A 143648-nucleotide genomic window follows, 5' to 3' on the forward strand; every position below is an offset into this window, starting at 1 on the left:
GCTGTGGATCCTTGATTTTTGTGGTGCAGGCTGTGCCCCGGGCATAATATGTGATTTGAGGGTGAGTTTGGGGTGGCCCCATGCAAAAAGGTGAAGATCCGTGAGGATCCGTACTTCAAAACCACGTTTTTGGGCCACGGTGTCGCCAGGAAGCTGTGGATCCTTGATTTTTATGGTGCAGCTGTACCCCTGGGCATGATGTGTGATTTGAAGGTGAGTTTGGGGTGGCCCCATGCAAAAAGGTGAAGATCCGTGAGGATCCGTGCTTCAAAACCACGTTTTTGGGCCACGGTGTCGCCAGGAAGCTGTGGATCCTTGATTTTTGTGGTGCAGCTGTACCCCTGGGCATGATGTGTGATTTGAGGGTGAGTTTGGGGTGGCCCCATGCAAAAAGGTGAAGATCCGTGAGGATCCGTGCTTCAAAACCACGTATTTGTGGTGCTTTTATTTTTTTTCTATATAAAAATCACATGGATTCACGAGGATCCACGTTTTTTATAGTCCAGTATGTAGTCGTGGCTTCCAGATGTGATATGACACTGGATTTGTTGGAGTTGTTTTTTAAAAAGTGGAGGATCCATGAGGATCCGTGTAGATCCGCGTTTTACCCTCTTCCCCTAGAATTGCCACCCTAAACGCCCGATGTTCTTTGGAAATTAGATTATAAATTTATGCCAAAGCTCCTGTATCTTTCTGTACTTGTGGCTCCCACCTGCATGCTTAAGTCAGCCTTCCCTAACCTGCTGTCTTTCAGACGTTTAGACTACACACGCCTGCTAGGTGTGCCTGTGCCTTTAAGGGAAACTCGGTAGAAAGAAATCTGCAGGTGACAATTCCAGGGGCAGAAAGGGAAACAATGCAACCTGTTAGGAAGCAAACCCTAAAAGCAGGGGCTGGAGGAGGCTGAAAAGTTGGCGGCTTTGTGGTCTTTTGGATTTCCTTGGGGAACCAGGCTATAAGCTTGAATACACGTGTTAACATATACATACTGTTTTACAATTAGCAAGATATTTGGGGTTTAATTTATTGGAGGTTGTGTGGTCACAGTGGGGGTGAAATGGGGAAGCAGAGTCCCTTTAAACTCGCTGGAGTTTAAATTGGCCAGGAGGTGGGGCAGCGGATCTCTACTTCCAACAGCTTGGGTGTCCTGGGCGTCTTCCCTACTTCCATTTGCTTGGCGCTACGGGAGGGAGGGTCGCCATGGGTGCTTGTAGCCCGCTCGCTGCTGCATCTTCTCCTCCTCCTCCAAGGCGAAGGGTGCACTCCTGGCCGTGGCTTCGCTCAGCATTCGAGCGGAGCCCATCTGCCAGAGCATCCGTGCAGTTTTCCAAGTGCTGCGGGACGGCGCTCGGTGGCTGCAGGAGAGTCCCGATGCACGCAGGTTTCTGGCGCGCGCGCGCGCGCGCGTGTGGGGGGTGGGGAAGGTTTCAGGAAGGAGTTGGTAGAGCATTCGCTTTGCGGTGGGGGGGCGGAGATGAGGCCGGGGTTACTCTAGCCACAGTATTTCCAGGCAGGGCTGGGGGAAGAGTCGAGTCTGAAACCGCGGAGAGCACGTGTGTATGGACACCGCTCAACTAGGGGTCGGCTTTATTAGAAAAGGCAATTTATTTGCTTGTTGACTCCATGGTCGCGTCGGCCGACCAAGCTTCTCCCGGCAAGGGTAGGCAGGGGCAAAGCACAGCCCCGCTTGGCTCTGGTGGCCAGGCTGAGTTGACGCGCGGAACCCTTCGCGCCCTGTGTGCGTGTGCCTGACGACGTTGGTGGCGAGAGCAGCGCCTGGCGCGGTGGGTTGTGTTTGCCCGGGGGGGGGGGCACCCCAGCGCCAAAAAAGGACGCAAAACCGCTGCGTCTTGGTTCCCCACCCAAACTCCCTTTTTTTAGCTTGAGCACCCCACGTCCCATTCCCTCCTCAATGGTGCCTTTAGCTTCTGTGGGGTAGGTGAGGTGCAGGCAGAAGTTCCACAGGATAATCCCTGGCCTCTTTGGGTAGGGTTGGGAATGCCCCCTCGTCTGATACAATGGTGGCCTCCTCCTCACAGTCAGTACAGAACTCTGGATACATCTGTGGTCAGATTTGGTACAGCACAGCTCCTCTTTATGTTGTGTTATTGGTTTTCCTAGAAAGGTTTTTTTCTACAGCCTAACTAACTGCTAACCCAGAGCAGCAGGAACTTTTGTCACCAGGGGGCGATAGAAATCTTAAGGGCTGCCTTTCACCAGCATCTTAGTTCTCCTTAGTCCTTGAAGTGCAGCAGCCTCCCTGACCCTGGAGAAAGACTTTCTGCAGTGCAGCTATGCTGTCGAGTCCATATCCTGCGTATGCTTACTTGGAATTGAGTCCTGCAGTTCTCAGTGCGATATACAGCCTTGTCAAATTTGCACAGGATGAAAGCTGGCTGAACTGTGAATTGGGAACTCTCCTGCCTGGAATTTTCTGTTGACTAAGATGGTTTGAGTTTTCATCTGGCATTCTCTTTCTTCCTCCCTTGCAGGCTTGGAGTGACCATGTTCTGAGACAACACGTACAACTTGTCTTCACCAGCAGTGTATAGGAATGTAAAAGGAGCCTCCTGCACCAGGCCAAAGGGGGACCATCTAGTTCAGCATCCTGTTCCCACAGTGACCACCAAGATGTCAGCCAAAGACACAGGGCTGCTCTGTGGATGGGCAGAGCTACTGCACAGGGAAGAAGCCTCCCTGCCTGTTAGCACTGCAAGCTGCCCTGTCTCCACTGCAGCGCCGTCTTAAGCGCCCCTGTCGCCATGGTGCGCCGGATCTCTCCGGCGCCCTTCCGCCCCGTTTCCCAGCGCGATGGGCAGGTGGGCGCGGCGCTGCTGCGCGGAGGGCGGGCGGGCAGGCACAGCGTGATCTCTCTGGCGCCCTTCCGCCCCGTTTCCCAGCGCGATGGGCGGGTGGGCGCGGCGCTGCTGCGCGGAGGGGGGGCGGGCAGTCACAGCGCGATCTCTCTGGCGCCCTCCTGCCCAGTTTCCCAGCGCGGTGGGCAGGTGGGCGCCGCGCACCGCGCGCAGGTGCGCAGCGGACCGGCGGACTGGCCGGCCAGCGGGTGGGCGCAGCTCGCGGCACCCTCCTGGCGGGCCGGCGCCATGGTGCCCTGCGCCACCGGGGGTCTACGAAGAGCCGGCCCTGCTCCACTGCTTGCATGGGCAGGACAGAAGTGCTTCTGAATCCCAGCTCCTGGAAACCGCAGAAGGGCAGAGTTGTTCTGTTTGTGGGTTTCCCTTAAGGAGCATCCAGGTGGCCACTGTGAACAGGATGATGGAGTAGGGGGGAGGGGTCATTGGCCAGATCCAGTAGACTCTTGTTATTTTCTTCTGTAAGTACTTTTGTTTAATCTGCTCTGAATCTTCCTGCATTGGTTCCTCCATGAGTTCTGGTGTTATGAGAGAGGGAGGAAAACATTTTTCCTACCCACTTTCTGCAAGCCTTGCAGGATTTTATAATTTTTGGTTACATTGCCTCTAACTTGCTTTTCCTCTAAACTTAAAGGTTCTGAAAGCTGCATATTTTCCTCATAGGGGAATTGTTCCATTGATACGGCTGATCTTACGAAAACGTCCTGCTTGCATCCCCTTATGTACCTGGCAGCAAAGCAAGCATTGTACTCTGTTGGGTTGAAGGTGCCAATTGAAAATATTTCCCCTCTTTTCTCCTAGTTTTTTAAAATTCAAAGTACAATAATGCCATTTTTTCACATATACCCTGTGTTGGAACTTTGTCAACATAGTGCCCCCCTGATGTTTTGGGCTATACCAGGTAGGCGAAGCCTTCTCTAGAACCCGGGTGTTCTTGAGTCTATCAATAGTCAGTGGTTTGAATAGCCAAATTGAACTTCCTGTTGAAGGAGCACTCTACCTCTGAATAGGTAGAGTTGTAATATACTGTATATTTTGGTGGCTGGGAATCTCTATAGGATAGGGATTTCATAGAATTAGATGGGACCTGAAGGGTCATCTAATCCAACCCCCTGCAATGCAGGAAACCCAACTAAAGCATCCATGACAGATGGTCATCCAACCTCTACTTAAAAACTTCCAAGGAAGGAGAGCCCACATTCCTCCCACAGTAGGCTGTCCCACTGTCTAAACAGCTCTTGTGGTCAGCAATTTTTTTCTGATCTTTAGTCCGAATCTCCTTTCATGTACCTTGAAGCCATTGGTTTTAGTCCTACCCCCCAGAACAGGAGAAAACAAGCTTGCTCCATCTTCCTTTTTAAAAAATCTATCAATCAATCAATTTTTATTAAATTTTCACTTACAAACCTATCATATCAATTGTTCCAAATTATACAAATACATATCTATTAAACCAAATATTATACCGAATCATAAAAATTTTGATTTCCCATGCTTCAAAATCTGAGGATTCTGAGTAACGGCTCTTGCTGCCATTCTAGTCCATTCTAGTCCAGGCCCCCCACCTCCCGAAGGGTCAGAGTGGGTTAAGTGGGTTAAGGGGCATCTGCGGGCCAGTGGCCCCTCCTGTCCCGGGAGGGTGAGCAGCCGCCAGATTTCCCCATGGGGATCGGGAGAGATGGTATAAATCAGCCATTCTCCTGACAAGCACCACCGGAAGTTCAGCTTGCTCCATCTTCCATGTGACAGCCCTTGAGATTTTTGAAGATGGCTATCATATCTGTACTAAATCTCCTCTTTTGTAAGCTAGACATACCCAGCTCCTTCAACCATTCCTCAGACGACTTGGTTTCTAGACCCTTGATTATCTTGGTTGCCCTCCTTGGCACATGTTCCAGCTTGTCAACACCCTTCTTAAATTGTGGTAGCCAGAATTGCACAGTATTCCAGGTGTGGTCTGACCAAGGCAGAATAGCAAGGAACTATTACTTCCCTTGATCTGGGCACTATACTTCTGTTGATGCAGCCTAGAACAGTGTTGGCTTTTTTGTTGTTGTTGCTGCTGCTGTGTCACACTGTTGACTTGTGTTAAGCTTGTGGTCCACCCTTGATTGGTGGAAAGAGAGGAAACGGCGCCAAAAATATAGCCACAGCCTAAGGACTCGGCTAAAGGTAAAGGTAAAGGGACCCCTGACCATTAGGTCCAGTCGTGACCGACTCTGGGGTTGCGCGCTCATCTCGCATTATTGGCCGAGGGAGCCAGCGTATAGCTTCCAGGTCATGTGGCCAGCATGACAAAGCCGCTTCTGGCAAACCAGAGCAGCACATGGAAACGCCGTTTACCTTCCCGCTGTAGCGGTTCCTATTTATCTACTTGCATTTTGAGGTGCTTTCGAACTGCTAGGTTGGCAGGAGCTGGGACCAAGCAACGGGAGCTCACCCCGTCACAGGGATTCGAACCGCCGACCTTCTGATCAGCAAGCCCTAGGCTCAGTGGTTTAACCACAGCGCCACCTGGGTCCCTAAGGACTCGGCTATACAGATGCAAATACAACATTTTAAGTGCACTATACAAATGTGACATTGGATGGCAAGGGTGAGCTTATGGCAAATTTATTTTTCAAAACACTTTTAAAAAGTATTTTCTTTTTTAACTTTTTATTTTCAAAGTTTCAAAAAGAAATCCCCCCATATTTACATTAAACCACAGTTCATATCAGTATCTTTATGGGGTTCCCTGAACCCCCAGACTTCCTTCCACCCCTTCTTTGGCTTCCAAAATTTATTGTCCTTTTTAAACTGCATCTAATTGCATTTATCTAAATTATTGGACTTCATTTTTATCCTTTGTTATTTTAAATTACAAGTGCTATGTCAATCCTGCCAATGTTTTAATTTTTTTTAGTGTTCTTTAATATATTCTGTAAAGGTATGTCATTCTTTATTATTATTATTTTTTTGATATGATTTTTATTAATTTTGTTTTTAAACCATATACATAATTATACACATAGATATTGTTACATTTTTGTATATCATGTAGTCCTTTATATAATATGTCAAAATATACATAATAAAATGTGACTACTAGATAAAAACAAAAACAAAGATAAAATAGGATAAGATAAAAAACAAAACAACATCAACAACAATGTACAATTAAGTTCCCCAAAATACAGCGAATCAATTCAATTCCCCCACCCCCATCCCTTATTACCTCGTCCTTTATTTTAATCTATCCTGAATTCGGCTTCCTTCCTCTTTCATGTTCGGTTTTCTATATTCATTTCTTTTCACTGCTCTTTTTCTTTTATTTCTGTATATTTTTCTCTTTTGTGTGATTTCCGTCATTCCATACATTTTCCTTTAAACTCCGTAGGGTATTATGTCAAGCCAATCAGTGTTATTGCTGGTTTACAGTATGTTCCTAGATATTCTCTAAATTTGCTCCATTCTTTCTGAGATTTCTGGCCCTTTTGGTCTCTCACTCACCCAGTTAGTCTAGCCAATTCTAGATACTCCATCATTTTTGCCCTCCATTCTTCTACAGTTGGGATCTCTACCTTTTTCCATTTCTGGGCCAATAACACTCTAGCTGCAGTGGTTGCATACATGAATATTCTATGGTCTTCTTTTTTAATCTCCTTCCCCATTAGTCCCAGCAAAAATAGCTCTGGTCTTTTGGGGAATGTATATTTTAGCAACTGTTTAAGTTCGTTGTATATTTTTCCCCAAAATGGTTTTATTTCCTTACACCCCCACCACATGTGGTAGGTATCCCCATCCTCCACCCTACATTTCCAGCATCTTTTGTCCTTTTTCTTATATATTTTGGCTAGCTTAACTGGGGTTAAGTGCCACCGGTACATTAGTTTCATTATATTTTCCTTCAGTACTGTACACGCAGTAAATTTGATATATTGGTTCCATAATTTTGTCCAGAGGTCAATTTCGATGTTATAGCCAAAGTCCATCGCCCATTTAATCATGACCTCTTTCGTTTCCTCGTCCTTTGTATTCCATTCCAGTATATGCTCGTACATTTTAGATAGTAGCTTACTCTTTCCCTCTATTATTTCCACTTGGAACCTGGATTTCTTGTTTTGAAATCCTTTCTCTTTTTTGTCTGCTTTAAATAAATCTCTAATTTGATAATATTGTAACCAGCTTGTCATTTGGTTCTGGATCTGCTCATGTGGTTTTAATTCCCAACCTTTTTCTGTTTCTACTATTATCTGCTCATATGTTAGCTCTTTCTCTTCCATATTCACTTTCTTTACTGTTAATACCTCCGTGGGCGATAACCATGGGGGAGTTTTCTTCTCTAGCAAGTTTTTATATATCTCCCAAACTTCAAAGATTGGTTTGATTAACACATGAGATAAAAAAACCTTGTGTGTTCTGACTTTATTGTACCATAGGTACGCATGCCACCCATGTCTATTTTTAAACCCTTCTAGGTCCAGCAAATCTTTATCTTCTAAAGATATCCATTCTTTGGCCCAGACCAGACATGCCGCTTCGTAGTACGTTCTTAAGTACATTCTTTAGTGTTCTTTAATATATTCTGTAAAGGTATTTCATTCTCTATTAAATTAGTTATCCTCTTGGTGCCTGATTTTCCCGGTCAGCCTTGCCATCTCCGCATAGTCCCTCATCTTCATTATCCATTCTTCTTTCGATGGGGCTCTTTCTTCTTTCCATCCCTCAGCAAATAGTATTCTTGCCGTTGTCATCGCAGTATTTTCTAAAACAGTATTTTCTAACCTTTTGGTAATTCTTCTCCTATGATACCTAATAAAAAGGTCTCTGATTTTCAAACAAAAGTTATTTTAAAACATTTTTTCTTTTTCTTTTTAAAATGATTTTTATTGATTTTACACATTAGAGACAAAACATTAGAAACAAGAACATAAAAAACAAAACATACATAATATCCGCCTTTTTCCCATCCACCATCCGTAGACAGTCAAAGTTGGTCTATTTCATAGTTGAATTTATCCCCTCCCCCTCCCCCTGCCACCAGAGAGCCACAGAATAACAGGGGAGAAGGAAGGAGGGTATCCACCCTACTATTTATCCAAATATACATTTAAAGCCCCCCCACCTCCCCTCAAAAATCCCACCCCAAAAAAGAAAAAAAATCTAGTAAAAAAAAAAAAGACAAGAGGAAAAAAGAGAGAAAGAAGCAAAAAAATCCTCATGATCAGTCATTATAACCACATTTTAGGGGCTTCCCCAACCTCCCTCCTACCCCGGTCTTCATTTCCAATTGTCATTTAACAGATTTCTCATCATTATTCCCATTCTATTAACCTTATTTTTTAACCTTATTTACTATTCTCATTTTCAAATCTTAACCTAATTTCAACTAATCAACCTTCTTTTAATTTCCCTTACCTAATTTTTTTACCTCCAAAGACCTCCATCCCTTTTGAACCATTTAATCAATCCTAATTTTAATTAACTACATGTCTAATTAATATTATACCTACTCCTCCCTAGGGACCCATCAATCCCCTTCAGTCCAGCAAGTTCCATAGTCAACAGTCCAGTTTCCAAACCTTTTAGTCAATCCTAATAACGAATTATCCATTCCTCCTTCATCCCACCCCCTTTCCCCAATGTTTTACCATCCAAACTTCCCTGGGATTTCCCACTTCTTTGTAATTCCATTTCCTTGTGGGTATTCTGGATTTCAGAAAATTCCGTCCTTTCGACCAGTCCGAAAGCTCCTTGTCCTTCCCCTAACATAAGGGGAGTAAATTCCAAATCTTCTTGCTGCGCAGGTTCTTCAGTTTCTTCCTCTTTCTTTTCCTGTTTAATTTCATCTTGCTTTACAATGTCTCTATTGCCTGATACATTGTTTATTTTATCCACCTCTGCTGTTGCACTGTTGGTGCCTTCCGACTGTAAAGTTTGTCTCAATGCTTGCAACTGTAATCCCTCATAGTATAGTCCGATTCTGAGTTCCCACAGCTTTCTCAAAACATTTTGCTGGAACCCAGATGCATAAACTTTTGTTGGCATTCTCAGACTCTTTCAAGGTCACCTGTCTTGGGAGGTCTTCTGGGAAATGATTTATAATGGACTGAAAAAAATGGACTAAAACATTTTTTCAGTCCATTAAAAATCATTTCCCAGAAGACCTTGGCCTTCTGTGTTTTTTTAATATGCGTTTTATTACTGGGTTTTCTTATATGTGTCTAGATTCCATCTTAGAGCTGTCAAATATTCCTCTTTTACTTTGCCAAAGCACCCAGGGCCTCTGAGTAGCCTAGGTTCTGCCTCTCCGTTTAGAGGACTGGCTCTGTGCTAGCAAAACATTTCCTGGCGTTCTTCTCACAGGACTGTATTTGCAGGTCTGTATCCCAAGACACCTGATGCACTGGTTCTGGAAGATGGAGGGGCGATTCCCAGCCATAGCCTGTTCCATCATGGAGCTGCTCTCCCCATCGGCCGGTATGGAGTTGAAGTTCCTTGCCACCTAGAATGCAGTGGCCCTCCGAGGTAGGTGGCGTTGTGGCATTGTGGGTCTTCTTCCAGGAGGGTGGAGCTTCTGCTGAGAAGTCCTAAGGCCTTCCAGCTGGGGTTAGGCACACGAGGCTGGGTATCTTCAGAGGGTCAGGAAGTACACACACACCCATCCTTCTTCCTGAGTTTCTGAAATGTGGCGAAACTGTTAATATGAGAGCTTAGCAAAATGAGTTCTGTAATTCCTTTTTAACTAGGCCTTTGGCTTTTAACCAACTGTGGACTTCTAAAGTACCGTAGGCGGGATGTGGGTTTACTTTCAATTCCTCCCCAACATTTTATATACAGTATACTGATTTGAAACAATAATTTCCAATCTAGGTCAAAATCATAATGCCAAGTACTAATATTGCCATAGTTAAACAAGCCAAGCTAAGAAGAGTCACTCAGGATATTCAGGATTTAAGCACACACCATTGGTGGGACATCTTTTCAGGATAGAGCTCTACCATGACCAACATTTTAAATTGGGCTTGGCACCCTGTGATTATACTTCTATTTGGTATTTTGATGTTGTTTATATTAGTGTGTATTTTATAGGTTAAAGTTAAACATTTGTATGGAAAAACATATAGTGTTCCTCAGAGAGGGAAGAAGAACAGATTAGCTAAGCATGGAAGAGGTAACCGTGTTAGACCAAGGGGTGGAGTTTATGGGCAATCTATCCGGAAGATATTTGTATTTCGAGGAGTTAGTGATCTGACATGGTTACCCTTCCTGCCTCCTCTTCCTTCTCCCTCTCTATCTCCAGAGCCGTGTATCAGGAGAATTTTAATGCTGGATGTTTTTATTCTGTTTTTAGAAATGCTGTAAGCCCCCCAGAGTCCCTTGGGAAAGCCAGCCAAATGGGTGGGATATAAAGAACAAATCATTTATTTATTTATTTATTATCTACATAGAGCTGATGTGCATACGGAAACTGCAAAAACTTGCAATGTTTCTATTTTAAAAAGATGAATACTACAATAACCGTTGCAATCCCTTTCTTTTTGCATGGTATCTAGTCACTGATCTGCTGGATCACACTGGGTTGATGGAATTCACTGTGGCATCTGATGGGAGGTGCCTTTTGCCAGAGTCCCGTAGAACGCATCGGCACACATCCAAGAGACATGTGCATGATACAAAACATATTAGCAGAGTCAGGCTGGCTGGGGTATCAGATTTCAGGCAAGGAGTTTTTCTAGATGGCGTCTTGGTAAGGCAGCGCTTGTGCTCGTTATCCTTTGTAGATGTAGAGAATCTGACATTCATCTTGGTATTAGATAGGCTGGTTGAGCTGAATATTGATTTTTGAGATAAGATGCTTTTGTTTGCAGTGCCAGAAGAATTGTGCAGTGAGTGTTGCAAGTTTACAGGAGTACACACAGCAGACTGCTTATTCCTTTGAGGATAAGGACTTAATAAAAACCTTCTGGAACTGGAATGCTTCTTGGAATTACTGTTTTGAGTGTGTTTCTGAGATGTCTTCTGAGCCAGCATCTTGACCTCATTAACTGAATTGCCCCCTTCTTGTCAGTAATATTTTAAATATTTTGAAAAACAACCCCCCCCCCCCAATGTTGCATGGAATTTTCTGCCAGTGTAAGATGGTTTGGGGTTGGGGCACCAAATGTGTGAGAGGAGAGTTGTAGGCCAAGGAGGAGGAAATTGGGAGCATAAGGAGTTGTGGAAGACAGACAACCACACACCCCCGGCACGTTCCTGTCGATTTTACCTGTTGCATTTTTCTTGTATGGTGTCTACTCTCTGATCCAAGTAACTGTAATCTTGGTTAAAGACACAAGTCTTGTGGGGTTGAGGTTTATATAGCACACACCAGAAGTGCTTTCACCATCTATGGGGTCACTTGCAAAACTTGCATCAGCATATTTTTCAAGTCCTCCAGATTTCTGATTAATAAATCTCAGTCTGTAATGTGCAGTTTAGTGGCTTTGGCGTTTTTGGAACTGCACTGTTTTTGGTACACAACCCAAATCCTGCAATTCTTATTCTCTTGCTAATTATGCTCTTTTATATATGCAACTGCAAGTGCGCAGTTCCAGAAACGCCAAAGCCACTAAACACAAGTGTCCTTGCCTGAGTTTTACTATGGCAGTTCTTTTACTATGGTAATACTTTTAATTTTTAATTAATATATAAAATATAAAGTAGTAATGTGAGAAGTTGACCCACCTCTGTGACACCGTCGATGGAAGAACTCAAGAATGACTTCTGTTATTAAATGATGTTATTAAAAAAAATTAGCTTTCATATTATGTACAGTTGGAATTCCTTATTACTAAATGATGACTTATTAAACGATGTTATTACGTTATTATCGGGGGTCAGCTTTCATATTATATACAGCTTCTTCATATGAATCTATTTCCAGCTTCATTTATTTCCAGCTTTCCCGATAATAACGTAATAACATCATTTAATAAGTCATTATTTAGACATAAGGAATTCCAACTGTACATAATATGAAAGCTGATGTTTTTTTTAATAACATCATTTAATAACAGAAGTCATTCTTGAGTTCTTCCATCCCCTCCTTTCCCTCCATCCATCAACGGTGTCACAGAGGTGGGTCAACTTCTCACATTACTCCTTTATATTTTATATATTGATTAAAAATGAAAAGTACTAGAACTGCCATAGTAAAACTCAGGCAAGGACACTTGTGTTTAGTGGCTTTGGCGTTTCTGGAACTGCACACTTGCAGTTGCATATTTAAAAGAGCATAATTAGCATAAAAGAGCATAATTATGCTGATGCAAAGCACACTTTTAACCAAGAGGAAGGAAACAGAATGATTGGCAACAGGAGCAAAATCTTTAGTTTCTTCGTCACATCTTAAGCCGGCCTATGGGACAAAACAATCATTCTGGTTGTGTTCATGCACATCTGCTGTCTGTCCCCCTTCTGTGCCCTGTGCCAAGTTGATTGTTTTGTCCCATAGGCCGACACCCTGGTTGGTGTCGTCTCATTCTCCCTGGTGGTTTTGGTTCAAGGTCTGCTTGGTGACCTCTTGAGGTAGGGTGTGTTGTGATTAGAGGTTGTGGTCTTGGTGGTTCCCGATTGCTGTTGGGTTGCTGGATTGATCAGGTGTTGTTGACTGGTGGCTATTCAGAGCATCTGGATTAGGCAGTCATTTGTGTCTTGTCTGGGTTTTGTTTTGCGGGCTTCTCTGGGGTTTCCGCAGTCTCCTTGGTGGTGTACCCTTGTGCACACAAAGGGGGGTATTGGGGTCCAGTTAGGGGTGGGAGGTGAGGTTGTGGATTCGCAGCAGATAATTAAAAGATTTAAGGCTGGCAGGGTAATGTTTAGGGCAAAGTCAAGCGGAGCAGTATAGTGGCCGAGGGTGGGAAAGATGAGGGAGAAAGGGGTTTAGGAGAGAAAAAAGGGGGAGGATGGGAGATTGGAGAGTAAATAGGAGGTGGAGAGAAGGAAGGGATCAAGGGGTAAGAAGGAGGGAGAGGGAGAGAAAGAGGGAATGAAAAGGAAGGAAGGAAGGAAGGAAGGAAGGAAGGAAGGAAGGAAGGGAGGGAGGGAGGGAGGGAGAGAGGAAGGAGGTAAAGTAGTCACAATGATAATATATTGTGTTGGTGTTTTTTGGTTTGGTATGAGGTAAGGGTTTGCGGGGGGGGGTTGTTAATGAAATGGGGTGGGGAGGTATAGGTGTGTAGATTTAGGGGTTAAGGGGGAGGGAGTAGGAAACCAACCAACCTAAAATGGGGTATAAGTTGGGGAGCTGGGGCTGGGGTGGAGAACAGTGTATTTAAAGGTATGTGGAGGGGGTAGGGGTAATAATAAATCAAATGAGGGGTAGTTGCAGCGGCAGTGGTCCCCTTTTAAACAGAAAGATGGTAGGAGTAAACAATAAAATAAAATAAAATGGTCAAACCTGCATGGGGGTGAGAAATGGGGTGGGTGGCTGTGCTAAGGAAGAGATGTGTAAAGGGGGAGGGTTGGGTATTTGTAACGAAGGGGGGTCTATGTATTAAAGGTGGGGGATGGGGTGATAATAGTGGTATAAAGGTGTTGCTATGGGGAGGGAGGGAAAAAGAACAATGGGGATTTAGAGAGATGAAAATAGAAGGGTAAGGGTTAAAATGGGGCTAAAAGTAACAGTAATAGAACAGGTAGCAAAAAATTAGGGAAACAGATGAAAACAAACAAACAAAAGTAAATTAAAATAAAATAAAATAGAGAAGGGTGCAAAATTTGTTGTTCTCCCTTCATGAAGGAAAAATGGAGGTAAAAATGAAAATGAGACAAGAAAAAAATGAGGTTTAAAAAGTAAAGTTATGGGCAGTAAGTGGCTGTATTACCAGCCCCCCTCTTAGAGGAAAATGTTTAAAAGAAGAAAAATGTAAGGGGGGGGGAAATGTAATTTTTTTAAAAGGGGGGTAATATATTAAAAAGGAGAAATATATTTAAAAAAGAAGGGGAAATATATTTTAATTTTTTTAAATATTATATATATATATATATATATATATATATATATATATATATATATATATATATATATATATAGTGAGGTCCTTTTCACTGGTCGATGGAGAAGTGTTCGCTCACGGCCTCGGTCAGGACCTTCCCCTTACCCCTCTGCACCCCGCTTTCGCACCTGGGTCTCCTGACCCGTGGGTCCTTGGGGGTGGCTGCAACGGCGGCGCCAGCGCCAGCGGGGATGGTGCGTCCCACAGTCTCTGGCGCACCAGAGCTCCGCGAGGCTCCCCGGTGCGGTGATGCAGGAGCGGCGGGATCGGGGCCTTTCCTTTCGGGGGGTTTCCTTCCCTCTCTTCTCACTCTCTGGGGTAGCTGGAGTAGTGGCGGCAGCTGATGCGAAGCAGGCCCCCTCTAGATCGCTGCGGGGTGGGTAATCTCAGCTGGGCCTCGGGGCCTCGGAGTTCCGGCAGGCCGCCAGGTGGGCGCTCTCGGCTTTGGCCCGGTGGGCTCATGGGGGGCCTCAGCAGCTCCCCCTTGGTCCGCCGGCATCTCCGACACCCGCGCGGCTGCTGCAACGTGGAGGGTAGTCCCGGGCCTCAAGGCCCCGGATTTCTGCTGGGCCGCCGGCCGGGCGCCCTTAGCTCTGGTCCGGTGAGGTCGTCAGGGGGCCTCCAGGGGCTCCCAGGTTAATCCATCGGGCTTTCCTGGCGCCCGCACCATGGCGGCGGCGATCTCGGCGGCCCCGGTGGTCCGGGGGCTGGCCAGATGGTGCAGACACATTGCTTGCTCTCAGGAGCTTCATGATGCCATGCCGCGCGCCATCTTGCCTCCCGGAAGTCAGGGTTGTTTTTCAAAAGATTTACAATATTACTGACAAGAAGAGGGTGTGGTGTTAGGAGCCAGCTTCTTTCTGCTGCTCTCATTGAGCATGTTCAGTGTCGTGAGTGTAATTGCTGGTATTGCCGTAGTCCACCTGTCAGTGACCATCTATTTTAGAATATACAAGGGAGTGCGAAAAAGAGGCACAGAATTAGAATACGAGTCGCATGCGCTTCCCACAAGACGACAGCAAAAGCAGCTGTGTTTATGCTTCAAACGGAGAGAAGTGAATGGCAGAGCTTTATCTGGAACACTGATTAGGGAGCTTCATTTAGGGATCAATTAACAAAAAAGAGGACAGGATCCTAACAGCCAGAGAGGGCGCTCTGCTTGGAAAGCAGCAAAGCTATAAGTACGCTTCACTCCTATTCTACACCAAGATCAAATCCCTTTTCCAAAAGCCCTTAGATTGGCCTCCCGTTTAGGGCTTATTTGGGTTAAGATGTTGCTTGTTCAAAAATACACCCTTATGCTGCTTGGCCCCTTCAACAGCACAGTTTAGGAGTTCAAATGCCTCTTCCCAATGGATCACTTGGTGGACTCACTACAGTTTTGGTGTGGATGTGGCTGTTCACCTACGTTTGTGTCTTGTTCAATGGGCTGACGCTGCAGAAATTGGTTTTGATTTTACGCTTCAGTATTCTCCTTATTTCTGAAAAGAACCAGGATGAAACTGACCATTCTTGTGACTCAGAATCTCAGAAATGCACTGGAAAAAAGTCCAGGTTAATCCCAGGGGTGAAGTGCAAATCTCAACCCCTCAAATCTTGTGTCCTTAAGTTCCACGGTCAGTGCAAATATTTTCTACTGTAATGGTACAATTTTTCTGTGTAAAATATAAAACTGCAGGATTTCCCACAAATCCTGCAATTCTGGGTCACAAGAATGGTCAGTTTCATCCTGGTTCTTTTCAGAAATAAGGGGAATACTGAAGCGTGAAATCAAAACCAATCACTGCACCGTCAGCCCATTGCACAAGACACAAATGTAGGTGAACAGCCACATCCACACCACAAACTGTAGTGAGTCCACGTAGTCATCCATTGGGCAGAGGCATCTGAACTCCTAAACTGTGCTGTTGAAGGGGCCAAGCAGCATAAGGGTGCATTTTGGACAAGCAACATCTTAATCCAAGTAAGTCCTAAATGGGTGGCCAATCTAAGGGCTTTTGGAAAAGGGATTTGATCTTGGTGTAGAAAAGGAGTGAATGTACCTTTAGCTTTGCTGCTTTCCAAGCAGAGCGCCCTCTCTGGCTCTTAGGATCCCCTCCTCTTTTTTGTTAATTAATTCCCTAATCAGTGTGCCAGATGAAACACTGCCATTCACTTCTCTCCTTTTGAAGCATAAACACATTTTGTGGGATGCGCATGAGATTCATACTCTAATTCTGTGCCTCTTTTTCGCACTCCCTTGTATAGTCTAAAATATATAAATGGTCACTGACAGGTGGATTACGGCAATGCCAGCAATTGCACTCACGACACTGAACATGGTCAATGAGAGCAGCAGAAAGAAGCTGGCTCCTAACACCATGCCCCCTTCTTGTCAGTAATATTTTAAATATTTTGAAACCCCCCCCCCCAATGTTGGGTGGAATTTAGTGCCAGTGTAAGATGGTTTGGGGTTGGGGCACCAAATGTGTGAGAGGAGAGTTTTAGGCCAAGGAGGGATGACATTGGGATCATAAGGAGCTGGGGGAGACAGACAACCCCCCCCCCCGGTACGTTCCTGTCGATTTTCCCTGTTGCATCTTTCTTGTATGTTGTCTAGTCTCTGATCCAATTGACTGTAAAATTTGGTTAAGGACACAAGTCTTGTGGGGTTGAAGTTTGCATTTGCGCTTCACCCCTAGGTTTAAGCCACGGTTTTAGCCTTATTGAGCTTTCCAACTCATGTTTTGTTGGAAAAATATGGAGGCACAAATATAATGACATATTAAAGGCTCACCTCCCCCTATGACTGTTTCCACAAAGTTCTCTCTAAAGAGGGGATCCTCAATTCTGTACGTATAGCCACATTACTCACACAAGTGGGAAGTTTAAAAAGGCGGCGTAAAAATTTATTTTGAAGGGTCTCCAGGGAGGAGAGATTGGCCAGGGAAGCCCAAAGTGGAGCAGCATAGGCAAGTGTGGCTATTACTCTTGCATTGTGCGCCTTCAGCCCCAAAGGCACATGCAGGGCCTGTAAAATAAAACTGGAGGAGTGCATAAGCCATGGTTTTAGCCTCATTGAGAAGGTACTTGGTCTGTGCTTTCCAACTCATGTTTTGTTGGGAAAATATGGAGGTACAAATATAATGACATATTAAAGGCTCACCTCCCCCTTGGACTATTTATAAGTATGCAACCCAGTCTTGACTTCCAACATGGTGGATTTCCAAATTCAGACTGCGACACTGCTCACAAAGATTTCAGGAAACTGTCCAAAGTATTTTTTATCAAAACTCCAGCAGCTAATGACATCCTGCTTCTGTCTGATGTCAACAAATTGGGGGATCTTTTATCCTCTTCCAAGCAAAGCAAAGATCAAAAGCCTTAATTATATAGTGTTTTCATTTCCGTACAATTTATACTTTTAAAGCCATATTATATCAATGAATACCAAACTTTCCAGTCTTGCTTGTTATAGATATTGTAAACGGTTCTTCTGCCAAGTTATATAATGAAGCAAAATACAATAATAAGAAAGGCTCGCCCCCCCCCTTTCCGTTCTGTTCAACATACCAACAGATGTTAAACCTTGTTAATTAGCAACGGCTAATTAAGAATACTTAAAATAACTAAGAATTCAAAAAAAGGAACCTTGCAAAATTGAAAACCAGGGGTCTCTCTCTCTCTCTCTCTGTGTGTGTGTGTGTGTGAGAGAGAGAGAGAGAGAGAGAACACGACGCAGAACACGGTCCATGAGAGCAGCAGGAACAAGCTGAGTCTCAATACCATGCCTGCCTTCTTGCCAGTGAAGAAGGTCACCCATAAGCAAAACTTCTCTCCCAGAGAGAATGCAAAATCCCAACAAGTGTGCTTGGAATTCTTGAAATCCAGAATCTGGCTCTTGTAGATTACTTGATGGCTAATTCCAGGCGGCTTCATTGTATCTCCTGAGAGAGGAATTCCTGGCTAGGAGGAAGGCAAATGCATCCTTAGCAAATGTGGAGTGGTTGAAATAACAGGAAAGTTCATTAATGGCAGGGTTTGAGTTGCGTGGCTACAGCATTCGATGGGCTGTTTGCGAGGGATTCATTCTGGTTGTAGAAAAACAGCAAAAAATACATTCAGATTGTGGAAAAACTGGCAATGTTTTTTAAATATGAAAAGTGCCACCACTAGTAGCAAATATTTTTACTGACTTTAAAACCTAGGTATGGACACTTGGTCCTTTCTGGAACTGCAAATTTTGGGGACATGGCCATTGAGTTGAAGTTTTGCACTGAGGGTTGTTTTTTTAAAGAAATTTTTATTAGAGTTTTCACAATGCAATAAATCATATCTAGAACAAATGAAACAAAGAAGAAATAAAGAACAACAAAAAGAGGAAGGCAAAGGAAGAAGAGAAAGGCAATAGAAATAATAAAACTCATATATACCGCTATATATTCCAATTACACCCTAATCTTCAATCCACATACAAAGAAATTAGTTTTCCCACGTCCCACCTGGGAAGTTTTCCCTTTTCCTCAGCTTCCTGAGAAAAACTCATTCTTGCTGGCTCCCATAAAGGTCCCTCCCTTCTAACCATCACCTCAATATATTAAACTCATTTTATGCAAATGATATTAAAAGAGCACTATCAGAAATTAAGAATCATAAAAAAGAAAGAAAAGGGGGGGAATAAAAGAGAAAAGAAGCTTCTGCTTCCCTGCCAACCATTTCTATATCAGTTATTCAAAATATTTAACATATACACTCCAGACATATCAACCTTTCCCCCATTCTGCTAGATGGCACTCTCAACTTTTCCTACCATGAATCCAAAATTCCACTTTTCTCAGTCATTCAGTTAAATAAAGCTCTTCATTTATGTATTTTATTGCTTCCTTATGATGCATTTTTCCTCAGGAGTTCCAACTAATCCTTATTTATTTGCCTATTTAATCTCTTGGACTCCTTTTTCAGCTCCCCCCCCTGCCCCCCAGTTTTTGGCCTGTTTAGTCTCTAGGAAATAGGAGACTTATTCTGTTTGAATACTCATTAATCAACAAATCTCATCACCCTGGAGAGACACTGAAAAGTGAGTGCATACAATCCTGAGCAAGATGGTCCATGAGTAGGAAGCTTCACTGTTGAGCCCTAGACTTGGCTACTCTCTGCCCTCATCAAGCCCCAGTGTCCTCTAGGCCAGTGGTTCCCAACAGGTGGTCCGGGGACCCCCAGGGGTCCGCAAGATGCTATTAGAATAAAAAATATATTAAATATATTTTGTATGATAACAGATTTTTTGTTTTGGCCGCTTCCTGCATGAGCAGTGTCTAGCGCAAAACTAGAATTAGATAGAGGCAGTAGTTCTGCTGTATGCCGTTAGGTGGCACTTTACAAACACTACTGTTTTGCAAAGAGGCAGCACGCACATTCTACTAACGCTCACCTCCCCAAGATGGTTTGCGCGCGTCGGTTTCATTTGTGCGCTACTGCGCAGGTACCCTGTCTTCTCCATTCCCCTCCCTCCTCCCTGGCGCGCGCTGCCTCTTTGCAAAACAGTAGTGTTTGTAAACAAAGCAAGCATTTTCTTCCATGTGTTTCATTAAAAACAAATATAGGAATCGGCTCGACATGCGGTCGGATTTCAGAGTGAAAGTTTCAAGTTTGGAACCTAATATTTCAGAAATAATGGACTCAAAGGACAGATTTAACTCATCTCATTAAGAACTTAAAATTAAAACTAACTGTATACTGATTGAGTACTCTGTTGTAACTGTAAAAAACGTATAAATATAAAATATAAAAAGACTCTTAATTTGGCTCTCACTTTTTAATTTTAGGATTAGGAATTAATGGGGGTCCTTGTCACAATAGCAGCTCGATGAGGGGTCCTCGAGAAAATTTTGTTGGGAACCCCTGCTCTAGGCATGCCTTTCCTGTCCCCTGCTTTCCTGCCAGCAGTGCACAGTCCCTGTTTCTGTTCCTTCCATTCTATTTTGGTCTGGCTTTTTGGAACTGCTAAATGGTCTAAATCCAAAGACTAATTAATTGAGGCCTGAAGTACGTCAATTGCAGCACAGTGTTTGTTCCACCAGATCCTCCTTGCCACTAGCTGATTCACCTGACAAGATATCTGGAGGTTGGTGGTTGATTCATGTCAAATCTAAGCCAAGAAGGTGTCTGGCTTCTTCTCTATTACTGCTGATGGTGACGGCCCAATTGCCAGCAAGCACACCATGAAGTCAAGACAATTGCAAAACTAATTAACTAGTCAGATTCAACAAATGCAACTGAACAAGCATAAATATACTATCATCACCTCTCCCCATAGGGTGAAATAATCCTTAGACCATAATGTCTTCCTATAAGGAAATACCACATCTCCTCTTCTTCCAGGGGAGGAGGGGTATGGCAAATTCATTCCCCCCCAAAAAATGGTGGGAATGGCATTTTTCATGTGTGGAGAAACTGAGGTCCGGAGCATCTTGTTTCATTTCCCCAGAATGAAGGCTGTTCCTGGGAGCAAATATATATTCTTGAGAAGCGAGACTTGCTCAAAAGATGCCCCTGGAAGCACCAAGCCCACCTCTGGCAGCTCCAGCAAAAGGGAGTGCAACAAAGCAGAGCACCACGGCCTCAAAAAACCACATGGTTGTTCAGTGGGGGATGTGCTTTGCTGACTCCAATGCTGAAAAGATGGTTCCTGTCACTGATGTGCTCCAGTTTTTCTAAAAATACCAACCAACACACAATCTTCCACATGCTGTAAACAGGACTTGAATGCCTCTTCTGTAACAGTCTTGATCAAAAGGTCCTTAGCGGGCTGCTGCCAGCCAAAGTAGACATTATGGGACTTGGATGGGCAAATAGACTGAGCGGCCATAAGCCAACTTCATATGTCCCTAATGGAATTTAATGTGGCATCTGATCGCAACGTGATAGAGCATCACTCTCATCTATCATCCTTTAGGTGCCTGCCTTGAGGAAATTTTAGCTGTCTGCATTACGTGTTTATTGTCATCTTCCTACACTACAAAATGCCCTCTGCTCATGAGGCCCCTTTACCCAGCTGTGTGCCTGATCTTTGCTTCAGGAGACAGCCCTGTTCACACCATGCTCTTGGTCTCTGCAAATGATCTCTGCCATTGCCACACTGCCCACAAATGCCTGTGTGTTTGTGGCTTTTAGACAAGTTGCAAGTATTACAGTTTTTTAACTGGTGACTACAGCAAGTCCTTGCCTATCCTGATCGCCTTTATCTGGTGGATATAATCTGAGGCCCTCTGTGGGTACTTTTACTGGGAACATGGCACTTATCCCAACCTGGGGCTGAAACTGGTCCATATAGTCTGTGGAGAGCATTCCACAAATGGGGAGCAACTGCAGAAAAGGCCCTTTCTTGTGTTGCCACCCTCCAGATCTCTTGAGGAGGAGGCAGACAAAGAAGGGCCTCAGAAGCTTATCACAGGGTCCAAGTAGATTTATATGGAAAGAGGCAGTCCTTGAAGTATTGCGGTCCTGTGCCATTTAAGGCTTCATAGGTCAAAACCAGCACTTTGAATTGGGCCCAGAAACTAATTGGCAGCCAGTGCTGTCAGGCCAGGATCAATGTAATATGCTCAAACTGCCTTGTCCTGGTGAGCAACCAGGCCACCGAATTCTCCACCAGCTGAAGTGTCTTTAGAGGCAGCCCTATGTATAAAGCATTGGTTACTAGAGTATAGAGTCTAGACAACAGTAGTAAGGCTATATCTGTCTGGACAGTGGTGCAGCTGGACCACAAGCCAAAGGTCATGACAGCATTTTATTAAAGGAAACAGGTGATGGCAGCTTTTGGATGACCTGGCTCTAGCAGTGTAACTCTGTCAGGATTATATAAAAACAACAGCATTTCCATTTAATAAAAACTAACAACAAAATTTAAAAATGTATGTTAACTAGAGAGGATTCAGCATATTTAACAGCAACATGATAAAAAATGTGGCCAATACCCTAATAGTCAGCCAAACAGAAAAGACAAAGGCAAGCCACACAGCTATTACATCATTTGTGTTGGAGCATACAGGCATATATTAAGGGTCGCCTGTCCCCCAAACATGGTTCAGTAATGCTCTGATTTTGCTTGTGTCTAGGGAGAGAAGATAGCTGGGTGGGCTGGGTAGTGTTGGAATGATTCTCATTTGGGAGAATTACACACTTCTTCAAGGTTGCTTTTGATCTGCTGTCGATTTCATAGTCGAAGACACACCTCTTAGAAGAAGACCCTCATTCTTGCCCCCCTGTTTCTGCTTTCTGGAAACATGGTTTACTGACCCCTACTTCTTTCTTTAATTTTTCCAGAAGCCTTTGAAATTATAGAGCGGCGTGCAAGAAACTACACCAACTCCTTTTATATCTGTGGGGGATATTTTTGTGGACGTCTAATTGTGTATCCTGAGCTCGGACATCAAGGACATGATAAACGAATGGTTTCACAGCTTGTTCCCAGTGGACTCTACCCATGCCTGGTAAATTCTGGCTCCATTGATCTTTCACTGGAAATAACAGGCTTGATTTTATTTTTAAAATATTAATGGATGCAAAAAAATGTACTCAGAGGAAGTGTGAAGGATGAGGGCATTTTGGATCTAGAAGGGTTCGATCTGGTGTTTGGATGGCATGGTTATCTATATTATGATAACACCAAAGCCCACATTCCCCCCCCCAACCATGTGATTTGGAAAGGTTGAAGAAGAATGGCAGATTAAGTTGATGGACTATGCAGAAATGGCAAAATGCCTGGAATAAACCGAAATCAGGAAATTTTTAATAAGGAATGGGAAATATATATAATTTATCTTAAAAACAATTGTAAATAATTAAAATTATTACTGGGATTGGAATAACACTTGTAGTTTAATGTTGAATTTTGGTTAGAATGGAAATTTAATAGATTTGGATTAATAGACAAGATGCAGGAGGAAAAGTTTAATCTAAGGACCTGCAAAGGGGAGAAGGGAAGTCCAGGAGATTCTTCAGAATTCTCTTTCTATGTTGGTTGTTTGATACATTTTTTTTTAAACATAATTTTTATTGATTTTACAAATTACAAAAGATGGTACATACATAAACACCTTTTCCACCTTCTTCCCACCCCCCTCCATGGGTCCTCCCCTGCCACAGAAGTATCCCACGCAGGTGAACAGTCAAAAGTGGTCCATTTTATGATTGGGTTTCTGTCCTCCTCCCCCTCCCCTGCCCCCGAAGCCCCCCCCTGCCACCAGGGAGCTCCAGTGAACCAGGGCAGTACGCAGGAGTTCATCCATCCAACCATCTATTGTCATACCAAAAAAAAAAGAAAATACAAAAAGAGAAAAAAGAGAAGAAAAAAAAAGACAAAAAGGAAAAAAGACAAAAACAAAAAAAATAATTCATCATAATTGTTAAATTCATAATTGTTAAACCATATTTTGTGGGCTTCCCCACCCTCCCCCCTTCCCCGGTTTTCCTCCCTTATTTATCATCTTCAACAGTTTCATAGTTCATATTTTATAACATACACCTTTATATCTTATACCACTTTTAAACTAACTATTATCATTTTCGCCTAATGTCCAATCACTGAAAAATCAAACTCCCATTTTTTCTTCCCGTGCCTAATTTTTACCCCCTCTATAGGCCTCCATATTTTCACCTTTTTCCAGAATCAATTCACTTTTTAAACCTATAACTATTCCCAAACTAACCTTACACCCCCCGAGTACCGGCTCCACCCCACCAATCCAGCAAGTTCCATAGTCAGCAGTCCAGTTATAATCCTATTAACCCATCCTTACAATCACAACTTCACTTTCCCTTCACCCCACCCCCTGTTTACAGTCTTTTGCCATCCAGGCCTCCATATCAGACCCCTGAGCTTCTTCTCTTCTCTGCTTAATTTTTCCTTCTTCCCTGTGGTCATTCTGGAGTTCCAGTAAATCCAATCGTGCCCCCCTCGAAGGGGAGGCACTCCATCCAACTTTTTGTAGAGTAAAATCATCATTTTTTTCGTGGTGGGCTTCATTTTGTGTTAAATCATCACAGTCCTCATCTTCATCTTTTCCTTCCAAATCACAATCACCATCATTGTCATTCTCACATTCGTCTTCTTCAGTTTCAAAAGCTTCATCTTCTAAGAAATCATATTCTGCCATCACCATCTGGAATTGTTGCTGTAACTCTTGCCGTTGTGTCTCCTCTTGACATAGTTCTATTCTTGCTTCCCACATTAAGGTCAAAACAGTCCGCTGAAACTCAGGCGGGTACCTTTTTGTTGACATAGTTCAGTCCTGTCAAGGTCAAAACTTATCACATGGGGTGGAATATGATCGCAGTCTATTTTCTCGACTCCATTTTAACAAGCTGGCTGCATTCTTAAAAATAAAGTTCGAACTCACATTTCAAAAGCATATAGACCAAAAAAGAATTTCCAAAAAGTCCAGAGATAAAGATAGAAATAAAATTTAACTATAAATCCTGATCAGCTCACTGGGTTGTCTGGGCTGCCGGCTCCCGAGGAAAAGAAAGGTCTTTCTTAGTCTTAACCTCTTTCTGCAGGGCATTCACAACCACAGTCTCTCTCCCCTTTTACCCTGCATTTAGGGGAGATTCTCTTTGATGCCTTTGAGGAATCCTTTTAAGTTAAAATCTTCTGTTTACGGCTTCGGGTTTCTGTTTACTGTCTCTTATGTTACCGTAGGGGGGGGTGGCTTCCTCTTTCCCCCTCTCTCCCAGGTCCAAATTGTTGCCTTAATTTACATTCCAAAGAATCCAAATTACTCACAGTCTATTCATTTGCTGAATGTTCTTGGAAGAATTGGCCACCTCCACTTCCCAGACTCGCAGCTTCGCGCTCTCAGAGCAGCAGTGTCAGCCTGTCCGCCGCGGTTCACCTCCTCGCTCTCGGGGGCTTAAACAAAGCCGATCCGGGGAGGAGAGAGCCCGCTTTTGGCGCCGCCAGGCAAAATCCGTCCCCAAAAAGCTCGATTTGGGGCTTTTAAGGAGGTTTCGCTTCGCTGGAACGATTCCCTCCACCTCTGAAGCGCCGAGGTCCGCTCCGCTGAGCGGACCCCCGTCTGAGCAAGATGGCGTGGTCAACCGGAAGCCTGGTTGTTTGATAATTGTTTGTAAATTTCAAAATATATTTTATTTTAACTAGGCCTTTGGCTTTTAACCAACTGTGGACTTCTAAAGTACCGTAGGCGGGATGTGGGTTTACTTTCAATTCCTCCCTAATATTTTATATACAGTATACTGATTTGAAACAATAATGTTCGATCTAGGTCAAAATCATAATGCCAAGTACTAATATTGCCATAGTAAAACAAGCCAAGCTAAGAAGAGTCACTCAGGATATTCAGGATTTAAACACACACCATTGGTGGGACATCTTTTCAGGATAGAGCTCTACCATGACCAAGAAACTGCACCAAGAAACTACACCAACTCCTTTTATTAAGTTGATGGACTATGCAGAAATGGCAAAAATGATTGGAATAATCAGAAATCAGGAAATTTTTAATAAGGAATGGGGAATATATATAATTTCGTCCTCTGTCGTCCCCTTCTCCTAGTGCCCTCAATCTTTCCCAACATCAGGGTCTTTTCCAAGGATTCCTCTCTTCTCATGAGGTGGCCAAAGTATTGGAGCCTCAGCTTCACGATCTGTCCTTCCAGTGAGCACTCAGGGCTGATTTCCTTAAGAATTGATAGGTTTGATCTTCTTGCAGTCCATGGGACTCTCAAGAGTCTCCTCCAGCACCATAAAGCATCAATTCTTCGGCGATCAGCCTTCTTTATGGTCCAGCTCTCACTTCCATACATCACTACTGGGAAAACCATAGCTTTAACTATACGGACCTTTGTTGGCAAGGTGATGTCTCTGCTTTTTTAGATGCTGTCTAGGTTTGTCATTGCTTTTCTCCCAAGAAGCAGGCGGAGGCAGTGCAAGACAGGAGTGCCTGGCGTGCATGGGGTCACGAAGAGTCGGACACGACTAAACGACTAAACAACAACAACAAATCTTAAAAACCATTGTAAATAATTAAAATTATTACTAGGATAGTTGTAGTTTAATGGACACTTGTAGTTTAATGTTGAAATTTGATTTGAATGGAAATTTAATAGATTTGGATTAATAGAAAAGATGCAGGAGGAAAAGGTTAATATAAGGACCCACAAAGGGGAGGAGGGAAGTCCAGGATATTCTTCAGAATTTTCTTTCTATGTTGGTTGTTTGATAATTGTTTGTAAATTTCAAAATCTGAAGAATTTTTTTTTTCAAAAAAGGAAAATTCTATACAATGTTTGGGCAAGATATAAGGACTTTTGAGAAAGAAAGACCCCATGCTGGGTATTGCCTATGGAAGCAGTGGCAGTAAAAAGGCTAAATATGGACAAAGTCTAGGGAACATACAAAGAACTTCTAGACGTTAAATAAGATTTGGTAATATTTAAAAAGAGGTAAAAAATAGGAAAAATATTTACAGACTGGTTCCAATATATGCAAATGAGTAGGAACTTTAGAAAAGAGAAAAAGAAACTATTTGCTGAAGAGGGCTCAGAATTTGAAAAGATGGGAATGGGAAACAACAAAAAATTAAATTATAAAATATATAAAATCCTACTAGAATGGGAAACAAAGATGAGCTAGTCAAAGCTGTGAAGATACATTGGGTGATTGACATTGGGCATAATATTGAGCTTACTGATTGGGAGAAACTTTGGAATAAAATGATGTTTTTTTACGGCTTGCTTTGCAGTAAAAGAAAACTTACAAAAGATGTGGTAGAGATGGTATCTGACACCATCCAAACTTACTAAATTGAATAGAAGAGGGTCCAATCTATGTTGGAAGTGCTCTGAGGCAGAAGGATCCTTGATGCAAATATGGTGGTGATTTAAACATGCCAAAAGATATTGGGACACAGTGTACAAGGGATTTTAAAAAATGGTTGGCTACCACGACAAAACAGGATGCTGGACTAGATGGGCCATTGTTTTGATCTAGCAGGTTCTTCTAAATTCCTAATGGAAACACATTCACTGCCACAGGGGTGGGAAGATTATGTGCAGTGGTGCCTCGCTTAACGAATGCCCTGTAAGACGAATTTTTTGCTAGACGAATGGATTTTGCGATCAGAGGTTGCCTCGCAAGACGCCAAGGTTTTCTATGGCTGCCGCTTCGTCTTGCGAAGCGTGGCCATAGAAAAATGAACCTCAGACTGCAAAGTCCAGCGTGTAGTGAAAAATTGCCAGGGCTTTTTGCCGCCTGCCTTCCCCTTGGCTTGGGGAAGGCAGGTGGCAAAATGCCCCTACACCGCCGCACGGCAGTGTGGGGGCTGCGAAGGCAAGCGAAGCGCAGTAGTGCGAAAGCCCCGCACAGCCGCGGGCTTTTTGCCGCCTGCCTTCCCCTTTCGCACCGCCGCACTTTGGCTCTGTTGGGCGGGGGCAGGGAGAAGCGGAGGATCGGATCTGTGCTCCGCTTCTCTTTCCCCCCACCTGACAGAGCCGGCAACCCCAGGATCTGTCCTTTCTGTCGGCGATGGGGGGGAAAGGAACGAACGGAGAGAAAGCAGCCCTTTCTCTCCGTTTGTTCCTCTCCCCCCACCGCCGCCAGAAACCCCAGGATCTGTCCTTTCTGTCGGCGATGGGGGGGAAAGGAACGAACGGAGAGAAAGCAGCCCTTTCTCTCCGTTTGTTCCTCTCCCCCCACCGCCGACAGCAAGGTCAGATCCCGGGGTCTGTCATTGCTGTCACTGTGCACAGCTGGCATGGGGCACAGCTTTGGAGGTCTCCGAAACTGCGCCCCATGCCGGGGAAGGCAGGTGAGGCGGCGGCCGGGAGAAGAGAGCTTCTCCCCGCCACCGCCTTGCACACAGCCGGCATTGGACAAGGCTTCGGAGACCTTCTCCGAAGCCCTGTCGCATGCCGCCGCCAGCCCCCCAGAACCCATAGGAACACATTGATTAAGTTTTAATGCATTCCTATGGGAAACTGGGACTTGCTAGACGAAAAATTCTTTACACAAATTGACCCGTGGAACGAATTAAATTTGTCTAGCGAGGCACCACTGTATAGGTAACCTCCAAAGATTATATAGTAATCATATAATTGTGGGGTGGAGGAGAAGGGGGAGGAGGAGGAGGAGGAGGAGGAGGAGGAGGAGGAGGAGGAGGAGGAGGAGGAGAAGAAGAAGAAGAAGAAGAAGAAGAAGAAGAAGAAGAAGAAGAAGAAGAAGAAGAAGAAGAAGAAGAAGAAGAAGCGATGCATTGTGGTGATCAATGCAGAATTCCATGAGTTGCCTTTCAGATTGATCTACTATTTTCTGTGCATGTAAATGGGCAGATGATTTGGTGCATTCTATTGTCTTCCACAGTGACTTCAAGTTGTGTTTTCCATGAACTTCTGTTGTATGTAATAGGACTTGCACACTTTTCCCTGGAAAGGGGAGGCCAAACCCCCTTTGCTTTTCAGTTCCTGGAAATCCTTAGCTGTGGCACATATGGAGACAACACCTCCTTGACGTTCTTGCTGCTTGCCTTCTCCACAGGACCCTGGGAGCCCATCCTCAGTGTACTGACTATTTTCACTCTGATTGGTTCCTATCAGCACAAAGGGTCGGGCATCTTATTAGTGGTGAAAAAGCTCCCCTTTCCTGCTCATTAGGTGGCTTCATGATGCTGAAGACAGGGACCTTGCAGGGAACCTACTGCAGAAATAGTAATGGGTCTTCAACCCTTGGCCCCACACCTGCATCATGTTTTACTGAGAAATCTCTGGATGAATTGTGCTGTATTGGGAAAGGATCCTTCTGCCCAGTTGTTTAATGATCAGAAATAAAATTGCCCATTAAAACATTCTGGTTGCTTATTTCTCAGTCTCACCCATCCTTGCCTATGCCTACACCACCTTGAACTTACCTGATTTTGGAAATAAGAAGCATCAGCCTTGCTGAGTACTTGGATGGGAGGAGAGCCTGGAAATACTGGGTGCTTTAATGGGGGAAGGGCTGTAACTCAGTAGCAGAGCTCCGACCTTGCATGCAGGAAGTATCACGTTGAATCCCCAAAATCTCCAGGTAGGGCTGGAAGAGGTTTCCTGACTCCAACCCTGGAGAGTCACCCCTAGTCTGCCTAAATGAACCAATGGTTAACTTGGGATAAGTCAGATTCCTCTCTACAGCCCAACAATATGCAGTCAACAGCTGAAGCAATACAAAAACACACCCACTTGCTGGTTGGGAGAATGGCCCAGGAAGTTACACAGCCATCCTCACCCTGCCCTTCTGTAGGCCTGCCCTTCTAACTTTTATACAAATTGAAACGTTCGTATAACATATAATATCATGCAATTCAAGCAATTTAAGTTCCCTCTAATACATTAAAGAATGGCTTAAAAACAAACAAAAACCTCAAACTGTGCCGAAACTGACAATTATTCTAGCACTGCACCGCTCACACCAATATATCTTAAACAATAAGCAAGAGTTCTACTTCAAACCACTGTGGGAGTCAGGGAATTAACCTCAGCCAGCACACATTTTACCAGCTTCTCTGCAATAATATCATTTGTCAAAAGCCTTACTGAAATAAATATACAAAATACATTGCAGGGGGTTGGACTAAATGAGCCTTAGGGTCCCTTCCAACTCTACAATTCTATGATTCTATGTCCACAGCATTCCCCTGATCCATGAAGCTAGTAGCTCATTCTTTTTGGGTGAAGACAGAGGCAAAGTAGGGGTTCGACAATTCATTGTGTCCTCTCTTAAAAAGAGGGCACGTGTTGCGGTGTGACCTGGCAACCAAACCCTCTGTTGTGGTTGGGTACGATTGGATAGCAACAACACCCTATTGGTAGGTCCCTTGATGCTGGGTTAATCAGGCCAACGGGACGCTAGCCAAACCGATCAAGGGACCTATATATGCCCATGCACGTGACCCAGAGTTTCCTCTTTTGGCCAGTGCATCAGAACACCTGCCCACCTCTCCCTACTTTTAGGGCTTGTGTGCTTGACCTTGCTATGCCGTTGTGTGTCGTCTGTTGTTGGGACAGGGGCATGGCAGGAATTCCCCCCACTTGGCTGATTGGCTGGTTTTGCCTGCTGCTTGGGTTTTGCCTGCTGCATAGCAAATCATCACAACTTGTAAGGTTGCGGATAGGCTCTGGTTCAGGTGATAGGGATGGGAGAACGCTCTCGCCATCCCTATGTGAAGGGTATTCCGTTAAGGGAATCCAGGGACTCAATGGTTTGGTCAACCCTGAGAGGGGTGCCTGAGTCCAGGGGGACATCTGGGGGGGTGGACATAGCATGTCCTTGGGTTTTCGCCATTCCAGGTGTTCACCCTAGGCTGACCTATGCTGGTGCCCTGGGTCAGTGCTACCTGCAATTGTGCAGGGAGCTAGTCGAACCAGAGCCTATGCAACCACTCACTTTTCTGTAATCAATAAAGTTATGGCCTAAATTCTGCCAAAAACCAAATCAAAATTTGAGTCTTGTCTGAATTTATTTATAAGGGGAGGTTTAAAGGTCTAAACATGCAATGCCTTCTCTCTGTCATTGAATAACATTGAATAGCTCATTCTGTGTTTTGGCTCACCTGAAGAAGAAGAAAAGAGTTTGGATTTGATATCCCGCTTTATCACTACCCGAAGGAATCTCAAAGTGGCTAACATTCTCCTTTCCCTTCCTCCCCCACAACGAACACTCTGTGGGGTGAGTGGGGCTGAGAGACTTCAAAGAAGTGTGACTAGCCCAAGGTCACCCAGCAGCTGCATGTGGAGGAGTGAGGACGCGAACCCGGTTCACCAGATTACGAGTCTACTGCTCTTAACCACTACACCACACTGGCTCTCTGAACCTTTCCCCTGCAACTGTTGGCTGCTTGTGTATACTTTTCTTTCATGATTTCTCCTTTCTTCCATCCATACGAGCCAATATTTGAGGGGCCTGAGCCCCCGCAAAGTTAATGGGCATTCCCATTCAAATGGTGTGTGAGCATTGTGTCATGTGATTGATTATGCAAGGTGGGACTTACCTGGCCCAACAATATTTTATTCAAGTTGTCACCCCAGCTTCCATCTCTTACATTTCAGCTCATCTGTGAGCTACTTATGCAGCCACGCTGGTTTCTTTTCTTTTCTTTTCTTTTAAAAAATATATTTCAAAAGTTCATTAAAACAATACAAAGCATCTTCAAATCAGTCCAGGTGCATTCGTACATTCTTATACACTTTTTACAAGTTCTATTACTTAACTTCGGAAAATCAAAAATCAGAATTGCGAAGCATCAAAAAGAAGAAAGGAGGTAAAAGAAAAAGAAGATGAAAAAGAAAAAAGAGGAAAAAGGTGTAAAGAAGGCAAAAGCGAGAAGAAGTAAAGAAAAAGAAAAGAAAAAAGAAAGAGAAGAAAGAAATTCAAGTAAAAATAGATTGAGGTCCATACAGAAAAAAGTTCATCTCAAAACATAAAGCTTCCATCACTTTCAGCACAGCAATTCATAATACATCTTGTCCTCCTGTCAAATAATAATTTAATATGAATCTAACCTTTAAATCTATCTGACAGTCATGGTCTTCATACACTTCTCATCCTTGCAAGGTTATTCTAGGCATGGCCATGTTTTAGTCCCCTTATCTGTTTTCTTTAAATAGTTGTTTCAGCATTCCCATTGTTTTTTAATCCTGTCTTTTGGTTTTTGTCGTATTATGTCTGTAAGTTCCGCCAGTTCCAGGTATTCGCATAATTTATTTATCCATTCTCCTTTTGTTGGTACAAGGGTTCCTTTCCAATTTTTAGCAATTAACATTCTAGCGGCTGTCGTCGCATATAAAAATATATTGGTTCTATCGTGCGGTATATCACTACTTAGGATGCCCAGTAGATAGGATTCTGCTTTTTAAGAAAAAGATGTTTTCATTAGTTTTTTTATTTCTGTATGAATCATCTCCCAGAACTTTTGCACCTCAGGGCATGCCCACCACATATGAAACAAAGATCCAACCGCACCTTGGCACCGCCAGCATTTGTTGTTCATGTTTTTATTCATTTTCGCTAGCCTATCCGGTCCCAAATACCATCTGTGCTGGAGTTCCATGAAGTTCTCTCTTAAGGATTAGCAGGCTGTAAACTTTATACTATTCATCCAAAATTTCTTCCAATCCTCTTAATTCTATTTCATATCCTATATCCTGTTCCCACTTACACATATTTTTATTTTTCATTTCATGTTTTGTTTCTGATTCTTCTAGGAGCCTATACATTTTCGAAAGTAATTTTTCATTATTATTCAATTTTTTTCCCCCAAATCATGATGTTTTATTTTCGAACCCCCTTGTTTTTTTATCTTTCTCAAATGTTGCCTTAATTTGAAAATATTCCAACCAAGATACGCCTTTATCTTTTAATTCCTCATAGTTTTTCAATATAATATTTCCATTTACATTTTCCGTAATCTCTCTATACGTTGGCCAATTTTATTTTTTATGACAATTTAGTGTCGCATTCGCTTCCAGCGGTGACAGCCACCAGGGAGTTCCCCTTATTATTCTTTCTCTTGTTCTCTCCCAAACCTCTAGTAATGCTCTCCTGATCGTATGATTTTTAAACCCCTTATGAATTTTGCTCTTATCGTACATCAAATAACCATGCCAACCATAGATTTTGTTATGTCCTTCCAATTCCAAAATGTTAGATGCTTTTAGGATACACCACTCTCTCAACCAAGTCCAACAAGCCGCTTCAAAATACCTTTTCAGGTCCAGTAATGCAAAACCACCATTTTCTTTTGGGCTAGTTAATGTCTCCATTTTCATCCTTGCCTTCCTGCCCTGCCATATAAAATCTGCCATGTCTTTCTGTCAATCCTTTAAATATTTGACTCCAATTATTATAGGTATGTTTTGGAACAGGAATAAAATCTTTGGAAGGGCTATCATTTTTATCATGGAGACTTTCCCCCAAATGGAGAGTTTCATATGCTTCCATTTCTTGAAATTATTTTTAATTTCTCTCCATTTCTTTACATAGTTGTCTTCAAAAAGATTTGTATTCTTATTCGTAATCCATATCCCTAGATAATTTACTTTACTTTCTATTTTGATTTTCGTAAGTTTTGCCAATTCTTCCTTTTCTTTTTCTGTCATATTTTTAGTTAGTATTTTAGATTTGTCTTTGTTTAATTTAAATCCGGACACCTCCCCAAATTTTTTCATATCTTCCATAGCTTTTAGTATACCTTTTTCTGGCGTTTCTGTCATTATTACTAAGTCATCGGTGAAGGCTCTGACTTTATAGCAGTATTTCCCCATTTTTATTCCCTTGATTTCTTTGTCCTCTTTCAACATTCTTAATAGAGTTTCCAATGTCATAATACACACACACACACACACCCCATTTTATTAAAATAATTTATTATAGAAAATAAAGCAATGAAAGAACAAAGAAGGAGAAAAAAGTGCAAAAATACATGGGATTTCACTCAGTAGTTCCTTAAGCTTTTTGAAATCAGCCTTCTTAATTGCCTGCTTATAATGAAACCCAAGAGGACAGGATCACTTCCTCCCAAGCTCCCCAATACTTTCACTTGGTCAACCAATTCCTCCCTGTTGGTGAGGATCCCTTGTTGCTTCTTCCACCTTCTGGGAAATGAAATTGTCAGTGAAGCAATTGGGCTGGAGCTCACCATGAACTCCCTTGTTCTCTGAGAATGGCAATGGCGCCTGTTATGTATTGGTTTAATTTGTGTACATGAGTTCTTCTGCTAGTCCTGTAACTACTTTTCCCGCTCCAGGGCGATTCAAATGGGTGCGGTGACAGTTGCTATTGGTTAACTTGTTAGCACAATTTGGATCCTCTGATCGGGTCCCACCAAAATCTAAATGTATCCTTTCCCCAACCCCTGCTCCTGAGAGTATAAAAGGAGCTCACCCTTTCCCTCCAGTTAGTCAAGATTCCTACTGCAATAAAGAAGATTGTTCTTGTTATACTTGACTCCTAGCAGTTCCTTGCTAGTATGCTGACTCACTACCCTGAGCTGATTTCACGAAGAGCTGAAATCGCACTCACGACATAACAGCGCCCATCTGAGAGGTGCCAGAGCTGAATTCCAGAGAGCTCCAGCTGGAGGAAAAAAAGCCGCCAGTTTCTATATTCCAGTCTTAAGTCTCATCTTACCAGGATTCAGTAATGACTATTAGGTCATATTTGCCATCCTGTATTAAGAGCTCAAGTTCCTCTTCCTTGTTTCTTGTACTCTGTGTATTAGTGAAGAGACAGCTAAAATGAACAACTCATGTTAAGGTGGTTGCTAAGAGGTTGCTTTATTAAAATTACATTCTGTTTTCATTGTATGATTTCAAAAGGTCAAATGTGCTACCCTTTAAATAGGTCAGTTACAATTTTTACCAAGGAAAGACTGGACTACAACCAACGCACATCTACCCCATAGACTCCACTCCCCCCGTCCCCAAACCCCACATCAGATAGTAAGAATTCTGGGCTGTTTTTGAGGTCTCCCAATGGGTAGGTTGGGGTTTTGTTTTGTTTTGTTTTGTTTTTGCTCTTTGTAAAAATTGAGGTTTCTCCAAGCCTCTTGTATATGTTTGTGGCTACGTAAGCAATGAAACTTACAACTTTTAACACTGAAAACAGAAGGAATGCTGATGATTGCATGCTCAGATGCATATGTATCTCACCGCAAGACACACTTGCTGTATACAAAGCGCACAAGGAAAACACCATCACCTCTCATCCTAAGCCCATGTCCACTCCCTACCCCCTCTCATAGCTGTCAAATTTGGGATTTGAAAATAAGGGATCAGCTGCAGCCTCACCTGTCCCGGGGACAATCTACGGTATATCTAACAATCCAGGATAGCAGTGGGAAACGGCGCTGGAATAAGGGAATTTCCAGCAAAAAAGGGAGGGTTGACAGCTATGCTCCATCAAATTGCTTCTGTTTCCCTTTGAAAGCAAGCAGGCAGGCAAGCACGATCTTTCACTTCTGCTCTTTCTGCAGCAGGCTCAGACACTGTTAGATGTGGGCTGATTTTTGTAGATATGCTTTATATATATATATTTAAAAACCCTCCCACATACCAAACCACATCCATCTCTTTGCTGACAGTACACCATCTTGACATTAGAGGTGAAAGCGGCAGAGAAACTACATGAAATTCTGTCACGAGCTCGTTGGACTTTTTAAAAGGGCTGGGACGTGTGAAAGAAGCCAGAGCTGCAAAGGTAGGCAAAAGTTGTTGGTTTGTTTTTAAGCCTAGAATGGTTAGCTTAAGCTATAAACTGGTATGGTATTTGATAACCTCTTTATGCGGAGGTTATGTAAATCGCTTCATATTACTTGGAGCTTTATGATTTCAATATGTCTGATTTCTGAAACTCTTGGGTATTTTTTTCGCTTCTGTCCTGGATAGTGTTATTTTCTTGTTTCTTGTTTTGTCTTTGTGGATTTTTGTTTTTGTAAATAAAAAACAAATATTTTTGTTTCTCAGATTGTAAATAAAACGACAGGCCCGGCTCTAGGGGTAGCCTCACTGGCGCGGGGCACCAGGGCGTCGGGCTGGCAGGAGGGCGCTACGCCCGACCACCAGGGCAGGGGCGCCGGAGCGATATCCGCATCACGGTGCGCGACCGGCTTGAGTCGGCCCTGTAAAATGAAAAGGGAGAGATGGTATAGAGGTGTGTGTCTGTGTAGATTTTGCTTACAAACGTTAATAGTTAAGATACCCAGAGATGCTGGTATTTAAAGGAAATTGCAAAACCTTATAAGATAAAAATGTGCTTCGCCGCCGCATGTTTTGCTTCTGCAACCACAGTACCATATGAACACATGAAGGTGCCTTATATGAAGTCATACAATTTTTTGATCTACCTGTAGCTCAGTATTGTCCAAAGTAACCAGTAGTGGCTCTTCATGGTTTGAAGCAGGGGTCCCTTCCAGCCTTACCTGGAGAAGCAGGGCATTGAACTAGGGGCCTTCTGCATGCAAAGCAGATGCTGTACCACTGAGCTATTGCCCACTCCCATATATTGGCAGAGATATACAAATATAGAGCCAATTCTTGGTTTGCTTGTCAGTTTGGATGTTTCTGCTGGCAAATCTCTATCCACAGACATTAGACACTCTGAAACAGTAGATTCATCATCAGGGCCGGATTTAGGGTTGATGAAGTCCTAAGCTACTGATGGTAATGGGGCCCTTTATATGTCCAGCTGTCCTTTGTCAACAACAAATTGTTGCTGTTTTTTGTTGTTGAATATATGGTATATGGTAATTTATGGACCTAACAGGTATCTAAATCCATTTGCACATAACAAAATATGCATTTTATCAAAGTAATTGTTGAAGTGAAATACAATTAAGAAGAAGTGATATTTTAGGGAGCAGGCTAGCAGGTGGAGCCCATTACTTACATCATGGGAGACTACACAACATAAAACACTGTTGCCATCTGAATATTTTTTAAATTTGTTCTTTATCTTACATTTTGGAAATGTACATCCAGTTTTTTTTCTTTAATTTTTTTGGGGGCCCCCAAGTGAGTGGGGCTCTAAGCTATAGCTTGTTTAGCTTATACGTAAATCCGGCACTGTTCATCATTAAATAATGTGATTAAATAGTCATGGGTCTGAGAAAGTGGTGCCACGTGGAGAGCCAGAGGGGCAGTGGACCCCGGGTGCATTGGGTGTGTGCATCTTGCTCCTTGCCACCCTGCGTCCTCCTCCACATAGCGCTGCAGCATCGTAAAATGGTGCAGGGCTGGCAGGGCAGTGTGAGTGTTCCCTTCGTGCCTGCTAAGGGCTGCTGGTGGACAGGGGTGCAGCGTGGCCCCACTTGGCCCAGGTGATTGGCATGTTGGAGGGGTGAGGGCTTGACACAGGCTCCGTTCACCCTCTGCACGCTGTCCCCAGGGCATGCTGTACCGTTGGTCAAAGAGGTTCCTTTTTGTGTGTGGTTTGCCACTTTCCCCAGGAAGACCTGCTGTTTACTGTTGAATTGGAACAAATGTCCATTGGGTTTTCTGTGGATTGATGTTCTGACTCAGCAGTAAAACTGAGTTTTCCTGGGGAAAGCAATGGGACAAAGAAAACCCCTCTTGGACGCATGACTAGAAATCATGGGACAAAATAAGTGCAGATGAGCCACTACGGTACTTAGGCACAGATGAATACATTCTGTGCAACTTTGGTTCTGGTGTGTTAAAACATAGCACTTAAAACATTTAATTGTAAATTTTAGATTTTCTTTAACTTCTTATTCTTAAACAAAACACACACTGAGGTTTTGTCAAATTTAATTGATTAGCTAAAAGTCAGGTGGACTAAAAATGATTTAAAATAACATGACTGCGCTGTCAGGTTTCTTTTAAAAAAATGGCATCTGGTACAGCAATCAGATATGCAATTTCCACCTATGAGATCCATTTTGTTGAGTCAAGCTATCATGGCTCAACAAGCTACCGCAATGCCTTTCATCACATAATAGTCAGATATGAATCAGCAACATGCCTGATTAGTTCACCAGAGATGTTTGCAGCTAGAGCAAAGATGGACCAAGTTGTTTGTGGAATCAGCTAATCATCTGCACCTTGGTTCCCACCCCTCTTTTCTTTTGCAGAACTATGAATTTCCTTTCCCCTAATTACCATCTCCCAAGGAATTACTCTAATGGATCATCTTGTGGAATCCAAGATGGCTTTCTTGCAGGGACTCTGCCTGTGATGTACTCCATCATCTCCACAATTGGTTTCTTCAGCAACATGCTGGCCCTCTGGGTGTTCCAGTTTGGCACGCAGAAGGCAAACTCCATCACGGTGTACATGAAGAACCTTGCCATCTCAGACCTCTTGCTTGCCCTCTGCCTGCCCTTCCGGGCTGCTTATCAAAATGAGAGTGGCCCTCCCATCCTGTGCAAAGTGGTTGGAACAGTCTTCTACATCACCATGTACATCAGCATCCTGCTCCTCAGCCTGATATGCCTGGACCGCTACCTGAAGATCATCTGGCCCCTCCAGCAGTTCCGGATCCACAAAGTACCTCACAGCACTTCTGCCTCCAGAGTGGTGTGGCTGCTTTGCATTGCCACAATGCTGCCATACTTTTTCAACAAGGGCAACAGCAACGACCCCTGCAGCCACAAATGCTTCCACTTCAAGAAGAGAGGGGCTCTGGCAGCAGTGCTCAACATGACAGCAGTGTTTCTTTTCTTCTTCCTGTTGCTGTTTTTCCTTTACTCTTACAGCAAAATCTCTCTTAAGCTCCACACAGCATCCTTGAGGAAAAGTAAGCGGGTTAGCAGCAGAGCCACTCTGAAGATCTCTGTGGTCCTGCTCGTCTTCACAATATGCTTTGCCCCCTACCATGTGGTCAGAGTGCCCTACATATTTGCCCAGGTAGGGGTCTTCTCTGCTGCAGAGAGTGTTCAGGCCCTCCACCTTGCCAATGAAGTTGTCCTTTGCATCTCAGCCCTCAACTGTTGCTTCGACCCTGTTGTTTTCTTTTTTCTGTCCAGCAATTTCAAGAGGGCTCTGCTGGCAGCCACCCGTGGGAAACTGAAAGGAGCTCTTCAGAAGAACCCAGACATCTCAGGCAACAGAAAATCCATCACAGACGCCAGAATGCAGGAGAGCTGAGGTACAGGATGAGCAACTGGTTGTTGGGCAGTATGGAAGATATGCAGCAAACATGTACCACATTTCAAGGAAGCCAGACGCTAGGCTAGGGAATGGGTGTATATGCACAATCCAAACAGGGGTGCAGAACCTCTTCTATGTGGCTGGAATGCATCCCATTGTTCAAAGGTAGAAGTCGCATCCATTGCTCCTTCTGCTTTTGCCTATAACCCCAGCCATCTCTGGTTTGTAGTTCCATGAGAGAATGCAACCCTCAGGCTGAAAACGTCCCCCCATCCCAAATTCAAGCAACTGAGTCCTATTACCATGCTTCTTAGTTTCCATATACATTCAGTAATACCTTCCTTGGGCTGGTGGCTTGTTTTTAATTGGTTTTAAATGTTGCCCTACAATGAAAACATTGCATTTTTCTTTAAGATGTGGTGGTGGTGGTAGGATCGAAGACCCAGTGCTGAAATTGTACGCTTAGTTACATCACACTCACAGGTTCAACAGTACATTCTAGGACCAGAGGCAGTTTTAGGATAGCGCAACTGCACTGTATGCTGCATTGCAAGGGGTGCCACAAAAACGCTGCAGAATAGAGTGCAAGAAAAGCCCCCCCCCCAAGTTTGTCTTACACAGGGCGCCACTGAAAGTTGAGAGCCCAAAATATGCCACTGCCAGGATGTATACGGAAAAAGCAGCAGCTACAGGTGCTGAAGCATAAAATGGCCAGTTACACTTACATGTATCGTAGGGTTGAAGCATGCCTGGGTCACACTAAAAGCCCATAGTTTGGAAACCACTTTTTATCTATTTACCTCAATGGTTTCCCCATGAATTTGCCTGGCCTGGAGAACTCCAGCCTTAACAGAGCAACAGTATTTATAGTTCTGCCAATGCTTTACTATTCAACTAGTCTCTCTCCCTCCCACACTGAGATCCCAGTTTGTTTAATTAAATATATAAATAAAAGTCTGCATAATCAGAGAAATGTATATTTATGGATTTACCTTATTTCTGTAATTAAACAGGCATTTATTTCAGTTTATATAATTTATAATTGCTTCATCTGGGATTACATATTTATTTTTCTTCAAAGTGACAAGGAGGAAGTTTTATTATAAAATTTTAATTTACAGTATTTTCCATTTTTAACATATATATAACATTAGGGCTTGTCATTTAAGGACAATTTTTTAAAAAAAAAATTTGCTCAATGAGGGGTTCTAAAAATATGTGATATGTGGTAAATTGAGATCTGTTTGAAATACACTAAAAAAAGCCGAAAACTCGCATTTTGAAGCGAAGTTAGTTTTTAATCATTTTATACAAGAAATTTTGTTTCCAGCTGTAACAACATATCATTGCTTTATCTTATAATGTCCTATTATAGTAAAAAAGAGAAAAGAATAACATTAGAATTAATAACAAGTTTAATCAAGTCCTGTTTTGATTCATTTCTTGACAAAAGCCGATGACCTGCTTCTTGGCCTCTGAAGTAGCCCTCCCTTTTTTCCTGTGTACTTGCATAGGCTCCTGCGCTCTCTTTACTTTATTGTGGTCAGCAACAAGTTTTGTATTTTCTTCAGTGATCAAGCCGATATCAATAAATGCAGCGGCGGTAATTGCAGCTGTGGCACGAAGACCAACATTGTATCTGATGCATTGCATAGCAACATTAGGTATATCTAATGTATTGTACTGTTTTTCTCCATTAGAAGTTGAAGGAACTGTTAAATCATAATTTGATTCACTTCCATCTTCTGTATCAGTTTCTTTTTCCTCATTTCCAACCCTGGAGGAACTTTCTTCATGTGATGGAAGTGAAGAAGTCTGCAAGCATTCCCTTTTATATTCAGCATCAGCAAATCTTGTTCTCTTCTCGCTTTTGCTTCTTTATCAGTCTGGTATGTTCTGGAAAATCTGGCAAACCAATTTGGTGTGGTCCAATAGAACCAATCTTGTTTCTCTGGCCTTTAATGAAAGCAAGTTATTTCACTGGGGTCTTTTTGTCTTTAGAGCATGTACAATTAATGTGAGCTTCTTTTGTGCAATCTGTAGCACAGACAAATTCAGAGTACACAATCATTTCACATTTGCAATTTAGAATGTCAAAGAGCTTGTCAAGTTTTTAAGCAAAGGCTTCTTTAATATCTAACTTGCCCCTTCCAAGAGATATGTTTTTTGCTTGCTCCCAACTTTCTTGACTCTTTGCTAATACTGTGACTATTGAATTCACAACAGGGAAAATAAAAGAACAGTTTGCTCGTTCCCATTTTTCAAGTACTTTAGGATATATGTCTTTTGCAACACTGGCAGCTGGATAGTTTCTCATATCCTCACTACTTTGTTCTCTCAGCAACAGTCCATATCTTAACACGTCTCACAAAGTTGGTAATTCAGAAGGCAACATGTCTCTTCCACTTCCAATAAGGTTGCTCATATGTGTGAATGTTCCCTGTCTTGTTCTCTTTTTCATAGTCATAGTGAAGCAGTTATCACTGGTTGTAGAAATCAAAAAAAGATATCACATACCGTTGTATAATATTAATATTAATAGTACAGATAACTACAATACATCTATAAGAGAACTACAATACAGTGGTACCCCGCAGACGAATGCCTCATGCAATGAAAAACTCACAAGACGAAAGCGTTGCGTGAGGCGTCTCGCAAGACAAAGTTTCCTATGACCGTGCTTCGCAAGACGAATAGGAACGCATTAACTAAATGGGTAGACCGGGAAAATTTTAAACTGTGCTTTGCAAGTTTTTTGCTATGTGAAGCAACTTGCAGAACGAATTAATTTTATCTTGCAAGGTACCACTGTATCTTGTAATCAATTTTAGGCACTTATCAACATCTGTTTTCATGAAAATTGGGGAATAACCTATACGTTTAAATGACAGATTTTTTTAAAAAAATGTTGAAAAGTAGGAATTTTTCACATAGATATTTACCAAGCAAGACCTAATATTTACAAGTAACCAAAATATATTTCAAATTACCTAATCCTACCACAACTTTTTAACATCCCTCAAATCAGGATTTCTAAAGATGAAAAATTCAACGCGCCCTAATATAACATATTCATTTAGTATATTAATAGCTCCACAGAGCTTCTTGACTTCCCTGCATCCCGTCATCTGGTTTTTTAAATATCTATTTCATATTCACACACATTTGTATCGTCTCCATTCTGTCTTTTTCCTTAGATATTTTGAACTTTAAACATCTGTAGATAAGTCAATCTGTTTGACGATACAAGATTTATCTCAGTCCTGCTAGTGTCTTTAGATGTTTACAATGATTGTCTATATATTGAATAAATTTACTTCAGTCACTCTGGAACGTTTGGTTGCTCTGGTTTTGGATTTTTACCATCAACTGTGCTAATTCTCTCTAAGAGGAGACTCTTGAGAGTCCCATGGACTGCAAGAAGATCAAACCTATCAATTCTTAAGGAAATCAGCCCTGAGTGCACCCTGGAAGGACAGATCGTGAAGCTGAGGCTCCAATACTTTGGCCACCTCATGAGAAGAGAAGAATCCTTGGAAAAGACCCTGATGTTGGGAAAGATTGAGGGCACTAGGAGAAGGGGACGACAGAGGACAAGATGGTTGGACAGTGTTCTCGAAGCTACCAACATGAGTCTGACCAAACTGCGGGTGGCAGTTCAAGACAGGAGTGCCTGGCGTGCTATGGTCCATGGGGTCACGAAGAGTCGGACACGACTAAACGACTAAACAACAACAAAGTGCTAATTCTGCATAGTCCATCATCTTCACCTGCCATTCTTCTATCATTGGTAATTCTTGCTGTTTCCATTTTTGGGCCAGTAAAGTCCTAACTGCCATTGTGGCATACATAAACAGTCTCTTATCTACCTTTGAAATTTCTTCTCCTGTCATGCCTAACAAGAACGCTTCAGGTTTTTTTTGGGGAAAGTATATTTATTTATTTTTTAAAAAAATTTCATTATAAATCTTTCCCCAAAATCTTTTAACTTTATCACATGTCCATCACATATGGTAAAAATCTTCTTTATCCTTACATTTCCAACAGTTCTTGTTTCTCATCCTATACATTTTAGCTAATTTAAAGGTAAAGGGACCCCTGACCATTAGGTCCAGTCATGACCGACTCTGGGGTTGCGGCTCTCATCTCGCATTATTGGCCACAACTCCAGCTTCCAGGTCATGTGGCCAGCATGACTAAGCCGCTTCTGGCGAACCAGAGCAGCACACGGAAACGCCGTTTACCTTCCCGCCGGAGTGGTACCTATTTATCTACTTGCACTTTGACGTGCTTTTGAACTGCTAGGTGGGCAGGAGCTGGGACCGAGCAACGGGAGCTCACCCGATTCGAACCACCAACCTACTGATCGGCAAGCCCTAGGCTCTGTGGTTTAGCCCACAGCGCCACTCGCGTCCCTTTAGCTAATTTAGTTGGAGTTAAATACCACCTATACATCATTGCAAGGAGCAAGTTTTAGGGAGCATAAATGTTAGAATGCCTGAATACAAATTGGTGAGATGTCTAACACCTTTTAAAAGTATGGTCAGGAAGGTGCATTTTGTTTGGCGCTTGGATTTGTTGTCATTTTCTTGCTCTTTTTCCATTGGCATTCTTCCCTAATCCCCCCGGACTCTGCTGCTAACAGGACTGCTCCAACCATCTGGGATTTTGCTGTACCCAATAATAAAGCAACCCTTACAAAAAAAAAGTATGTTTGACAGGGCCATCGTTTCCAAGATTAAATGACAACAGTACAGCAACGAGTCCTGTTTAGCAGCAGCATCCGCTCTGTTTCTGATGTTCGGGTTGGGAGTTTGATTGCGTATGTAACCAAAAGTGGCCCAACAAGGACTGAGCATGCATGGGTGATTTGAAATGGTGAGTGCTGTGGTGGCTGGCACCCATTTGTACTGGTAGGGTGCAAGGCAAGATACCCAACCGAGCCAGAGTCGATTGACAGGTGCAACCACAGCCAATGTAAGACAGAGCCAATTCCTTCTGGTTTTTCTCCCTATCCTTTTCTTCCCTGCCGAAGTCTACAAGGGCAACGTTGAGGCTAAGGAGGAGGAAGCTGACAGGCAGGGCCACTCCTTGGATTGGTTGTAAGAAGGTGGGCAGATGGGACCTGCCTGGGGACAGACTAAGGCTGTTAGAGCAGTGCCTCCATTGCCCCAATGGACTAGCCTCCTTTGGGTGAGTGAGAGTCATTGGGAAAGCAAGAAAGGGGGAATGCAATGGAGGAGCTGGAATCCTGAACAGGAACATTGAATGCTGTTGGTGTTTTGTTGCAGTTCCTACTTGTTTTGCCTACTGGTATTTCCCCTTTCATCAATCTAACCAGCTGCAACCCTCACATCTAGCAGGCCAGTTGATGGCCTTCTATGGGCCAGATCATTAATTTTATTTGTAGATTTATACTCTGCCTTTCGATCAAGCGATCTATGAAACAGCTGTCAACTGAATACAAATAAACACAACCAAACCTATATCCAGAAGCTCTTGTTTGTGTGGCTGCTGGCAGGTGCCTGTGTCCTTCCCTTCACTTCTGCAACCCCAAGACAAATGGGGAAATAGCAGCAGGTCAAAGGTGGAACATCTGCTTTGGTCCCTTGTTCGATCCGAGCATTTACAGGTAGGGCTGGGAATGTTCCGCCTGTGGGAGACACTGCCACTCAGCACTGACACTACTGAGAGAGATGGACCAATGATCTGAGTCAGGATTTGGCAGCTCCCTAGGTTCATAATTGGTTGTTGGAGCACTGTTTGTTCTAGCACTGGGTAAGGGGGTGGGAACAAAACAACCGGCAGCTTCTGCTTCTCTGGATGATTGACAGTGTTTCTCCTGAAAGAAGGCTTGTGTGTGTGGAGTTGGCCTTTCTTCCTCTGAACGGTCGAAGAGTACCCTTCCTCTGACTTCTAAAGAATAATAATCTCCAGGATTATTCCTGGTGTTTCCACATTAGGAGTTTACTCTGGAACTGCTACATTTTGCTCCTTCATTTTTTTTACAGGGCATCTCCACATCATTGTCCTATTTCCCCAAGGTTTTCACTTCTCTTTGGGGAACTCTGAAAATCTGACACTGGCACTGCATGGGTAGATCACCCTAGCTACGGTACTTGGAAGATGTGTGGTTTCAAATGTGCATAGCCCCATTTTAGTGGCAGGTTTTTGTTCTAAATCATCATCATCATCATCATCATCATCATCATCATCATCATTAGTGGGTGGTGTTCAACGCTAGTCACTCTCAGAATAGACCCAATGAAGTTAATGGAAATGACAAACAGGTTCATTAGAGTAGTGGGTCTACTCTAAGGAGGGCTTAGGTGGATATTACCTCAACTTTAAATTTGCACTGAAACACTCATGTAAACATCAATCCTTAAGATATTCACATGATACACACCTAAATAAACTCATATTTTAAAAACTGATTTGAAATAAACACACATTTCTAAAATGACATGCTTGGTATACACGCAGAGACACACTGGAAAAACTGTTTCACTTCCACATTTGCATCTGTGCACATTGTTTACAGAAGAACAGTGACCAGGCAACAATAAAACAGGAACAGGAAACCTCTAGCCTAAGCCAAATTAGGCCCTCCAAGAGGCTTAATTAGCCCCACAATGCTGTCATCCCCACCTGCCCCTGCTGGGTGCCCTATGGCATCAGATGTGGAAATAGGTAGAGGTGCAGCTGCAAATGAACAATCTAGCACATTAAACCATGGTGCCAATTATCCCTTGGCAAGTGGGGCTTTTGCAATTGACCTCAAATATAGCCCCAGCTATGTTTGGTTTCACTTGGGAGCTCCCAACTGTTGCTCCTGAGTGGAGCTGACCCCTGCTAGAATCAGCTCCACTTGAGCACTCCCAAGTGAAACCAATCCCAGGCCAGCTTGCATTTAGGGGCCTAATGCAGTTCAATTTTTATTGTATGTAGCCAAGGCCTTCACAATGAACAGCAAGGGACAAAAGCATGGCTTTCCTCTAAAATCAAACAACTGAAGTCTATAAAGGGCTAAAGCATAAAAGTTTACAAACACAAAATTTAAAATTAAGAATAGATTAAAAAAAAATCTGAGTAAATGCAAAAGCCCTACTTGCTGAGGCAGAATGGGAGAGAATGAAAGCTGCCACCTTGGAAACACCCAAGTTGTCAATTTTTGTTGTCGGATGATCTTGTGAAGTGCTTAATTGAAGTATTTAAATATAGTGGGTGCTGGTTTCAGATTAGGGAAATGAAGTCATTTTCCTGCGAAATAAGAGGCAATGTCGCATTTGGCTAGATGAGGTTTACCACAAGCTTCTGTGTGGTTTCTATGCAGAATTAATCTCATTGCAATAAACCAAGCACTGCCTTGCTTTCACACACCCCAAGTATCACTTGTCTTTCATTTCTTAACTATGCTGCAGGGAAAGCATGGATGGGAAACAAAATCTGACCAGTAGGCCAGATCCTCAGCTGTCCTACAATCCAAAGGCATGCTGTTGCTCATCTTCTCTAGGCTACTTCATCTAAGAAACAGGTAGGTAACTGTGTTGGTCTGACGTAGTCGAAACAGAAAATAAAATAAAAATTCCTTCCAGTAGCACCTTAGAGACCAACCAAGTTTGTCATAGGTATGAGCTTTCGTGTGCATGCACACTTCTTCAGAAAGATCTAAGAAAGACTGTGAGGGTTAAAAATAGGTGTGCATGAACTGTGTAGAACAGGGAAGGGGAATCTAGCAGAGATTATGGACTTTGGAATTCCAGGAACTTCCAGAGGGCCATACCTGATGTAGAAAAGATGAAAACTTCTCTCCCATTTTGTAACATTTGGAATTTGAGATCATTAACAAAGCTGATTGGCAATAGGGTTCAGTATCAACAAAAGGAAAAAGTACTTTCCCAACACACTAAGGATAATTTATGGAATTTGCAAGTATAAGATGAGGTTGTGATAGTCACAGGCTTAGAGAGCTTTTGTAAGGGATTCTTAGACAGGTTCATGGAGGACAACTGTGAAAGTGCTTATTAAACCATGCAGAAATAGTGGAACATGTGGTCCCCCACATGTTGCTGGACTCTGGCTCCCATCACCCCTGAGCACTGGCTGTCCTGGCTAGTGCTGATGGGAATTGAGAGTCCAGCAACACCTGGGAGGATCACAGGTTAGCTAACCTTGAAGTAAATGGATTTTGATCTCATGTAGCAATCCAAGTCTTTGTGTTCTGCATGCTGTTTTCCAACAAAATTCTGCACAGATTAACCCAGATCTAGTGCAAAGGAACACTGAATTCCACCACATGTAGAATTTTACTTACATTTATTTAGCTTCAGCTCAGTAGGGAGACAGCAAGCATCTAGGAAAGGCTTATTCCCTATTCTTGCCCCCCACTCCCTTTGATGGAGACAGAATTGTGAAAAGTCATGGGGGAAAGGTGAAAGAGCTTTTGTCATATCTACAGAAAGTTAGCTGGAACTGAGACAGCTATGGTTGCATTATACATGAAACCACCTGTTGAATAGAATATTAAGCCACAAGCCAGCTGCTCTGAAAAGAAATGCCACTTTTTTATTAGCAGAGAGAGAGATGCAGAAAATGCTGGTTTCAAAATATGACCAGAAACGCCACAGTGAAGGCAAGCTATTCTTACCCAAAACACCTAATGCATAGATCGGCAGAGGGCTGAGGCTGAAAGAGCACGCAAACTATGTCAGCTGTTTCTGATGTTATAATTTTTCTGCTTGCAAAAATGTGTGCAGGGAAGTGCCTGGGCAACAGCACAAAGCACCACGCTAGAGCTGCATCTTGGAGCAAACACACCTGGCATTTGCATTTCAACCTTCTTTTCTCGGTGCAAAACCAGGTTCCACTTCAGAAAGTCACCAGCTTCCAGGCAACAGGCCTCAGAAGCACGTATGGCTGGTGGTGAGGTTTATGACTCAGAAAGATTTACAGAAAGATGGTGTGTTTGCATGAAGAGGTGCCTCTGTATTGGGCTATTGCATCACAAGCAGCTTGATCATGATGTTCCACACTTTATAAAAAAGCGAACACAAGCAGGGAAATTATGTGTGTCACCCTGTTCACTCCCCCAAACCTGAATGGTCCTGTATGCTAACAAACGTCAAAGAAAAAGTTCACAGAGGAATTAGAACCATGTTAGGTCACTGAGGAAGCCCCACAAAGGGCTGAGGAACCTGCAGTCCTCTAGACGCTGTTGAACTACAACTCCCATCAGCCCCAGCCAGCATAACTAACAATCAGAGGTGATTGGAGTTAGGAGTCCAGCAGTTATCTTGAGGGTCACAGTCAACCCAGCTGTACCAGACAGCAATGATGTGGTACAAATACTCAAGCAAAGGGTTGGTAGAGTAATGGAAACAACCAGCCCTGGACACTTTGCTGGTGACCAACTTGTATGGTACTTGAAGACCACAGGAGGCTAAGCTACAATCTATACTCTTGCCCTGGATTTGTGTTTTCCTGGAGAAGCATTAAATGACACCCCATCCTCCCTCACTTCTGCTGCAGCAGCACTGTCCAAAATACATCACTTCTATGCAAAACTCAGCTTTAGGTCTCTATTTTTTGGCACTCCTAGAGGAATCTTAACAGCTTATCTTACTTTGATGCATGAAGGGAAAGCCACCAAGCACCAAAAATGCCACCAGGGAAGTTCAGCATTACTTCCTGTTTACTAATAGAGAACAGATTTTCACAGCTCCTTAATGGGTCTTTTCTTTCTTCAGTTTGGCATGTCAAAGGTCAATTATAGCAATGACCCTGTGCACCTGTTTCTGGTCATACCTCAGATCATGTGGAGTTGGGAGTTGCTTTCCTTTTCCCAGGGGAAAAAAAAAGTCCACTGGCGTAGCTAGTTGAAGCCGTTTGCCAACCCCTATTTGACAAAAAGGTGTTCCAGCTACAGGAAATGGATTTGGCCCAGATCTTGCCAGATTCACCAGTGGAAATATGTTAAACCACAGCAGACGTTCTACTACCTCTTTCAGTTCTTTCAACGCCTCCCTCTGCCTGAGATTAAAAACATATAAAATATTTTCAGGCATTTACTCTCAAATACATTGTGAAGCTAATTTCACAGAAATAGAAACATGCATAAAAACTTTTTTTAAAAAGACTGAACTGCGTGAACTGGAGACATAGGCAAGGAGTCTGCATCTGAACTAAGTGTTGCATTGTTAGCCATGATTAACAACTGAAGCATAGATGCAAGTCCAATGTGGGCTGGGTGGCAGGAAGTTTACATTCAATTCAGGGACAGAAAAAGTGGGTCTTTAGCAGCTACTTGAGGGGCTTTTGCAATGGCAGGTAATGACTTCCTGTGTCACCAGAAATAGCAGCCCTTGATATCCCAACTTTGTCCTGGCCAAGAGCTGCAACACGAGAGAAAGGAGTCCCACCGTGCTGAAAGGACCCATAAGGTCGTACTCCTGGCGAATGGCTTACATTCATACCTCATTTGCACATACACAGACTCCTTTGTTCGTGGCCAAAAAAAGCTATTTTGTACAGGCAGTGAGGTTGTTGGGCACAGTTTCTTCACTTAAGACATTCACTTGAATTCTAGCAAAAGTGTCCTCTGTGTGCTATTCCTATTCCTACTGGTACAAAAGGCAGCTACTGAGAAAGGCCCGTAGTTCCAAAACGAAACTGGTAAGTTGCTCAGCTAGCAGAGAGATTCGCAACTCAAGGAGCACAGAATTTAAGGAGGTTGGCTTTGTTTCCTTTCTTTTCTTGAGGTATTTTCCAGAACAGGGCTCAACTGCTTCAGGCCTTCCCTCGAAACAGCAGTGGCAATGGTTAATTTTAGATGCTGGACTTAATGGTCTTATGCAGGGGCCGATCTACTATGAAACTAATGAAGCTTAAGCTTCAGGGCCCTTAATCCCAGAGGGGCTCCAGAAGTGACTTTAGTGCAGCTGCACAAGTCAAATCGATTACTTTTTCAACAATCCCAAAGTTTGAGAGACATTAGCACAAACGTTGCAAAGGTAGAGTCTCGCGGGACAGCAATTTCAATCAAAATATGAGATGCAGTAGTTGAATTATTATTATTTAATTGTGGTGACGTGTCATGAAACCACCCCATTGAGGAAGACAACCGTGGTTACCCATACCTTGTTCCTGGTTGACAAGGGGCCCCCATAACAGAGCAAGCTTCAGGGCCCCAAAAATGTAGGCCCACCACTGGTTTTATGGCAAGTCAGTGCGTTTTCCCACCTGTATGGAGGAACATTGCCTCATTTTGTGCTGGCATCCTTGGTACTAGATATGAGTACCAGCACCTCATTTTTTTTAACCAAAGAAACCACAGCTGGGAACCCCTTCCTCATTCATCTTGTTCCAGTAACTTCAAAAACGTGAAAAGTCAGTCCTGCTGCCATGTCTGTCGGCCTCCATGCTCATTTTGCTTTGGGGACCATGAGCTCTGCCCCAGAGTCCTGCCCTGACAGTGCCACTGCTCCTAATTCAATTACTTTCCTATTGCTGACAAGGTGAGAGGCTATCAACGAAGTAGGAGTAAATCCTTGGCAGGCCAAAGCAAAAAGAAAGGAAAAGAAAAAGCACAAGGCAAAAATATATATTCAAGAACCAAAATGAAGAGAGGGCAACAAGGTGGTTTCAGATGGACTAGGAGGAGCTATCATGGCAAAAGAAAAACAACGCAGGATATGGGGAAGGGGAAGATGTCTCTGCGCACAAATTGTCGTTTGCAGATCTGGTAAGGAAGGACCCCCAGCATAATTTTCTGGCTCCAGCCATGCAGCTTTCCTCCCTCGCCACAAAATTTCCTGTACCTGCTTTCCTATCAATATGGCAAGTTTGAGCCATCAGCAGGCAATGGGGAGAACCCTAAAAGCTTCCAACACCTGGCACTTGCTTATCTTTGAAGGTGTTTGGAGACTGGCAGCGGGTGGAGAGAGTTCTCTCCCCCACACTTCTAAGGACACTCACTGGTCCTTTGGTGAGCAAAACTATGGAGTGCCGGTGTAAAGAATGCCAGCTGAGCAAAGTTAGCATTACAGTTCAGTTTCAACAGCAAAAAGGCACAACAAGATCTGGCACCTCGAGTGCTGCAGCGGACGTTGATTCCTTCACGCACCAAATGAGTCCATTGTGCCGTGAAAGCCAAAGGGAGTTGGACAACAAAAGACCCCCCCAAAATGGGATAGTGTGTGTGTGTGTGTGTGTGTGTGTAGGCAAATAAACTGCCTGGGCTGGCTGACAATCAAGTAATCCCATGGGGAACTCTCCTCCTCTTGCGAGCAGAAGGTCAAGTCTGTGAGGTATATTGCGAAAAGCTCTCTCTCATTCCTGGATCCGCAATCCCCAAAATTCCGGAAGCCTGGGACAAGCTAGGCTTGCAGCCCCAGGAAGCGGGCTGTATTCAGCACGTCATCTCTAGTTAGGTAGCAGCCACAGAGCTGGCGGTAACCTGTGAAAGACTCCCGGCCATGCAGAACTCGCCAGTTGTCCACAAACAGGGCCTGCAGAAAGAACGAATGGGAAATTTGTGTCCATGCCGCAAGGTTCTTCATATACCTGTTACATCATTGGCATCTGGTTAGGTAATATTAGCAGGAACAGACACGTAGCTTGTCTCCCCAATTCTTTTGGAAATGGAAGACAAGCTGAGGAAGCTGCTTTATACAAGGGTCAGAAGATCTGTCCACCCAACCCAGGGTTGTCTGCACAGCTTTGCATTACAACTCTCTTAGTGGGGGGTAGGAGAGCTGAAAATAATGCCATTATATTTTGCATCTGGCAACCAATGAACCCCTTTGGTTTCAGACAGTACACAGGTACAAGAGTCTAAAAAGCCTGGAACACAAGTTCTCATAGCCCTCTAGTGGCTATGGTGGATCATTGACCACAGTGAAATGTATTTACTAGACGTGTATACCTGATTCCAACCAAACTAAGCCTCCTGATGTATATTGTGCTCTAGGAGGCTGAGTTTGGTCAGAATCAAGCATATACTTCCAGAGTTAATGCTAAAAACATTACTTCTGGTCAATGAGCCACCATAGCTGCTGGAAGACCATATGAAAATTTGCATCCCAGGCTTCTTAGACCTGTCTACCCATGCATTAGCTGAAACCAAAGGGGTGCATTGGTTACCAGATGTGATTCCCCCGCACCCCAGCTCTCCTACATCACTATCTGGGCCTCAGGCAGAGGGGTCTTTCCCAACACTTGAAATGGAGAGGCCACGTATTGAAGGAGCATGTGTCTGTCTGTGTATAAAACTGTGTGTAGCTGTGATGAGGCTACTTAGTACAGCAATAATGGGGGTAAGTGACCTGGCTCCTTTCTCCCTCCACCCCAACTTTGAAAGGTGGGTTGGTCCGCACACCTGCCAATCATCTGGAGTCATTTGTGGCATCGCAGAGGGCCTTCTTGGCATTTGCACTCACTCTGTAGAACACCCTCCTGTCAGATGTCAAGGAAACAAACAACTATCTGACTTTTAGAAAACATCTGAAGGCAGCCCTGTATAGGGAAGTTTTTAAATATTTGATGTTTTACTGTTTAAAAACATTTAGCTAAACGTTTTTACTTTGTTGGAAGCCACCCAGTCTAGATGGGCAGCATATAAATAATAAATTATCACCATAACAATAATCAGGGGATGACTTCAGAAGGTCTCTCTCTCAGCACCTCTCAACTGATGGCTGCTGAGAGCAGCCCCAATCTGAGCCACATCTTTACTTGCTCTACACCAGGCATCCCCAAACTTGGCCCTCCAGCTGTTTTGGGACTACAATTCCCATCATCCCTGACCACTGGTCCTGTTAGCTAGGGATCATGGGAGTTGTAGTCCCAAAACAGCTGGAGGGCCAAGTTTGGGGATGCCTGCTCTACACCATATGTCACATATGATGTCAGACCTTGGACAGATGGGCATGGTTTGGGTAAAAACAGCCTCACGGGCTAAACTGGCCTGTGGGCTTGAAGTTCCCCACAATATGAACATAAACAACTACTTTATACCGAGAATTGAGTGTCTGTTGCCCACTTCACTCTTGAGCAGATGTTAGTTTAGTGTTAAGTTAGTGCTGGGAGCCTTAGTATGTTCCCTTCGTGTTTCCCCTGAGATGCTTGAAAGAGATAACAAGGATGGTTCAGATATAGCACACATATATTTCTGCCCTCCTGCGTGGAAGAGGTTGGACACAAAGCGAAGAACAGCCCTGTTGGATCAAGCCAAAAAGGCTCCACAAGTACAGCGTTCTGCTATCACTGTGTTCAACCAGATGCCTATTGAGAAGCTTGCAGGGAAGACCCGAGCAGCCCTCTCCCCACCTGTGATTCCTAGCAAGTGGCAGTATCTCTGGCAGTGGGGATAGAACACAGCCATTGTTGTCACTAGGAGACATGAATAGCCTTCTTCTCTGTGATCATGTCCAACCCTCTTTTAGTGCCATCCAAATTGCTGGCAATCTCTACCTCTTGTGGGGGCTAATTCTGTAGTTTAGCAATGGAAGAGCACTTAGGTCTGAGCTGCTAGTACCAAATGCCTCCACACCAAAGCCACATGCTGATCTGCTCGTCATGACTTTACCTTGCCCGGCTTCAGCTTCACCCAGAGCTCATTCTCTGGTCTCCTTAGCTCGGCGGTGAGAGTGCGGTGTGCACTGTACCAGCGGTGCACAGTGTCGTAAGGCACCGTGTTAATGACGGCTCGGTCGTAGTTGTTGTACCTAAAATAAAGCAGCAGACGGGAACATCCACAGTGCACTACTTAAGAATTGCAATCACCACATGAGAACAAGTAGGTCTCTAAGGATCCACATGGCAGAGACAGGACTGCTAGAAGTGCTATCTATTTATCAGTGGGAGCAAACGTTTTGTGTATATCAGAGGAGGGGAACCTGTTGTTAAGACTTCAGTTTCTACCAGCTAGTAAGGCTAATGGCCAGGAATGATGGGAACTGTAGTAGAGTAACATCTGTGAAGCCAAAAGTTCCTTATACCTGTGCACACATAAACTGTACTTGCGTTTTCTGTAAAAATTACGGGGAAGGACAGGAATAGTGTAAGGTGTGCACAGCCATTAAATTTGCCCAAATGGTGCATCTTTTAGTAGCTTCACCCCTGTGATTTTTTTTAAAAAAGCAAACATTAATTTTTGGGGAGTCATTCTATTCAGTAGGAACTTGCCAGGGGGTGGGGGCAGGAGGTAATTTTGCAGCACAATTTGATTTCCCTTCTTGACCAGTCAGATTCTGTAATAAAGTGGCAAATATTTTATCAGCACAAGATCCACCACGGAGCCTCACCTGGGCTCTGGTACAGGACTATTTGCTGCGAAGCAGCATGCTGGGATGGCTAGAGGAACAAAAAAGGACTGTAGATATATCTAGGATCAAAACCCTGCTCAGCTCTGGCTGAACTCTGACTGCTTAAGGCCTCATCTGCACTATACATTTAAAGCAGTATTGTGTCACTTTAAAACAGTCACAGCCTGGGAACTGTAGTTTGGTAAGTGTGCTGAGTTGTTAGGAGAACAACTATTCCCTCCACAGAACTACAGTTCCCAGTGTTTCCCAGGAAGAGGTACTGGTGGTTAAACCACTCGGGCATCTCTTCTGGTGGTGGAACATGCAATTCGACCATGTTTGCATGAACACAAACTGCTCCAACTGATGTTGCCACAACTCCAGAATCCAGTAGTGCCCAGCATACCAAGTCAGAGGTTGCAGAGTCACCCCCTAAGGAGTCACAATGGGTTCTTGATACAGAACCTGATGCTGGAGACCAGGGGGGCTGCTAAACTGGAGTCTGGTGGGCCCCCTGGACCAGATTCCTCAACACCAATAATAATAATAATAATAATAATAATAATAATAATAATAATAATAATAATAATATATTTATACCCCGCCCATCTGGCTGGGTTTCCCCAGCCACTCTGGGTGGCTTCCAACAGAAAAATAAAATACAATAATTTATTAAACATTAAAAGCCTCCCTAAACAGGGCCGCCTTCAGTTGTCTTTTAAAAGTAAAATAGTTGCTTATTGCCTTGACATCTGTTGGGAGGGCGTTCCACAGGGCAGGCGCCACTACCGAGAAGGCCCTCTGCTTGGTTCCCTGCAACTTGGCTTCTCGCAATGAGGGAACCACCAGAAGGCCCTCGGTGCTGGACCTCAGTGTCTGGGCAGAATGATGGGGGTGGAGACGCTCCTTCAGGTATACTGGACCGAGGCCATTTAGGGCTTTAAAGGTCAGCACCAACACCTTGAACTGTGCTCGGAAACATACTGGGAGCCAATGTAGATCTTTCAAGACCGGTGTTATGTGGTCTCGGCAGCCGCTCCCAGTCACCAGTCTAGCTGCCGCATTCTGGATTAGTTGTAGTTTCCGGGTCACCTTCAAAGGTAGCCCCACGTAGAGCGCATTGCAGTAGTCCAAGTGGGAGATAACTAGAGCATGCACCACTCAGGTGAGACAGTCTGCAGGCAGGTAGGGTCTCAGCCTGTCTACCAGATGGAGCTGATAGACAGCTGCCCTGGACACAGAATTGACCTGCGCCTCCATGGACAGCTGTGAGTCCAAAACGACTCCCAGGTAGCGCACCTGGTCCTTAAGGGGCACAGTTACCCCATTCAGGACCAGGGAGTCCCGCACACCTGCCCGCCTCCTGTCCCCCACAAACAGTACTTCTGTCTTGTCAGGATTCAACCTCAAGATCCAGGACCCTCACAGGTGCTTTCCCTGGGCCTGAGAAGAGCTGCCTGTCTACAGGCCCATGTGTGGCCTCTTTAAAGACTGTAGCTATCACAAAGGGGGTAGAGCCTAGGACTGGTGACAGAGGCTCAAATGGCCTCAGTCCACCTCTAGCATTCGAGTGGTCTGTGGTGCTGCATAGACCAGTGCAGACACCGGCCAGCTCACCTGATTAAGTAGATCTCGTTGTTCCAAGGGTAGACATTCAAGACAGGCCCAACCCCAATCATGTGGTTGTGGCAGCCCCCCACATTCTCGATATATTCGTGCTTCAGTGGCACCTTGGTCAGGAGCTCAAAGTCATCCGGGGCTTGCTGGAGCACCTGCTCTGCTGCGTAGAAGCCATCCACAAGCAGTGTACGACCACCTGTCCCTTCGTGCCGGAGGCAGTGAAAAACCTGGATGCTGTGGGGGGCAAGGAAGGAGCCGGTCACTTGGTGGCAATAAGTACATTCAGATGGCGGGGGGGGGGGTATCCTGTTAATGCTCCTGTACTGTTCCTTTCACAATGTATTACCTGTTGCATTATGGAGCTTTGGCTTTTTGACCAATATACTGTACCAGCTAAATGTTGTGCTAAATGTCACTGGGTGTGGTGTGACCCAGCAATTGTAGAAAGTCACTCTTTCTGCATGTGTGCTTCCATTTCCCCATGGGAACCACAGGAAAGAGCTGTAGGCTGGCATTATCACCCCAATTTTCGCCAATTACTCCCACGATCTTCTGGGTTAATGCAGTTGCATGCTGGTTTTGTTCTGGAAGTAATTAACATGGAAATGAGCACAAAACTTCCACTATGTTTCACTAGATTTCCAAAAGTGGCCTTAATGTCATGCGAAAGTTCAAATATAATGTGGAAACTGAATGCAGCCTGGAAAGTGATTGTGTTGTGGCTCTAAGAGTGGTCCCGACAGGTCAGATCAACAAACTCTCTTGTGGTCCTTTGCAGTGGCCTTGTTCTAAACCAGGCGTGGGACACTAGACCTGGCCAACAGTCATAATAATAATAATTTATTATTTATACCCCGCCCATCTGGCCGGGTTTCCCCAGCCACTCTGGGCGGCTTCCAACAGAAACATTAAAATACACTAATTTCTTAAACATTAAAAGCCTCCCTAAACAGGGCTGCCTTCGGATGTCTTCTAAAAATCTGGTAGCTGTTTTCCTTTTTGACATCTGATGGGAGGGCGTTCCACAGGGCAGGCACCACCACCGAGAAGGCCCTCTGCCTGGTTCCCTGCAACTTGGCTTCTCGCAATGAGGGAACCGCCAGAAGGCCCTCGGAGCTGGACCTCAGTGTCCGGGCAGAACGATGGGGGTGGAGACGCTCCTTCAGGTATACTGGACCGAGGCCACTTAGGGCTTTAAAGGTCAGCACCAACACTTTGAACTGTGCTAGGAAACATACTGGGAGCCAATGTAGATCTTTCAAGACCGGTGTTATGTGGTCTCGGCGGCCGCTCCCAGTCACCAATCTAGCTGCCGCATTCTGGATTAGTTGTAGTTTCCGGGTCACCTTCGAAGGTAGCCCCACGTAGAGCGCATTGCAGTAGTCCAAGCGGGAGATAACCAGAGCATGCACCACTCTAGTGAGACAATCTGCAGGCAGGTAGGGTCTCAGCCTGCGTACCAGGTGGAGCTGATAGACAGCTGCCCTGGACACAGAATTGACCTGTGCCTCCATGGACAGCTGTGAGTCCAGAATGACTCCCAGGCTGCGCACCTGGTCCTTCAGGGGCACAGTTACCCCATTCAGGACCAGGGAGTCCTCCACACCTGCCCGCCTCCTGTCCCCCACAAACAGTACTTCTGTCTTGTCAGGATTCAACCTCAATCTGTTAGCTGCCATCCATCCTCCAACCACCTCCAGGCGCTCACACAAGACCTTCACTGCCTTCACTGGTTCTGATTTGAAAGAGAGGTAGAGCTGGGTATCGTCCGCATACTGATGGACACCCAGCCCAAACCCCCTGATGAGCTCTCCCAGCGGCTGCATGTAGATGTTAAAAAGCATGGGGGAGAGGACAGAACCCTGAGGCACCCCACAAGTGAGAGCCCAGGGGTCCGAACACTCATCCCCCACCACCACTTTCTGAACACGGCCCAGTAGGAAGGAGCGGAACCACTGTATGACAGTGCCCCCAGCTCCCAACCCCTCTAGACGGTCCAGAAGGATGTTATGGTCGATGGTGTCAAAAGCCGCTGAGAGATCCAGCAGAACTAGGAAACAGCTGTCACCTTTGTCCCTAGCCCGCCGGAGATCATCGACCAGTGCGACCAAGGCAGTTTCAGTCCCATGATGAGGCCTGAATCCCGACTGGAAGGGATCCAAATGGTCCGCTTCTTCCAGGCGTGCCTGGAGTTGTTCAGCAACCACCTGCTCAATCACCTTGCCCAAGAATGGAAGATTTGAGACTGGGCGATAGTTGGCCATATTGGCCGCATCTAAAGATGGTTTTTTAAGAAGCAGTTTAATAACCGCCTCTTTCAGCGGGTCTGGGAAGGCTCCCTCACAGAGAGAAGCATTCACCAACCCGCGAAGCCCATCGCCCAGCCCTTTCCGGCTAGCTTTTATAAGCCAGGATGGGCAAGGATCAAGGAGACAGGTGGTTGGTTTCACTCGTCCAAGCAGCCTTGTCCACATCCTCGGAGGTAACAGATTGGAATTGATCCCACACAACTGGACTAGACAGGTCTCTAGCACTCTCCCGCCCCGGCCCTGTTCCCACGGTGGAGTCTACCTCCCTCCGAATCTGAGCGACTTTATCTGCAAAAAACTTTGCAAAAGCATTGCAGGAGATATTGGGGTCCCTATCAGGCCCCGATGACGAAGGTGGTTCGGATAGATTGCGGACCACCTGGAATAGTCTCCTGCTGCTGTTTTCTGCAGATGCGATAGAAATGGTGAAGAAGGTCCTCTTTGCCGTCGCTATTGCCACTTGGTAGGCTCAAAGTTGAACTCTAGCCCGTGTTCGGTCAGATTCAGGATTCTTGTCTCTCCCCTTGTCCCCAATATGACAGATGAGCAGAGCCGGCCACCTGCCAATCATCCCAAGCCACAATGTCAGGTTTCACATTCTTGTCTGTGTGGTTTGAAACCAAATAGTGCAGGTGAAAAGCAAGCCCTGTGCTCTGTTAAGCATGGAAAATGAGCTGCGTGTTGGTGCTTCAAAGCCCCATGCAAAGGGCTTTTCAGGAACCATTGATCAGCTGACTGGCAGTGCCCCTACCGCCTCTCTTTTGGCTCAGCCATGTCATATGTGGCATCAGGTGTAGAGCAGGTGGGTAAGGCTTGGTGGGCCAAATGGGGAGGCCTAACAGGCATAACTAGGTCCGTGGGCCAGGGGTTCCCCACTGCTGTTTTTGACATTACTCTTGTCTTTACCGCTTTGGCTCCTGGCTCATTAAAAGAAGTCTAGTCCCTGGGAGGAAATGTATCCATTCCCTGATACAGAAGGTATCTCAAGTAGAACAGCACCTGGTTCCTCCTTGCTTTGGGCTCCTGGAACATCAGACTTCAGGTTGATGCCAAAAGGTTATTGAATCTAATTTTCTGGATGTGAACCACTGAATGCCGCCCATATGCACCTGCTTCAGTCAACTGCATTTAGTTAGGGAATAAGGCTAAAACTTACAGGGTTCAAAGGTGGGGTGGGAATGGGGTAGTTTTTGGAAGATTTAGCACAGATTTTAAAAAGTGTTTCACGCAGTTCAAACTATAGAACTCTCTCTCCCAGGAGGCAGTGATGGAGGTCTTTAAAAGAGGATTAGGCAAATTCATAGAGGAGGAGGCTATCAATGGCTTCTAGCTCCACAGTCAGAGGCAGCAATACCAGCTGTTGGAAACCACAGGAGGGGAGAGTTGTCCTTGTGCTCATGCTCTGCTCCCTGGCATACCACAGGCTTCTGGTTGGCTACTGTGAGAGAAAGGATGCTGGACTAGATGGGCCATGTAAATTTGTTAAACAATTCAAGCCTCAGGATAACTTAAAATATGTCTGCATTACTTACTTAATCACCTAGACAATGCTTGGACGGAAGCCCAATGTAGGCTGTTCTAAAGAGGTAACCAGGATAGAAGTATTAAACATAATAATGTGGTTACACCTGATTGTGACAAAAAGGTACAGTGCATTTGTGACTTGTGTCAGTCCCTGCCTCTTAGGCCATTAGAACATACCCACAGGGTTCCTGGAAATAAGTGGTATCTGTGTGACGGTCCAAAGCCAGCTTGGTGTACGCTGTGTCTCCCCGGGAGAAGTCAGAGGTGAAGTGCCACATCCTGCCATAGATAGTCTCCCTGGAAAAGGAGAGAGAGAGAGAGAAGCACACACATAAAGTCCTCTGTGTTGGCACCAACCACTGAAGCCATGGCAGGTGGGCTTGTTGACAATTCATGTGAATGGGCAGGTGACGCAACACCTGTGCAGACCAATTCTATCTATGCTTGCTCAGAAGAAATTTCCACAGACTTAGAAGCGTGCATAGTGTTAGATCTTTCGATGAAGGGGCAGTATATAAATCTAATAAATAAATAAATTACAAGAACAGGTGAGTTCCTGAAAATACACATCTCGGGTATCAAAGTCCAGGGGAAAGAGGAGTGTCTTCAGCATAAGGCAGAAACAATATGATGAAGGTGCCAGACACATCTCTGTGAGGAGGGATTTCTACAACTTAAACTGCTGTCAAAGAGAATGCCCTTTTCTGGGCCATTGAACTTCTGAGTGTGATGGAACTGCCAAGAGGGTCTCTCTCTGCTTATCTAAACACCCGCAATCAGCTAACCATATTCCTACTTCAGCTATTTCTCTCTGAACCCAGTCCTGAATTCCCTTCTGGGGTTAAGGATACCAAGTCCAAATCTTGTATGCACATGTCAATCTTTCAGGAGTGACAAAATTTACTAAAGCGAGAACGAATCTGGGTGGATTTGAGAAGATGAAAAGAGAATCCAGCCTTAAGAACAAGCTGTGCATGGGAGGGGTTGAAAGGAACAATTATCAGACACAGCAGCAAGATAGACTAGAAGCTCCCAGGCCAAAGAGGCTGCTTAGGCCACTTCCAGGCTGGAGAGAAAGGGAGCCGGCAGGCAGGCAGCTGGTATAAATCCCTTCTTTCCTAATCCCCCAGGGCAATCCAGGGTCAGCCTGACAATTGCAGTTTAAATTGGAAGGGGCGGAGAAGAGAAACATTCCTTGTCCTTTCCTCTGACGTCCCAAGCACTGCTTTGGTCTTTGGGTCTCCAGGGGCTGAGGCTGTTTCTCCTAACCTTTCCAGGGAAAACAGGAAGCAGTGATTGGCGTGAACACTAAAATGTTCCCAGTCTGCCAAAAGAACTTGCTCCTTGTTCTATGCTCAACTCTGGCAGCTCTTGAACAAATGCTAAAGGAAAAGATGGTACTCTTCTTTATTGTGAGTGGGAAGAAAAATAAACATTTCCCCCCCAGTTCTGTGTATCAACACAATAATGCTCAATAGACACCAGCATGGAGCACATTATCTAGTGCAGCAGAAGAAATGCCACAACCACCAGGGCCCAGATGCAACTGATGCAGGTAGACAAGGACTAAACAAACCTAGAGCACTCCAGATTTTTTGGACTGCAACTCCCATCAGCCTCATCTAGCACAGGAGCTGATGGGCATTGCAGTCTAAAACACCTAGAGGGCACCAGGCATCTGAAGGCTGGATTAAACCATATCTCAGTGGTAGAACACACGTTTTTCATTTAGATGGTGCTTTGCAAGATAATAAAATGCACTTTTTAAAAAGTACTCACGTTGCATTTATTAAGTGATTTGCAGCTCTCATCCTGTCTAAATTCTTTTAACACAGGGGTGGAGAAGATAGAGCACTTCAGATGTCTCCAGACTAAAATAATCCATAGCCACTGGCTGGGTCTGATGAGAGCTTGAGTCCAATAACATCTGCAGGGTCAGATGTCAATGTTTCCAAGTCTCTTTCCAGCCCTATGAGCATTAGCAGGAGATGCTGAATGCAAAGGCTGCAGACTCTAGAATGCTACACTCCATTCTGAGCTCAGTCAGAGGAGAAACACAGCAGTGTTGTAACCCAACCCAGGCAAGCCCCTGACATATTTCCACTTACCATAACACCCACACAGTTACCTGATCAAGCTGATCCTCTCTGCTAAGATCTCGGTGTCTTCTTTGGTTGGGGGGACGTTTTCCACAAATGAGATCCCGTAGAGCAAGAAGTTCTGCAGGAACTCTTTCAGGCCCTCGTTGGTCTCCAGGAAGCTCTGGCAGTCCACTGAGGGCACCTGGGCTTCCTGGTAGATCTGAGCATTCCAGAGAATGCGTGGCTGCATGACCTGCTGCTTCTGCCCTTCATAGCTGTTCTTCAGCAGCCATTCCAACCCGTACCTCGTCACGTGGCCATCTGGCCCTGGGAGACAGACAGGATTAGTGCAAATATTTTTCTAAATGCTAAAGGCAGATCTGGGTAACTGATAAGCCTTTTATGATCAGAGGAAAAAAAGAGAGAGAGAGAGAGACAGACAGACACACACACACACACACACACACACACACAGACACAGAGAGAGAGAGAGAGAGAGAGAGAGAGAGAGAGAGAGAGAGAGAGAGAGAGAGAGTCCACAGTCTGTTTCTTCCAGCAGCCTTTTATGCAACCCTTTGATCTGCTATGGAGCATCAATGCAACCCAGGGCTAGGGAAAACTGTTGTTGGGAGTCCAGATGTTGTTGGACTCCAACTTCCATCAGCCCCTGACAGCACAACCAATGATCAGGGGTGATGGAAGTTGGACTCTAAACAACAGAAAAAGCCACAGGCTCCCCAGTCCTGATCAAACATAAAGGCTCACCTTCTTCTATGTGAAGCTGTGCCAGTCCTGCATTAACTCTGCTATATTTTGCTGGGTTGGTTCTATGCCTAGATTTATGCAACTGGTATTGGGCTGCATACTGGGGTTATTTTGAGTGCATGTTGGGATTTTCTGGGGCTTATGCTTGTTCTGCCTTTACTACTTGTATCTGCCTTGAGCTTCTTTGCAGAGTAAGGTAGAAATTGAGATGTAAAAATAAAACAAAACTGAATGAAATACTGATTGAAAGAGTGGTTTGGCTTGATAAGGTTTAGCATATGGCTGAAATGACCAAACTTGCTGAACTTCTTGTTCTGTATGTTTATAATGAAAATTGTCAAGTAAATAAGCGGTAACAACTTCACTTTCATCTAAAACCAGAGCCAGCCAGAGGGCAGTTGTTTCTCTTGCCCTCAGTTTACAGAAGGGCTTCTTCTCAAAGCAACACTAAATCAAGGGAGAAGCTTGCATGTTTCCCATTGGCCCCTGTGAGAACAGAATGCTGGAGGGGTTGGGCTTTTGGCTTTACACAGCAGGACTCTTATCAGCTTATGTGGGTACAGGGAAACACATATAATGATCACAGGGTCTCTTCTAGGGCTGTTCCCTAAGAATTAAACCTCTGTATTATGCTTTACCTAAGTAAGAAATTACTTTTTAGTTATTAAAGGTAAAGGGACCCCTGACCATTAGGTCTAGTCGTGACTGACTCTGGGGTTGCGGTGCTCAACTTGCGTTATTGGCCGAGGGAGCCGGCATACAGCTTCCAGGTCATGTGGCCAGCATGACAAAGCCGCTTCTGGCAAACCAGAGCAGCACATGGAAACACTGTTTACCTGCACTTTGAGGCGCTTTCGAGCTGCTAGATTGGCAGGAGCTGGGACCAAGCAATGGGAGCTCACCCCATTGCGGGGATTTGAACCGCCGACCTTCTGATCGGCAAGTCCTAGGCTCTGTGGTTTAATCCACAGCGCCACCCGTGTCCCTTTTAGTTATTAGGTACTAGCTAAATATTAAATAGAAGTAGACTGTATTGATGTTCTGTTGAAGTTTCCAAATACCAGTTTCCTGTAACCAAGCAGCTAACAGCACATTATGTAGTTAAAAACAAGGAGGCTATTAATCTTGCTAAAAACAGGCGCAAATCATACCTGCAAGAACAGAATGCCCAAGGAGCTGTAGGTTTCATCCATGGGCAGAATCATCGAAAGCAGGAAATAATGTTGGATATTTTAAGACTCTTTGCCATTTTAGAAATGAAAATTAATAGTCACAGGTGGAGAGACAATGAAGTATACAGAAAATTCTGTGCTGTTGTGATATGGAATGGGTGTGGTGCTTCATCAATGGAGTTTTGTTTTCTTATACTGCTTCTGAGTTTGTAAGTCTGGAAGCTTTTGCTGTGAAAGGGTGTGATTGGTTTACTTGTTTTTGTTTATTTATTTTGCTATTAAATAAAAATCCTTATTGGACATTTGTCTGCGGCGATGTGGTATGTGACATTTGCTGAAGCTCGAAAGCCTATGTCTTGGGAAAAATTGCTGAGTTCTCAGCAACCTTTGACCCCTAATAGTTGAAGATTCCTTCCACATTCTTCCGCGAATGCTGGTTACTCATTCACTAGAAGGAGTCTTTAAATGGTTTTGGCTGTTATTTTGTATTAAGAATTGTTAAGAGACAGAATAAGAATATTGCTCAGTCAGTTCAGAAAGACAGCTCAGTGAAGTAAGCCTGAAGTCCAAACTAACAGGAGTTCAGAAGTGTCCAGTACATATAGTATACAGTAAAAAGCAAAAGAAACAACCGAATAAATATAGGGGTATAAAATTCAAGTCCACGGGAAAGGGTCTATTTTAAGGATCTATTTATATCTATTTGTATTATTTAATAGCAAATTTTGATTAAACCTACTTTTGACAATTAAGCTTGCTTTTTAATCCAAGAACACATGAGACAGTATGAGGGAATGAGGGTGTGAGAATGTGTGTGAAGCTGCAATTGGAATGAGAATGGAAACTTGATGACTATATAAGGTAACATCTAAATGGATTCCTATGAGAAGGAGATACCAACAATTAAGCTCAATATTTGAGCAATATTTAAGATAACATCTAAATGGATTCAAAGAAGAAGGTATAATAATTTTAAAGTGTCCACATAGTTAACACTGCCTGTTAAGTATTTGTTTAAATGTCTTAGAGAATTTTTATGGTTTTGAGTATGGAATTGGCTGTTTGCTGAAATGATGTTGCTTACAGTATTTGGTTTAGCTACTTCCCGTGGTTAAAGTACAAAAGGTATTTACAAGTCAGCACTGTATTACAGAGTTTTGAAGTATAATAACTGAGAAAAATGTGATTAAGTCCTCTAAAAAATATTAATTAATCCAAAAACGTAGTTGCATATGATTTGAGAATACTTCTTTGTTAATTCCTGAATCCTGTCAGGAATATCCTTTCTGTTTTTGCTTCTTTGCAGATTTTGTAGACCTGCCTCAGCAAAAGGGCAACAAGAGCGACAAGGAAAACAACCATTTATGTTTTATGCTATGTCTTATTTACTTGCTATCAGTCTTGTGGCCATAACAGAACCATATTTGAACTCATTTTATTATAACTTAACTTTTAAATCCTTAAGAAATCCTATGGACTCCTCCTGTGTTGGATATTTATTTATTTATTTACCTTAAGAAGCAAATTCTTGGTATCAGGATCGCTAGCAAAGTCATGAAGACGTGTGTGAACCCGTCTTTTACAGGTTCCTTTTCTTTAGATGTTCAAAGAACTTCGAGTTTCCCCCTTCTTTTACCACAAATAAAGAAACGGAAAAAGCCTCTTGGTTTCTTCTTTACTCAAGTTGTGCTCTTGAGAAATCCTTCTATGCATCCTCCCCTTCTCCCTCCTCATCTAAACCCCAGGAAATAATGCTCCATGGACTCACAGGTGAGAAAGAGTGTTGTTTCATCCACACGGATGCTCTTTGGCCTGATGCGCAGATCCACACTGGCTGTGTCCAAGCTGCGCTGGTTGGTCTTGGTATTGTAGCAGGAAGCCGAGCGGCAGTGATCACGGAGCCAGACGTAGTCGAAGCGCATGAGGACATCCCCATATTTCAGCTCTAGGAAATACACACACACACACACACACACACACACACACACACACACACACACACCACTTGGCTAAATGCAAGAAACAATAAGGAGGATTCCCCCCCCCAAATGAAATCCCATTCTTTGCTAGAAACTGTTAATAGCAGCTAATTTAGGTCACATGCACCCCACACATTTAAAGCAACCCCAAAGAATCCTAGGACCTGGAGCTCCCACAGCCGTGACTATTAAAGTGGCATGAATGTGCTTCAAATGTACAATGTGGATGCGACCTTCTAATAATGAACACATTCTGCAAGTGTGCATGGCAACACAGCCAAGATGGCACCGACTTGCAAGAAGTCAGCTTCAAGCAAGCTTGGGGGAATTCTGAGGTTTACAAAAATACAAAAAAACTCTTGGGGGAGGGAGACCCTAAAGAAAAAGAGGACCCACACAGCTCATTGAAGGCTGAGTTTGCTCTAAAGGCATGGAATGCTGACTAACTGCATGGAGGGAACAACTGAATGTCCTAAGAAAGCGGCACGGCTGGCTGACATCTTGAATGGAAGCGCTTTTGCCCAGGAAACCACTCACATGTTCTGACTTTTATCCTTCCCAGCCCTTCAAAGCCCCTCACCCCCAGGCTCCTTACCCAAGTGATCATCGTTTAACTGCCAGGCACACTTTAGCGACTCTGGGACTGTGTGATGCCAACGGGTCAGACTTGGAAGGGTTTTCCTGAAGTTGAGCAGCCATGGCGCTCGGCACCTGGGACTTTTCTTCAGCACCCGCTGGGAGCTAGAGAGCAGGTGAATCAGCTGACGACCCCACATCCTGGGAAAGGGAGACCAAACAGAGAAAGACCCTCACTCACACATGCCATTGTTAGAAAGAGTTTCAAAACCACACTGCAATCCATGCTTGACGTTCTGCATGCAAAGAGCTGTGTGTGTGGCGATATAAGAAGAGAAAAACACTTTGGATAAAACCCTGGATTACAGCTGAGCCACCTGATATGCAGCTGGTCTCTTGCCGGGGGGTGGGGGCTGCGGCATCCTCAGCCAAGATGCTGATTTGGGGGGTTGCTGCTGGGTTTTGTCCTTTGCATACGAACAGGTAAGCAGGGCTGTTGTGCAACAGAATTCCATGCAGCTGAAAATACCTTCCCTCCTTCCCAACCAACCCTGCATGGGGTTTATCTGCATTCACCTGGAGGGGAACCTTTAGAACAACCAAGAGTCATCTGCAATGAAGAGAAAAGGCCAAGGCCATGTTGTGGGTTAATGATCACACCCACATCTCCTTGCTAAATCAGACCACAGTTAAGAGACTGCTGTTCTGGGTGGTAACGGGACTTGCAGCGTGTCAGCTGCTAGGCTGTGTGATGACAGCAGGAAAGAGAATTAGGCCAGTAGCTCTTGTGTCTTTTGCTGGCAACAGTCACGTAAATGGCCTGCTGCAATCAATCAGTCCTCTGCACCTGGCAATTATATGCTAGGAACCATGGTGTGGCACAGCAGCACAGGTCCTGCTAACTTGTTCTGCTGGGAGACATGACTGAGTAGAGATTGGCTGCAAATAAGTGGATTTAGGAACATATGGGGTTGTCCGATTATCAGGTCAGAGTACTTGTTCATATAGCTCAGTATTGCCTATTCTGACTGGCAGAGCTGTTTAGGGTCTCAGGAAGAGGGGAACAGGTTATAGCCCAGTGGATAAACACATGCTTTTCATATAGAAGGTGTCAATCTCCATCATCTCCAAGTAAGGTGGGGAAATATTCCTGCCTGAAACCCTTGAGAGCTACTGCCAGTCACTGCAGACAACACTGAGTTAGATGGATCAATAGTCTGGGCTTGGGGTAAAGCAGCTTCCCATGTTCTCAGATATGGTGTCCCTACCTGCAAGAACACTCCCACTCTTCCCAAATCCTAGTGACAACTAATCAGGGATTTCTCAATGCCAGCAGCATCCTTACTTGACTACACTGGTTTAGGTCACACAACAGAGGGGTCAAGCAGGTATGCTAATCTTTATGGCGGTATTTCACAAAGTTATGCAACTGACTTTATATCTCAGCTCAAGGCAAAAACAGAACTGGTATGGCAGCGATGGAAAGAAAACACAAGAGGAGGGAAGGAGGGCTGCAGTAAGTTGCTCATAACTGTAGAAAAACTCCAAAAGCAGGACCCAGAGCACTAATTCAACCATTCTCACAGCAATTATTTTGTGACCGTGCTAGCATGAAATGTAAGGTTTGGCAGGGTCTAAACATTCATTTCATCCAAGGCTGGTTAAATACATTTTGGCACCTGAGATGAACCACAAAGATCTACACTGGGGACAAAGGGGGAACGCTGCAGCAGCAGCAACAGTGAGCAATGCATTCATTGCAGGTTGGATCTGCTGCCCCTGTGGATCCTGCTGCCTGAGGCGGTCACCTCATCTTGCCTCATGGGTGGGCTAACCGTCCTTTCATCTACTAAGAACTTCAATCCTAGGTACATTTACTGGCCAGCTGCAATTCCCAGCATTTTAATTTTATCCAGATTATAATTTTATTGTTGTTGTTTATTAAATTTCTATACTGCCCTTCATCTGAGGATCACAGGGCAGTTTACAATATGCATTGTTGGTACAGCACCACTAGAACCAAGTTAAACAGACCAAAACAACCAACTGGGTTCAATTCCCAGCATCTCTAGATATGGCGGAGAAAAATTCCCTGCCAGAAACCCTGAGATCCACAGTGCCAGTCAGCTAGATGAACCAATGTATAGTAGATGAACTCAGTATAGCGTGTTTCTCCAAAAATAAGACACCGTCTTATATTTATTTTTCCTCAAAAACACACACACAGTGGCTTATTTTCAGGGGATGTCTTATTTTTTTATTTATTAAGTATGGTACAGTTTAACCTAGAAGGTTAAACTGCCTATTACTATGTCTTATTTTCGGGGTATGTCTTATTTTCGGAGAAACACGGCAGTATAAGGAAGCTCCCCATGTTCGTAGTGTAACAGGAAGCTCAGTGGTAGATGCATCATTTGTGTGCAAAAGATTTCATGTTCAAGCCCTGATATCCCCACATAGGTTTCCTGCCTGAAACGCTGGAGAGCAGCTGCCAGTTAGTGCAGACAAAACCAAGCTAGATAGACCAAGGGTTCAACTGTATACAAGTCAGTTTCCTATTACAGCTTTTTAAAGAGAGTTGACAAAGAAGATACCATGAAGCAATTCACATGAAGAGCATAACATAGACATCAAAGTTCACATTTATCATCAACAGATAAGTTAGCAAGAATAGCTGCAGCTGATCCTTTGAGACCCTTACCTGCTAGACTGTGGCTATGATGCTGCTCTCAAAGCATAAAGCAAGGGACATGATATACTTTTATCAGACTGATTTTTGCTGCTACAAGAAGTTGCAAACTTTCGAGTTTCAGGTGAATTGCCTGTTGGCAGCAAAGGTGCATTTTTCAACCACCTGCTTTCTATTGCTGAGGTTCTGTACCTTTTTTTGTTTTGTTTAACCAAGAGCTCTGTGAAATGCAAAAAGCTTGAATTTCCCCCCCAATGCCAATTTAAGCTTATCTGATAAAAAGGCTCTTTAATTAGAGTCAGCAAGAAAAACCACTTCTGCTATGTTATTCTAATGCATTTGCTCCCGAAACTCTTTCCAAAGAGAAAAGAAACTAAATCACACATTGGTAAAATGCAGACATAAAACACAGAGAAAAATATGATCCTTATGTTAAATCAAGAGAGGAACAACCAACAGGGCACTCAGCACCATAAACTGCAGAAATAGTTCTTAGATCCCCACTTTTGATTCCTAGAAAACAGCTCGAGAGAGAGAGAAAAACAAACCTGAAGAGCAGAAGTGCTCATTTCGACATGACATTTCTCTAAGCATCAATGAGAAATTTGAATGACTACAATTCCAAGAGCCTAACTGGCATGAATGTGTATGCAGAAACTGAAAAGAAAGATATTAAAAACCTATGTTTGCTCCAACAAACCTGCCAACAAGACTCTCCTGGGTTGCCAAGAGCCTGGAGTTAAAAGCTGTTATCTCCTTCCCCACACACAGTCTCTATCACCTTTCCCGTTGCAGTATCAAAGGTTGCCAGGGACAGACTGAATATATTTCACAGCTAAAGGGCTCACAATCTTTGATCTAATATTCTGTATGGTCAATTCCATGCATGAGAGGCTGGTTACCAGGGCAAGATGGGGCAGAGCCCAACCATTATTTTTACTCCTGCACTGCTTAAATGCCCACAGTATCTTTGCAAGGGAGTAAAATGGGGAGAAAAGCAGAACTAAATGACCACACGTCTGGTGACCCCTTGGCTACCCCTGCCAGGTCCAGTGATTACCAGCTGGCACTGATCCCAGGTGCTCGTGGCTCAGATCCAGAGATTTTGCATGCACCTTTAACCTTTACCATTTAGCATGTTTAAGGAGCCAGGCAGGCAGGCAGGCAGGCAGGCAGGCAGGCAGGCAGGCAGGCAGGCAGGCAGGCAGGCAGGCAGACACACACACAGATCAACAATGGAAATTTGCATCAGCCACCAATCATGGCAATTTACATACAATGTACAAACATATACACATAGCTAAGCAGATAAAATTGCCAAATTAAATTTAGAATTAGAAATCAAGGTGCATGACCATGGCTCTTACGAAGACCAGTTGGTAACAGTTCAGAGGTAAATTTTCTGTTATCCTCAACATCCCTGAACATGTCCTTGTTTTTTTAGGGAAAGGCTGAGCAATTACTTTGTCGTCAAGCAAAGTTTACCTCCGAGCTTCAGCTGAACATAAGCAGGATGAAATCCGCAGCTCATTCCACCCAAGTACAAACTCAGTGATGATCTGGAGCGTTTAAGGGAAGGAAGTGGTCATCTCCTTGGTGGAGACAACAGACTCTTGCTTCAAGGGGGCCTGACTGTGCTAGATCTGACCCAAGAGGTGAAACGTGAGATGGAATAAAGGAGAGTGATCAAGAATTGTCAGCAAATCCAAAAACAGCAGAAAGGACCAGCCATGCATAGGGCACGTATTCCTGGGGCAAGAGCAGAAATTGAGGAAAAGGCAGGAAGGCAGTGCAGCTGCAGCCCGTGGGAAGCTGTTGAGCAACAGAACAGCTTCCCTGTGAGGATCTAAGGAGGGGGAAACAGTCCTTCAGCTACCAGTATATCCCCTCCCTGAAGTTGGTCAGAGGTCAAGGCAGCTTATTGGTGCTTTTTTAAAAAAAAAATATATATGAAAAAGCAAAGTAAGCAAAGCAAAGAGCTAAGTGCTTTCCAAGGGGGGAAAAATGAAATGAAAGGAAGGCCATGGTGACTTCAGGTCTCCAGAGGGGTTTTTTTGCTCTGTTCGCACAGAGGATGCTATGACTACAGAGATACAGCATGATAGGTTCCAAGAGTTCCACGTATAAATAAAAACACATATACTCAAACACTTGGAACAAACTATCCTCGCACAAGCAACTTGAGGCTTCTGGAGCTTGCGTACCAAAAGATTTACACCCCCAACCAAGACAGAAAGCTTAAAACCTCCTTTCCCACTGGGTTTCCCCATTTCTCTGCCAAGATGCCCTCACAAGGCTATCCGCAGAGGCAAATTTAGGGTAGTGTGGCCGGTTCAGTTGCACTATGATGCAGAATGGATGGTGTGTGTGTGTGTGTGTGTGTGTGTGTGTGTGTGTGTGTGTGTCAAAATTTGGCATCCCACATAGATTCCGCTGAAATTTGAGACGCCCAGGTCTGTCACTGAAATCCAAGTTCCCGCACACTCTTGCAAGTGCATCCCAGATCTGGCGCATAGAGAGGGCCTTGCTTCTCCGGCAAGGAAAAAAACAACAACCCCTGCACAAAAAGAGCTTTGAAGCTCTCAGATTTTCTTGCACTTAAAACGTGCAATTTCAACTGCATGTGGTTAAAATTGCACAAGTTAAATGTGCATAAGATGTGATTATATTGTATAACAGCTCGGCTGCTGCAAAACAACAACATTCCAGTATATACAGTACTAACATAGATGCATGCACCCATCTCCAACTCCAAAGGCGCTTTCTAGGTCACGGTTCCACTCAGTTAACGTGTCATACCTTCCTCTGAGATGCTACAGGGTAGCCCAAAAGTAGGTATACTTTTAAGAAAAAAGAATGAATGAATTCTTTTCTTTACAGTACTGATATTGTGAATGATGAGAACAAAGAAAGTGGATCCCAAAGCTGTACACCTACTTTTGGCCCACCCTGCATTAGGTGTTAAGGTAGGTGGAAGGGGAACCTTTATCCATACAGCAAGACCGGTCCTCCCTTGAGGGTGTCCAGTGGTGGGTAGGTTCAGAAGTAAAAGCAGGCACCGCAATGGAATTGACTTGTTGTATGGCTGGTATGTTCCAGCCACACAACAAGTCCGAGGTTTCTACACCTCTCACATTTCTTCAACCTTTATCCAGTTGAGCAAGTTTCAGCCAGGCAAAAGATCTCAGAGTAGGGCTGGTAAGGGGTGTGGCCTGAGGCGAATCTTAAGGGCCAGACTGAGAGGTTTGGAGGGCTACACGCATGTGAGGAGCTCAAGCAAGCCAGTGCCTTCCCCTTTAATGTAATCTTTCAACTGACCCTCAACATTTCATGGATCCTGGAGACCACAACTTATTAGTGCAGCTTTTGAGCCATAAGTGATTGCTCATTTTCCGAAGTGGTTTTCACGGCTATGGTTAAATTATTTTGGTCTCTCTCTCTCTCTCTCTCTCTCTCGTGTTTTTCAGCATTTAATGGCTGCCTTTCTGTATTTATTAGAATCTTCAAACTGTTTTTTAAGTTAAGTTAGGCATAGGTTTCAAAATGAATAAACAAGTAAAACCTATGGGTGCTTTTACTTGAGAACTGAAGAGCGAAACTCTAAGTACGTCTACAAGCATAGGTGACACCATCCAGTTTCTGTTGAATTGCTGTTCCATCATGAAGGGTTCAGATGCTTGGATGGCTGACAGCACACAACTAGTGATGTGGCGTTGCCAAAAAAAAAAAAAAAACCAATTGGAAAATTGGCGGGGGGGGGGGGGCAGGGGAACCACCTATGAAAAACAGGCTAATTTGCATGGAATGATTTGAGTGATTTACATATTTTTTTGGTTCGTATTGGAAATTTTTTCGATGTCATCAACAAGCAGTCAAATTCACCATGTTTATTTTAATTGTATTTAGCAAGCAAAGATTTCAAAAAGTACTCTGTGCCAGTCTATTGTCGGGATGCACCAAAAGCATTTGACCTCAAATATCTGAAGGGTAAATTGAAAGCTTACTTAATGCGGTTTAAATGTTACATTTTGCAGAATGTTTTACTGGAATGTTTATGAAAATGAAATGACAATAGCAAGGGTTTCCTTTACATTGTTTAAAAACTACTAAAGTGCTGAAAGCTGTTGACACGCTAATAAGCTTTAGCAACCCAAAGAACTGTGTGTGATATGCTGACTCGCAAATTTGCTAGGGATAATCACCTGAAAAACATTAATTACAGCTCTGGAGCTGCCAAGTTTGCCTAATATTATCCACTGTTACTAATAAACTTATGAAACACAATTTTCAGCAGGGGTAAAAAGCACTGGAATTTTCCTGCCTCAAATCACTGACTGCTATGATGGTTCAGGTTGATGAGAGTTGGGAGTCCAATAACATCAGCAAGACTAGAGATTCTTCACTCCTGATTACACACATACAAAATTAAAAAACCCAGCCATGGACTGATGGCAAAAGAAAACCATGCCAAGAAGATTAACATGTCATTATGTATTACAAGAAGTTTATTTAGTACCAGCAGTGTGTTAAATACTTCATGGAACACAGAAGTTATGTAGCAATGCCTAGAAGATTTAGGAATATAGGAAACTGTCTTATACTGAGTCAGGCCATTTGTCCATTTAGCTCAATATTCTCCACACCAGGCACCCCCAAACTGTGGCCCTCCAAAAGTTTTGGCCTACAACTCCCATGATCCCTATCTAACAGGACCAGTGGTCAGGGATGATGGGAATTGTAGTCCAAAACATCTGGAGGACCAAAGTTTGGGGATGCCTGCTCTACACTGACTGGAAGATGGTTTCAGACAGAAGAAGCTCCCAAACGTACCTGGAAATGCCAGGGTTTGAACGTGAGACATTCTGCCTAATGGTGACTTGTGGATGTATGAGCAAGGATTGTCAAAGTGTAATCAGGATGGGGAGTCCTCATACAGTATAGCAATGGCTGGGCAGGTAAACTACAGCGAGGTGGTTTAGCCACAAGCTTTCACAACCTGGGACCTTCCAGGTGTTTTGGACAACACCTTTCACCATTCCTGACCATGGACTAGACTATGTTTGCTGGGGCCGATGAGAGTTGGATTCCAGAACATTTGGATGGCTCCAGGGTTGGGGAGGGCTGTGTACAGTTTTGTTCTGCAATTAAGGCAAGCCACAGCTAAGATGATAGAAGGGTACATTGATAACTTAGCAGATGGCAAGGCACCTGCAGAGCACAGAGAAGCTACATTAGGATCAGGCCAGTAAGTCTGGACTAACTCACAGTGACACTAAAAGCCATGTAAACATTCAGCAGAGCTCAGATTTACTTCCAGGTGCTTCAGCAGCTCAAAAAAATTATGTGCCAGACAAACAAAAAAAGCCAGGCAAGTCTTTGTTCCTCCTTGACATCCCTTCTCTGGTGGAGTCCTCAAAGCCAAAAGGCAACTTCAAACACACTTTCCAATTGCATACAGGCAACCACTGTTTTGCATGGGGAAGGGGTGTTCCTTTCCTGACCCCCACAGGTGTTGGCAGAGCAAGTGTGAGCCAGCATGATGCTTGTGTGCACAGTTGTGTGTCAATGCCTGAAACGGTTGCTGCCTGTAGTTTATTTTTTAACACTGTATATACCGCTTAATTGTAATAAAACTGCAAAGCCATTTGGGGTAGCCAACATGGTACCTTTCAGAAGTTGTTTAACTCCAATTTCCATCAGTCCTAACAAGCATTGCCATTAATCAGGGATGATGGGAGTTGTAGCCCAACAACATCTGGAGGGCACCACGTTGGGTACTACAATATGAACAGGAAAGGACATTAAGTTGCCTTCTTGCCAGCAGCAAGATACTTTTATTTCAACTGTTACTCTAACCATGGAAAACACACACAAACAGTTTATTTTTTTAAAAAAACAACAACAACCCATGACAAGAAATTGCTTGGGCTTCCACAAATGTTTTCATCCCATCTTTTAGAAATTTGTAACTGATTTTAGAGCCACGTTCAGTTTGGGATAAATACAGAGTGTTTTGTTCAGTTTGCCTAAAATACAGACAGGAAATCTGTGGCCCTCCAGATGTTGGTGAACTACAACTCCCATCATCCCTGATTGTTGGTCATGTTGGCTTGGATTGATGGGAGTCCATAATCTAGATCAGGGGTGCAAACCTGTGGCATTCCAGATGTTTCTGGACTATAACTTCCATCAGCCCCAGCCAGCCTAGCCGGTGATCAAGGATGATGGGAGGTGTAGTCCAATATCTGGAGGGTCTCAGGTTGTGCACTCCTTATCTGGAGGTTCCCCATCCCTGGTATGAAGAGCGGGATAATGGCTTGGAAGTCAGGGTAAACAAGGAATAAACCATTCAGATCTGGGAGCTGGTCTTTGACTGTAACAAATTATTATAATTGTTATCATTCAGATGTGGCAAAGGCTAGTTCAGTGATGGGAGATGCATGTTGCACGCAAATGATTCTAGTCCAATTCCTGAGTTATCAGATTAACAGGTGCTAGGAAGGAAGCCCACAAAAGACCTTTGCTCAAACCTTAAAGAGCCATAACCCAATATCTGTCATGTTTTTCTTCACATCAGAGTTGTGCCATATGCCTTAATGCAGTAGAATATAGCAGATTGTGGTTCTTAGCACCCAGCAGTTCCTTATATGCAGATGGGAAAGAGTGGAAGGGAAATAATAGTGTCAAATGTATTAGAGAGGAAGACATAACAGCTGCTTGTGGAATGCTAGGCCAAAGCAAACAGGTTTTTGCAGTAGTTAAAATGAGTATTCCACTTGCACAAAACGTCCTAGTGAAATGCTGGTAGAAACGACATTTTGTTAGAGCCAAGGAACATAACAGAAAGTGTTATACTTATTTATTTCCATTGAAAATAGTCAGGAGGGGAGCATGGCTACTCCATTAAACAAATATGGACTACACAAGTCGTTAGCATACATGAGTGCAGAGGCACCTCAGCTAATCTCTTTGTGTGGCCCCTGACAATATACCGTAAACATATAGCCCACAACCTGAACAAATGACAAAAAAACCCCCTCTTTTCCCAGTTCTGACTTGCAACAGAGACAGCAGCAGAGGAGGAACACAGGGAGCACGATTCAACCCAAGCAGATTCATTGTGGGGAACGTACTTGATGCTAATAAAAACATGAGTACATCCGTTAGATTTGCAAGGGGGAGCTTCCCCAGGGCAAACCCTTCCATCTAGATATGCCCCGGGATTGACATCTCAGCATTCCTTTCAATAATCAAGCAACAGGTTTGGTAGGATTTCATTTTTTTGTGCCAGATTCAGGTATACAAACATGCCACCAAGTCATGAAATTTGGCTTTCATGGTGTATTTTTCTGCCTTTATTTTCCCTCATTATCTGCTATCTATTTATTTGGAAAATACCGGTACTACCACTGCACTGCTCCCATGATTATGTTTTCTTCTTTGTACTTTTGAATTTACATTAATAAACCCACACCCCCTGTAAAACCCATCAACAGATGCCACTATTTCATATCTAAACAAGAAAGAGGGGGGGGTAGAGCGCTCAGGTCTGCCTATGGGCTGCAATCCTGCCACTTACTCGGGAGTAACTCTCAGTGAACTGACAATCGGACTTCTGAGGAAACTGAACAAGCATGCACGGCGCCCTCTACACCAGCTGCCCTTTTCTCTCCCTACCCCAATAATCCCTTATGGGTTGTGACTGTTTTTTCGGCGGGGAAAATGCACTCTGGGCGTGCTCAGAGGCACTTTCTCCTGGGGGCTCACATGTCCCACCGGCGAGCTGTCTCAATTAAGCGCAATAAAAGACACCCCCACGAATGCTTCCGAAGTTCTGTATCCTCCTCCCCACCCCTGCTCCCCTTTACTGCTTTGCGCCCACGCCCACGCCCCCCACGTTCAGCTCAGCATCCCTTACCTTCGAAGGTATCCGCACCGCCAGCCAACAGACCGCCCCGCCCCTACAGGAGGAGGAGGAGGAGGCGGAACCCAGCGACCATAGAGTGCGCGGAGCAGAGAGGTCTCAGGAAGATGACTCTATTGGGAGAAGCAAAGAGGAGAACCATAATAAAATCCGGTTGCTATTTTAACCGTTGGAGCGACCAAGGCTCAGAGATAGCAAGCTCCACCATGTGGTTTTTCTGTCCGTGCCCCGCACATGGCCATCCCACGGGAGCAGGAAGGAACGTTTGGCTGTAATCCCGCCCCCTATGCAGATAGAGGATTGTAGGGCTTTTTGGAGTGAGTTGGCCGCTCGGCTCAAGGGGCTTCAGTCTCTGCGTATCGATTTCCGGTTCTTGACAGCAGCTGTTAGGCTCCTCCATGTGCGGGGCAGGAGCTGCGGGAAAGGCATAGGGAGTTAACGTTAAAATGTAAGGATCTGGCGAAGCCGGCGTAATCGGAGGCACTTTTTTGTTGCTGTTGCTCCAGTGTTCCCGGAACATTTTTTTTCGTTTCGTGTTTGCTTCAGTATTTGTATTCTGTTTTTGCCAAAAAGCAATCCCAAACTGGTTGTCAATAACATAGGCCATAGAAACTCCCTTCAAAACACTACCAAACACTTTGTCACATAAATGCAAAACTAAACAACACACACAACGTGACAGGCTGTATGTAACTATATAAATTCTTTTTAAAAATTCTTTTCTTTTTAAAATACGATTCAACATATATCAAAATATGTGGTTCTGTAGACTGACTTATCATACAACCAAAACATAATAAAACAGAGTCCAGCAGATTGACCAGGAGATACAATCTACCGTATTTATTTCTTATGTTAGCAATATCCACGATGTGGAATTCTTATATCAATCTTGTAATGTTCCATGTGAAGGTTGTTTTTAAGAATTCTGGCGTTCCTTGTGTTGTAAACAAAATTTGCCCTTATTCCCTTATGGGGTACGTGAGAGCCCTCACAGAGTCCTTTGTAGGTTCTCCATCAGTAGGAGAAAATAACAAGAGGCCAACCAGAGAATACTGAGAAGCAAAGCAGCTAGTAAGCCCGATCTTTATTGAACTGTTGCAACAGGATGCCCTCTCACGCAGGAGAAAAGAGAAGGACCCAGAACAAAGGTGTGCCTGCCTTTATATAGCCATTTTGAAATTCTCAAGACCACCCCTCCATACATCATACATATATCACAGAAGGGGTGTAGCCCAAGACCCCCCCCCCAGATACAGTTCATACAGCATCATGGATACATCATCTTTACATCACTGACATGTCACAAAGGGGGGGGGGGTAGACAGGGTTACACTAGTTGAACCTTGGCAGTTACTGCCCTCCCTTCCACACAAGTGGGTGGGGTTTGCGGCACAGAGGGGAACTTACCTGGGTGGATGCCACCCCCTGGCTTAGGTTGGCCTTTGACCTGCCCTCAGCCAGGTAGGACATTGGCTGGGGTTAAGGCCAAAGGAAAGAGGCTGAGCCTTTTGGCCAGGCCTCACTTGGTCTTTCCTCCTTCCAGGATCAGGATTGGGATCCAGGAGCACGTTCAGGCGGCCGGATTCAGGTAAGTACTGGCCTTTTTGTATTTTCTTTGCTGGACAGGTGGGCATGCCCCCACCACCTGGCTAGGCCGCATTTTGCGGCCTTTCTTTTCTTTCGGTGGCGTTGCACCTGGCTAGGCCACATTTTGCGGCTTTTTTCAACGTAGAATGCATTTGTGGCCTTTTAATTTGGTGGCAGCGCTGAGGAGGGGGCGCAAGGCCCCTTCACTGCCGCTGCTCCCCGTGGGGCATCCCACAGGGCCCGAGAGGGCGGTGGGGCACCCCGGTAGTAGGCTTCTTTTTGGCAGCAGCGCAAGCATAAGCAGACATGTCAGAGAAAGACCCAGGTATAAGATTAGCATAGGCAAACACCTGTGAAGTCCCACCACCCAAAGTACAATAGAACTTCCTTTGCATGTCTGGACCCCTTGGCAAGTCTGGTGATGGGATTAAGCTTTCCTTGGCCAGCAGTCAGCTCAGCAATTGTCACCTCTGGGCACTTCCTGGAGTCCCTTTTTTAAGGGCGAGTTACAAGTAGGTACGGTAGCAATGTTGGTCTGAGTCGAAGCAAAATAAAAAAATTCCTTCAGTAGCACCTTAAAGACCAACTAAGTTTTTATTTTGGTATGAGCTTTCGTGTGCATGCACACTTCTTCAGATGCACACGAAAGCTCATACCAAAATAAAAACTTAGTTGGTCTTTAAGGTGCTACTGAAGGAATTTTTTAAAGGGCAAAATAGCGTTGGAATGGAGGAAACTGGCAAGGAGTTGATTTGATATGATTTTTAAAGCTAGGTAACCTCCCTGAGCTGTCAAGTCGAAAGGACACATTTATGCATAATACAGTATTTGTACATTTAACAACTTTAAAGATGTGCTCCCCCTAATTTTCATAACACTTGTATGCAGGTTTCAGACAAAAGACTAACTTTTGTCCGAAACCTGCATACAAGGAACGCCAGAATTCTTAAAATATTGATATAAGAATTGTATCTCCTGGTCAATGATATGGTATGTTGAAGCGCATTTAAAAAAGAAAAGAATTTTTTAAAAAAGAATTTATATACCGGTAGTTACATACAGCCTTTCACGTTGTGTGTGTTGCATAGAAACTCCCTGGCAAGGAGGGGAAGGTCCATTTTGTGGTTCACCTCATGTGCAGAAATGTCTTGGGCTGGCCCTGGTCATAGGCCATTGCCATCATCATTAGGCTGTCATACTCCTGCACAGAGCAGGTCTTCCTCTTCCTCCTCCTGGTTGCTGCCTGTTCACTTTCCTTCTCCCAAACATGCAAAATCCTGGGTGAGCTGAGCAGGGGTGCATATGGGGCCCTGTGGGAAAGGGCAAGGCGGTGGTTACAGCAGCAAAGAGGCTCTGTGAAAGAAGCGCTTCCATGTGGGACAATGATCAGACCTTACAGTAAAACTGGCACTCCATACAATTGTTCCATGTTCTGCTGGGCAGCCATCCCTGTTCTCCTTCTGCTCAACACCACTGTCCTCAGCTTCCTTGTGGGCATCTGTGCCAGCGGCAAAAGGGAGGAGGAAGGGCAGCCGCAACTGTCCCAGGGTACGTGATAGGAGGAGGCCGAGTCACTTTTACTTCATCACCTCTTGCCTCTAGGTGAGGTTTGGGCCCAGACCATCGAGAGAACAAGCCAGGGGAAGACGCAACAGTGTGATGTAGTGGTTAGAGTGTGTGTCCAGGACATGAGAGGGTTCAGATCCCCTCTGGGCCAAAAAAAATAATCACAGGGGTAACTTTGGGCCGGGAACTGCCTCTCAGCCTATGCCTACTTCATAGGGCTGTTGTGGGGATTGAACGAGGAGAGGATCATGGAGCCACCTTGAGCTCCTTGGAGATGAAGGTGGGATATGTATGCAATAAATAATAATGGGGGGGGGGAATAACACAAAGGGAAGAATTCTCTGGGAAAGCCAAGCAACACCCTTGACAACCCCAACTTTTGTGGCTGCCTGCCATCCCCGCACATGGAGCTGTAACGTGCCACAAATATCTCTATTTTGTGGCATCTTCTTCTGGCTATTGTATACAATGCAGTGGCATTTAAAATACAGCGCTGGCAATCCAATATTTATATCAGGCTAAAATGCAAAAATGAAATAAAATACTTTTCTTTCTGTTATGTATTGGTTTAATTTGTGTACATGCGTTTCTCTGCTACGGTAGTCCTGTAACTACCTTTCCCGCTCTTGGGCGATTCAAATGGGTGCGGTGACAGTTGCTATTGGTTAACTTGTTAGTACAATTTGGATCCTCACTCTGATAGGTTCCCGCCAAAATCTAAATGTATCCTTTCCCAACCCCTGCTCCTGAGAGTATAAAAGGAGCTCACCCTTTCCGTCCAGTCAGTCAAGATTCCTACTGCAATAAAGAAGACTGTTCTTGTTATACTTGACTCCTAGCAGTTATTGGCTGCTCACTCACCACCTTAGAACAAATTTACACCACCAGGTGCCATAGAAAAGCACTAGATATATCAAGAGATCCAACACACCCTGGTCACCATTTCTTTCAGCTCCTGCCATCGGGACGGAGATATAGAACAATGCAGGCAAGAACAAGCCGTCTCAGGAACAGTTTCTTCTCTAGAGCAATTTTGGCCTTAAATGGAAAGCCTGGACTTTGAAGTCATCTTATTTTACTTGTTATTTTGTAGTATATTTACTGTTTTTAATTAGCTTTTTGTAATTTTGGATTATGCGGAATGCTTTATCTGAGTGGATGTAGCAACCGAGTAATTTCGTTGTTCCCGCAAGGGGACAATGACAATAAAGATATCTTATCTTATCTTATCTTCCTTGCTAGTATGCTGAATCACTATTCTGAGCTGACTTCACGAAGAGCTGAAATCACACTCACGACATAACAACTGGTGACGAAGGTGGGATCGGAATTCTGAGGCTGCAAGGAGACATTCCCTTGGCCCAGGTTCCGAGTTCGAGGGTTGAGTAACAAAAACTGCTGTTCACGCTCAAGCCCTCACCGACCAGCATCAGTCAACCTGACCAGCCGCGGAATGGAGGCTGGCAGAGTGTTGGAACCCTTCCAGCTCAGCTCTCCACACAAATGGGAGGATTATGCAGAGCGGTTCGAGTTCTATGCAACAGCAAGGGGTATTACGGACGCCGCCAAGAAGAGGGCCACATTTCTCAGTTGTTGTGGCCCAGAGACCTTCGAGCTAGCAAAGGCACTGCTGGCGCCAGTTAAACTACAGGATGCCTCTTTGAGAGACATCATAGCCAAAATGAGTAGTCATTTGGCTCCGACCACAACCAAGATTTCCAGGTGGGTCGATTTCTAGAAAGGGCAGCAGCAAGCAGGGGAGCCTGTGGCGACGTTTCTAGCTGAGCTCCGGAAGCTCGCGCAGCATTGTGGGTTCTCCAACCTCGAGGAAAGCCTGAGAGACCGTTTTGTCTGTGGCCTCAGTAGCAGCAAGGCCCGCCGCCGCATCATCGCTAAAGAAGAGGTCACCCTTGCCTCCGCTCTGCAGGAAGCCATTGCCACGGAAGCCACAGAGAAGGAAGAGTCCACCGATGTACTCAAGCCAGCGAAAGCACTGTTGAACACCACCCATTTCACGGAAGAGCCTGTAGCCAGTCCAGACCAGAGCCCCGCGCGAGGGGTTGAGTTGGTCCGCCAGAGTACCACTGCATCCAAAAACTGTCGCCCCGCTTGTGCCAGCTGTGGGGGAAACCACGACAGGAAAAATTGCTGTTTTCGTGACATCACGTGCCGGGCATGTGGCCGGTTGGGCCACCTTGCAAGGGTCTGTCGTTCTGCCACCTCTGATTCTGCAGTGTCCCCGAGATCTTCGCACCGCAGATCTGCATCCAGCACTCACCTCGTCGATGACTGCAACTACTTCACCGTAATAAATGGGAAGACCGTACTAAATGGGAAGACTGGTTTCCAGCATTGGGACTGGGGATTTCGGGGCTTAATTCTGTTACAGTGACTAATGAAAAATTTGATGTATTGTACTAGGAGTTTGTAATGCTTTTTGATGGATCCCTGGGGTGTTACAAGGGGGCCCCTATTGATTTTGCCCTTGATCCAAGTATTGCTCCCATCCGGCTTAAGCCCAGGCGAGTTCCTTTCGCCCTTAAGCCAAAAATTGATGCTGAATTAGATAAACTTGTAGCCCAAGGGGTATTACAACCTGTTGAATCCGCCAGATGGGAGACCGAGATTGTCATGCCCTTGAAGGCAAACGGGGAAGTGCGCATATGCGCAGATTACAAGTGTACAATTAACAAAGCGTTATGGGGCAATTCATACCCCATTCCGGTAGCTTGTGTATCTGTGTCTCCCTTGTATCTCCCATCATCCCTGACCATTGGCCATGATGGTGGGGACTGCTGGGAGTTGTGTAGCCCAGCAAGATGTGGTGGCTATTGTCGCACAACTTCCAGAGGTGTCTACTGGATCATGTGTGTGGCAAATTTAATGATGTGTGAATAACACAACTCTGCTCTTCTTCTACCTCACCGTGCCACATACATTAAAAAAATCTTTCTTGATGTACCACCCAAGCATGGGATTGTTCTTAGAGCCCCCCCCCCCAAATGTGGCAAATATGAATAAAGCTAGCTCTCCCCTTTCTTGACAGCAGTGTCCTGTTCCTTATACCACAATCCCAAGCATGCTCACTAGGAACTAATTTCCACGGGCCAGAAAAATCTACTCCCAAGTAGAGCTATTTAGGAGGCTCAGGCCCACAGATGCCTTTTCATGAGCAGGAAGCCTCTTTCTGACTTAATGAAATATTCTTGTGTGAGAAAAGACAAAAAGGACAGTGTGTCTATACATGTATTTATTTAAGTAATAGTTTTGTCTGTATAATTCTAAGAACCATATCATGGATTCCCTGGTGGTCTCCCATCTGGGCATCTCAGGAGACCTGCTAAGTATCCCTATTTTCAAGGGACAGCGCCAGATTTACAGAAGCCATTGTGACACCCAGGGGTGTAGGAAGGGAGGGGTGATAGGGGCGCTCCGCCCTGGGCAGCGCGATCCTGAGGGCGCCATGGTGGCTGCCTACCCCGCCTCCAGAATGCACCCCGCCCCTCCGGGCAGCATGCCCTGCCCCCAAAACGTGCGCCCCGCCCCTCCTGGCGGCACGCCCCTCCCCCAGAACGTATGTCCTGCCCCTCCGGGAGGTGCCTCCGCCCCCAGAACGCACCCCCACCCCTCCGGGCGGCATGCCCTGCCCCCAGATTGTGCGCCCCGTCCCTTTGGACGGTGCCCCCGCCCCCGGAACGCACCCCCCGCTCCCACCCCCAGCACCGGAGCATGAAGCTCCGCCAGTGGTGACACCTTCTTCTGCTGACTCACTGGTCACCAGAGTGCAAAAAGGCCTGGTGAACTCCTATGGTTGGATCATTTTGTGTTTGTTACAGGAAGTAGACAGACTCTCAGCATCTGCATTCTGTGATGATAGTGAATTCCTCTTGAGCTTAGAGGCATTAGAGCAGGCATCCCCAAACTTCGGCCCTCCAGATGTTTTGGACTACAATTCCCATCTTCCCCGACCACTGGTCCTGTTAGCTAGGGATCATGGGAGTTGTAGGCCAAAACATCTGGAGGGCCGCAGTTTGGGGATGCCTGCATTAGAGAGTACTAACTGTGAGTCCCATTTCTCTTTCTTTTCTAGACTTTCAAGGCTGAGAAAAGTCTTTTCCCGCCTGGGAAGAAAAACAAAATTTCTCCTTTCCCAGAGACCTCACCCTCACCCACTTCTTTCCCCTCCCCCTCTCAACCCATCTTCGAGAGAACAGAAAAGGTAAGATCCTTCAGCATATAGATTTTGCTTCCAGAGTAATTTTAGTCCCTAAGGTTTCTTAGGAAAGGTCTCTCTGTAACTATTTCGAGGTTCAGAAAATAAACATATCCCAAGTGTTTCTTAGTTTTCCTGTAGGCTCTGCAGACCTCCTCCCTCACATGGAGAAAGATGGCCCAGGACAACATGAAGGTAATGTCTATTTCCATGTATATAGTTACAGGTAGGTAGCCGTGTTGGTCTGGGTCGAAGTAAAATAAAAAAATTCCTTCAGTAGCACCTTAAAGACCAACTAAGTTTTTATTTTGGTATGAGCTTTCGTGTGCATGCACACTTCTTCAGATACAGTGAAATAGGAGACTATATGTATATATTCAGTGTATATAAGAAAGTCTCTCTAACTGCCAGCCATCTCTTCTTTTCCTTTCAGAAGATCTAATCGTAGAAGACCTCAAGGAAGAGCAGGAAGAGACTGGAGGAAGATGGCAGGAGGAAGAAAGAACAAAGAAAACATTAAGTGAATGTCTATTTCCAAGGATATGTTCAGGGTATATAGGAAAGTCCCTAAAACAGTTATAATTGCCAGCCTTATCTTCTTTTCCATTTAGTTGACATAATATTTGAACAGGGCTGGCACGTCCATTAAGGCGAACTAGGCAGTTGCCAAAATAGAGGAGGTGCTGGCACGATGGGGAGAGCTGCTGGCTTCGCAGGACTCGCTCTGCCACGCGGCCGCTACACCCCAACACCACCTACCAGGGCGGGCGGCAGCAGTGGCTCCGGTGCAGCCCAGGCGTGCCCGGAGCACTGAGGGCAGCAGCGTGTGGAGGACACGGGCGAGAGCAGCCCCTTCCCACGGTGCATGCACGCCAGAGCCGGGCCTTCGGCTCCAGGCACCGTCGCCGTGCTCTACTTCTCAGGCAGGCGGGAGCAGCTGCTGTTGCGCCCGGGGTCCGTGGCTGAAGCCCGAGGGCGGCCAGAGCAACCCAGCCGTCGATGTCGCAGGTAAGCGGGAGGGGCGCTGGGAAAGGAAGGGGTGAAGGTTGGGCTAGTCCCGCAGGGAGGAGGCAGACGCCCGGGGGGGGGGGGTGCCAGAAGGTGATCTCGCCTAGGGCGCAAAAAACCCTAGCACCGGCCCTGTATTTGAAGACTTGGAGGGAGAGCAGGGGCAGGACAGCTTTTATACTGACACCATGAACCACAGACCTGAGCACGGAGTTTGCCATCGTTCTCTACCAATGCTGGGCAGAGCTCCACCATGGAACAAATCTCGCCATTTCCCCAGTGAGTGTGTCTCTTTCTTGGGGGTGCAAGGGAGCACATTGGCCCAACTGCAAGCATGCTCCGAGATACAGCACTCATGGTAAGGCAACATTCTGATAAACAGCTTTTCGGTGAGCAGTGCATGCTGTCGTGAAATTCACCTTACAGTTTGGACTGTCCTGGTAGGGAAAGCTTATAAAAACAAAAGCAAGTCATACAAGGGGACTTACTTCTGAGTTTACCCCCCTTTGTGCCATGCTCTTCACTTCAATGGGTTTTGCATGTGCATGCTACACCTTTAAAGTACACCCCCCCCCCGGAAGAAATCTGGACACTGTAGTTTACTCCTCACAGAGTTACCAGTCCCAGCAACACTTAACGAACTGCAGTGCCAAAATTATTTAAGGAAAGAATGTGCCTCAGAGGTTGGACTAGATGACCCTTAGCTCCATTCTAACTCTACAATTCTATGATTCTGTGAATGCACATGGAACCATGTATTGGTGTGTGCTGAAAGCTATCCACACTTTGGTTCTGTTGAAATCAGTTAGTCACAGCTAGCTAAGTCCCATTGATTTATGAAAGTGGCTAATTTACAGCACAATCATGAAAAAACAATGCCCCACAATAAAGTCTTGAATCTCTTTTTGATATTCCGTATTGATACAAAATTTTAAAAGGCATATAAGGAAATAATGTGTAGAATTGAGGACTAAGTATTGAGGGGATACAGCAGTGAAAGGATTTAAAATAAATAACCCAAGGAGACAGCAAGAGGAAGTCTAAGATTTTGGATAGGAGTGAATGTTGATTGGAAGCATATTGGTTTAAATTGGATAGATTTAAATGTTTTTGTTTGTCAGAATATTCTGTTATTAAGGATTTGTTTTGCTTTGTTGGTTTGTTTGGAAAGCATGTATGTCAGTTGTTATTTTTTATCTGTATGTTGTGATAATATTGTTAATAAAGATAATTTTATAATAATAATAATAATAATAATAATAATAATTTACAGCACAATCATATGCATTTATATTCAGAAGTAAGCCCTGTTGACTTCAATGGGGGTTACTCCCAAATAAGTGGGTATAGAATTGTGGATTCATATCAACAGAGGAGGGGCTTTTGATTTACCGTAATTGTCTCACCTCTGGACTATTTAATGCAAAAAAGTGACTAACAGTGTAAACTTAATGATGGCTACTCAGAAATTAGTCCTTGTGAATTCCATGGGGCTTACTCCCAAGTAAATGGACAGAGAAGTAATTACATGGTAAGAATGTTAGGTAAAACAAAGAGAATATTGTAATCTCAGAATAATTGCTACCACTAATATTTTCAAACCACTGTAGAATGCAGCAATAAACAGCAAACAGAACAGGAACAGAACAGAACAGTGTTTCTGGGATAAGTCAACTGTTTCAAGGATGATTCTTCATCAGCTGATAATAATCAGCTGAACATAGACAAACAAACCCTTTTCTTATTTTTAACTTCACATACAAACCTGAGTTCATTCTGAGCTGTGGCCCACCTGAATCTTTGTGCTCATGTTGGTGAACTGGATGGGAGTTGGACCTTCACAACATTTGGAAGGCATCATGCTGTCCACCTACTAGCTGGGAAGGCAATGGCCAGGTGGTCTCTGTGCCTGCTCAGTCTGCAGTGCAAGTGTCTACTGTGAACAAGTGACATAAAAACCCTTTCCCCATTCTTAGGGTTATCTTTCAACTGCACTTGGAGCAGTCTTCCGACTGTCATTTATATAAAGGACTGTGCTCCTAGCACTGCAGTAAGACACATGGCCACTTATTTCCCTTATTTCTAGTTATGGAAAATAGAATGCATCCATCCAAGTGGCAACCCTGGCTAAGCCTTTGCAAAGGTTCCTATTCCTGCCCACTAGAGGTCCTCCTGAGTCAAAGAATGAACTCAGTTCCAGCATTTCCTCCTATTTCATGGAACTACAGCAAACTATGGCAAGTTCTTAAAGAAACGGGAGTGCCTGATCACCTCATCTGTCTCCTGAGAAATCTCTATGTGGGACAAGAAGCTACAGTTAGAACTGGATATGGAACAACTGATTGGTTCAAAATTGGGAAAGGAGTACGACAAGACTTTATATTGCCTCCCTGCTTACATAACTTATATGCAGAATTCATCACGCGAAAGGCTGGACTGGATGAATCCCAAGTCGGAATTAAGATTGCAGGAAGAAATATCAACCACCTCAGATCATAGCTGCCAAGTCTCCTGCTGAAAAATGCGGGATCAGCAGCGGCACAGCACCGGAAGTCACTTCTATGCATGTGCCGGCGCCACCCAGACATGGGTAGAAGCAACTTCTGGTGCTGCTTTGCTCAATTTTCGGTGCCCAGGCATGGGCGGAGCGGCACCGGACATGCGTAGAAGCGACTTCCAGTGCCACGCTACCCATGTATGGGCACCGGAAATCGGGTGACACCAGGACCCAAAATGGAGCCTCCCTGGCAGGTAGGAAATCCGGGGGATTTACAGGATTTTTTCCAATCCGGGCTGCCAGCAGGAAACGGTTTAAAATACAGGGGTTTCCCATGAAAAACGGGACTTGGGAGCTATGCCTCAGATATACAGATGATACAACTTTGATGGCAGAAAGTGAGGAGGAATTAAAGAACCTTTTAATGAGGGTGAAAGAGGAGAGCGCAAAATATGGTCTGAAGCTCAACATAAAGAAAACTAAGATAATGGCCACTGGTCCCATAACCTCCTGGCAAACTGAAGGGAAAGAAATGGAGGCAGTGAGAGATCTTACTTTCTTGGGCTCAATGATCACTGCAGATGATGACAGCAGTCACGAAATTAAAAGACGCTGCCCTGCTTTTGGGGAGAAAAGCGATGACAAACCTAGACAGCATCTTAAAAAGCAGAGATATTACTTTGCCGACAAAGGTCCATATAGTTAAAGCTATGGTTTTTCCAGTAGTGATGTATGGAAATGAGAGCTGGACCATAAAGAAAGCTGATCGCTGAATAATTGATGCTTCTCAATTATGGTGCTGGAGGAGACTCTTGAGAGTCCCATGGACTGCAAGAAGATCCAACCTATCCATTCTTAAGGAAATCAGCCCTGAGTGCTCACTGGAAGAACACTTCATGAGAATAGAAGACTCCATGGAAAAGACCCTGATGTTGGGAAAGATTGAGGGCACAAGGAGAAGGGGACAGCAGAGGATGAGATGGTTGGACAGTGTTCTCGAAGCTACCAACATGAGTCTGACCAAACTGTGGGAGGCAGTGGAAGACAGGAGTGCCTGGCGTGCTCTGGTCCATGGGGTCTCAAAGAGTCAGACACGACTAAACAGCAACAACAAACAGGCTGATGCCCTTTTGCAAAACTTTGCTGTCTAGCAAACTATATCTATAAGCACAGCATCACCAGACTTGATTTCACCCTGCTACTTCCAGAATGTCATTATTTTGTGGATGGGATTGAATTAAGTATATCAGTAATAAATGGGGGTTGTGGTAAGGAAAGTGACACTACATGCTCCTTCCTCTCCAGGAGAGGAGGGGAAATGACATCACACAGAACCCTCTCTACCAGTTGTCTTTCTATGGTTAGCAATAAAGCCTTGTGGTACAGTGGTACCTCGGTTTACACAAATAATTGGTTCCGGAAGTCTGTACCTGAAGCGTACTTAACCTGAAGTGAACTTTCCCATTGAAAGTAATGGAAAGTGGATTAATCCATTCCAGACAGTCCATGGAGTACTTAAACCGAGGTATGACTGTATTTGCCTCTTATGCTAACTAGCAAGAATATGTATTGGTTCGTTTCGGCTACTAATCTCCCACAGTTTACCCCACAGAACTACAGTCCCCAGCAAGATTAGTAAAGTACAGTTCCGAGGATTCTTTTTGGGGAGCCATGTGCTTTAAATGTATGATTTATTATGCAGCCTTTGTATGGGGCTGGATGAAGTGGATTGCCAAAGCATACCATTCCAAGTGTAAGTACAGTGTGCATATGTGTGGACTTGAAGGAATGGATGCCATATCCGATGCATACCCAGTGCAGGACAGGAGTGGGGAGCATGGTGGAAAGAAAAAAAGAAAGAAAATGTTGCCTAAACAGCATCTCGGCCATCTTGCCAAATCCACAGCTGCCCACCATAGGATGTGGTAGAGACAGCAGCCACACACTGCTCAGAAAAGATGGAAGCCAATCCACACTGACGGATCTGAAGGTGTGGCCATGGCGATTGCACAGCCCTCTAACACACACAGCACCTGCACAGCAAGCACAACAGTGCTGCAGCACCCCATCATCAGAAGCACAGGCAGCAAACATACAGTTCCTGAGAGATCCCAGGGGTTTCCCCCGGGTGCATTAATCATGGCAACAGTAGTTCTGGCATTCACTTGGGTTAGCAGAACTTCTGCTAAATTCTACAGCTGCTTGCTTAAAGATATCCAGTACAGTATAGGATTATACCCTTATTCTGTTTCTTTTTGAAGTTAATTTGTTTTAACTGGATTTATCTTTCACAGCCTTACCCACAGCCTTGTCAAAAGGCTTGTTAATAACTAAAAAGGAATGCTTAAATAACAAAAAAATGTCACTTGACAAGAGTGTGTTCAATGTAAGTCAGGTCATGAGTCCATCTAGTTCAGTATTGTCCACACTGACTGGCAGCAGCTCTCCAGGGTTTGAGGCTGGGACTCTTTCCTAGACATTCCTGGAGATGCTGGAGATTTCTGCATGCAAAACATGTGGCCTACCCCCCTCAGGTACAGCTCAAAAGATATGATCAGGAGTGGGGAACCTGTGGCCTTCCAAATGTTGATGGACTACCATTCCCATCCTCCTTGACCAATGGCAATACTGACTACAGCTGATGGGAGTTGGAGCCCAGCAATATCTGGAGAGCCAGAGGTTCCCCTTCCCCTGGATTAGACAATGGATGTGAGAGCTGAGGATGCTATATTAATTGCATGCTGGTTACAAATAGCAACAACAAGGGCAAAAACCGATCCTTCAGTTTCTCCACAAAGGCTGTGCACACACAACTAGAAGCAATGGAGTACTTGCTTCTCTCTCTCTCTCTCTCTCTCCATAGTCCACACACATTGTAGATCTGTAGCATATTTTCCTGCTACTCACAAAAGTGCTTGAAAATGAAAACTCATTGCAGATTGATTCAGTGTTACCCCACAGCATGTCCATTTCAAATCAGACCTACATAGTTCTTGCAATCACCACTTCCTTCTCCGTTCACCTGGGGCATGTGCAGGGAGGAAAAGCATGGATATCCTAACCAAGGGGTGGATTTTCAAATGCATATCAAGTAACTACACCCACCTTTTTGGGTGGCAAGAACCATGGCCATAGCCAGGATTTTTGGTTTTTTGGGGGAGGCCTTTAGCTGGTAGGGGCAGGCCTTTTGTTCAGGGGCGGGGCAGCTGAACCTCAGTTAGCTATGTGTTTTTGTTTATTTTTATTGATGGGGGGCAGCTGTCCCTCCCTGCCCCTCCTTGGCCATGCCCATGGCAATAGCCCAAATCAATCTTGATTGAAAGCAGCATGACTGGGTCACACATGAATGATACTTGTTCGAGAGAGAAAACAACTACAGGACTACTTTTTAACCCAGGAAAATCTTCTCAAAAGTTGGGAGTCATCTTATACGCTGGGTTGTATTTCTTTTACGGCGAGTATATCCCAAACTATATTTTAACTGGAAAAGTTGGGGGTCATCTTATACGCCCAGTCGTCTTATACGCTGGAATATACGGTACATTTTTAAGGCTACAAATGTGTTAGCATGTATTAGGCCATAGCCAAGCATCAAACAGTGCCATTTGAGGCATCGCTTAACTTACGAGGAGTTCAGATCATCCTGTGCTGCACAGTGACTGTTTCCAGCGAGATCTCTCTGGGAACCAGCATCAGTGCCAAGGCCGTCAGTGCCGTCTTTTGCTGGTGACAAGGAGGGTAGGGTACCTGGAGGGGATGCTCCCTCTAAAAATCCTGCCACCTGAGGCGGCTGCTTCAACCCACCTCATGGGCAGCCTGGCCCTGGTTCCATTAGAGCCTTGTTCTCTTAGCTACTGTTTTTAGAAGGCTTCATGAGTGTGGTTAAAATTAGGGGAAATCAGAGGTGGGGGTTGTGGATTTCATCCCTGCCCCTGCTTCTCCCACTCTCATAATTTGTACACTGATTTTATGCATGTATAAGTGATTATTCCAGAAAACAGTTCAGTTTGTTTCATTTCCGATGCCTGCCTTGGTAGATGGCACCCAACTGTAACGTGGGGCGAGAGAAAGAGTGATGACTTGCAAGCAACTGTAAAGACCTGTTCAGACATGTTTTTAAATCATTATATATTTGGAGTGTGTTGTTTGGGGCAGAAGGGCTAGAGAAAAGTTCATGGGCTCTCATGCCGAGTGGCTCCCCAAGGAACCAAAACAAGTGAGTCACTCAATGACTTCAGAACTGAAGCATTTTGGCATCCATGAGAATTTATCTCTGGCCCTTCCTGGGATTCCTGAAGGCCGCTTGCTCTTCTCCGTGGGGGTCACAGAGGAGACCCTTTTCAGCCAATGGCAGATGGCAGCAGTCTTGGCATTGCTGGGAATGACTATGTGCCCCTTGATGTAATCTTTCCTCCCTGGGCTTCCACATCACCAGGGCCTTCACTTTTCTTCAGGGATAATTTGAGAGCAAACCTCCCAGACATTTCTCTCCCCATCGCTACCCCTCCCCCTGCCCCCATCTTCCCTTTTAAAAGGGGTGGGGGAGGAAAGTAAGCAGGAGGGAAGCCGACAGGAAGATATAAAAAGCCCTCTGTCTGCTAAGTTAGCAGCAAGGAACCTTTTGCATTCAGAAGGCCACATTCCCTTATGACCGCCTTCCTGGATGGGAACAGCATACCAATGGTGGGCATGGCAAAATTGGGTACAGCCAGATACACACTGCTCTTCATCTTCCATCCAGGCAAACCAGAGTTATCACAGTCCTATAATATTGTTGCATGCCACTCCCATCACTGACTGAGATTCCAGGGGTTCCAGGTGCTTACCAGGGATCGTGTTTCCTTTGGAATGAGGCACAGCGGAGACTGAGGTGTCTTTAGAATATAGGGTTATTTACAAATATATGCAACCTGAGTCTATGGTGAAGGGGTTCACAGCATTAGCACCTCAATAAGTTCTTGCTTCTTCCATAGGTGCAGCCTTGAATTCACCCACTACAATTGCAATTTCTGCAATTGCATTTCAGTCAATGTACATTTTAAAGATCAGTCGTGTTCTTTAGGTGGCCTGAGGCAGGAAATCTCATAAGCACCTCTCCTTGGGAGTAAAAAAACCAAAGAAATAAGCAACTATTTGCCTGGAACTATATAAAGGGCAAGGGAAGAGGAAGGGGGAAAGGAGCAAACTCTTACATAGGACTCAGCTATATTAGTAAAGAAACAGCGATTTGAATGCACTATAAATATGCAACACCAGATGGTGCCAAAGAGCAGGAAATTTTAAAGCGTGATTTTCCACAGAGATTTCTTTCTTTTGTTAAAGCAATATAATTTCTGACTTCTTTACAGCATTTCCTCCCTGTGTTTATATCCACCCATAGTATCATAGAATGCTATCTTATACATATGGCAGCTGGTTTCTTAAACAAAAAAAAGTGTTGCAATTGGGGACTCAGCTATACAGTTGCAAATAAAATGTTTTAAGCGCAAAATACAATGTGACAGTAGATGGTGATGGTGAGCCTTATGGAAAATTCATTGTATTTTTTTACGCTTAAAAAAAAGCATTTCCAGGGAGATTTTTATATGTGTGTAGATTCTACCTAGGACTCATTAGTAAACTGGTGGTGTACCTGTTGAAGTAAGTGGCTCCAATTTATTATACTGAGCAGAGAATTAGATCCAGCTCTACCTCCAAGCAGCAGAATGCAGGGGTAGAGCCTTGATGTGGGGTAGTGGACTGTGCCACTTCAGACTTCAGGTTTGGGATGCCATTTTGAATACTCCCCCACATTTTTTTTAAAAAAAGTATTTGCAAGCCAAAAACTAGCTCCTGGTGGGGAGTGGGTGGGAAATCCCTGTTCTAATATTCCTTGGATCTTTTATGCCCTCAATACTCTCCCAGGGCAACACCCACTCTCAGGCCACAGCCACTCCCTTCAAGGTCTTGCTCTGTGCTCACTTTGAGCGCTTTTACATGGCTTGAATGTGCCCCCTTGAACTATGATAATTCCCCTCACTTGCCTGGATGGAGAAATGTGTGGGTAGAATCCCTCAACATTTGCGCAGTTGGAATGTAACCTACTGTACAAAGAGAGCCACCTCTGCTGCTCCACCTGCTGTTGCCCCTGACCCCACCCACCACTGTCATGCAGCCCTTGAAAGGTTTTGCACCTGACAATGTGGTCCTCAGCCTGGAAAATTTCCCCATCTCTGCCTCGCCACTATGCCATTCCATTCCTACTCTGGCCTCAGCTTGTACCGTAGTCCCTGTGTGATTCAAAAGTCTGCTTATTCTTCCCCCAACCAAAGTTGACCCAACCAACACGGTCGTCACCTTGTCAGTTTCCTCATGACAACAGGACTCTCATCTTCCTCCCAAAGCCCACAGATTTTCAACTCGAATACCGTGGAGACATAATCACTTATTTATTTGTGTTGATTTTTTTTGGCATGTAATTAAGGTTCCCCTTAAACTTCCCCCCTCCCCTTTATTCATGGTAAGAAGGAAGTCCTGGCTCAAATGTTTATATTCATTCTGTCCTAGCTGATATTCTCTTGGTCTCACTCCAATGACCGATAAACTAGCCAGGAATGGGTATGATGAGAACAGCAGAGCCTGGGAGAGGTCAGACTTCCATCCCTCCCCCTAGCACTTCATGTCATAGCCATTCTCTGGTCCATTTTAGTCCTGGGATGCTATTTCCCTTCTCTGTTGCAGAGGGACTTTCTTTTCTTTTCTTTTTTTCCGGTTGTGGGGGGATCAACAGGCCCTCCTGAGTTAGGGAGTGGGTGGAAAAAAGCTTTCAGCAAAGGCTGTCCCATCTTGCTATGTGGAAATTCCTAGAGAGAAAAAATAGCATTGAACCAATGGCTGGGCAGACAAATCTGTTAGTGGTCTAGTATTCAGAAGTGGATTTAGAGGGACAAACAGCTGTGCAGGATCTGGAAATGGTGCTTTTGAGTGGGGGCTCGGTTAAATGTCCCCTGCTTGGCCCTCTCCTCTGTCCAGGGGCAGTAGTGTGGTTTATCTGCTTGGAGTGACAGCCTCAGCGTACGGTGGCTGTGTCAGCCCTCAAAACAGAGAACTGTCCCCTGACACATGACCACCCTCACAATACCTGTACATTTGTAAATAAGAAGAGCTTTCAGACTACAGCATCAGTTCTCTCTTGCCCAAAGGACAGTAAAGCTGATTTAAAAATCCTGCCTCTTGGGGGAATCTAGAAATGTGCATTTGGCTGAATGAGTATGTGGCTGATCGTTTGGGCCACTGCAACATCAAAGAGGCACTGGCTATTAGTAGCTTCAGGAGAAGAAAATCCATTGTGTGTGTGGAGGGGAGTGGGAGTCCTTCTGCAGCTCTCAGCTCAAGCAATTAGGTTATAAACTCTGTGCTTCCTACATGGTATAATATATGTCCGACATGGCCCATAATGGGCAGATATTTATGGAGTATTGAATATATGCCATGCAGGAATGGATAAAGGAGGAACATAATTTGCTCATGGAATTTGGACCAGTTTGGGATGGGCTTCTCAGTGCCTTTGATGTCTTGACTAAGGCCTAATAGGATCCCACTGGGTTCAGAGGGGAAAGGGAGGGTAGGATGACAAGCTCTTAATTTGCACAGAACCATTTTGTGCGCACCAAACACACAAATGTAAGGGTGCCTCCAGGCTGTCAGCATTTGGTAGGAAGTATGTGGTTTGGAAATTTGCAAAGAAATGCACTGAATTTGTGTGGGATGAGTGAATGATTTTTAAACACTCTGAAAGCAAATCAGGATGAATGCTCATCATTGACAAACAGTCAGGATGACTGCTCAATAAACAGGTCATCTGGAGTTGGACCCCTTTAAAAGTATTTCTGAGTCATGATGTTATGAAAATAAGAATCTTATCATATCATAATCCCATTAGTTGGAGCAGAGGAGTATTCAGTGTGGAAAGGTTTTGTTATTATCCTCCATACGTCAGATTGAGAGATGGGGTGGGTCCAGAATCTAGATTATATGCTTAGTTCAGTGGTGCTGATTGTGGGTGGGTTCTTCTTGAGAGAAGGTAGAGAACACATGAATGAGGAGGCACAGAGTTTCAAGAATGGCAAGACTAGCTGTACGTTTGAGGTTTCCCTTTCTGCACAGAGTATCCTCTGCTAGACTTCTTCCTGTGTTGGCAGGCCCTAGGGTTTAACTAACAGTGGTGGCAGCAGGTGGATGCCACCTAAATTTCCCACAATGCTCTCAACATAGCATCACTGTGGGGGACTAAGTCCAATTGAAATAGTCACTTCCTAGATCCAAGTGCCTAGTGCTAAGTGAAGCCATGGGGCGTCATAAGCAGTGCTTGGTAAAAACAACTGTGTGGCTTGCATAGTATGGAAGTTCTAGTTTTGCATAGTTTTGTGTTCTAGTTTTGTTCTGTGAGCTGCCCTGAGACCTCCAGGTATAGAGTGGTATATAAATTCAATAAATAAAATAAAATAAACAACAAACATGTGTTGTGTGAACAAATAATGAAATGAAAGTGTTAATTAATAATGAAAACCAATCATGACAAAACAAAATTGGGGAAGGACTGCAGCTTAGAAGTGAAGCATCTGTTTTGCATGCAAAAGGACTCAGGTTCATTCCCCAGCAGTTCATTTTCCTAATCTTAAATTCAGTTCTCCACATTTCCACACCAGTCCACACTTAATAATAATAATAAAACAACCACCTGAAACTTCAACATTTTAGTGTGGATTTCTCCAAATATCACATTGCATCAGACAGTGCATATTAGGTAGAATGAGAAATGCAGAGTGAAACAAATCTCTCTCCTGCCTCTACTTCAAGCACGTTTTTTCAATGGGATAAGATGACAAATTCAGCAAAAGCTCATTACATGTGCACACGAATCACTTGGCTCCTCCGCACGTGATGACTGGTTTCTGAGTGCATTAACTAGCTCTGTTGGTCAAGTTTACAGGCCTCCAGCACCTTCAAGCCTGAGACGCAAAAGGCGATGCTTGCTAGCTTCATGGAGTGTGGCTTGGTGATGTCACAGCATTGCCAGCTCTGCAAAGTAAAGTCATCTCTGAACTCCGGCCCCCTCAAATATTTTTTGTCAGCTAGGGCTTAGAAAATCACTGTGTGTTGTTCCTTCCCTGACCCAGCTGTGCCTTGTTTACAGCAACAACAGCTCTTTGGAAATCTTGAAACTGTTTGTCCCATACTGGGTCTTTCTTGCCCACACCTTTTCCAACACTGCCCTCTTCCTACCAAGTCCTTCGGATGGAAAAGATATGTTTGCTCTGAAGTCAAATTGCTGCAGATAAATATGGCCACAAGGGGGCAGATGTGCAGTGAAATACAAATCCTCTAGAAATGTTTCCAGCCTGAGGCCATTTTTTCCCACAAGTGACTATTCATTATTCATTATTACTATTATTACTATCGTCAACTTGCCATTTCCCCCATCAGAGCTGGAAATATGGTTAGGAAACATACAATTTTTCTTCGGCTTTCTATTCTGGACCACAGTTATGCACGGCTTGGCAACTCCCAGATTTGAGTACTGTACTGCAATATGCTCTACATGGGGCTGTCTTTGAAGACTGTTTGGAAGCTACCCTTAGCTCAAAATCTAGTTGTTATGGGGCTAATTGGGACCAGTTGATAGGAACACATCTCAACAATGCCTAAGCAACAGGTTCCTGGGCAATTTTCTGAGCGCAATTTATGTGCTTTAAAGCCTCAGGTGGCTTGGCAATTCCACGCCTGAAAAAAAGCCTAATCTTATAGCTACCTGCTTATGCACAAATATAAATCCACAAGAGCCTGCCTCTAGATTCGTTCTCAATTCAAACTGGGGATAAGGCTTTCTCATCTAAAGCATTCTGCTCTTAGGGCAGGGTTGTGGTCAGCAGACTAAGGTGAGCCAGAACCCAAGAAGATAGTAGTCTGGAACTGAGCAGGGGCAGAGCTTCCCCAGGGACGTGGTATGCATTCTGGGGGAGGGGAGGGGGCACCTTTTGGGGTGGGGTGCCGTGATTTGGGGGCGGGATGTGCTGCGCGCAGGGGCAGGGTGCGTGATTTGGGGGCGGGGCGGCCGCACGCAAGGGCGGGATGCACGTTTGGGAGGCGGGGAGGGCAGCCGCAATGGCGCCCCTGGGATCGCGCCGCCCGGGGTGCCCCACCGCCCCTATATTCCTACACCCCTGGAACTGAGGACAGAGGAGTTAGGTGGCAGATTTGAGGGACTTGCCAGAAATCAGGACTGAAGAATACAGGAATACACCACAGCCCACTACAGTCCTGTAGCACCCAGTGGCCAACCTGAGTGGGTAGGCTCAGTCCAAGGCCAGAAGGTACTTCAATGAGAAGGTACCACCTGCCTCTGAAATGTTCTCTCAGTACCTATCCTTAGATCTTATTTGCAGGCCTAATTTCCTAGTCCTTGTCAACTGCTTTCTCTATTTTATCCCTAGTTTTACCTTTATTGGGGATGACTTGTTGCAATGTTATTAGTGTGAGTTGCTAGATTTACCACGCTTCAGGATCCAGCTCCCTCTCCGGGTTTTCTAAACACTAAGTCTTGTGCCTAGTGCCCATGCTGGTAAATGTATGCACATGAACACTAAAGTTCCATGGCATTCAGTTTGCATGCTGATGGAGCTGATTTTGAACTGTTGAAAACAGAAGGGCTCTTTCTGTTATGTTCATTGTGCATGTGGATAGTAGGCAGTGGTAGCTTTCAGTGCCAGCTGTTCATGCAGCCATGTGTCCTGTATATATGTCCCAATGTCACCCCGAGAAGGACTCAGGTGAATCACAGATAAACTCACTTGGGGTGAATCCTCAGCACTCTGTCAACACCCTCCCAGCTTGAGGAAACAACTCTTTCACCATCCTCATACTCTGGGAACAACCCCGCTGTCATTTTCTCTGCTACACAGCCATGCAGGAGCATGCAACTGCAGAATCAATGGCAGGTCCTCACAGCTATCCTGAGCATTGGCAAAGATTTCAGATGAATCTGGTTCTTTGCTGAGACAACATCATTCTACTACTCAGCTAACAGAGCAGACTTAGTGCTATCCATGGTTCTGATTGCTGCTCACCAGAACCTGCTGTGCAAACCCAACAATGAACTGACATGCCTTGACCTGAGTCTTGCCTAAATTCACCCCAAACAGAATGACTTTGACCTGATTTACCATCACCTGACCCAGCCTTGCTGTATCCTAATAGCAGCTCTACTTGAGTGCATCTGACTTACTTCCACCTTAATCTGCACAACTCAGCTCGCTTCTTCCCTAGCAGGCCCCAACCCTCAACAGAACTGGATGCAGACACAGAAAAACATGTCTGTGATCTGCATGTGCACATATAAGTGTATGCAAGGTGGCAGAGCACCTTGCAATTGGACCCGTTCTTATGCCCAGATGCTGAGATGTACAGATGTGCTTTTCAATATACCGGTACAGTCTATGTTAGGTTGGGAACCTTTTACAAACCAAGGGCTGCATCCTCCTACAGTAGATTAGTTTCTGCTTGGTCCCTGCTCCTGCCAACCTAGCAATTCAAAAGCACATCAAAGTTCAAGTAGATAAATAGGTACCGCTCTGGCAGGAAGGTAAATGGCGTTTCTGTGCACTGCACTGGTTCGTCAGAAGGGGCTTAGTACTGCTGGCCACATGACCCAGAAGCTGTATGCCAGCTCCCTCTACCAATAAAAGCGAGATGACTGGACCTAATGGGTTCTAGGCACCATAGGCCGTTGTACTGGCCCGGTTTCCTATGAGGTTGTGCTGGAAGGGGGGGACTGGTTTGGAAAAGGCACCTTGACCAGGTCAGAGCCAGGGCATCTTCCAACCCAGAGCATTCAGTGGAGTCACAGGACGGTGTTATAGTACCAGCTGGCGACTCAGTAACTGGAACAGGTGGGGAAACGGAGGGTTTGCTGGCAACCGAGACACCCCAGCAGAGTGACCTCGGGCCAGAGCCCTCAGCTGCCCTGGAACCAGTTACTCCTGCAGAACCGCCTCAGCTGGTCATACGTGGAGAACATGTACTGGGGGAACTTCCCCAGTCGCCTGCACAGACACCGGAGCTGCGACGGTCACAACGAGAACGTAAATGGCCAACACACTTAAATGACTTTTATTGTTGATTATGTTTGGAATTTGGGGGGTGGGGAGGGGACTGAATAGCTAAGGAGGAGAACACTCCAATAGAAGCAGGCTAACAAGTGGGCAGTTCCGCTTTAAGGGAACAGTTTTGGCGCACAACGGTTAGTCCAGCTCAGGCAGGCTCACACATACCATGGGTTTCTTTAGAGTGCTGTTTAACTCTAGTGTTTGAAATAAATGGAATTTCGGAACGAAAACTGACTCAGTCTCCCTTTAAGATGAGTATATAGTAGGTCCCTTTACCTTTACCTTTACTCTTCTCCATCAAGGCAAGCAAGTGGGTTTACTGAAGTTCAAGGACACATTCCTCCAAGCAAAAGCACTCAAGGAGGGTATGAAGCAAGGCTGGTGAGGGGTGTGGCCTGGGGAGAGTTCTGAGGGCCAGATAGAGGAACTATCCCATTACCGATTCTACCCCACAGTGAATGCATGGGGAAAAGCCCAACAGGAAGAGGGCTAGAGCTGTACAGTTGTCCCCTCCTAGTGCACAAGGTTGGTAAAGACTGTCCTAGTGCATCCTTACACAAAAGAACAAACACTTAAATTGGTTTTGAAAACATAGGAAACAGCCTTATACTAAGTATCTCTTTGGCTCAATATTGTCTAGCAACTCTCCTGGAGATGCCAGGGGTTGAACCAAGGACCATCAGCATGCAAAAGAGATGTGCTAACACCGAGCCATAGCCCTTCCCTGAGGACCTTGCCAGCTCTTGATAGTATCCTTTAACAGTGAAGGCTGAGCCATCATGTACTGTGCAAATGATTTTAGGTCCTTTCCTGCATGCACACACAAACACACCTGGATTTACACAGAACATATAACAGCAGGAAATATTAGAGGGCCTCACAATGAGGGAGATCACAGAGAACATGCAGCTGGGAAGATGCTGGCTTCAGATAACAAGCCTCAGCCTTTAATTCCTGTGGGCTCCGCCTTGCAACCATCTGTTTGCCTGCTGTAACTCTAGCCTCAAGTCTCCTTCTGCTTCCCAACCCCTCGAGCTTGCTGACTCAGGTGCTGCTAATTGAAATGGTAGAGCAGAGAGATTGGCAGGCCAACGGAAACTGGTCTGATGGGAACTAAATGTGCTGTTAAAACCCAATTAAATTAAGACATTTCCTCTGTCTAGCTCTCTTTCTCTCGACTTGGGTCCATGTGCCTCTTAATGCTTGGAGCACTCAGCTTTTTTTCTTCTTCTAAAGGGCCCCTATTGAGGCTGCACTGCCGATTGCTTCTGCCCCCGCTTAGAAGATGCCGGATTTTCAATGGTGGTGACTCAGGGATGCTAGACTCTCTGTGCAGTAGTTGCGTTTGCGGTGGCTACACAAGGATTTCCTGCAGTGCACAAATAAATTATATGCGTCCTTCAAGCATTCTCTTGACATGACTCAGGGAACAGGGGAACAGAGGGAATGGTTTAAATGATTGCCCCCCCCCTTTGCACTACTGCAAATGTTGGGGTATCCCTAAGTCGGCTAAAGCCTCCCTTGAGTGCTGAGATGGTGCCATTTTGTCTGCAAAAGTAACTGGCACTCAGCTCTGAATTTCAAAACAGAGGAAACTCTTAAAATTGTTATACAATTGCTTTATACGTTTTGGGCCTGAGACTCAGGTTTGAGGTGTCCATTTTTAAGAGCAGCAAGTTTAAATCTCAGGAACATCAGCCAGTCTCAGGCTACAGAGTGGCTGGGGAAACTCAGCCAGATGGGCGGGGTATTATTATTATTATTATTATTATATTATTATTATTATTATTATTATTATTATTATTATTATTATTATTACCTTTGAATCTTGGGCCTAGGGCAGGGGTGGGGAACTTTAGCCCCAAGTCCCAAATGTGGACCTTGAGGCCTCTATTTCTGCCCCTCAGAACTCTTCCCATGCAACATTCCCTATCCCAAGACCATGATCCTCACTGGGCCTGCTTTACAGTTTTTGTCCAGCTGAGATGTGTCATTGAACTGTGATAATGCCTCATGCTTGGCAGGGTGAAGGATAGAGGTGTGTGTGTGTAGAAATTAGCCTGCTATACAAAGATACAATTTGCATTTGTTGCTCTGCCTATTTCTGCCTCAGGTCCCACCCACCACTGGCAGTGGAACAGATGGTCTCAGAAGTTGCTGGCCTCTCCTTTACTAGAGGTTTTGAAGCAGAGGTTGAATAGTCATCTATTAGGGATGGGTTCCCCAAATTTGCAGAATGATAGATGACCCTTGAGGTCCATTCTAACTCAATAACTTCTATAGCAGGAGACAGCAACATGAGCCTCAGTAAGTATGACTGTGATAGGAACATTGGAAGCTGCTTTATCCTGGGCCAAACCATTGGCCCATCTAGAGCATCATTGTCTACACTGGTTGGCAGCAGCTCTCCAAGGTTTCAGGCAGGGGATCTTGACCAGCCTTATCTGCCATCGGGGAGTGAACCTGGGACCTTCTGCAGGCAAAGCAGGTACTACTGAGCTACAGAGCTTTACCCTAAATAGATAGGCCAAAGGTCTAACTGTTCTATCTTGTTCTTTACTCTCTACATAGTCTGGCAACAGCTTTCTGGGGGCTCAGGCCGGAAGGAGTATTTACCAGAGATTCCAGGGTTAATCCTGGGATGTTCCACATGCAAAGTGAGTGCTGTTCCACTGAGCTATGGCCCTTTTTGCCCTAACGTGACTGAGCCTGGGTTCAGATCAAGTGCTGATGAGAGGAGAGGAAAGTGAGAGGAGGAGGGTGGAGGAGCAGTTGACCAGCCTAGGTTTGCACTGTCCTAGAGTCTGCTGTATGGGGGGGGCACATACAATGACCTCTTGTGGGATGTATTATAAATATTTGATAGGCCTAATGTAATCATATACAATCAATAAGGGCAGGAATATATTTTCCCCCCTCCCCGTCTCCCTCCTACTCGTCCCCGCCTTCTCTGGCCTTCTCTCTCCTGCTCTGCCTCATCCTTCCTTTCCTCTCTTCCCTTTTGTTCTGCCTTTCATTAATGCATTCTCCAGTTTACATTATTTATCAACTTCCTCCCCCACCTTTTTTTTCCTTTTGAAAAAATAAATTAAATAACATTGGTTATCTGTCGTCTCGGACACTCAGGCTAAGCAGTTTGGGGGGTGTGGTGGGCAGGGCTTTGCTGCTCTTCTCTTTGGCTTTCCTGATTCAGATAGCTTAGGTGGAGGGGGGGAGGGAAAGCCCATTGTCCAACTCACATCCCTACAGGCTTGTTTACATGTCACGCTGAGCACAGGTACAAACTGTCTCTGCACATGCGCAAGTGTTTGGGTGGAAATGCACACACTTGTTGATTACTACGACTTCAGACCCTGTGCTTACATACAGTATGCACTCATTGAACGTCGCATGTGAACAACTGTGCATAGCAGAGCCAAATTAGGTGCCCATGGCACATGCGACGTGACACAATGTTATGATGGTGCGGTGCAATGTGACATCATGGTGTGACATCACAGCATCATGACAACATGGCAGGTGTGTGTGTGTGTGCTCTAGCACTACAGTGGTGACTCGGCTGGGGGCTGCACCCCTGCTGCAGGGCTTCTGTTGGGGCCCACTGTGGCTAAAGATGTGGCCGTGGCCGCAGTAGGGCCCAATAGAGGAGCTGAGGCAGAGGCAGAGGCCCTGACCCAGTTGTCGCTATGGCACCAGAGCACCAGATGTAAGGGGAGTGGCTGGTGGCAGCAGTGGGGGGTGGAGGCTGGGCACCCACAGCAAAATGTTTGTGGGTCCCTAGGTCCCCAGGAGCTCCTGGAGTTGGTGCCTCTGACTGTACAAGTGTACAGGTCAACTGTTTATGTGCATATAGGTACACAGGCTGTACACTTCTTTGATGAGGGATGTGAACACCCCTCCACTATGCCCATAATGTTCTCAAGTTCCTTCTGCTGATATGCAGGGACAGCGGAAGCTCTTTTACATGGACTGCAAGCAGCTCTCCAGGATTTCAGGCAGGGGAATCTCTCAGGCCCTGCTAAAAATTCTGGGAGATGAAACTATCACCATTTGCATGCAAACCACATGCCCTGCCACTGAGTCATGGCTCTTCCCTTGGTGGTGGTGGCGGCAGCAAATTGGCAAAAAAAGCTGGCATGATGGTGTGGTTAGCTTGTTGGGCTTGGACTGGAGAGGCCAAGTTTTGATTCTTTGCTGAGTCATAAAGCTCACTGGATGTCCTAGGGCAGGTGGAAGCTCAGGTTCAGGGGGTGAATGTGCCTCCCCCAGACCTCTCTAGTTGACCCTCAAGACAGCCCCCAGGTCACACCACTTACTGATCCAACCTCTCTACCCCCACCACCCTGCTTCATTCATACTCTCCACAAACTTTTTGCCTTACTGGAATGAATCCTTGAACTCTGATAGTGCTGCTTGATTGCCTGGATGGAGTGAACATGTGCAGAAATGCACACACAGATCCTGCTATCCAAACGTTCATTATATGTACATTCATTTATCCAAACAAAAGGAATTAGTACCTAAAACCTCATTATACACACTGCAGTTTCAGATATCCAAACAGCTGGACCTACATGTGGTACTCTAAACAAATAAACTATAGGGGCGCGGGTGGTGCTGTGGTCTAAACCACTGAGCTTAGGGCTTGCCGATCAGAAGGTTAGCGGTTCGAATCCCTGTGATGGGGCGAGCTCCCGTTGTTTGGTCCCAGCTCCTGCCAACCTAGCAGTTCGAAAGCACGTCAAAGTGCAAGTGCAAGTAGATAAATAGGTAGGAAGGTAAACGGCGTTTCCGTACGCTGCTCTGGTTTGCCAGAAGTGGCTTAGTCATGCTGGCCACATGACCTGGACCTGTCTGCGGACAAATGCTGACTCCCTCGGCCTATAGAGCGAGATGAGCGCCACAACCCCAGAGTCGGACACGACTGGACCTAATGGCCAGGGGTACCTTTACCTTAAATAAGCCTTACTTTTTGTGTTTTGCTAGTCTGTGACAGCTGTTTCACCAGAAACCACCTTTTTTTGGGGGGGAGGAGAGATCGGGTAAATAAGAAAGGATTTTTCCCCTCCCTTGTTTGCCTTTTGCAAGTTTCAGGGGGCTTTCCTGGATTTTCTCATCGTTCATGGCCAATCTAATGTGTGGCCAGGAACACGTTAGAAATTTCCCCATAGGAGTCGATGGAACTTGTTGAGTCATTATGTGAATGCTCACATAACAAATGACTTCTTGAGGATGTGTTTGGGTAGCAAGACCAATGTTTGTGTGTATGGCTCCATCCACATTTGCACCTGGCCCTGCCCACCATGTGGCCCCCAACAGGTTGCTCAGAAGGGTATGTGGCCCTTGGCTGGGATGGAAAAAAATACCCTGCTCTGCCCCATGGCCAGTCACCATATTCAGCCTAATCTACCTCACAGAGTTATCATGAGGGTCAAACTTCATGCCAGGTGTGTGGGGAGAGAGATCATGTATGTTGCCCTGAGATGCTTCAAGGAAGACTAGGGTGAAAAATCAACCCTGCTCCTGTCGCTGAGTAATTTGGCTTTTGCTGCAAAGAATCCCATATATTTGTTGTTGTGTCTCTGTGTGAAGAACTGCATACACCACCACTTGGCACTTCAATAATAACAAAGATCCTGTGAGCATGTGCAGAGTACTTTTCATAGCCAACTGCTTCTCATCTAGGACTAAGAGGCAAAGCTTGCAAGTAAGAGGGTGTAATTTTAGAGACATGCAAAGTTTTTATTTCAGCAATGAACTGCTGGATGAAGTGATCTTTGGATTGTTTCAGACAATGCAGTACACTTATTATTGAAATGAACACCCCAACACCATCATACAGCCAACCTCAGACACCCCCCACCTCCCCACCTTTCCCCTTACAAACAGTCTAGGGGGTGGCCCTGCTTCATCCTCCTTTGTCTCAGAGTTTCTCCTTGAATAACTTTCAAGGAGGAGGTTAGGGACAGATGTAAAATTATTTGACTCTGCCTGCTATTGTTTCTGGCTCCACCTCCACCATTGACCTCACAGTTTTTGATCCCACCAGTCCCAATGGTCACCAGCCATCACATTGCACATGCATGCACACATGCACGCATGCACGCACGCATGCACGCGCGCACACACACACCAGTAGTACCAATGCATGCCAATGGCAAGAGGCTTGTCTAAATAAGCAAATCTTTGGGGCCTGTTTAAAATGACCAAGACCTCAAAAACCACAACAGACCACTCCATCTAAAATCTGGGACCAATACTAAGCAGATCTTCTCTGTTTGCCACTAGCAAACAATGGAGCCATCAAAAGGGTAGCTGTTCTAGTACATATAAGGCAGGGACCCATGTACTGAAGGAGACCCTCTTGTTAGACCCTCTTGTGCTCACAGTTTCATTTCAGTCCACACTCTGCCCAGCTCAGGAATCTGGAGTCAGGAGCTCCTGGATATAATGCTGCCATCCCAGACAGCAGCGGATGGAAATGCAAAGCAAATGCAACGGCTTGCAGCTGGCACTAAATAATTCATGGGCTGATGGTACGGTGTTCCGGTTGCCTCTGTCTTCAATCTGCAGAAGCAGCCATAATGAGTTGAATGGCTTGACATGGAGCATTTAAACAGAGAAAGAGGTTGCTCCTCTCTCTTACCCTTCCTTTTCAAGGGAGTGCTTAAGGAGCTTCAAAAAACTCACCACCATCTCCCAAGTGAGGTTATAGCCACCCAAACATGTTAATACACAGAGTAACTGGCATTAAGTGAGGCTAATGGAGAATGGGAGGGTGTGTGTGTGTGTGTAGGTTTGGATTGGTTTCTAGCTGAGCATTCCTGTTCTTTCCCAGGTCATAATTTGAGGGCTGGATTTGTCTGAGGAAGGACCAGAGCACCTGCTTTGTGTGCAGAAGGTCTCCAGTTCAATCCCTGACACCTCCAGGTAGGGCTGGGGAAGACCCCTGCCTGAAATCAAGAAGAGCTGCTGCCAGTCAGTGTAGACAATACAAGGCTGTTGGTGTGTCTCAGTATAATGTCTCATATTGATGTTGCCTCTGGTACAAAAATGTCAGGCTGGCATTGGGTGCCATGCATTGGGTGTCATCGTTGCACTAGCCTCTCCTTCCAGAAAAGGATTCTACATTGATGATGATGATGATGATGATGAACTCAACTTATACATTGCCCTATACCCAGACACCTCAGGGTGGTTCACAACAAGACCACAACATGTAAACTCAAACCAAAAGCACTAACCCAATACCTCACCTCCCAAAAGCCACATTCTAAAAGGGTATTGGATGTCAATAAGATCAACCAAAGGCCTGGTTAAACAAGAATGTTTTTGCCTGGCACCAAAAGGTGTATAATGAAGGCGCCAGGCGAACTTCCCTGGGGAGAGCATTCCATAGATGGGGAGCCACTGCAGAGAAGGCCCATTCTCATACAGAATGCTTACTTTACATTTATATTTCATGTGGAAGTATACAGCACCTCACAAAAATGATCTTGTTCAAATGCCTACAACAACTCCATGAGGCTGGTCAATATGATTATGTTTGCATTGCAGACGGGTTGCAAAGACTGGGAGGGAGTAACCTGAGCTCACAGAAGCGGTGAAAGCAGACCAGGAGATCCCCAATTAGCAGTTCATACTCTTAGCCACTATGTTACACCAGCTACCTTACCCCCTGAGAAATACAATGGAACTTCCCATTTCTTCTCTTAAAGCATCACCATCATCACCATAATTGCTGCTTTCTTCTCACCATAAGCTGATTTGAAGAGCCCCTTATACAGTTAGATATTGCTTCTGATCTCTCTCTCTCTCTCTCTCTCTCTCTCTCTCTCTCTCTCTCTCTCTCTCTCATTAAGGCCATCAGCAATTTCCTCTAGTTCCCAAGAGGCAGAGCAGAACTCGGGGCTCTAATTAAGGCACAGCCCAATTTACTTTGCTCTTTGTTTAAATGTCACTCATCCCAACTGCAAACACCAGTCAGCCCTGTTTATTGTGCCTTTCCCCTTTTTGTTACTTTCATCATGTGTTCAGGGTGCATATCTATTGCATAGGCAGCCAAAACAGTACTCCCCATGCACAAGGGAGAGGTGCTAACAGGTTTAGTGGAACACCAGGGTTTGCAGAAGGTAGCCATGGAATGCTGACTGTTGGGTAAAAATATTAAACCTGGATGAGAGCAGAATAGAATGAGGAGGGCATGACTTTCTAATTGTCAAGGCAATCCTAAATGTGCCTACTAAGAAGTACTGTACATGTTACTGAGTTCAATGAGACTTATTGCTCTCATGTCCCATCAGCATATGGTTTGCCACTATATAAAACAGGATGCTGGACTCAATAAGCATTTGGTCGGATCTAATAGACCTCTTCTTATGATTTTATGCATTGCTGCCTGAAACACCCCAAAGTAGCACACCATGCTGCAACATTTTGTTGAAAGTTCCACTTGTCATTTTATGAATGCATAGAAATGCTTTTTATTTTTTATTTTTTACACTGAGTCAGTTTACCAGTAGTACATCCAGCTCTGCATTGCTTACTTCAAAATGTGGTGATTTGACACTGTGGTTTTGGGAGGCCCTGCTGCTGAGCTTCTGGACATCCTTGAGTTCTACCCAGACTGCTCTGGGGAACAAGCCTTGACTGGAGTAGACGTTTTCCAGCACCAGTCCTCAAGCAGCAATGAACCTCAGGTGCCAGAGAAAGGTTGAGGTTTCAGGACCTAGGAGAGCTCCCACTGAAAGCACTCTAGTTAAGGCAGCTGCTCCTAGCACCCTACTCTCAACAGAGCACTTAAATAACCTAGTGACTCGTTGACTCTCCAAGCCACACCCCTTTAGCCAAAATCTGAAATGTAAAGGGGGGGAGGAGGGAAGCTCAAGATTGGAGCTTGAGAACTCTGGTGTTTGGGAGTGTCTTTTAAGTGTGTCGTCCGTCATCTCCATACCTTGTTGTCTCTTTCTTTAGTCTGGTACAGTGCACAAAGATGCTCTAAGAAATATAGATTAAAATTGAGTGGAACTGCCCCCCCCAATAGTTAAGACTATTGTTTTCCATAAATGGGTGACGGAAGCACCAACCATTGTATGTTTCTTCATCCCAGTGGTCCTGGGGATGGTCCTAGGTGCAACCTGAAAATCAATCTATTCACTTGTCAAATGTATTGATTTGGATCCAGACTGACTGAGCAAGCCTAACCATGTCTGCTCAGATATAAGTCCTATTGAATTCAATAGGGTTTACTACGAGTTATGTGGTGGTTAGGATTGCAGCCTAAGATAGCTGCACTTAATACCCACTGAAACCCAATGATATGTAAGCTAAGATATGACTTTGTAAAGGATTCCCTCTGAAGGTAGTGGACTCTCCTTCATTGGTGGTTTTAAGCAGAGGTCGAATGGCCATCTGTCATTGATGCTTTAGCTGAGATTCCTGTATTGCAGGGGGTTGGACTAGATGACCCTCAGGGTCCCTTCCAACCCTACAATTCTGTTGGGAGCTGCCCAGAGTGGCTGGGGAAACCTGGCCAGATGGGCTGGGTATTCTTAATAATAATAATAATAATAATAATAATAATAATAATAAATAATGAATTAATAATTTATTCTATATGACTAACTTATTCCATTGGTGTCAATAGGACCTCAGTGCAACTAAGGTTGCAATCCCATATATACTTACCTGGGAGTAATACTGCAATCCTAACCCCACTTACTCAGGAGTTAGTCCCACACAATTTAATTTACATAATAGACAAAGGGCTTGTGTTGTAACAGAACAAACCCAGAAGCAAGCCCCACAATGCCTGTGACCATTGGGATTTACTCCCTAGGCAATTTGCTTAGGATGGCATCCTTAGTTGGAATCTAGCCAATCACCTGTAGATTTACTGTTCATGTGAAAGTGGGTTACTGTCCATTTAGGAAAAAAGCAACAGCAACGGGACAAAACTCTGTCCATCACAAGGATGGACAGATCTTCTGAAATATAAACCATTCATAAAAATTATGAATGGGAATGGGTAAAGAAGCCGATTGGGCAAAAATGGAGTTGGGTTTATTTTTTTGTGTGCGGGGTGTGTGTGAAAAAGAAGAAATGAATTTTGTGGTTAAGGGATAGCCCTCCACTATGTTCTGCAGCAATCCTGCACAGAGGGACCCCTAATACTGTTGTCTAGAACCAGCATGGCATAGTGAATCTCTTCAACTGCCTCACCGCCCACCACTCTGTGCACCCTCCTCTGCTCTGTAATCAGTTGCAGCAGCAGCAAAAACACCAGGAGTCACCAATGCAGCCAAAACCAGAAGTGCATATTCTCCTGTTACATAAATAAAAATTTTACAGCAGGGTGGCAGGAAATGCAGGGGGGTTGCAGGAAATGCATTTTCAGTTCATCTGCCACTATTAGATTACCAGGAAATGGTTGGCTGGCCAGGAGCCAGGCCTCTGGCTTAGAGGGAGGGAGGGAGGGAGGGAGGGAGGGAGAGAGAGAGAGAGAGAGAGAGAGAGAGAGAGTTTTCTGGCTAATGGGCACTCTGCTGAGGTACCTGCAAGGCAGCAGCCTCTGACCAGTGAGGAAGAGACACTCAATATGTGCATGTGCAATGGTTCCTGGTTCCTGCTGGGACTGAAGGCAGGGAGGCATAAAAGAAAAAGGAGGAGCCAGAGCCAATGACAGGCAGAGCCAACTAAACCTACCGTAGTTTTGTCCTCCTCCTCCTCCTCCTCCTCCTCCTCCTCCTCCTCCTCCTCCTCCTCCTCCTCCTCCTCCTCCTCCTCCTCCCTGCTGACTTCTACAAGTGAAACTCAGGAGAAAGAAGCTGCAAGCTCCTGGACTAGTTGGAAGGGGTAGGAACAGGGCCGGTGCTAGGGTTTTTTGCGCCCTAGGCGAGATCACCTTCTGGCACCCCCCCCCAGGCGTCTGCCTCCTCTCTGCAGGCCTGGCCCACCCTTCACCCCCTTACCTTCCCAGCGCCCCTCCCGCTTACCTGCGACGTCGACGGCTGGGTTGCTCTGGCTGCCCTCGGGTTTCAGCCACGGACCCCCGGGCGCAACAGCAGCTGCTCCCGCCTGCCCGAGAAGTAGAGCGTGGCGGCAGCGCCTGGAGCTGAAGGTCCGGCTCTGGTGCGCATGCGCTGCTCTCGCCCCACGTGTCCTCCACACGCTGCTGCCCTCGGCGCTCCGGGCATGCCTGGGTTGCACTGGTGCTGCTGCTGCTGCCCGCCCTGGACACGGATAGGAGGTGTTGGGGCACAGCGGCTGCACGGCAGGCCGAGTCCTGCGAAGCCAGCAGTGCTCCCCGTCGTGCCAGCGCCCCCTCCATTTTGGCACCCTAGGCACTGCCTAGTTCACCTTAATGGATGCGCCGGCCCTGGGTAGGAAAGTAGGAGCCATCTAATGGCAGACTGAGGTTGGTGGGGCAGTGCCCCATTTGTCCAAATGGACCATCCCCTGCCCCCTGCATCCCTTCTGTGCAAAAGAGGGGAATAAAAAATAGAGACCCTCTCTCCCTCTATGCGAGCCTTCAGAACTGAAAAGGTGGCAAGTGTGATGGGGTAGCAGAATAAGAGGGAGGACAAAGGTGACTTCTTCAGGTCCATCTAAGGTTGCTGTCTGTATGGTGGGGATTCTATATCAGCCATGCCATGGATATGAACATTTCCCAGTGCATGGCAATGGGATGAGGGGTAAGTGGTAGGGAAGCTTCTCCTGCTGAATTTCTGCCCAGCACGCAGCTGTGAAAAACACAGGACCCATGCTGGGAATAGAAGGAAAGAACTATAATGGTGGTTATAACAACATTTATACCACTGTTTTGCCTCTTGCAGCCCAAGGTGGCATACATGATTCTCCACTGTATTTTATCCCCAAAAGCCTAGGGGTCGGTTAGGCTGAAAGATAGTGACTAGCCCAAGGACACCCAGTGAGCTTCATGGAAGAGAAGGGATTCCAACCCTGGTCCCTCATGCCTCGGTCCAACACTCTGACCACTACACCCTACTGGCTCTCTAAATGCTGCAACTCTTCTTTCACAATGCACATTTTCATCAGCACCATTATTAGCATCAGAGTTTTATATTTGATCTCATAGCAGCATAAAGTGTATGCCAAGTTCTTTCTGCACCTACCCTCTTTTTCTCTTAACAGCAACCCTGTGAGGTAGTTTAGGTGAGGAGGGAGACAGTGACTGGTCCAAAGAGTTCATGGCTGAGACAGGATTAGAACCCAGGTGTCTCCAGCCCTAGTTTGATGTGCTGCACTCATTAGCAGAAGGGGAATTAATAGGATATATATTGGCATTGGGGGGGGGAAACACATGGCACAATGAACAAAGCGAGTTGGTGTTGCATCTGGAAGACTTTGGTTTGACTCAAATCTCTGCCAGGGACTTTCCAGCCTAACCCTAACTCCCACCACACCACCACCAGGAAGCTGCTAGCCTGAGAGCAAACATTTTGCTACAGAAATTCTGAACACGGGAAGCTGCCATCTGAATCTATGAAGAGGATACCTGAAATAGTTAACTTTTCATACAGAACAGGGAAGCCTGTAGGTGAGGCTAATCTATTAATACCTTCAAGGTAACTCTTAATGAGGATTGGGAATTGCTCCCCCCCTCCACAACTTGGAGAAACTTAGGCAAGAAACATATTTCTTTTCTTTTTGTTCTTAGAATGAAATCCTCCTCCCACCCAATCTCTTAGAGGTGACCGTAGTAGGAATGCCCTATATCGACTTCAGTCATAACTTCCAGCAGCTTTCTTATCTGTAATAAGAGTTTGGATTTTTTTTTTTTAAGAAACTAAATCTAGAAGCAGTGGTTTCTGTTCAGATGGGTTTCTAAGGAGCAATGGGAAGGTGGAGTAGAAAAGGGGTATCAACTAGGGAGATCAACAGTTTTATACATGCCTAACCATAAGATGGGACAATTGTTGGAGATGGGCAGAGACATAGGTAAGCCCTGGACCTTTTGCATCAGTCGCAAGATCTCTTGTACCTCCCCACCTTTAAATTTTTTTAACCCCCCCTTCTCTTTGTTTACAGAGCGCTTTCCCCTCTGACACTTGGCACCTATAAATGTAAATTAGCACCTGCAAATATATACACATTTGCAAATACACACAATTTGCACCTGCAAATTGTATAGAGCAGGCACATCCAACAGGTAGATCATGATCTACTGGTAGATCACTGGATGTCTGTGGTAGATCACTGGTAGATCAGTGGCTCCCCCCAAAGAAGCTGAAGAACTCTGGCTCCCCTTAAAAAGCTCAACATTTTGGCCCTTCACCCCCCCCCAATGAGCTTTCCCTCCTCCCTAAAAGAAGTTCAACAATTTGATTTGAGCCCCACATAACAGGGCTTTACTACCTAAAAAAAAAAAAGCTTAACAACTTTGACCTGAACCCCCCAAAAGGGGGTAGATCACTGCCAGTCTCTAACTCTGTAAGTAGATCGCAGTCTCTTCGGAGTTGGCCACCCCTGGTATAGAGATTCGTGGCCTATGACCCAAATATTTTAAGAACTGAGCAGCACAATGATTCATCAAACAGTTTTAACCTGATCACTTGGTGACCTGTGTTGCATTTCTATTTAGACCGATAGAAATAATTTTTAAAATTGCATCTAAACATGTACATTAACATTGTCTATTGGAGCCAATAGAAGACTACCGCTCTGCCCCCAAATTTTGTTCTTGGGTGGCAAAACCTTCTGTTTTTGGCTTCCTCCAACAATGAAGACACTGTGGGTACCATGGAAGTTCTCTGTAGCTGCACAGGCATCCATAGGCATCACATTCACAAGCCGTGCAGTAATGCTTGCAGTTAAGCTTTTTCTAGTATGTTTGCTCCCATGTTAAAAAAATTGGGGGGGGGAGGGTGGGGGGGAAGAGTTGAGAAGTGGAAGCATGTCCCCTATATTTTTTGATGGTGATGACATTTTCAAAAAAATAAATCAATGTATATACTGCTGCTCAAAATATAGGCTTGTCTTCAACTAAGTTTTTCTAAGATTAGACCCATAGAAATTAAGAAACCTAAAATCAGGGGTTCCGAGGGTCATCTAGTCCAACCCCTTGCAATGCAGGAAACTCAACTAAAGCATCCATGGCAGATGGCCATCCAACCTCTGCTTAAAAACCTCCAAGGAAGGAGAGTCCAAAACCTCCCGAGGGAGACTGTTCCACCTAAGTGAGCCATGTTCATAATTTCACTCTGTGTAGGACTAGCATTTTGTCTTCCCACAGCAGCTTATCACTGAAAGTGCGGGGAAAAACAACCCAAATCAAACATTAAGCTACTTGATGAATAATAAGATGATGACGACGGGAGCCACAAAACATTTCACTTCTAACCCAATTACACTACTTACAGTCTTCACCTATATGGTTCCCCAAAAAACATTTTGGATCACTGGGGCTGGTGGGAGTTGTTGCCCCAAACATCAAGAAAGTACCAGGATGGTAAGAGTTGCCTTAATTTAACCCAATAAAAATAGGTGCCCCTACCTTTCCCCACCTAAAAGCAGTCATGAATACAAACATGTTTAGAGCCCATCTAAATGATAACAAGGAGGAGGTTGATCATATCTCTTGGGGAAGAGTGTTCCACATCCATAGAAATGGCCCTATCCTTCTCTCCCGGGTGACTAGAAGGATAGGACCTCCATCACTGATTTGTATGAGTGCAGGTGTTCCTTCAACTAACTTGGTCCCAAGCTGTTAAGAGCTTGAAAGGTTGTGACCAGCATTTTGGATCAGGCCTGGTATCATACAGGCAGCCAGTGCAGGTGACACACCCATTTGTGTAATATGATCAAAGTGTTTAGCCCTTGCCAACACAAGGGACCTGCATGTCTGTCATTGTAGGTTTCTCTCAAACTCTCCTTTATCCAATCTCAAGTTCAGTTCTCCAGATTTTCACATCACTTTGCAAGTTTTTTTTTTAAAAAAGAGTCTGTGTGAAAATTCGCCACCATTTTAGTGTGTGCTTCTCCTACATTACACATTTTTATATGCAATTTTGCCTAATGATACATATTTCTGCAAAGCAATTTCCCTTAATACAATACATTTTTAAATGCTCATTTTACTAATATTTGCATTTTGATGCATACTTCACTCAAGTTTATGCCTTTTTGTATACATTACTTGGGCTGGAGGACTGCATTGCAAAATTTGCAGAAGTATGAATTTCAAAGGGTGGCTGTGTTTTGGTTCGCATATCGGTTAAGAAAGTGTGAATTAGGTAGGTTGACTTTTAAATATAAACTGAACTGAATTTCTGCTCCATCCCAAGTCAGCAATGTCTGGGTTGCTGCATTCTGCCATCAGCTGAAGCTTCAAAGACACCTGGAACCCACTGCAATCATTCTAACCAGGGAATCCTTAACTCCCGGTTCACACCTTCACCAATGTCCTTCATTCTTTTAACGAAGAATAGTGAGCATTTTAAAAAAAAACTGGCCTCTTTCTTCCCAACTCCTGAGATTGGTACAAAGTAAATTGCTTCCACTCTTCACCCCCCCCCAAACCAATTCTAGCACCCTGGTGCTGGGCATTTAACACCCAGAGTAAAATAACCTGACAAATGCTTGCTTCTTACTCACTCTGCAACATCACTGGGGGATTCTTGGCTTTTTCCTCACCACAGCTTCCTCAATTCCCTTTCAGGCAACACTTAGCTCCTCAGCACAATGTGGGTTTGGCAGATCTTTTCACAGCTTTCTTGGCCATTGACTGCTGAAAATGCTGAGTCCTCTGGGTGTCCACTCTCTGCCTTGTTATCGTTCAGCTCATCAACAGCTGCCTGAAACAGTGTGCACATCATTCCAGGCTCTCACTGACTGAGGCTGCAATCTCATTCTCACTTGCCTTGGGGTAAGCTCCAGTGAACTCAATGGGACTTTCTTCTAAGTCAACTGTAAGCCTCTATTCTATCCACGACAGGTGTAGGGAACGGATCTTTGTGTTAGGATGGATCATGACCTCCCTGCACCCATGGAATACTTTGACAGGTAGGTGACCTCTCTCTTCCTCCATCCAGGCAATGAAGAGGCATTATTGGAATACTAGGACACATTCCAGCCAGGCAAAAACACTTTGGGTGCAAAGCAGAGCCAGTGATGGGTTTGACTGGGGGGGGGGGGGTCCCAAGGGCTAGATAGAGAGGCCTGGAAAACAGCATTTGGCCCCCTTGGCCTGTGGTTCCTCACCACTGAGTTAGATTTTTGGAGCAGGGCCTTTTCAGTGTTGACCCTTCATTTGTGGAATTTCTTCCATCCACGGATATTCAGCTGGCCATGTTAGTTCCATTTCAAGATGCTTTTATTTAATAAGTAGACAAGCATTCTAAGGCTTGCCAACTTAATTTTTTTTTGCTAGTTTTACTTAATTAATTTACCAAATGTTTAAACTGATTTTACCAAATGGTTGGCTCGACTTTTTGGATATGTTGTTAACGGACGACTTTAAAATGCTGGTGATATTGTGAGGGAGGGCTTCTCGGTCTGTGAAGAGGCTGCACTTATCTAGAAAAATAAAATAAAATAAAATAATCCACTATTGTTGCACTCTGGATATTTGTAACACCAGGGTTTTCTGCGACAGCTGCCCAAAGCAGCATCCATGGGAATCACTGGGAAGAGAAATAAAAAGAAGTGAATGCGAAAGAGAAGGGAAGGAAATGTGATTGAGAGTAGAGAGGTTTATTAAAGTTTAACAGGCAAGAAGCCCCAAATGACTATATTTAGCCCCAGCTAGGATGTCAGCTGTGAAAATAGTGTGCTGGCAGATGCTGGTGTGGGCCCATCATCCCCCTCCCGGAGGAGCAGGATGCTGTCACACAAACCCCACCCCAGCTGCTTGCCCGAATTGCCCTCCTCACTTTTCCAGCTGCTCCTGGCCTTGATGTTTGCAGCCACGAAAGCAAATGTGAGGGCAGCTATCAGCACTGAGTGCTTGCCAAATCCCAGGGCCACTATGTGACCAGGACAATCTTATGCCAACACACCACACCAACACAGTGGACTCTCAGTCATTGAGGCGCTTGCTATTGGGTGCTGAGGGCAACAGAAATTCATTGGCCTCCTGACTTTGGTTGATGGAGTTCAAAGCTGCTCCAGAAGGCCACAGGCAGCCAGCACAGGTCATAGTTTCAGGGGCTAGGTTGGAACAAGATGGCTGCCTCTAGGACCAGGTAAAGTGGTGTCTTGAGCCAAGTGAGTTATTCTCAGCAAATGTGCTCAAGTCTAATCTCGCCCACTTTTCTTTTCTTTTCTTTTCTTTGTAAATGGCATTCAGAGCATTTCAACCCCAGGGATTGACAATTCAATGCATTGTTTGGGAATGCATTCCCAGTTTAAAAACAAACCAAAGCAACCAGTGGTAACTGGTTTGGGATATGGTGCTGTTTCCTTAACACAGTGATACAGAAGCCTTTGCTTGTGGGAACACTTTTGCATGAACCCCCCAGTAGCTTGCTTACGGGTATCAATAGCTTACAGACATGGGTATCAGTGCAGCTGTTCAGTATAACGGCTGTCCAAAACAGTTGCACCAGGGAAACCTGGAACACTGTTTAATAAGGACAATGCAGGAACCATAGTGCGGTGGCAGAGCACAGAAACACCACCCTACCAGCCACCAGGTGGTAAAGGGGAGAGATGGAGGGAGAAAAGGGGATGTCACAAAGAGACAGAGAGACAAAGAAGAGAGTGGCTCACCCTCATCAGGTGCAGAAAGAAAGCAACCAAAATGATCAGACAACTAGTGCAACTGCCCCATGAGGAACGGTTACAATGTTTGGGAATTTTAGCTTAGAAAGTAGGTAAGTAAGGAGGGAGGGAAATTATAGAGGGGTACAAAATTATGCATGATGTGGAGAAAGTGGACAGAAGTTTTGTGTGATATCTAACTTCATATAACCAACATGCTTAACTCTAATTAATGCATGAAGGGGTTAGGACCATAGAGTAAGCTGCCCTGTCAGACCTAGCTATGTCACTTCCCCTCACCTTGTGAGGAAGGGTCACCAAACTCTTCGTATTCTCATTTCTTCTTCCACCATGTGAACCTGACCCGTAAGGAGGTCTGAGCTGGATGCGCCAAGCTTTAGACCAGGCATAGGCAATCTTGGCTCTCCAGATGTTTTGGAACTACAACTTCCATGATCCCTGACCATTGGCCCAGTTAGCTAGGGATCATGGGAGTTCCAAAACATCTGGAGAGCCAAGGTTGCCTATGCCTGCTTTAGACCATATGGCTTTAGCAAACCATCTTTGTGTTTCCATACAAATAATAAAGAAGCATTTACCATTTTGGAAATTAATGTTACACTGCCTGTTTTTTCTTGCTTCTGTATGGAAAAGCAAATGAATCTGATCTTTGAAGAGTTTGTATGTAAACCATTTTTAACCTCCCAAACATGTGGTCTCTTTCTATGCTATGGAAAATGGGGAACTTTGGAAACAACTTGGAAAGGATGTTTTAAAGGTTCGTTTTTCCACCCTTTACTTTGCTGCATGTTTTATGATCTTAATTGTCTTCTGGGGTTCTCTCACCAAAGAGTACTTGCTCCAAATCTGGATCTAGGCATCCAGGGAATTTTCCTTAATTTGTACCATTTTTATTATTTGTTAACCAAATAAACTAACATGTTTTTCTCTGTTAATCACAATAATACAAGAACCTGGGGTCATCCAATGAAGCTGAATGTAGAAAGATTCAGGACAGATAAAAGGAAGTACATAGTTGAACTTTGGAATTAGCTATCCCAAGTTGTAGTGATGGTCATCAGCCTGAATGGCTTTGAAAGGATATTAGACAAAATCACAGAGGACAAGGCTGCCTGTGGCAGCCATTCATGATTGTTGTGTGTTATCTCTAGTACTGGAGGTGGTATGATCTGAATACCAGTTGCTGGGGAGCTCGTGGGGGGGGGGGAAGAGTGCTCTTGTGCTTATTTCCTGCTTGTAGGCTTCCTGTTGGCATCTTGGTTTGCTACTGTGCTAGACAGGATGCTGGACTAGATAGGCCTTTAGTCTGACCCAGCAGTGCTCTTCTTTTGAATACATACAATAAAAAAGGACCATCAGTTCTCATTGGAACATTGGAAGCTGCAATGTTACCCTCTCGGGCCATTTGTAATGGTGGTGCTTTGTGATTGAAACAAAGGTGAACTGGAAGCTCTGGAAGCTCTGCAAACGCCATCTTGGTAGCCAAGATAACCCCACAATTAATTGGTAGTTGTCATAATAATGAGCTGAAATATGTTAATCTTCACTTGCTTTGATATAAGCTAATTGGCTTCCTTTGATGTTGCCCTTATCTGTGGGGTTTGGGGTTCTGGGCTCTGGCCCAGAAAGGAGAACTATCTGTAAGATTTGGATATGTGCCACCTATGCCTTCATCTGGTCAGGTGCAATGATGGGAAGCCCTGGGCAAAGTGATGTATGGTGCTTTGTATATAAAGAATGTATAAACATTTGCTTGGGTGTGGGCAAGCCCTTCCCTTGCTGCAGTGTCTATGTTGCATCTGTAGAGGCTGAGAGACCTGTCATGCTGATTTGTTGTAAGTCTACACATTTCTTTTAATAAAGCACTTGAACTGATCACTCTGGCATTTTTGGCATCCTTCTTTGGTACACCTGCACCCAACCACTCCCACAAGCCCTCCTTTGCGCTGGTGGATCAGGTCATGCTGAACCACAGCAAAAGGAAAGAAGACCTGGAGCAGCATCTTCTTCCTTGGGCAAGCTTCTTCCTTGGGCAAGCTTCCTTCAGACACCATGGCACCATCCTGCTGCCAGGGGCTGCCTCCTCCCATTCAAGACCTTTGTGCCTCCCAAAAATGAGCTTTGAAATGAAAATCCCTGCCTGAGTGTTTCTAAAGGTAAAAGAAGTGCCTAGCTCCAGGGTAAGGCTCACACCTAGAATGTATTAGTTAAAGGGGAAAAAGGGAGGATGAGACCATGAAGCTGTTTTGATTTACAGCAGAATTACATACCTAACACATGCCCCTAAAAGAATAAGTGCAACATTCCTCATATCACTCTGCGGCTTGCCTTGCTCAGATATCTGGGGGCATGGGCACTGATAAGCACTGACAGGCCTCTGAAACAAATATGCACAAAAGTGGCATGTACTAATTTATTTGTACAGACGCCCCTGGTTAATTAAGATGGTGGGTGACCATAGGAATGAAGGAAGCTGCCTCTAGCTCAGTATAGTCAACTCTGACTGACAGTGGCTCCCCGGGGTCTCAGGGCATGTGAAATTCCCAGTCTTACCTGGAGATGCCAAGGACCAAACATGGAACTTTCCATGTTCCAGGGAGATGCTCTGCCACTGAGCTACTTACTCTCCTTCATGAGAGGCTATAGTTCTTCCCCAAGAGCTGTCTCACTAGTGCATCCAGGCACCCTAACAGCACAGTAAAACAGATTATGTGTTTTTTCCCTTTTCCTTTTAAAGAAGGAGCAGGAGATCTGGAGCCTCTTGCAAAAGACCTTGGATTGGTAACAATTCCACTGTCTCTGAGCAAGGCTACCAGGTCAGAAAAGGTGTTAAAAGCCCCATCCACCTCTTTTTCCCCCTGCTGTCTATGGTGTGGTGATGGCAGAAGATGAACCCATCCCCAGAGCATTTGAGCTGATTCATGGCAGTTAATTATTGGACTGGAAAGGCAGAACCAGAGTTGGTGAGTCTGGAAGGTAAATGGAGAGGCTGTGGGGCTGTGGGCGGGGGGGGGGGGAGCGAGCTAATGGATCTCGGAAATAGCTATATGCTATCCTTTTCCCTTGTTAGCCTGACAAGGAAACTTGGAAGTAAGGAGGATTCTTTGCTCCAAAATTAACTGCATTGTCTTTCCCCACCCCTGCATTCCTCTCCCGAAACAAAATGAAAATAGAGCAAAGGGAATTGTTAACATTGAAATGTCAAAGATCATGCCAGCCTACCTAATCATGAGATTGGTTTGGGGGGAAATCATACAATTTAAATCATTTCATTGTTAAAATTGTTATTTAGAATTAACAAGAAAAGTATTTTCTTTGGGTCACCTTAAACTAGGGACAGAATGGAACATTTGGTTCTGTTTACATTTAAAGGTTAATCTATGAAGCCTGCACTTCCCAAAACAAAATGCAGTCATCATTTGAAAAAGGGGGGGATTTTTATAGACAGCTACTGCCCAGTTTTACTCACTGTTTCTCTTTTTCTGTAGCTTTTTCAAAAGCTCCTGTTTTGAGAGTCATGGGATTCAATAAAAATGAAGGTGGGCTTCTTTTTACAGCAGGGGAGGGGAAACTGTGGCCTGCCAAATGCTGTTGGACTCTCAGCTCCCATAAGCTCCAGCCAGCAGGACTAGTGGTCAGTGACAGCAAGTGTTGCTGCCTCACAACATCTGGAGGGCCACAGGTTGCCTATTCCTGATTTACAGGGATGGGGAACCTATGGGACTTCATGTGTTGTTGGGTTACATTTTCCTTCATCCCTGACTACTGTGCATGTCTGGAGTGGATGATTAAAAGGACTGTGGTAAAGATTATGAAAAGCAAATTGGTCAGCTTCAGTCTGGTTCTCATCCCCCCTGCCCCCCAATCTTAGGTTCAGTTCTGCACATCTTTACAGCAGTTCACATTTAATTATTTGCTTATGTTACAAAAGGCTGCCCGTGAGAATTAATTTAAAAGCAAATTTCTCCTACAGTCCACATTTCATATGCCATTTTGACTAATATGCACACTTTGGCAAGCACTTTTCACTATTATAATGCATTTTTGTATTAATATGTGCATCTTGAGTCTCGCTTCCCCCAGGTAGCTGTGTTTTCATGCACATTACACAAATACACATTACATTGCTTAGCAAAATTCATAGAAATGCTTATTTCATCTCTTGTAGGCAATCGTATGGAAGTCTGTTCAAAGTGAAGCCTCATTTGATTCGTTAGCTCTTTCTCCCAGCTTAAGTATACTTGGGCAGCCAGCAAGTGCGTTTGAAGGACTGCTTATCGGGACCCAAGTCCCATTGAACTCCATGGGGCTTTACTTCTAAGTAAATATTATGTTACAAAAATGATGGCATTACAAACAGACAGCCCTTCGTCTCTATCCCTTCAGTGGAAATTTCTTGTTTTTTCTCTCTCTGGTCTTCTATTGTCTCACCTTCATGCACTCAGGCAAAAATATTTACCGTTTTTCGTCACTCTGATCCTGTTCCCCCCACACTTCTGAAACCCATTCACTGGCTTCCTATCCACTCCTGGCTCCTACACAATATTCCTGTCCTCCTCTCCAAAGCGGTCAATGGCTTTGCCCCTTTTTTATCTCCCTGACCTTATTTCCTGACATGTCCTTTCCTGTGACCTTCCCTCCTCCAGCTCTACTACCCTGAGCCAGCCAAAGGTCTTCTGCTTCCTGAGATGATGCCTCCCATTTTCTGTTGTTGCCATAATTCCTCCAACCACTTCCTGAAATTGCTGTAGACAACTACTTCCCTTATTTCCTCCCCCAAAGCTTAACTGTTCCAGAAGACCCTCGGGACACCTCCCTATTCCACCAGTGAGGAACTATTTTTTAACCTGAAGGCCACATTCCCTCATGAGATGGAACCAACAGCAAAAGGACCAAGGACAAAAGTGGTTTGGGCAGTAGATGGGATTCTTACCTTGTACACAAACACCAGAGGGGTTCACCCACACCCACACACACTCTTCCTAGGGAAGCAATAGGTGTTATCATTGCTGAGAGTCATATGCCAATCAGGTAAAATTAGTCAAGAAAGGCAAAGGTAGAAATGGTGAGGAGTGTGGCCCATGAAGAGATGCAAAGGATGGATAGAGAGTCCTCTCCCCGCATTTCCCCAATTCCTATTGTAACTAAGCCAAAGTATGCATAATGATCTAATCTCATAGGGTTGTATTCAACAGAGTTCTAAGGCTATGACTTCATCAGTCATGATATCTTCTTCTTCTCTGATGATCACTCGTAGCCGTAAGATTTTCTTCCATGAACATGGTCTTAACAGTGAATCCACAAATGACTGTGGAGGCCAATTCTGGATCCACAAGTCTTTCCAGTGGGGGCTTAGGTTTCTGGGCAGGAGTCTGAGCTTCTTCAAAGTCCATGACACCTTTGGCAAAGACTGTTCTCCAACTGGAGTGCTCACAGGCCAATGTTTCCCAAATGTTGGTGTTTATACTACATTTTTTAAAAATTGTCCTGAGAGAGTCTTTAAATCGCTTTTGTTGACCACCAGCATTACACTTTCCATTTTAAAGTTTGGAATAGAGTATTTGCTTTGGAAGACGATAATCAGGCATCCGAACAACATGACCAGTCCAACGAAGTTGATGTTGAAGAATTATTGCTTCGACATGGGTGATCTTTGCTTATTCCAGTACACTGGCATTAGTTCACCTGTCTTCCCAAGTAATGTGTAAAATTTTCTGGAGACACTGTTGATGGAAAATTTCAAGGAGTTGGAGATGGCATTTATAAGTTGTCCACCCTTCACAAGCATACAGTAAGGTTGGTAGAGGTTGGTAGCATAACAGCTTTATAAACAAGCATTTTGGTTTCCCTGTGAATGTCCCCATCCTCAAACACTCCGCTCTTCAATCAGAAGAAAGCTGCACTTGCAGAGCTCAGGCGATGCTTGCTTTCGGCATCAATGTCGGCCCTTGTGGAATGATAATTGCCCAGGTAGGAGAAGTGATCAACATTTTCCAACATTACACCATTGCGTTGGATTTGTGGCACTACAGAGGGGTTGTTTTGTGCTAATTGGTGCAGCACTTTGGTTTTTGGGATGGTCATAATATAATTCGCATAGAATCATAGAATTGTAGTATTGTAAGGGTCCTAATAATAGAATCACAGAATTGTAGAGTTGGAAGGGACCACAAGGAAAATCTAGTCCAACTTCCTGCAGTGCAGGAATATTTTGCCCAACATGGGGCTTGAACCCACAACTCAGATTAAAAGTCTCATGTTCTACCAACGGAGCTATCTGGAGAGCACCTTCTACTCCAACCCTCTGCAGTGCAGGAGCCTCAACTAAAGCATCCATGACAGATGGTCATCCAACCTCTCCTTAGAAACCTCCAATGAAGAAGTCCATAACCTCCCAAGGGAGACCGTTCCACTGCTGAACAGTTCTTACTATCAGAAACTTCTTCCTGATGTGTAGTCAGAATCTCCTTTCCTGTAACTCGAAGCCATTGGTTCAAGCCCTACCCTCCAGAGCAGGAGAAAACAAGCTTGCTCCATCTTCCATGTGACAGCCCTTTAGATATTTGAAGATGGCTACCATATCTCCTCTCAGCCTCCTCCTTTCTAGGCTAAACATACCCAGCTGCCTCAACCATTCCTCATCAGGCTTGGTTTCCACACCCTTAATCATCTTAGTCACCCTCCTCTGCACACATTCGAGCTTGTCAATATCCTTCTAAAGGAGTATTCCAGAATTCTCCTTACAGGACTGAGCATTCTTCCCTTCTCCTCTCCCTGTGTGCCCTCCAATCTGTTTTGTAGGCTCCTCTAGAGGAGATTTGGGGATGGTAAAGATGCACATGGGGGGGGGGGAAGGAGAGGGTCGATCTCTATTGCCCTCACAGGAATCCTTACTCTGGCTCCCACTGGCGTAATGAGTTTATTCAACAATATGGTCCTTATTCTTGACATGCCTCCATTTCCCCAGTTTCTCTGTGGTTTCCTTGAATATATTGTATATTGCAAGCCCCTTGGGGCAGAGATTTGTCACATCTGTTCTTTGTAAAGTACCTATCTACAGAGATGGCAATATATAGACAATGTTAATACTAATGCTAATAATAATCAATAGGAGTAGGGCTGAACTTTAAAACTGCACACTGACAACATTCCTGTGCACAAGTACCTGAAAGAAAGCTCCACTGAATGCAGTAGAGTTTATGAGCATACATACACTGTACTTGCTTAGGGCTGAGTGAGCCTTTCCCCTCTTCTTCCCCTGTTCCTTTCCCCCTTATGTATCATGTTTCTTAGATGGTCTTGTTTTAATTTATTGTACACAAGCTGTTATAAGAGCCCTTTTGGTTGAACAGTAGGTAGTACAATTGCTATAAATAAATAAATAAATAAAGGGAGAAGATGGCATTTTGTTGCAGGCTGTTTCACACAAAATATAAAGAACGGTGCCTTTAAGCCTTTCCCAGGCTATTTGGGTGCCTGTGTGAATACACAGCAATGCTACTGTTAAAACATGCACCGGGTGGAATGAACAGTAGGTTTGTCTCCCACAGCACTGTTATTCACAAACATATTGCACAAACAGTGTACTTTAGGCACTAAGTTGTGGAAATGCTTTTTGGGTGCCACATGTGAAAATGCCTTAAGATAAATGTGATTTTTGTGTGTATGGCCTTTTTGGTTGCAGAGCCAAACCCTGCTGGTTTTCGAAAGATGCTGCCAGAGACAATCTCTCCAGGAAGACAAGTGTCCCAGCTGCATTCCTGATGCCAGCTATCAGGGTGTTAGATACCAATATCATCCAGATCCAGCACTGAAATGCTAACAACAGAAATATTGCATCCCTAAGCCTGCCTTGGAAGGTCTCCTGTTCACACATTACAGGTTTATGTGGACAGAGTACACTTTTGATTCAGGCAGTTCAAATGCTGTGTGTACAGGTAAACACTCTGCACACTTGTTGAACGTATGCGAACACACCTCTGAAACAGGTGGAAATTTTTCCTCCAGTTTAAATTTTAGGTGTGATTTCTGCATGGGCTATGGAACTCTGTGTAAGCTCAGAAGTACTCTCACCTTTTATTTTCACTGTAGGTGAGCCAGACCTGACCTCTGCCACTGAAAGCAGGTTATGGAAGGTGCAACCAGGTACCAGGGTGTGAGTGCCTAACTTCCTAGAAAACTGGGGTAACTTCTAATAAAATGCCTTTTGAGAACTCAAGTTCTGAGGATAGGCAGTGTGTTGACGGAATTTCTCTTTTTTAAAAAGACATCCTAGAAGCCTTTCCCTCAACCACTCAGATTAGTTTTAATGACACGGGATAGGGACTCTGTACATGCTCAGGGGCAAGCTCGCCTTAAAAAAACTTGCTGCGTTTCAAAATTGAACATTGGATCTTAGAGCTTCTGGATTTCGGGGTTGTAGAGAGGGCGGTTTGAGCTCTTGAAGCTGCTTCCTCCACCGCCTCTCTTTCACTCTCTGCTGCAAGGCTGGTTGGAATCAGCGGGCGAGCAGCAGCGAGATCCCTTTAGGGACGTCTAATGGGCCGATTCCATTTCAATTGGATGACGCCACTTGGGTAGCATTAAGAGCTACGGGAAAGGAAGAGCAGGGAAGGGGGGGGGAGAACAGGGGCAGGAGCTAAAAACCCGCCCCCTCCTGCCCCGTCCATTCACAAGCGCTCAGGCTAGAGCAGCTACATTCACAAAAACAGCTCCACGCGCTGTAACCAGAGCCGCCCCTTCGGAGACTCGCCCCGCCCCGAAGGAGGGTTCTTGCCTTGTTTCATCCGGAACGGCTCCGGTCGCTCTCCCAGCGACTGTACTTAAAACCACGGACGCGGCTTCTCCCCAGGGCGTCCCTTGGATGGAATCCGCGGGAGCGCTTCTGATAACAGCTCTTGAACCCCAGTCGAGGTGAGCGTCCGCGGAAAGGATGGATGGAGCCATCCAACCTTCCTCCGCGTCATACTCTGAAGGGTTTATCGGTACCAAGGGAGCGCCGGCGCTGCTTGCGATCTCTTTCTTACCCCCAGCACCTGCGCTACGGAGAGGTCCTGTGTTGTTGCTTTTACACAGGGTGATGGTGGTGGCGAGGGATGCTCCGTGCTCCTCCAGGTGTTGGGAGGGAGTGTCGCTTTTCTCTTCTTGCCTGACGCGCAAACTTTCGCGTTTAATAGAGTTCCTCGTCAGGAAGGTTGAGCAGGGGCTGTGGGGCGATCGTAGATCGCGCTGGCTGGCAGTCGTGGCCCCAGTTCAGGTCCATCATCAGCTTTGCTGTTGGGGGAGCGGCGGGTGTTCCTCTCTTGTCTCTTCAGGAAACGGCGGCAGCAGCAGCAGCTTCCCGAAGCGAAGAGTTGCTTAAGGCAGCAGCGTGGCGCCGGGCTCCTGCCTAGGCGGGACTCGACGGCGCTCTGACCCATAAACGGGCAGCCGCCGGATCGTTTCTTCCTGCCTGGCCTGGGGGATCGCCCTGGGCACGCTTTGGGGGTGGGGGGGCTGGCGGGGATGGAATGGGGCGAGGCAGGAGGTACCAAGCCAGTAAAGATGTGAGAAGATATTTCAGTTGTTGGAAGGGGTCTCTTTGTGAATGCGGGATGGGGGGGGGGGGGGGAAGGCGACCTTGATTTGTGTTGCCTCGTCTCAGGGTAGAGTTGCTCGTATGTATCTGTGGGCTGTCTATTCGTTGGCTGGGCGGGGTCGCTCTTTGATGCAGGGGTCGGCTATAGAGTTCTGTCTTGGAAGAGCTTCTTATGTGATGGAACCAACCTGACGTGCCCGCAAAAAACTGCCACTTTTAGAAAAGCGGCTTCTCTCGACTGGAGGGGCTCGGTTCCCTCCCTGGATAAAATGATTGATAACGTTAACACGATTAATAATTAGTTAATTGATAATGCATTAACGGGGGGGGAGCAGTGGTAGGTAATTTCAGACTCTGGACGCAAAGGCCCTATGAACACCCCTCTTTAGAGGGTAAATGTGTATTGCTTCACTTCGATAAGCCAAAATGTGCTGGTTGGGGGAAACTCTTGCTTGTTCGGCTTAATGGGGCTTGGGAACTGCCTATCCTGTTCATTTCCCCGCCCCTCTCTACCACAGTATATTAAGGTATATTTAGAAAGGGTATGGAGTTGTTGAGACTTCAAGATTGTGGGATCTACTAATGTATTTTTGTTAGACTACTGAGGTCCACCAACCAGAGGTGGCTAAAAAATTGTGACAAGGAGGTGGGGGAGCTGTGGGGGAGCCATACACAAAAGGTGTGTGGGGAAGCCATTTATCTCCTGCACCCATGATTCACACATTGCAAACCTACATCAGAGTTACCATTGGGGTGGGTTAACACAGGATTGTACAATCTGCACCAGAATCTGGTTTAATGCTCCTATTTCACAGGTGAGGAACACTGAGGCTAAAAAGTGTTTAGCAAAATACCGGCCTCTCTCTATTGTTCAGGTTGGGTAAATATTAGGAGTTGAAAATCCTTGCAGACCTGCAGCAAATTGTGCAGTCGATTCCCACCTACCTTCAACCCCAAACTGCTGTATATTGCATAACAAAATCCTTGCTCCCCTAATAATAGTCTTTGCCATGCCTTCATTTCCCCCAGATTAGTTTGGCAGATTCACCTTTGATCCAAGTGCTCAAAAATATATGTGTGTGTGCATGTGCTAAAGGGTTAGGCAAAGTCACGAGTGATAGAAGTCTCCACGGCTATTCACTATGGTAGCTAGGTGAAACCTCCAAGTTCAGAGGCAGTATACCTCTGAAAATCAAATGATTGAGGCAAACAACAAATGGAAGGGCCCTTGCCTCTTAGAAGCTTAAAAGCCTTCAAGCTGTGTTGGCTAGTAACTGCTGGAAAGGGAATGTTTGAAGCAGGGGCTCCTTGGTCTGGTCAGCAATGCTGCGCTTTTAAGTTATTTGCAGGAGTGATGGAGGGTTCATATCCAGAAAACATGAACTTGGGGAAGTGTTAGATGCGCCAGAGAAGGGAGAACAGGGTTATTGGGGGGGGGGGCAGGGGATGACAGGTGTGTGATGTTTATTATGTCCACTATAGCTAAAATAGGATTTGAGGGATAATTAGGGTTGGAGATGCATGGTATCAAACAGCATACCTGATGATAGTTGTCAGCTGGAGCAAGTGACATGTGATCTGGTAAAAGGAGATCAGGAACTCATTTAAGGAAAGGGCTGAACTCATTCAATAGCAGAGCACATGCTTTGATTGCAGAATGACTCATAACCCATCACCAGCATCTTAAGGCAGTGCTGCTGCTTGCCAGTGTGGACCAGTTGTAGAAGGCATCCTCCTGTGTTCCTAACTCCTACAGGCAGCTGGGAAGCAAAACCTGAACTGGAGGGAGAGATTCAGTATTGGGGCTGGGGGAGGAGGGATTGAACCATCAAGGGTGGAGATGAAAGGATGCAAGAATGCTTGATGAAGCAAAGGGGGACTTGTTAGCAGTAACACACCTAGATAATTTAGATTTCATGGGCGAGGGCTGTATTGAAAAATAATAAAAGAAATTAAGCAAGGAAATTGGCATGCCTCCTTAATTGGGGTGAGGGGGTAGGTAGGCTGGTTATTTCTAGCTAGCCAAAAGGCTTCCAGTTACTGAAAAATCTTTTACTCCTTAACTCCTTTGCCATTGCAGCAGCTCGATGGAGTTGCTGCCCATTAACAATGCTTTAATAACTTAGCGTTTATATTGCATATTGCAGGTGCTAAAATTGCTTTGCAGGCACTGACACATCCTTGCAACAGCCTTACAAGGTAGGCAAGTAGCATTACTCCCTGTGGCAGGTGGAGGCAGAGGCTGGGATGTGGTGGTTCCAAGGAACCTTCAGTGCAGGTGAGCCCAGGAGTAAGTTTTCCTATGTTCACTGGGGCCTGCTTTTGGGATAAGATTGCAGCACTTGTGAGTTTGTGACTGAGGCAAGTATTTCATTGAGGACTTTCGAATCTGCAGCTAGCATTCCTTAGCCCTGTGCTACACAGGCCCAGGGAGACCAGTATTGGTTTTTTTTTTTTAAATCCAAATTCTTTTTTAATTAGGCCACACCCTCCTGGATGGGACCAAGTTGCTGCTTGAAAAGATGCTCCTGGGATAAAGCAGGGCTACCGGTATCTTGTTGAATAGAGTTGAATAAGGAGAACAATTATATATGTGCATGCATGTGGCTTGTGTACTTGAATGGAAGGAAATGCTTTACGTGCAGACTCCAACCTGTCTGTATCTGAATACTCACACTCAAATCCGTGTCAATCTCCCTGTTTCAGGAAAAAACAAAAACAAAATGCTTATCAGTTCTGCCTAAATAGAAGTATTTTGTGTAAATCAAAAGTTTATATCTTCTTCTTGGACCAACTCTTCTACTGGCATAGCAGATTACCTGCTTATTCAATTGTTTCTAATGATAAGGTAACCAGGTAACAGTAGTCTTCATGAAAAATTGGGATGGGATAAATAGTTCCCTGGATGATTTTAGTTTTGGGGTTAACGGGGGGGGGGGAACGATCACTTTCTCCTGATCTGTGTAGGAACAATGAGTTGCCAGTTTCCAGCTGCCCCATAGATCTGTGGGGACCAAGATTAGGGTGAGCGAATCTAACCTAGGGCTAAATCAAAATTGCAGCCCAACCAACAAATAATCTCTGCTGGACAGTACTTGGGTAGCATATTAAATGGCTGCTCCAGTGTCTGCACTCATTGCCTCGGTTTGTAAAAATCAAGGCTGCACAGGGATTTACTAAGCCTGCCATGAAACTGCACGCTGTGTGCCCTTCTGTGCAATATTTTGTGGGTGTGTTAGGCTGGGCATTGCAAGAAATGATGGGGAGTACAGTCAGAAGCTTCTTCTTCTTCCTCTTCTTCCTCTTCTTCTTCTTCTTCTTCTTCTTCTTCTTCTTCTTCTTCTTCTTCTTCTTCTCCTCCTCCTCCTCCTCCTCCTCCTCCTCCTCCTCCTCCTCCTCCTCCAGGTGCTCTGTGGGGTGGCAAAGGAGGAAATAGGTCCCTGAGTTGAGTCATGGCTCAAGTGAAGCTTTTTTTGTAAATTGGGAGGGCCACACTTAAACTTGCTTTCCCCCTTGCTTCATCACTTTGGTGTTGGGGAATCATGATAGCTGGTTGGCAGAGGTGTATGACTTGCCTTCTGCCGAAGAGCGAAGGGGGTCATTAGCTCCTCTTGTCTGTTAGGCACTGCTTTGCCATCCCTTTTCAATGGCTTGCTCTGTAGTGTGGCTTCCCCACTCAGCTGCTGTGGCTGCCAACTCCTTTCTATTCACCCTCTCTGCCTCTCTCCCCTTTTCCCTTCACTGCATTATCTTTTTCAGTCCCTCCTGCCGGCTGGATTGGATTCATCGCATCCGGAATGGCAAACAATTTATTGTCATTCAATCCTCTTTTCTCTCTTCTTCTTCTTCTCCCTCCCTCCCCTCCCTCCATCAATCCTGTTTGGTGCTGGAGAATCTTGCTGGGTCCTAAAGGTTGTCCGGTCAAAATTTGGGCTCAACTAGGCTAGCATGTGAATAATAGCTTTTACGGAAAGGTTGTGCTTCTGGAAATTTAAGGTGTTGCCTTATATACGGAGCCAGACCATTGATCCATCTAGTTCAGTATCATCTTCACTGATGGGCAGCGGCTTTGAGGACCTTCCCCTTCCCTACCTGGGGATGCTGGGGGGTGGAACCAGGTACCTGCTGTGTGAAAAGCATGGTCTCCACCACTCAGCTGGCATTGTGCATTCAAAGCTCCCTTGGTGGTCTTAAGGACTAGAAGCACTGTGTGTTTCATTGCTTAACAAAAAAAAGGTGAAGATTCTCAGGCTACCTAATCTGATGAGTCCTGTCTGTGCATCCTATTCAAAGTTTCAAATTGTGCAGTGTAAATTTGCAGGACTGCAAATGGTGTTTATTGGTTAAAGTTGTGGCATTGAACCCATGACAAACAGCTTTTCAGCTTAAACAAGAGAGCCATCCTTGCAATTGCCTTGTGAGGTAGGCTACTTGGAGAGTTAGTGATATGTCTAACCAACCCAGATGAATGGGAGATTTTACTTGCATCTATATAGCAAGACCCAGGTGGCGCTGTGGTTAAACCACTGAGCCTAGGGCTTGCTGATCAGAAGGTCGGCGGTTCGAATCCCTGTGACGGGGTGAGCTCCCGTTGCTTGGTCCCAGCTCCTGCCAACCTAGCAGTTCGAAAGCACGTCAAAATGCAAGTGGATAAATAGGAACCGCTACAGCGGGAAGGTAAACGGCGTTTCCATGTGCTGCTCTGGTTTGCCAGAAGCGGCTTTGTCATGCTGGCCACATGGCCTGGAAGCTATACGCCGGCTCCCTCGGCCAATAATGCGAGATGAGCGCGCAACCCCAGAGTCGGTCACGGCTGGACCTAATGGTCAGGGGTCCCTTTACCTTTATATAGCAAGACAGCTTTTTTTGGGGGGGGGAGGGGCCTTCCTGGTTGATGAGATTGGTTGTCAACCAGATCAAGCATTGCACTTCTGGCCCAGAATAGGTGCTGTGAGGTTCCAGGTCAAGCAAGCCTGGCCTTGCTGGCCTGTATTGCTCTGAGCTCTTTTCACTGTGCTGATTGTGGTTGTTACATTTATATCCCACCTTTTCTCTAAGGTGTTCAAGGCAGCATACATGGTTCTCCCTCCTACACGTTATCTTCACAACAACCCTGTGAGGTAGGCTGAGAGAACAGTGACTGGCCCAATGTCACCCAGTGGGCTTCATGACTGAATGAGGATCTGAACTCTGGTCTCTCAGGTCCTAGACTAAAACTCTAACCACTGCACCAACTCACTCTCTGAAGCACCTGATCCGAAGTTCAAACTTGTGCCAAAGGCAGGGCTTAGTTTAGCTACCCATTTAGCTTAGCTTCCTCTTCACTGTGCCTTGGTGCTGGATTGCATCTCATGCTAACCTATACAGTCCTATACATGCTTTCTTTGAAGTATCATAGAGGGCACTGACTCCCAGGTAAGAGGGTATTGGATTTGCAGTCTTCACATAAGAGTTTACATGTGCCTCTTTCTCACGTCTCTGCCAGCTAGCAGTACTTAATGCAGCTTGTCAACATGAGGCAGAATACAGAAAAGAAATAGTATACCCTCTGTAGTAGTCACTGTAGATTTTTAATCTTGCATGGGGAGCTGATTTAAGAAAAGGTCCATGTCAGCATTGTGACAGTGGGGCAAATTCCTCCATTGGAGGAATAGGTAAAAATATGCTGGGTTTTGCAAGCAGGAACAAAGCCATGCAAATTCCCCAATATGCATATGGAGAGAGATAACCCTTTTCCTTTGCACAAGAAGGACCTTGCCCTCTGTGCAATGCCTGTTTTAGCTTCTATGCATTAGCAAAACTTTCCTCAACCTGGATGCGCTCCAGATATTGTTGGACTACATCCCTCATTGGCCAGAGCCAGCCGATCAATGGTTAAGGACAATGGGAGTGGAAATCTAAAACATCTGGAGGGTACCAGGTTGAGGAGGGCTGCTCTGGCACTGAGATGCTTCCACCACCATCCAGAATGGGGGTATACTTCAGCAGAGCCCTGCAGGTAACTATTACTCTCTCCTTGTCTGTTTATAGTCCAACAGAGAAACTCTACATACAGTACTGACTGCTTGCAGCTCTTTCCTGAACAATCATGAGAACAGTGATGTATAATGGGGAATGAGACAATGTTGGTGTATCCAGTAGTACACGGCAGAAAATTTCCCAGTGCACTGTTTTCCCATAGAAAAAAATTCCATTTCACATGTTCATAAGCAACAATTAATGGGTGTCAATTGAAAAAGCAGTATTAGGCAAGTTTGGCAACTTCAAAGTTTTAAACTCTGGTTTCCTAAATACAAGTAAAATAAAAGTATGCTAAATTAGATCATACTCCAGGCCATCAGATTCTCCCCCCCCCCCCTGAAGCAAAATGCCTCAATTTGCATAGGAAATATTTACAACTCAACGGTCTTCCAGGAAACTCACATCATGGCATCTCCTCCTCCCTGGATTTAGAGGTGCACGATGGAGCTGGTATTGCTTTTCTCAGTCTCTTGCAGCCAGCCAGCCAGCCATGCTGTATCACCCAGCTGCATCCAGGGGCTTTACTGCCATGAATTTCTTGAAGAGTGAAAGCCTTGTGCTCTTTGCCTGCCAAGATTGGTGAGCATGAGAAGGGGGGGGGGCGTTGCGTGTGAGTGAAAGGAACGGAAATGGAGAAGAAGAAGATAAAGAAGAAAAGGGGAGGGGAGAAATGAGGGTGTAGAAAGATTGAATGTAGGGAAAGAAAAGATGCTGTTAAAGAAAATGGTCCGTTGCAGTGGGTTCCCCCTCCTCTGAGTTCAAACCTCACCATAGATGCTATTATCCACTTGTTGCCACTCTGTGTGGTCAGAGATTGTACCATTTTCCAGCAGGAGTGAACCAAGGTATGTGCTCTTTACTCTTCCCACTGCTTGCTTGTTTGGCAAAAGGGAGTGAACAGGCAGAAACCACAAGGAGCAGAAGCCAGGAGGCCCTGGGAATTGTGTGAGTGGGCTTTGATGGATACCCAATAATGCTTACCCCTGATGTTGGCTGCCTAATGGAGAATGTGTTGCAAAGAAAATGCTGAGCTGAAAACATAAAGCACATGTTGTTGGTGAGGTAGCACCCTTCACTTAGTAGGGAATGAGCCTCCTGGGTGATTTTGAGTTGTGTACTCTGGCTTCCACCCTTAACAAACTACAGTCCCCCAGGATTAGTTAGGGGCAGCCATGTGCTTTAAATGTATGGTAAATCTGGCAGTCATTACAATTCCCTCTCCCGTATTGTATATTTAAGGTTCCTGTGTATTTAAAGTTCCTGTGTTTACTCTGGTTAAAAAAAAGGAAGCCTTCTGCACATGCTCAGTTGCTGAAGACACATTATGACACGGGGGCCTGATTCAAAGAAAGCTCTGGTCCCTCTTCTCTTCACACCTGCCAACCCCACTCCCCCCATCTAATCCTACAACTCTTTCCAAGCTCATCTTGCCTTGCCTGGAAGCTCAACTTTGTTTTAAATGAATCTGGGCTAGCTGGGTTTTTTCCCCTTTGGCAGGAGGAACATCCAAAGTAGTGCTGGCTTTTAGCAATCAAAGGAAGATGGCTCTTGATCTTCACTCTTCTTCAAGGTCGACCTGGCTAACAAAAATCAATCTTCCCACTGCTCTTTTCCTCGTTTCATCCTGCTCAGGCAGCATTTGTTACCAGCTTCTCTGGCTTCATTGACTCACTTTCCTATATAGAGACTAGTTTGCTGACCTTAAAAATGGGGAGGAAAAAGATCAGTCCCCTCCTCTAAGGAGGGAGAGACTTCCAAAATTGTAGGGAAGAATAGCCAGTGTGGGACTTTTTGGATTAAACCATAAATAGCCCCCTACAATGATTTTGTCTTGGCTCCTGTGAGCCTATGGTGGGGATGGATGACTCTATTCATTTCTCACTTTCCCAGTCATAAGTTCAGTTCTCCAAATTTCTGCATGAACTTGTGACATGCTTTTTAAAAGTCCCGAAAATTCATCCACATTCTCTCTCTCTCTCTCTCTCTCTCTCTCTGAATATAACATGTTTCTATTTTGCCAGCTGTTCACATTTTTGCAAGCCATTTATCCTAATGTTGTGTTTTTGTATTATATCGTCACCAGTACATGTATTATTATGCACACTGTCCCTTAATGTGTGTATTTGGTCTGAGAACTGCAGCGCAAAATTCAGAGAAGTGTTGCATTTCAGTTCCAGTATCACTTCAGAAAGTGTGGCTTTTAGGTGGGCTTGCATTAAAAATTAACCAAATTGATATTTTTCTTCTAGTTCTAGCCTTGGTGTTCTGGACCCTAGTTTCAGTAGCCGTCTATTGCCCCATACTGAATAACCTTTTCTCAATCTCTCTCTCCCCCCCCCCTGCCTTCTGGGTATTCTAGGGCTTGGTTTGCAAATGGGTTGTGGGGTTGTGGGCAACACCCCCCCACACACACTTTTGCCAGATTTTCTATGGAAAGGGTCAATCTGAATTAAATGGTGGTGGGGATGTGGGCTGGGTCTCCTACATTGTGAGAAGGTTGGCATTACTCTGTGGCTGGACTGCAACTCTCATCATCCCTGATCATTGGCTATGCTGACTGTGGCTGTTAGGAGTTGTGGTTCAGTAGCATCTGGAGGGCCCAAAGCTACCCATACCTGCGGAACGGGCATGTAAAGGAAAGAGTACCCAGTCCCACTATGCCTGAAGTAGCAGGTGAATCAGGGGATCATGTTGGTTTTCAGATCAGATACCTTGTACAAGCCAGGTGCCACCTTGCCTGAAAGGGAGGGTTGCAATTTTAAGCCACAAGCTTTCCAGAGGCTCCCAACATTCTGTGATAGCAATGCTTAAAAAACAAATTGTTAATAGGCACAACGAGTCTGGCTGCTCTGGCCAATATTTCTTCATGAGTACCAGCTGTGCCTTGCTGTTTTTTAAGTGGAAGTTCCAGCCCACTGCAAGAGATGCGTGTCCTTTCCCTCCCTCCCTAAAAGTTCCTGATCCAAGACTATTAGCCAGACACAGCCTTTCTCAACATTGGGCTGCCAAATGTGGTTGGACTATGACGCTTACCATACGTAGCTAACAGGACAAGGGGTCAGGGATGAATAATAGAATTGTAAAGTCAGAAGGACCCCCAAGCATCATCTAGTCCAATCACCTGCAATGTAGGAATCTCAGCTAAAGCATCCCTGACAGATGAACATCCAACCTCTGCTTTAAAACCTTCAGTGTAGGAGAGTCTACAACCTCCTTGGGAAGTCCATTCAAACAGCTCTTACTGTCAGAAAGTTCTCCCTGATGTTTAGTCAGAATCTCTTGTAACTTGAATCCATTAGTTCAGGTCCTATCTTCAGAGCAGGAGAAAACAAGCTTGCTCCATCTTCCATGTGACAGTCCAACAACATTTGGGGACTAAAAGTTGAGAATGGCTGCTAGAGCATAGAGGTCTCAATTTCTCCTCTTCCCCAACAAAATGTCTCGATTGATCTTTTACTGTTGTGATTTAACAGTGGGGTGGACTTTTTTTGCTTTGCTTTTTGTTTCTTCTCCTGCAGGACCTTCTGATGTTCCCTACTGACTGGAGCCTTTGTCCTTCCCCAGAATGCCCTTTTCGGCCAGCACCACTGAGCGCAGCTCTGAAGACACCATGGCTTCAGTGCCTGAGGATTTCCAGCAGGTCCTTTCCATCGACCAGATTTGTGCCATTCGTGCCACCAATGACTACGTGGAGAGACCTGCCTCCTCCAAGCAAGCTGCCTCCACCCCTTCTCCATCCCAGTCGCAAGCAGCCCACAAGCAGGAGGTGGCTCAGGAACGCCTGATGCCCACCACCTTCCAGGACCTTCAACCTGGCCAGCTACCCCTCCAGCAGCCTCTGAGCCATTCCAGCACTGCCAGCTCCATCTCCCACAGCACCACAGCCTCAGAGCAGAGGCTCCTCGGCAGCATCACACCGTCACACTCTGGGCACTCACTTGTCCGGACGCAGCCGCAAGCAGGCGACCCCAAGCCTGAGGAGCTGCAGAAGGGGACACCTGAGAAGCCTCGTGTCCTCCATGCTGGCCACCTCTTCATCTGCGAGGAATGCGGCCACTGCAAGTGTGCCCGTTGCATGGCGACACGCAGCTTGCCCTCTTGCTGGCTTTGCAACAAGCGCTGCCTCTGCTCACCAGAGAACCTCATTGACTATGGGACTTGCCTCTGCTGTGTCAAGGGCATTTTCTACCACTGCTCCTCAGATGATGAAGACACCTGTGCCGATGACCCCTGCTCTTGTAGCCCGGGTTCCTGCTGTGCCCGCTGGGCTGCCATGAGTTTCCTTTCCTTATTCATGCCCTGCCTGTGCTGTTACTTTCCCACCTTGGGGTGCCTCAAACTTTGCCAGAGGGGCTACGATGCCTTTAAGCGGCCTGGTTGTCGCTGCCAGAACCACACCAATACTGTCTGCAGGAAGATCTCCTCCACATCCAGTGGAGCCACTCTCCCTAAGACTTTGGACAAGCCCGTATGACTTCCCACAGGAAGTGGGCAGGGAGGGGGGGAACACCCGGCTGTTCTTCATCATTGTGTTCTTCTTTCAGCTTCCCCTGCTGGAATCTTACAGCTTGGGAACAAAGCAATGATGGAATAGCCAACCAGCTATGCAAGCTCCCTTTGGAGCTTGTTCCATGATAGATATAAATTGTCCCTGTGAGCAAGATTAGGCTCTAGGGCTTTTAATGTGTCCTCAACATTGGACAAGTAGAATGGGAAGCTGAGGCATGCACTAAATCAGCATGGTTGTTGTTGGTGGATGGGGGGAGGGTGTAGTTTTGCTATAGGATGGCTCAGGATTCTGACCTCCAGAATGCCTTATGAGTTGCTCTCCTGTGGTGGGTTAAAAAAAACAAAAACCAGAAAAGAAAAGGGTATTGCACCCAAGCACTATGATAGCCTGAGAAACAGTCTATTGTAAAGAACAAAACAAAAAACAAAACCCATTATTTTTTCACTTCTGGTACCCATCCCTATGGCTTGTATTCTGCTCCTTCTGCCATGCACAATTTGCAGATGGGGGAGAGGCTAGCAAAACTGTAGCAAATGCAAGGTAGCTGGGCCAAGTGTGGGATGGGCACCTTTGGTAGTTCCTGGCTGGGGAGATGCAAAACTGTTGAGGGTTGATGGCCTCCCTAAGAGGAGGAGAAAGCCCAAAAGCTTATGTGTCTTTTTTAAAAGGAAAGAAGGAAGGAAGGATGGATGGTTCACCAATTTAGGGTAAAACGTCTTTACTTTTTGTAGGGGTGGCAAAAGTTGGAATCATCATTCACTATAGCAACAAAGGGGTAGTTTAAAGGGTCTTGCTAGCCTAAAACAAAGCAAGCCCTCAATCTTCATTTCCTCCTAAGCTTATCTGGTACCAGATAGCATGGGCAGTCACTGTGAGTCTAAAGCCAGAAGTGATTCCTTTGGCTGATCTTAAACTGCTAGGCATTTCTGGTGTCTTGCAGGCAAAAGTCACTTCTATGGTTGATGTATCCTTTCTCCCACCCCTTCAAGAGCAGAGGCGGCTTCCCCCAGTCAGATGGCCGGAGTACAAGGAAATATATTATTATCATTATTTTAAAATTTAGCATCCATGACACAGTTTCTCTTTGAAACAGTGAGTGTTTTTTTTTTAAAAAAAAGCTCAAGGGAAAAGAGTTATGGTTTCCTTTGCCTGAAAACCTTAGCTTTCAGTTAGATATATCCTGCAATTTGAATAGAGGGCGGGACATATGCAGTGCAATGGGTTATGTTTGTCATTGACTCCTCCCTGCCTAACCCAAAGCACTTTGGTTCCACTTGAGTACAGAAGGGTGATGTAGGTATGGCTCAGAAAGTTTTATGCTATGACTTGTTGGAGAGACTGACCCAGGAGCTAATGAGCAGACATTGTGTGCAGAAGGTCCCCAAGTTCAATACTTGGCACCTCTAGGAAGGGCTTGGGAAGGCTCCTGTGTGAAACTTGGAAGATGTGCTGCCTGTTAATGCAGATAGCACTTTGCTGCCTGATTGGCTTATCTGATGAGGTATGAAGGTGTGATAGCTCAAAGCATTATATATACCTTTTCAAGTAGTGGGCAAACCTGTGGGTTGTATCCAGGACTAGTCCTATGGAGAGAATAGGACTGTTGACATAGAGCAAGCTGTTGCCATTAATGGACATGACTACACCTTGGGTTCATTACTTTTAATGGGTCTACTCTGAGTAAAACTTGGTAAGGTACAACCCCATGTCTCCTGTGGTCAAATGAGCAGAATGTCCCTCTGATCCCTTGCCGCTCTCTAGATATTGACTTTAAACCTCTGTCATCCTTGACCACAGTCTGTGCTGGTGGGGTTGATGGGACTTGGAGTCCAACAACATATGGAGGGCAGCAGGTTCCCCACCCTGGCCTTATAAAAAATGGGTGGGGAGAGGGTGGTGGTGACAAAATGTGTGTTACTCAGACCCTTTGGTTCACATTCTTGTTCCTAAATTTGCATGTTGCTTCCGCTTACTTTCATATTAGTTTGTAAATGTTTAACTAAGGCGGGGATGAGAAATCTTTTTCGGCCGGAAGGCTGCATTCCCATGAGGACAACCTTTCGGGGGGCCACATACCAGTAGTGGTGGGTTCAGCTGCAAAAGTGGGTGGAGCATGTGGATGTGCTGATCTGTGGATTCCAAGTCTGCAAAAGCTACATACAACATCTCAACATCCTCGGTCTAGGCAAGCAAATGACATTAATAATAGTTCAAGGATGCATTCCAGCCTAGCAAAATCATTTAAGGGATGTGTGGTCCCAAGGGCCATATACAAGGGTGTGGAGGGCCACATTTAATCCTTAGGCTTCAGGTTACCAGACCTGGACCTAGGGAGTGAAAAGGAGATGAAAACGGCCCTCACACATACACATTGCCACCCCGGATGAATGCATGACAGGTAGACGCCAAAGCTAGGCCTGATCAGCATGTCTCTGCTGCTCAGATTGCAAACCTGTGGCCTATTAGTTGGGGTTCTGCAATCCAGCAAAGGTAGAATGGTGACTGAGCCACTGTTGTCCTTGTATCACATCCCACGTTGTCCAGGCATGCCTTAGACCCTCTGAAGGGAATGGTTGTAGGATTGGGTGTGGTGCTGCTTCCTTTTGAGGGCACTGCAAGTTGGCCAAGCATGCAGACCACAGAAAACACCCCACCAATTTCTTCTCATTGTTTTAGAAGTTGCTTTGATTATATTTTTGAGTGTGCAATTTTTAGTGACATACATTTATGATGGCTTTTGATAACCTGCTATGAATGGTGCCATAGACAAGATCTGGCTTCTTGGTACATTTCTGCTAATGCCAAAGGACTCTCTTAAGCTGTGTGCATTATGCCAGTTTCGGGCCGCTTTGTTTATTGGAGTACTTTAGAGGCTTCTTTCCAGGGGTTTCTTGCACTGTATTAAGTGGAATGTGGAAAGTGCCAGAGGCTGTTTTTCATCCAAATCTTGGTTGCCACTTCTGATCATAGTTTTTGTTTAATTCAGAAGTGGCCTCCTTTTTGTGGATTTGGAAGCATTAACGCCTCTTATTTTTTTCCTTCTAAAACTTTTTTTCCTAACCCCCCCCCCCCAAAAAAATAGAACCCTGGGAAAAGGGTGAGAACTTTCTTTTTTGAAAGTGGGTGAGAACGAAGCATGATTTTTTTGCAGAGGTCAGAACAACATACCCTCCAACATTTCTCCAATGAAAATAGGGACGTCCCATTCCATAATGATAATTTTACTATTTATACCCCACACACCTTAGTGGGTTGCCCCAGCCACTCTGGGCAGCTTCCAACCTATATAAAAACATAATAAAACAGTTTTAAAAAACTTTCCTATACAGAATTGCCGTCAGGCGGCTCGGGGGGGTCGGATAACTCCTTACCCTCCTACATAGCGATATCCCAAGGAAAAGTGGGACATTCTGGGATCGAATCAGAAACTGGGACACCTTCTCTAAATCAGGGACATCCCTAGAAAATAGGGACACCTGGAGGGTCTGCAGAACAATGGAGATGGCTCTTGTCTGACCTATATGTAGCAGTAGAGTCCTTATCAAAGACCCATGGACTCTCTTGCTGCCTAGGTGCAGTCATTAGGCGTGTAAGGGGGGCTCCGTTTTCTATTCCTCCCTGTCTTCATTGTATGCAGCACTGTTTCCACTGCACTGCAGTTCCTCTTCTACCAAAACCTGTGTTAATCGTCTTGCTGTCCACTGTGGTGAAATTAAGTAACTTATGTAAATCACATTGTCATTAGTTATTCCACCTCATCCATTTCAATGCAAAGGAAATGTAATGCATATATGGGAGGCATAGCTGCCAAGTTTTCCCTTTTCTCACGAGGAAGCCTATTCAGCATAAGGGAAAATCCCTTAAAAAAAGGGATAACTTGGCAGCTATGATGGGAGGTGGTGGTGGGACGCAAACAGTTAGGTATGGCTAGTAAACTGAAAGCAAAGACAGTGAATACTGATTGTATTTGTTAGAATGGTTTCTGTTCCGGATATGGGATTAATAAGTGAACACCAGCAATTTCTGCTCCCGTATTTGGTCCCATCATTGTATTTGGTCCCATTAGTTTGCATAGCCGCCAAAAAAGAGAGAATATTTTGGGTCTCTGGGCCCATGCAACTCCCTGAAGTAATGTTGCCTGCTTTCTCTCTTGACCCCTTGTTAAAACAAGTTTATATCCTCTGAAGGCACCTGCCCTTTGTCAGGATGCTTTGAGTAGGTTTATTTCCTTCTCCAGAAGGCCCCTTGCATTTGAGATCCAAAAGGACCACAATACTATGGGATTCAAGACATTCTCACCGTCTGTTGGGTTAAAAAAAAAAGGCATTTTGTATAGTGTGTCCTCTAAAATTGTGTCCTCCCCCTCGCCTTATACAAAGCATAATACCTGCTCATAATCTGCCATCTCATTGTGTATAGATATATTTTTACCACACTTTTACCATTTAAAAAATATTTATTTGAAATGTTTATTTTAAAGTTATTAAAAATTGCATCTTAATGTATTTATTATAATGCTCTTAGTTGTGTGCTCCTCTTTCCCTCTCTTTTTCTTGCAAATCTAATTAAGCTTTGCTGAAACAATGCTGAAATTTGAAAAAAAATAATTCTATGGGTGGTGTTCCAAACCACTTCAAAGCAACTATTCAATAAAATATATATTAATTTTGAATATGTTTCTTGTTCTGTTATTTGTTGAAGGTGTAGTGCCACTACTGAAAAGGCCCTGTTACAAGTCTTTGTGGGAGGTGTAATGCTACTACTGAGAAGACCCTGTCAAACATCAGATAGTGGCACGAAGCCCTGGGGCAAGCTTATGAGAGGGCAGGGGGAACCTGTAACTGCCCAGATGTTGTTGGTCTCTGACTCCTGTTAATACCAAGCCAGAGTCTGGCCAATGGTCAGGATGATGGGAATTGTAGTCCAATAACATCTGGAGGGCCACAGGTTACCCATCCCTGCTGGAGGACAATACTGAGCTAGATGGAACCACTTTGCATATAGCCATTTTAGAGATGCCGAGTTCCTTGACATGTGTCTAGCTCAGTAACTCGGGATGTGGACACTTCTGATTGTGGGTACAACCCCTATAAAGCACCTACCACTCTCTTTTTTGGGGGTGTAAGAATGAAGTTACCTTTAATACAAGGAGGAAAGTTCCTACTACTTCAGGCACACTGGACTAGGCATTCCTTATACCCACGGGGGAAATTTATAACGCTTCTTTACAACAATAATATACCATTTTTTATAAGGCAGCTTCTTGTATCCAGGACTACAGAATTCAAACCTCTCAGGACCTGGGAAGACAGAGAGACAGGCACCCCTGACTCTTTCAGGCAACCTGTTTATTGCTCATTTGTCCTGATTTGTTTGGCAGAAGTTATTTGATGCCAGCTTTTCATCCAGTCGGATATGTTTGTGGGGAGGTTAGGTGACATTGTATATAGCAAGTGCCATTGCCCACTATTCTGTGCATTTTCCATGAAAAAGGCCTACAGTCATACCTCGGTTTAAGTACGCCTCGGTTTGAGTATTTTCAGTTTACTCCATGGATCCGTCTGGAACGGATTAATCCACTTTCCATTACTTTCGATGGGAAAGTTCGCTTCAGGTTAAGTACGCTTCAGGTTAAGTACAGACTTCCGGAACCAATTGTGTTTGTAAACCAAGGTACCACTGTATTTCATAGGAGGCTGGAAGAGGCTTTCTTGTGCAAGAGTGTGGACTCAAACTTGTAAGGATGCAGCCTGAAATTTTCCAGGATGTGCTTGAGTCCAACCTAGAAATAGCAGCAGTCCACTTTGGTGTTTGGAGAGGGGTCATAGCTTAGTGGTGGAGCAAAATACCGTGTACTCAGAAGGTCCTAGGTTCCATTCCTAGCATCTTCATTTAAAGGGACCAGGCTGGAGGTGATGGAAAAGACTCTCTGCTTGAGTGTTACTTTGACACTTAATATTGGGCTAGCTAAGTAGCCTGAATTATAAGGTAGTTTCCTGTGTTGCGTCCCTGCTAGAGTAGTTTACCTAAAGCCCTGAAGATCTTGCTGAACTACAACTCCTGTCATTCCTGGTCATTAGCCCTGCTTGCTGGGGTAGTTGTAGTTTCCATCATAATAATAATGATGATGATGATGATGATGATGATGATGATAATAATAATAATAATATCAGAGGGGAACCACAGGAAGTGATTACAATAAAACCAATCACCAGAGCACATTAAAAACAATTTTGACAATCATTCACGGTAGTTAATATAATCAAATTCATATTTTTAATATATTTTAAAGCATATATTCCCACAG

At 44.9% G+C, this 143648-nt stretch overlaps 3 protein-coding genes and 1 long non-coding RNA gene across 11 annotated transcripts; 3 read left to right on the plus strand and 1 right to left on the minus strand.

Moving 5' to 3' along the window:
• The first annotated feature begins 3060 nt into the window (after positions 1–3060).
• On the plus strand, positions 3061–24097 carry LOC148686581 (uncharacterized). 2 transcript variants are annotated; one of them, XR_015948660.1, is made up of 3 exons: positions 3061–3638; positions 9236–9383; positions 22199–24097. It is a non-coding gene; the product is annotated as an uncharacterized LOC148686581 (long non-coding RNA). The 2 variants fall into 2 exon arrangements; XR_015948659.1 differs by lacking the exon at positions 3061–3638 and having other exon boundaries at positions 6402–9383.
• A 10806-nt stretch (positions 24098–34903) lies between these two features.
• Positions 34904–47719, plus strand: LOC118078978 (putative G protein-coupled receptor 34). Of its 3 annotated transcripts, XM_088664574.1 has the most exons (4): positions 34904–35120; positions 37513–38287; positions 38407–38528; positions 45955–47719. In XM_088664574.1, exons 2-4 carry the CDS (start codon positions 37517–37519, stop codon positions 46058–46060), a joined length of 999 nt encoding a protein of 332 aa, XP_088520700.1. In that variant the 5' UTR covers positions 34904–35120; positions 37513–37516; the 3' UTR covers positions 46061–47719. The 3 variants fall into 3 exon arrangements, with proteins under 3 accessions (XP_088520700.1, XP_088520699.1, XP_034958875.1); XM_088664573.1 differs by having other exon boundaries at positions 37513–38528; positions 45955–46022; XM_035102984.3 differs by lacking the exon at positions 45955–47719 and having other exon boundaries at positions 37513–40045.
• A 1872-nt stretch (positions 47720–49591) lies between these two features.
• Positions 49592–76810, minus strand: TMLHE (trimethyllysine hydroxylase, epsilon). 4 transcript variants are annotated; one of them, XM_088664571.1, is made up of 9 exons: positions 76469–76510; positions 70036–70193; positions 65881–66062; positions 65075–65251; positions 61417–61696; positions 59466–59585; positions 55453–55689; positions 53118–53256; positions 49592–51039 (listed from the first exon to the last, which is right to left on the minus strand). In XM_088664571.1, exons 3-9 carry the CDS (start codon positions 66059–66061, stop codon positions 50908–50910), a joined length of 1266 nt encoding a protein of 421 aa, XP_088520697.1. In that variant the 5' UTR covers position 66062; positions 70036–70193; positions 76469–76510; the 3' UTR covers positions 49592–50907. The 4 variants fall into 4 exon arrangements, with proteins under 4 accessions (XP_088520697.1, XP_034958874.2, XP_060126631.1 ...); XM_035102983.3 differs by lacking the exon at positions 70036–70193 and having other exon boundaries at positions 76469–76810; XM_060270648.2 differs by lacking the exons at positions 70036–70193; positions 76469–76510 and adding an exon at positions 69251–69649.
• Positions 76811–125976: 49166 nt separating this feature from the next.
• On the plus strand, positions 125977–142013 carry SPRY3 (sprouty RTK signaling antagonist 3). 2 transcript variants are annotated; one of them, XM_088664575.1, is made up of 3 exons: positions 125977–126146; positions 136396–141139; positions 141238–142013. In XM_088664575.1, the coding sequence occupies exons 1-2, from the start codon at positions 126097–126099 to the stop codon at positions 137303–137305; spliced, it is 960 nt and encodes a 319-aa protein (XP_088520701.1). In that variant the 5' UTR covers positions 125977–126096; the 3' UTR covers positions 137306–141139; positions 141238–142013. The 2 variants fall into 2 exon arrangements, with proteins under 2 accessions (XP_088520701.1, XP_034958877.1); XM_035102986.3 differs by having other exon boundaries at positions 126021–126146; positions 136350–142013.
• The last annotated feature ends 1635 nt before the right edge of the window (positions 142014–143648 follow it).

This window comes from Zootoca vivipara, chromosome Z2 (genome assembly GCF_965207765.1).
Source record: "Zootoca vivipara chromosome Z2, rZooViv2.hap1.1, whole genome shotgun sequence".
Taxonomy (NCBI): domain Eukaryota; kingdom Metazoa; phylum Chordata; class Lepidosauria; order Squamata; family Lacertidae; genus Zootoca; species Zootoca vivipara.

Coding starts and splice junctions, on each gene's coding strand:
- LOC118078978 (XM_088664573.1), top strand. CDS start 37,517: ATGAATTTCCTTTCCCCTAATTACCATCTCCCAAGGAATTACTCTAAT.
- SPRY3 (XM_088664575.1), top strand. CDS start 126,097: ATGGAATCCGCGGGAGCGCTTCTGATAACAGCTCTTGAACCCCAGTCG. Junction 126,147..136,395: donor GCTCTTGAACCCCAGTCGAG/GTGAGCGTCCGC, acceptor GTCCTTCCCCAG/AATGCCCTTTTCGGCCAGCA.
- TMLHE (XM_035102983.3), bottom strand. CDS start 66,061: ATGTGGGGTCGTCAGCTGATTCACCTGCTCTCTAGCTCCCAGCGGGTG. Junction 61,697..65,074: donor AACAACACTCTTTCTCACCT/GTGAGTCCATGG, acceptor TCTGTCTCCCAG/GGCCAGATGGCCACGTGACG. Junction 53,257..55,452: donor AACGAGATCTACTTAATCAG/GTGAGCTGGCCG, acceptor GCTTTATTTTAG/GTACAACAACTACGACCGAG.